Source organism: Daphnia magna, linkage group LG3 (genome assembly GCF_020631705.1).
Source record: "Daphnia magna isolate NIES linkage group LG3, ASM2063170v1.1, whole genome shotgun sequence".
NCBI classification, from domain to species: Eukaryota; Metazoa; Arthropoda; class Branchiopoda; order Diplostraca; family Daphniidae; genus Daphnia; species Daphnia magna.
Genome location: NC_059184.1, coordinates 8,303,463 through 8,445,608, shown reverse-complemented (window position 1 = coordinate 8,445,608; position 142,146 = coordinate 8,303,463). Strand labels below are relative to the sequence as shown.

Below are 142,146 nucleotides of genomic sequence, written 5' to 3'. Positions count from 1 at the left end.
CCGGAGCTGCCCAAGGGCTTGATGATGGTCGAATCGTTCCTGACCTCAACATTTTTGCCACTTCGTCAACAACTATTTCTCTCTCATACCTTGACACTCTGTATGGTGCTGACCGGACTTTCTGTGCGTCGCTGGTGTCAATCAAGTGTTCGGCCTGGTCCGTTTTTCCAATCTGACCATCTTTACCAGGGAAACATCTCCAGCATCGCTTGATAACTGCCAAAAGGTTGATCTTCTCTTCTTCCGATAAGTCTTCACCGAACCTTAGCTTCTCTACCCATGATGGACAAGGCTTTAGCATCGATTCGTCTGCTGTCGCCATACAGCTAACGGGCGAATCTGCTTCCTTCGTCTCCATCACCACTTCCGCTTCTAGGTCGATGTCAATCGTCGTAATCAGGTCACGTCTTTTGACTTGCAGTGGACTGGACTGTAAGTTGAAAATAGGGATTTTTAGTTTGCCTTTCTCGATCTGTACTACTGCCGACGGCATCATCCACTCTTTTCCTGGGTGAGCACAGCGATTAAATTTTACTGCTCCCCTCCCGGAAAATTTTCTCGGGATTTCCGCCGCGACAAACATCATCAAATCACCTAGAATTCACACTGAATCGAGTAATTTGACTGTAAGTCCACCACGACAACGCTTCGGTGGGGACTCTCCTTTATACATCTCTATAAGTTCATCCGAAACACTTAAACTCTCCGTGGAGATGTCCTCAACTTCGTAGGCGAATCTCACTTTCTTCATCTTGTAAATTAAACAAAATGGCAATGTTTTAATTACTACCACTTCAGATAATTTCGTTTTGATACCCCCCCCAACCCAATAATTGAAGAACAAAATGAATCTACTGGCACAATCTTATTGTCTACACCTTTAACTTATACTTTCCTTCTCCTGATCTGAGCGCCATCTTCCCCAGCTTACTAGCCCTGCTAAACTTAATGGCGCTACCGGTGGCCCCTGAGTCTACGAGTGCGACTACTTCCCCAACTTTCTCAATAACCACTTTAACTATAGGGAGAGGAGGGCGGCAAGGTAAAAAAGCATAGCTGGTCAATAATGGCCTTGCCTCTAATGACCAGCGCTTGTGTTTTCCGGCCGTGTTGGACAGTAACGAGCTTTATGTCCCGTGTTGTGACAGATCCAACACTCCATCGGAAGTCTTGCTGCCCCAGGTGGGCTTCCTTTGCCTCTTCCTCCACTTCTGCTTACCGTTAAACTCTCCAACTTAGTCGCAAACTCTGCTACTAACTTCTCACTAAAGTTGTTAAACGCCACTGCCAAATCAGGGTGCTGTGGTGGCGGAATATTCACTTAACGATTGGGTGCCACATCTGCTCTTGCTGACACGCCTAATTGCTCCAGCTGCTGGACTCGGGCTATGAAGGCTGGGATGTTTATTGGTGCTGATGCTGTTATGGCAGCCACGTGTTCCCATCTAGCCAGCCCATTGATCAGAAAAGGAATAGCGTCTTGTTCCGTTAGAGGAGTTGGTGAGAGGCGGCATAGTCGAAATTTATCGAGCGCGTTTTCTCGACCCAACTGTCCTCCCTGGCTTGGGAGACAGGTGAGCTCACCGGTGTCCCTCTACCGCTCCACCCTGGGACTATACGTGCGGCCAGTCCACAACAGGTTTATTTGATGAATAAATGAAAAGTGATGCTAAAAATTAATTGCAACGCAAAAATTCAATGAAACTTCAATGAGCATTTTTTTTGCATTTAAGTATCTTGTATATTATCTTATCTTATCTTTAGCCTCTTCTACTACCGATACTATCTTGTATCGGAGCATTTTTTCGGTATTGATAAATTATCTTAACTTAACATAACCTATTTTGTTTTCGGTATCTGTATCTTTAGTATAAAACAAAGATAGGATTCCCTGTCAGGACACATTGCTCGTAACTGCTTCAAGAATCTGGAACCAGAACAATACAAGGGTTCGCCCAAAGATGCAGTCGTAGGAGCGACTTCAAAAGGAAATCTTCCCATCAATTTAGCAGTTCCAGATACGTTGGAAGAAGAATTGGACCACCCAGAAAGGTGCGTGTTCAACCTGAATTATACAAGATTAATCAAGGGAGCAGTAAAGTGTGGAAAAGTAACTGCAACAGTACTGATCGATACAGGAGCTGCAGTCACAGTGATTTCGCCCGAAATACTAGAGAAAACGGAATTTGTTAAAAAACCTCTTAATAGACCGAAGATTGGTCTCGAAAACGGCCAAACCCTGTAACCACACAATACGGCAGATATAGTAGTAACCCACAGAGGCAAAACTATAAAAGGAAATGGAATTTTTATGCCAATGTCAGGTTTTGAACTACTGTTAGGAAATTAGGGCTTCCTACAACAATTTCGAGCTATCCACATTGAGTCAGAAGAGTCATCATTTACGACGGGGTAATCGCCGTTTAGGGAAATCACTTCTCTTCACGCAGAAAAATCACAAAAAAGCTGCGATTTTCAAGAGATTGTCATGAAATACCAGCTTACACGGTTAAGCAAATTCCAGCAATTATTTCCAACAAAATGGAAGGTTCGTGTACACCATCAGGTTGTTAGCAACAACAAGCCTGTCTACTGGTCAAGCGCTCGTAAAAACGGATTTGGAAAAAATTCCAGTGGCCAATCTATCTCCGAAAACAGTATGGCTAGAAAAAGGAGTGACACTGGGAATCCTTGAAAAACACCCCAAAGCTAAAAGAATTAGAAGAAGAAAACAAAACAAAAAAATCAAGAAATTTTTTCAATAGATGCGTCGGTAAACGACCAAGATTCAGACGCAGAGAAAAAAGAATTGTTGAAACATCTCGAAGGAAGAATCGGGGAAAACCTATCAAAAGAAGAGAAGGAAAAGACAGTAAACTTCCTCAAGCAATTCATCCATTGCTTTGCGCTAAACGAGAATGATTTGGGATAATGTTCAGCAGTCAAACATAACATTAATACCGCTAATGCTCCCACAATCCATAAAATTCCTTACAAGAGTGCCTGGAAAGAACGAGCTGTTATTCAAAATCAAGTGGAAGGAAGTCTGTCTTGAGGAGTCATCGAACCTTTCGATAGCCCTTGGTCTTCCCCAGTAGTTTAAGTCAAGAAAAATGATGGCACTTAGTGCTTCTGCACGGACTACTGCAAGCTTAACGCAGTAACAGTAAAGGATTCATATCCCGTAGCACGTATTGCTAATACATTGAATCGGCTAGAAGGCGGTACATTTTTTTCAAGGGTGGATCTTCAGTCGGGATACCATCAAGTTCCAGTTGTTGACAGCAGTGATAGACCGAAGACAGTCTTTATCACTGCAGACGGATTGCACCAGTTTCGCACTCTTTCATTCGGTTTAACAAACGCCCCTGGTACATTCCAGCGAGCTATGGACATCATCTTAGCTAATCTTCGTTGGACGACATGCCTCATCCACTTGGACGACCTCATAATTTACTCAGCAACCTTCTAACAGCATTTGGAACGACTTTGTTTAGTGCTGAGTTGCCTTGCTCAAGCTGGGATGAAATTGAAATGGTTAAAATGCTTATTCGTGGAGCACACATTAAAAGTGTTGGGACACCTAATCTCAAAAGGAGGTAGTTCGCCAGATCCTGAAAAACTTGAAGCAGTTCGAAATTTCCCTTCACCCAATGAAGGCCATTCAACGGCAAAACAAGGTGAAACGAGTACAAAGTTTTCTCGGCTTTTGCTCGTACTATCGACGTCACATCCAAGGTTTCGCTTCAATTGCATGCACGCTTACTACCCTGACCAAGAAAGAAATTTCCTTCTTGTTGGTAGAAGATCAAGCTAGCAGCTTCAACGCTCTGATACAAATACTCACCTCGGCTCCGGTATTGGGGCATCCCAACTACGACTTACAAAAGGAAATTTTTATCGATGCCTGTGGTTATGGCATAGGAGGCATACTGGCTCAACGCATTGAAGAAGCAGAACGTCCCATTGGATACTCCAGCCAACTTCTAACCAAATCAGAAGTGAACTACTCAATTACCAAAAAAGAGTGTCTTGCACTAGTGTGGTGTCTCTCCAAGTTCCGATGTTTATTGTAGGGCTGCAAAGTGGAAGTGGTCACCGATCATTAAGCTCTATCTGGCCGAAGATGGCACTCGACATAACTCGTCACGTACAGAGCTGTGTACATTGTCAAAGCAGAAAAGGAGTCGCATACAAACCCCCCAAGACTAGGGCTGTGGCCCGGGCGATGAAAACCCGGGCCACCGCCCGGGCTGAACGAAAAAAAACCCAACCCGACTCGACCCACCGAGGCATTTTTTTTAACGGGCCGGCGATGGGTCTAAACAACGGGTCCGCGGGCCAACCCGAGATGTGGCGCCATCTAGTAGTCAAATAAAGAATCTAACAGCTAGAAAGTGCCAGAAAGATCTGGAGGATAGGATAGCCGCAGAATTGCTGACATTCGATGTTCAGTCACCACGTTTTAAGTAGACGCTACTTGTAGAGCTTCAGAAGTCAGAATACGTGATTACGTGAAGGCAATATGTCTAAACGTAAATCTACTTCTAATGGCGAAGAGTTATCACGTAAAAGTCAAAGTTCGTCTAACTCGAGCAATTCTGCTGGGAAAAAGAGAAGTTTACCTATCAACCTTGACACTCCCTAATCTGTCTACGTTCATGGTACAAAGCAGGATTAGTGGGGGTAAAGGATGTCTACGATTTCTTGGAAGAAAACTTTGACACCTTACTTTTGGAAAGCGAAGAAGAAGAAGAAGATGATGATTTTTAAAAATTTTGTTTTTGTATTTGCTGTTCGATAACTACAGTTAATTCGGGTGTTTACTTCCAACACTTACTTCCAAAGTTCCAAGTTTCTTTTCGTTTCATTGATGTATGTTTACATCAATTCTCATGTATGAATGTTTTTTTGGGGGTTCATTTAAAACAAAGAATACAAATTAAATTTGTAAACGTTAGACAATTTTGCCAATTATTGATAAACAATTTAAACATAGTAAGAGTTTAAAAAAAGTATGATTGACCCGTTAAAAAACCCGGGCCGTTACCCGAACCGTAAAAATTTTTTGACCCATGGGTTGGCCCGGGCCAAACCCGGTCACTCAGTTGGCCCAACCCGCTACGACCCGCGGAAAAGAAAAACCCGTCTAAAAAAACCCATTAAAAAAAAAACCCGCTAAAAACGTCCCGGGCCACAGCCCTACCCAAGACTCCTTAATTGCATAAAAGTAGCGAAACCATTTCAAAAAGTAGGCATTGACCTACTAGGTCCATTCCCACTTTCGACGAAGGGAAACAAGATGATCATCGTCGCTGTCGACTATCTAACGAAACGGGTTGAACTAAAAGCCATGCCCACTGGAAAAGCAGATGATGTCGCAGAACTCTTTTTTTATCTTTTTCTATGGGTATCAAGAACAGGAAATTCATTGAATGTCCATGTCAGGACATCCACCTTTTCGCATTGTGAAAAAGGTTTTTACTATATTAATTAAGTCCAGTAGGGTCATTCCACGCGAAATCTGCCGATCGATGGCGCGGTCAAAATTGGGATTTCGTTTATTTTTGGGGGTTGGGTAAAGATGGGCCAAAAAAAGTGATTCTGAAATTTTCAGAATTATCGCTTTATTAGTTTGGGAGATATTGTAACAGTAAGTTGTATTGACGGTTCACAAGACTAAGACTGGGGGCCCGATACACGACCACGGGGGACTATATATGGAGGGGGGGGAAACACTGACGTCACACGTCCGGTAGCATTGCATACCGGATCACATAACGTGGTCATTGACCACGTGACATCCCCCCCTCTAGCTGCATTCGTCCCCGAATGCATTACTAAAACAAACAACACAAAAAAATATAAACCGAAAGAAAACCGGGAACATTGCTACATGATACAGTCCACATGACACCCCCCCCCCCCAAAAAAAACATCATCCCTTTGCCAGATGCTCAATGGACGACTCCAGCTCGCGCAGCGTCGTCAAGCAAGTCTCTTCATGCGCTGCCATACGGTTGTCTATTTCCGTAAGGCAATGCATGGTACTCCACCGCCGTGCACGTCGCTTCTTAGCTTCTTCCTCGACGAACTCCTCCACCACTCGTAGGCGTTCCCGAAGGTCGGCCATATTAACGTCTCCTTTTCTCCCTCGGCACCACTGGATGCTGCACACAGCCACACTGGCCATAAACAACGCTGCTCCCACACCCCATAGCTCGAATGGATATGTATGATGTTCCGCCGCTCGTTTTCCCCTTTCCGAATCGTCTACTTCCAAAGCACGGATAGTTTTACCAAAACTAGCTGCGTTTGTCAGACTGCCGCCGATCCGTTTCAAGGACGCTTCTAATGAAGCCTGCAGCGATGAGTTCGTAGATTTCCCGCTCGTCATGCTTCCTTGTTGTTGGGCATCTGTAGCTACAGCCCAGTTCACCCCTTTCAGACGTGGCACAAAGTCGTTCCCCTTCCTAGTGGATGATAACGAGTGTTGCCTACTGGCCTGCAAAATCCACTCATCAGTTTGAATGGAGCAACCGTGCGGGATTTCGACAATACCGACCAACGGCAGCTCTGCTCTCGAAGAATCCCTCGAATCTCTCTGTTGGGGACACTCCATTACCAGAGAGCGTGGATTATTCATTGATACTGCCCATCTCCGGTGGCCCAGGTAAATGGCTTCAGGTCCTCTCCATTCTACTACAACATGATCGCACTCCGTTTTCTGTGTCCTGCAGGAACAGCGCCATCACACAAGTCTTCTTAAAATTTTTTCGGTAGATAGCTTTACTGGGCGGACATACCGAGCTCGCCTTTCCCTGGCAAGAGCGTACCTCGGCTTCCGTCAGTTCAATAAATGTTTGCCGATCCCGCCCTACCGCCAGAAATGCGGGAATGGGTGCGTAATGAAGACCCACGTTACCTGCAGCACTAAACACTGGCAACACAAATGTTCGATGTAACTCAAATGTCTTCGTAATCTCAATTATTGGCAGATGAATGAATAGCCGAAGCCCGTTTGTTGTGGCCGCTACGACGACCCGGGCTTCCTGGTATGCCCTCCACAGGTCACCATTCTGCAAAGCAGGTGTCAGTGCCCAACCCCTCGCCAAAGAAGCTCGAATTTCTTTAAGAACCGATCGCAGTTGAGTAGGTGGGAAAAGTTCCGGGGGTAAGTTGCCGGTTGCCAACAGGGCGAGACCAATGCCGATGTCCTCCAATGTCATGCTGGCCCAGTCTAGAACTCTCTGAGCAGCTCGAAAGGCTTCGTCCATCCTCGCCGTCATAATCACTTGACTTTCTAGGGCGTTCACGGCACTCACCACATTCTGTCTCCATTTGTTGAATTCCTTCTCCAGTGATTGGTGCGCTCTGTCCAGCTGCTGCATGGCCAGTACATGTTCCCCGAGTTCTCGTAATGTCTCATTCACTAACGTTGCTTGATGAGCCACCGCACTCACTATCCCCGACGTTTCTCCTCCCAAGGCCTGCAACTGTCCATTAAGTCCTTCTAGATCTTGACTTGTCGCCACCCCAAACAGCCAGTGCAGTGCGGTACCGCCGACGTCGATAATACCTCTCTTGGCCCTCCTGGGCCTCCTCCTACCACCGCCTCCCGCAGCGTGTCGTACCGTTCACGTACAAGTCCCAATAGCTCCAACCCGTCCGTCGCCCTTTCCACCATCTGCGCCCGTAACCGTGCACTCCATCTTGTTTCCTCCGCCTGCGATTCTTTCTTCTTGGCCGAGTCTGTGAACCAAAGGTGCAGTTTTTTCAGGGCGTTTTCTATGGGACTGAACGAGACATCGGTTACTACTACCCACTCCGAGTCACTAAAGAAGACCTCCCCTTGTAATTGGAATATTACTCCATTCCTCACAAAAGCCTCTTGGGAATGTCCTTGACTGGGTTGTACCCCCATCAGCGGTCCCAGTAGTCCTAGCAGAAGGAGAAGAGCCCCCACTGCCTCCTGCGGCATTTGTCCGTATCGTACCGGTGGCATCCGGGCTCGTGTCGATCGCCGCACCTGATCGTCAATCCTTTCATTTCGGGCTTCTTGCACCTCCTCGTCCCGGGGTGTAGTCTCTCTAGTTTCGGCCTCTCGGTCACGGATGTCGTTTCCCCCGGCAATTAGGTTGCTGCATTGCGGCTTTATTCTTCTCGGTTCTGCTCCCGTACTTTCTTTGTCTACCACTGTCCATTCGGCCCCTCTGACGAATTTTTTCATTTTCACCACGTGCACCAGTTCTGTCTGTCGACCACTTGGTCTCTTTACTTCGTAATTTAATGCCGACGCCCGGTGTACCACCACGAATGGTCCCAGCCATCGGTGAAGTAACTTCTCGGCTCTCCCCACCTTCCGGAACGGCTTGTACACCAGTACTTCTTCCCCTGGGCTGAATTGCGGTGTAGCTCTTCGAGTCGCGTCATAGTACCGCTTCTGTCGTTCTTGTACCTGTACCAATCGATCTTTCACCATCTTTCTCGCGGCTTCCAAAATCCGGGCCAGTGCATCAGGATCCTCTGCAAGAGGCGTCGCGCGTACTCCCATCACTACATCCGCCGGCAACCGCGCTTCTCTGCCGTAGAGAAGGTAAAAAGGTGTCTTTCCAGTCAATTCCTGAACACTAGAGTTGTACGCGAAAGTAATATAGGGCAGAATGTCATCCCAGTTAGTGTGTGTGCTGTTTATATACATCGATAGCATGTCCCCCAGCGTGTGGTTTAGTCTTTCTACCAGGCCGTTGGCCTGGGGATGATAAGGAGTTGTCGTTCTATGGTCCACCTCCATTAGACGCATGACTTCCTTCGTGAACTCCGCGACGAAACACTTTCCACAGTCGGTAACCACACCCTCCGGCGCCCCATGCCGTAAGACAATCTCCTCGACGAAGAACTCAGCTGCGTCCCGGGCCGTCGCAGTTGGAACAGCCCTCGTCTCTGCCCACTTGGTGAGATAATCCACCGCAACGATGATATTCTTCTTGCCCCCCACCGACACGGGAAAAAGCCCCAATATGTCCATCCCAACTTTTTCGAAATGTCTCTCCACGCGGATGATTTCCATGTGTCCCTGAGGTTCTACTGGCGGATTTTTTCTTGCCTGACACTGCGGACATGCCCGCACGTAGTTTAGTACCTGCTGTCGTAAGCGTGGCCAGTAGTATCTTTCCTCTATCCGCCAAGCGTCCTCTTCACTCCTAAGTGCGCAGTCCAACGATCGCCATGGTACGCGTCTAAAATCTCCAACCGTTGATCCGGGGGTACGCATAGACGCAACCTCATTCCTTGTTTACCCAAGGTTCGGCGATGCAGTAGTCCATCAATCAGCACGAAATTTTTGTAGGCCACGGCTGTACTCCTTTCCAGTTGCCTGCGTACCTCCACCCATCCCGGGACTGCCCCTTGCATTTCTCTCGTCCAACGACGCTCCTCCTCCCATGCTGTAGTGTATACCGGTAGCAGGTCCTCTTCGTCGTCATTGTCTTCTATCCCATCCATCGGATACCGAGATAGTGCATCAGCGTCCTCATGGAGCCGCCCACTTTTATACACAATTTCGGGCTGATAGTTCTGTATGGACAATGCCCACCGTGCCAATCTGCCCGCCAAATCTTTCTTTGTTGTTAACCAACAAAGGGCGTGGTGGTCCGTCACCACTTTCACCTTTGTCCCCCAGATGTAGCTGTGGAATTTCTTCACCGCCCAAACCAGGGCTAAGCACTCCTTCTCCGTAATGGAATAATTCCGCTCTGTTCGGGATAATAGCCTGCTGGCAAAGGCAACTGGCCTCTCCCCTGTCTCCCCCTTCTGTACTAAGGCCGCCCCGATCCCGTATTCGCAAGCGTCGGGATGGATTTCGAAGGGCTTTGTGTTATCCGGGTACGCCAACTGCGCAGCTCCCATTAGCGCGTTCTTTAGAGCCTCGAAGCTTTCCATGGCCTCCGCTCCCCAGGTAAATGTTTTTTTTCGCCCACAAGATCGTGTAGCGGTCTGGCGATTTTCGCGAATCCGTCGATAAATCTTCTATAGTACGAACACATGCCTAGGAACGCCCTTATGTTCTTCACTTTTGCCGCTCTGGAACCATCCACCGGAGGGTGCGGGAAGTCTCTCACTGCCTGCACTTGCTTCGGATCCGGTAACACCCCATTTTTATCCACGATATGTCCCAACGCCCGTAGTTGTGGCTGGGCGAACGTACATTTTTCCAACTTCACTTTTAGATTTGCCCCTCTCAGACGTCCCAGTACCCCGCGCAGTCCTTGCACGTGTTCGTCCAACGACCGAGAGTACACTACAATATCGTCCAGATAAACTAGACACGTTGTCCATCTGAGACAACTTAATACCACGTCCATCATTCTTTGAAAAGTTCCGGGTGCTGAACACAGCCCCATTGCCATCACCTTAAATTGGTATAGCCCATCCGCTGTGACGAACGCCGTTTTCGGACGGTCACCTTCCTTAATGGGCACTTGCCAGTATCCTGACTGCAAATCCATGATTGAAAAGAACGCCGCACCCTCCAATCGTGCCAGAGTCTCCTCTATCCTCGACAGCGGATACACATCACTTATCGTCACTGCATTTAGGCGCCGGTAATCAACACAAAATCTCCACGTCCCGTCCTTCTTTCTGACCAGGACCACTGCCGCTCCCCATGGGCTGTTCGAGGGTTCGATAACTCCTGCTTTCTCCATTTCCTTGCACTGAGCTTCTATAATGATTCTCTCCTTCCATGCCCGAGCATGGGGTGATTGTCGAATTGGTTTTGCTTCCCCGGTATCTATTGTATGCTCTGCTGCCGTACACAGTCCAAGTTGGTCTCCGGGCCACGAAAAACAGTCGCCATATTCCACTAACACTTCTCGGATCTTTTCTCTGTCTGTCGGCGTTACCCCTTCTCCAATCCTGCTTTCAAATTCGTACTCCCGAAACGCTTTCTTCTCTGCCCCTGCTGTCGCGACGGCTACTGGCGAGTCTCCCTCCTTGATTTCGGTCACTGGCTCGATTATTCCTAACACCGTCCCCTCTTCGATCCATTGTTGGTGATCCGATAAGTTGGTTATCGCCATCTGTCCGATTGTTCCCATGCCGCTAACCAGGACCTTTCCCGTCGACACCCTTTTCGTCCTCTGCAATGCTTGGGATGGTTCCACCAGTGCACTTTCGCCAAACCCTTTCAAATCTAGTGGTTGAGTTGCGACCACTTTCATCGATCGGGGTGGGACCCAGCATCCTTTCTGGACTACTAGTTTCGGTGCTTCCTCCATCATCTCCTCCCCAAGTGCTCCGAGAGCAATGTCTCCAATGAAGATCTCCGGTAGCGCCCCAATCTTCATCCGCGTTCCAAGTTTCTCCAACATGTCCTTCCCCAGAAGTAAGTCGATGTCGCCGTCCAGAACCAAAGCCTCCCCCTCGACGGTCATCTTCCCATCCGATACTAACAGCCTTGCGGCTCCTCCCGGTTGAATCTCCTTGCCGTCAACTGATACTAGACGATTTGCGCGCCATGGTGTCACTGTTATCCCTAGTTTCCTCACTAATTTGGGCGAACACACGGACACTACCGCCCCTGTGTCTATCACGGCAGCCACCCGTTTTCCCCAGCACAACACATCCAGTACTACCATCCTCTGGATGTCGATCTTCCGAATTGGCCATGCTAGCACCTCCGGGTCTCCATGCTCTGTCCCTACTAGACCAATTACTTGCTTACCCTCTCCAGCGAATCGCACCTGCTGATGCTGTTTTTGTTGTGGTGCCCCCCCTCCTCGCTGGGAGCTCGGGCAGTCGCGACGTATGTGTCCTATCCCTTCACACCCGTAGCACACGACCTTTCCGTCCTGCGTCCGACCCCTCAGGGCTCCCTGACCGTTTTCTCTTGTTGGACACTCTCTCCCGATGTGCCCCTCCGTCTTACATCTGCTGCAGATAGGTTTCCCATCCGAAGTCCATTTCAGTATCGATCGGTTATCCGACCGATACTGTTGACTCTCCGCTCTTTCTCCTTGCTGTGCGGCTGCCCCTGATGCGTTCCTTGATGCAACGGCTCCCATTAGTCCCTCTAGCAATTTTTCCATTCGATCCATTCTCTCATCTCCCGTCGTTGGTGTTTGTTTTCCGACCACGCCCATCGCCCATTCCTCGTGTCTTGCTCGGGACGTCATTTCCTGATACCGCTTAATTTCTTGAAGGAATTCGTCACACGAGTTGGGTTTCAAACTCCAGAGCTTCTCTAGTAAACTTGGCTTGAGTCCTCTCCATAGGTGCGCCAATTTCGTAGCTTCGGTCATATTCGGGTCTACTCTGCGGCATAAATCCAGGATGTCGTAAAAATACTCGATCGTGGATTCCTCGATTCCTTGTTTGCGTTCTCTCAGATTCGCTTCATTGAATCGATTCTGATTGACTGGCTTGAATTGCTCCAACAGCTGTGTTTTAACTCCTGGTTCAATTGGCGGTCCTGCAACATCCTCCCATTCGGCTGCTAGTTGTCCCGCGGCCTCTTTGTATGAGTACCACTTCTGCGCTGCCCCGGACAGCGACAGCTCCACGTGGTCGCGAAGTTCTTCATCTCCCCATCGATTATATCTCCCGATTCTTTCGTATCGATGCATCCACTGCACGACGTCTTCCCCGTCCTTCCCCCCGAAGGTGGGTGGGGATTGGAATTTTATCTGTGCGGCCATCGCGTGCCTTGCGCCCACTTGCTGTTGAGCTGCTCTGAATCCCCGGATGTAGCTACTGATATTCGATGATCTTCTTCTCAAATCCGTGAAATCCCACTCTGGCTGCTCTTCTTCGTGTTCTCCCGATCCTTCTTCCTCTTCGGCGTCCTCCCACCGCTCAGTTTCCTCCTCACTGAATGTGAGATGATACTCCTGCCGAACGGATGCCGTTCGCTGCCCCTGTTGGGGTTCGTTAGCCCCTTCCTCTATTTCTCCTCGCTCTTCCGTTCCGCTTTCCCTCAGCGGTCGACTGCGCGTCTTCGCCCGCCCCTGGGATGCACTCCCGATCTCGGGTATCCCCCAACTACCCCGTGCCACGAACCGTCCCCGAGCGTCTCGGATTCTCTCCCCGCTCCTTACGTCCTCCTCTCCTATCATCTACTTCCCGCAATCCTCGCACCGCTTGTTTCTTGCCGAACTTTTCGGCTCCCGGTTCACTTCCCCGCTTCTTGCCGTAAACTTCGGCTCACGGTTCACTTCCCCGATTCTTGCCGAACACTTCGGCTCACGGTTACTTCTCCGCTTCTTGCCGAACTCTTCGGCTCACGGTTCACTGCCCCGATTCTTGCCGAATACTTCGGCTCACGGTCACTTCTCCACTTCTTGCCGAACTCTTCGGCTCACGGTTCCCTGCCCCGATTCTTGCCGAATACTTCGGCTCACGGTTACTTCTCCGCTTCTTGCCGAATTCTTCGGCTCACGGTTCACTGCCCCGATTCTTGCCGACCACTTCGGCTCACGGTTTCCGCTATCCACGTTCCCTCAATGTACCCGTCTGCCCCGCCTTAGCCCTTTCCACCGTTTTCCCCCCGGCGTCTCTCCTTCGTTATGCTTCCCCCGATTGCCCTACGGTCGGAGCCGTGACCCCGTACCCCAACAATTTAAGGTGCTAAGACCAGTTGGGTCGTCGACTCTCAGGGGTCCCTGACAGCCACCGCCTCCGCAGCACAGAATCGAACAGAAACACAACCAAAAAAGAGACTTACCAGAGGTTCTGCATCTCCACCATGTAACAGTAAGTTGTATTGACGGTTCACAAGACTAAGACTGGGGGCCCGATACACGACCACGGGGGACTATATATGGGGGGAAACACTGACGTCACACGTCCGGTAGCATTGCATACCGGATCACATAACGTGGTCATTGACCACGTGACAATATTAATATTTTAATTTATGTTTTTGTTATTTTGCCGTAAACTGGAAAAAAATAAATTTTTTGGTTTTTCTTTAATTGCGCCTTTATTTATTATTATAATTTTATGAAACCTAAACCAATCGACGTAAAATTAGATTTTACGTCGATCTTACACATTTATTTTTATTTTTAAGAATTATTTTAATCGGAATTTGAAAAAAAAAATCAAAAATGGTTACATTTTAAAAATTTATATTAAATAAGTGCGACAATTTAAGAAACAGCGTAGAATTTTCCGAGAAACAAGAGATATGTCTACATAACATATAAAAAAATTGGGAGGGTGTTTTTTGTTAATCGTGAGATATATTGAAGTTTATAATCCTAAATTTTTGTGTTTTATGGGGGTTTTTCATCCCCCCAAGCTATTTCGCTTCCTTTCGGTCGGCAATTTTGGAAGGGGGAATTTTTTTAACTCATAGTAGAAACGACCTTGAGTAGTTGAGTGAACACAGTGTTTGTTTTTTTTAAATTTTGCGTGGTTTAACAAAAACTTTTTAAACTGTTGTTACAATTGGATCGTCCCTATGAATACCTTCGTTTATATTGGTTTATATGAATAATGAGCTGTTGTGTCTTAGAGAAAGACACATTTAAAAACATGCGTAAATTAATTTATATAAAATGAACCTCACTATTCAACTTATTATTAAGTAAATAGAAAAACTCACATAGATAGATGTTGTAATTTTCTAGCATTTTTTTTTCTTAGAAATCCACGCCATTTGCCATCATGTTACTAAACTTTATTTCAATTTCCTCGCGTTCTGTTGATTCAATTTTGAAGGAGCGAGCTCGCCGTGAAGTTCTCATAAAAGATTTCGTTATTTGTATAACATTTTTTATTGGAACAACAGCCGTGTCGTCTTCCTTTGATTGCTTGAAACCAGTGGTTCTTGAGTCTTCTCCTGACGGCTTGTAAAAATGTACCTTGAACTCGAAAGCAGCATTATTTTTCTCAACAACATTCGCTAAGTACCATTTTCCATCTTCATATGCAACGGCGGTTACAGAGTTGACCCGAACATCTTGATAATTAACAGACAAAAATGTTGGGGGTGGAATAACAACAAAAGATTTAAAAGTTTCGGAACATGATACTACGCGAGCTTCCAATGAATAGGCGTGGACAGGAATAAACGAATGGAATGATTGCGTGCCACGAATTGGCTTAGCAGATATAAATCTGTTTTCCAATAGTTTTTCAGTTTCTTCTATCACAGATGATGGAACGTAGAACGATTGAATGTTTGTTACATTTACATGGCACCAATTGTACAACGATTCAGGAGTTTGAATGTTTGCCGTTCCTTGGAGACTAGCTCTTCTTGCAAGCCTCTTCAACGTTCCTCCTATTCCATCGCAAGGGCCTTTTCCGTGGCTGGTGGCAAAAAAGTGCCACTCCCCTGCAACTTTGAAATCTTCGAAGTGGCATACTAGGTTGCTGAAATTTTTTAAATTTTTGTATTGAGAAGCAGCCCCGTCCGTAAAATGGATTATCTTTTGAAGGGAGGGACAAATAAGCAAAATTTGTTTGATGACATGTTTTAAAAAAGTATGTACAGTATCCTGCACAAAAATCCGAACACCGATTTAATTTTTTAAAGCCACCTATTGGCGGGGTAGTGGGTTTTTTGTTTGTTTTTCTTTAAGGGGGAGGGTAGACGGGGTGATGGACACGACAGGGTAGGGTTGGGTAAGTCTAGACATTTTAAAAAGGTGCCTTAAGGTATTACGCTTTAAGGCAAGTTACAGGTCGGGACATTTTTGCAACCCCCAGGGTGGTGTGTTTTTTAAAACGACAGTTGGAAATTTAGGGCTTGGGCTTGGTAATGTTGCCGAAACAATTTAGCTTATCTTCCAGCTGCCTGTAAATGTTTACGTCGCTGTCAATGGCGTAGGTGTAGCGTTTCTGAATGTGATGCTGGAGATCGGCGTTCGATTCCAGATGAGGTGCTGAGTAAACAAAGTTAACTTACGAGAAATTCTCGTTTATATAAAAAACAAATTTTCATCGAGCAATATGTGCTTTTTTTGTTTATTAAATAATTTAAAAAATAATAATCTCCTTCGTTCTAGAAAAATTAATATTTCCAGCAAATTCGAATGAAGAATATTATAACGATACCAAATATTTTGCAATTCCTTTTTGGGAATCGAACTCTGATCTACGGCGTCGCAATCAGAGGCTATACACATATGCCATCGGTATCGAGATAATTGTGCACAGGCAGCTATCTAATTTATTTGGGTAAGGAGTATTACACAGCCTAAGTCCAACATTTCCAACTGTCGTTTTAAAAAAACACACCACCCTGGGGGTTGCAAAAATGTCCCGACCTGTTACTTGCCTTAAAGCGTAATACCTTAAGGCATAAAAAAAATATCTAGACTTACCCAACCCTGCCCTATGTGTCCATCACCCCGTCTACCCTCCCTCTTAAAGAAAAACAAACAAAAAACCCTTTACCCCGCCAATAGGTGGCTTTAAAAAATTAAATCGGTGTTCCGATTTTTGTGCAGGATACTGTACAGCAGCTGTGTTATGATTCATGTCGTTTGAGAAAACACTCATACTATGTGAAATGATTTTACCGTCTAAATTGATGTAGGCAATGAAAGTATGCAATGTACATTGAGGTGGCGGGGAAAAAAAATATGACTGCGTTGAATCCTGACTCAACATAGAGTAGTTTTGGGAAAAATCCCCTTGCAAAAGGCATTGATTCAAAGACAAGTTAGCTTTCAATTCACGACTAAATCTTGATTGAGATTTGGCGATAAAATGATGACTTGTCAATTTATCGATTTTGGACACCAATAATTTGACAAACTCAATACTAGGTAGTTCCAGGTTGTGCAACATAGTACGGTCTGTTGACTCCCATTTTTTGAATTTAATTATTGAATCATTTTGAACAGTTGTCATAAGATATTCAAGCAATGGATTCGTACCAGGGCAATTAACACATCGACTCAACATACATTCATAGTTATGAACATCACACACAATTAGATTCATTAGATAACACTTTTCTGTTTTAGCATGAATAGCGTCGAGCATAAGTTTAATATTTTGGTGTGTTTCGCACACACACACGTTGTGGGTGCCAGCAGCACCAACTTCAATAACATGCTTCAGTCTTAGTTCATAGAATTTGGATTTGCTGCAGCACTTCATACAAAGTTTATTCAAGCTATACTCTTTAAACTTGAAGAACAATTCGTCAATGTTAAGTAATAATATCCGCTTTTGAATCTTTGTTTTTTTCTCTCCAATCTTGCAATCTACCTGACATGTAATCGTTCATGCCAGGCATAAGTCTGGAGAAATCGTCTGATAGATAAAACTCCTCAACAATCTCAATTTCTTCTGGAGTAATCTTTCTACCTTTTTTTGGGTCTGGTACCGCAAGTATACCCTTTTCTTGTTTCAATAGACGGGCACGTTTCACTTCAGAGACTGTCACAGAAAAATAATCAGCAGTAACTTCTTTACTCCATGACACAGGTGCTAAAGTTAACAAACTAATTACTTCTTTTACTTTCCCTTCCATTTTGAGCTGCATGCATTTCTGTCTTATTTCGCACATTTGAGAAGTATAGTCTAACACATTGAAAGTATTTTTTTTCACTGGACGTTGCAGTACTAGTTGCTGTAGTAACCAAACTATCATCTATGTGATTTTTGTGGAGTAATATGAACGCGTTTTTTACTTGCTCCGCTTTCCTGGCAATATCGGGATTTCGACGTCCCTTAGATCGTTTTGCTGCAATTGTTATAGGAGTAAAATTTAGAGTATTTGTTATTAATGTTGATCTACGAAGGTCTTTTTCAGGAGAAGTTAATGGACTGGAAAAAGCATCATCGCTAACAATGTCTTCCAAAGCAGTCTCCAAATCACCTAGTTTTGAACTGGATTCACTTGTCGATTTCACTTCGAGTTCGTTACTAATATGCAATAACTGTTTGTAACAAGTTACGCATAACTGTTGTCCAGGATAGACATGAATAGCACCGTTCTTCGAAGCAATTTTTTCGCATAAATTCAATGTTATTGATTTGGAACACGACACATTGGGTTGCTTCTTCGGCAAATGAATGCCTAGTGGATTGCTACATTTGTTCGATCTTTGTTTGGCTAACAAATATGCAACAAAACGAGTTGTGTACATTATTTTGTGGTGAAGACAAATAGAAGTTATACTTTTCATGTTGGATCTAATAAGTGAACTGTTTTACGCGTTTCTTCGTCAAGATCGTCCAACGTAGATAAACTAAAGTCTTCTGGCACAAATCTGGAAGAATAATATGGTGATTTCACATGCTGACCAACTGAACACTGATTTACCACTGATTTACACTTCGAACACTACACTACAGAGAGAAAATTTGTTCTGCTAGTCACTCAAGGTCGTTTCTACTATGAGTTAAAAAAATTCCCCCCTCCAAAATTGCCGACCGAAAGGAAGCGAAATAGCTTGGGGGGATGAAAAAACGCGCACAAAACACAAAAATTTAGGATTATAAACTGCAATATATCTCACGATTAACAAAAAACACCCTCCCAATTTTTTTATATGTTATGTAGACATATCTCTTGTTTCTCGGAAAATTCTACGCTGTTTGTTAAATTGTCGCACTGATTTAATATTAATTTTTAAAGTGTAACCATTTTTGATTTTTTTTTCAAATTCCGATAATAAATAATTCTTAAAAATAAAAATAAATGTGTAAGATCGACGTAAAATTTAATTTTACGTTGATTGGTTAAGGTTTCATAAAATTATAATAATAAATAAAGACGCAATTAAAGAAAAACAAAAAAATTTATTTTTTTCCAGTTTACGGCAAAATAACAAAAACATAAATTAAAATATTTATATCTCCCAAACTAATAAAGCGATAATTCTGAAAATTTCAGAATCACTTTTTATGGCCCATCTTTACCCAACTCCCAAAAATGAACGAAATCCCAATTTTGACCGCGCCATCGATCGGCAGATTTCGCGTGGAATGACCCAGTATAGAACAAAGGTGTGCACGATCATTATTTTAAAACAAACCGAACAATTGGGGATGGTTTTTTGTTTGTTTGAATGAATGTTTAAATAATTGCCAAATAATCAAAAATTTTTTATACCTTAAATTGTTCAAAGAATTGATTGAAATAATTAATTTCAACAACTTTGTTTTACATTTTCGTTCACAGGCCCCAATAGCCAACACAACAAATTCGTATTTAAGATATTTATTAGTGAATTAGTTTATAAACAGACAATAACTGTTGAACAACTGTTAACAGCTATTCGAAATTCTTGAATCATTTTTCTTTGTAGAAAATATCTTTGTTAAAAAAAAATAACTAAAACCATAACAGAATCAACAAACAGAAAAACACAACGTCAAGAAATGAAAAATACGTTTACTCACAGATGCGTAACTTCCACATTATATCATTATATCAGGATATCAGTAAGATTCGGGAGATTCATGCTTTCTTTTCGGGAGTTAGCTGCTAAAAGGTACAGGTCAGCATAAATGGTAGTTAACCGGGTTATCTTTTCAGTCAAACTGAAGCTGGTGTTTGGAATAAGTAAATCAATACTGGTTAATGGTTAATTACAGATAATTTGTTAACTATATGTATTTGACTCTCTCAGATACGAAGATGGATTAAATTACAAGTTGTGTGAACTTTTTCAATATTTGACTTGAACGAAATTCTAAAGCCTATCGTCGAAGATTTCAAAAAGCTTGAAGAGGGAGTAAATTTTTTGATTAACGGGAAAGTAGAAAAAATTTTTGGGACCGTAACTGTTGTCGTGGCAGACAATTAAGCAAACCACCAGTTAGGGGGCTTTCAAGCTAGTTTTTCTAAAGGCCATCGGAAATACCGTACTTGTTTAGCCGTTGATGCTGATATTCAGAATAAGTTTAGTGACTTTCAGTTTAAACGCCGTTAAAGGGAAGAGCACGATGACCAGTGTAAGGGAATGGCCATCGAAGAACTAAAAAACATTTTTCTTGGCTTTACGGACTAAACCACAATTCTTTTTTAAACGAAAGTACTTCTATGTAATATGTGGTCTGCCACCTGATATTATGCATGACCTGCTAGAGGGGGTAATTCCCCTAATGATTTGTGAGTTCTTGTTGTATGCCATTAGAAAAAAGTTCGTAACTCTTAATCAAGTTAATTATGTACTCCAGAATTTCAATCATGGCCACAACGAAATAGCTGACAAGCCATCAATAATTCAGTTGCAACATTTAACGAACATGAGTTTACGCCAGTCTGCTTCACAGAAGTGGCTGATTTTCGTTTACCTTGGACTGATGATTGGGAAACTTATTCCTCAAAATAATTCTAAATGGTGTTATTATGCGAAGCTAGTTGAAATTTCGAGATTGGTCTTTAAAGATAGAATTTCTTCCTACGAGATTTTTAAATTAGGTACTCTGATTGCTAAATTTTTGTCTGAATTCAAATATTTGTTTAATTAAAGAAAAATTTCAAAGATGCATCACATGGTTCATCATCCGTTTTACATCAAACAGTTACATCAACCATTGCTTCCTCTTTGGTGTATGCGTTTCGAAGGAAAAAATTCTTATTTCAAAAATGTCCTTAGAAGAATCAATAACTTTATTAACGTTCCATGGTCCCTCTCTTACCGCCATCAGCAATGGATGTGTCACAAAATTTCGTCGTCGACCGGGGAATTCTTAAAGCTCGATGTTATGGTTTTGGAGTCTGAAAAAATTTCACTAAAAAACTATGTCTATGGGGGACAAGTTGCAACTCATTTGAAACTTGAAAATTTTAGTCATTTGGTAGACAGATTTAAATGGTTAAAAATTAATTCCGCGACTTTTAAAATACAACAAAGTGTTGTTAAAGTACCTCTTCTTGGTTATGTACAAGGGCAGTTTGGGCTAGTTGTAAATATTTTCCAATATGAAAATCGATTGGTTTTTATCTGTAAAATGTTTCGAACCAAAAAATTTGTTCAACATCTTCAAGCTGTTAAAGTTTCCCCACGGGATGTTTATCTGATGATTGATCCCAAGGAAATGCTAAATTTTAATACCTATGTCTTACATTTACCTGGCTTTACCAGACCGAAAAATAATTCGGAATTTTTCGTTGTCACTAAAACGGATGTATTGAGCTAATTTCAGAAAGCTGTTGAAATTGTGATGTGAAAATAAACTTTTTTTTCGCATTATAAGCTAAGTCATAAATATCAAAATAATGTTTTTGTACACCGTTACCGTCGATATTACACAGTATTTTGAAAGTTTTAAACATTCAAATAACGAAAAAGTTTTTTACCTTCGAATTTCGCAGTGTATTTTAGCTGTTTTTCAATTTTCGAAACCTCCTACAAATTTTCGAAGGTTAAAAACCTTCGAAAAATAAAACCCTTTTTAACAGTGAATAACATCCCCTCCGTACTGAAAACTTTCTTGGGGAGCGCTGAGGTAGCGACTTTTGAGATGATTCGATTTGCAACCTTCGCTAAGACGGGATAGACAGTTTTGTTTTTTAACCACCAATTGGCAATTTCAGTTTCATCCGAATATTTTAAAGATGGATTGGGAAGAGCAAGGTACTTAGTTATGTCATCCGTTAGATGTTTTTCTGAATTGGTTGTCAAACTCGGGAGTGTTGCCACTACACACGCAAAAGCACGAGACAATTTTGGCTTTTTTTATGACGATTCTGGAACAGAAAGAGTTACTATCGTCGAGAATAGGGCTTGTAATATTACGGCGGATCGACAAAAAAAAAGACTCACTCGGAAATTCATCGAAAAAAAACTGGTCCCAATGCTTGTAGAAAATTGGTTTATACCTTCAATGAATGCATTGACATTCATGTAAAAGGTCTTGTTGCTCTTAAACCGAATAGCAAAGCTCGTGGCTAAATGGTAGAATTCGTTAATGGGCAGGCTTCTGACTTCCCTGACAGGTGAACTGGAAAGCGGCGCTGAAGCACTTTTTTTATATTCAATCTCAATATGTTTAACCCATAATCTTGGTGGGCAGTTTGGAAACTGGAAATGAACGGCACATAGCAAAAGTTGTTTAACGACAGAACACACAAAGGAAAGGGTTAGATAAAGCTCACCCTTGTCATATCAGTTTGAATTTTAAAGGATTCTAAGAATTCGATCAGATTAACAATCGCGGTGCATTCTGTTTTCCTAACAGAGAAATTTGGAGATTCGAATTGTACTTGCCCCAACAAGTCGTTAATGACGAACTTGTTCCCGATAATTGACTTCGGCATAGTTAGACAAGAATTCCACGTTGTAGGCACCAGTTTGTTAAGGCTACTAGAAACAATATCACTTGGGTTGATACGATTTCAGTACATATGGTCGTAAATTTCTACACGATTTTCATAGAAGTTCCGCAATTCTAACTGACGTTTCGCAAGCGTTTGACTATGGAACTGGAACAATTTAACGGTAGCTTTACATTTTTTAATCAATGCTTTAATTTCAGGGACGGCTTTGTACCCATTAGTAGTAAGGCACAAATTTAACTTATGAGAAAAACCAAAATCAAATTAACTAACTGTTCCAATATAGTGTCATCGACACACTCCAACCGCTCTGCCGCATTATCAGGTATAGGTGATTTTCCCACCAATCGTCGTTTAGAGAGCAGCAAGATGCCATAGCAAGTGCAAAAAATGAAGAATACGCCGATTAGATGATAGAAAAACACTGAAAACGCTAAATATTAATCCATTAACTGCAACATAAGACTACCAGGCTACATAGAAATAAATCCAACAGCAACTAATGAATCTTTCCACCTAAACCAAATGAAAATGAAACAATTTATTTCACATTTGTAAATCAAAGCAAAATTTTACCTGCGGTCATGGCTATCAGCCAATGGAATGGTAGTAGATAGGTTCTAAATGACACTTGACTAACACCTATTAACTCACATAAGTCTCTGCCAAAAGAGACTAATAAATCGTGCCACCTAAAACAACTAAACATTAAAGAAGTTATTTCACATTTGTAAATCAAAGCCAAATTTTACCTGTGGTAATGGCTATCATGCAATTGAATGGTAGTACATAGGTTGCAAATGCCACTTAACTAATACCTATTAACCTCGGCCAAAAGCAACTAATAAATCGTGACACCTAAACCAAACGAACATGAAATAATTTTCTTTGCATTATTAAGCAAAGCAAAATTCGCAATTTTCAAGCAACACTTAAGGTTGCTTAAGTCCCATAAAACTAGCTTTAGCAGCACACTTCTAGTACTCTAGTCTAGTTTCTAGTAGTCTAGGTCACGAGTCACGACAGACTACGCCGTCACGATGAGCACTGAACTGAAAGTCTAACTATTCCTGACGACAAAGAAGTTGTAGCAATTTCAGTAATTCTATTCAATTGATAGTTCAACCGAATTCATCTGTCAAAATTCCACAAAATATTAGATTTTTTTTTTAATTGTTAAAAATTGTTTACAAATAATTGCCGGATAATAACCCCATAAAAAATAGCCGCAAACAAACAATTGTTTGAATAATTTGCAAAAAATCGCGAACAACATTGTTCGTGCACACTTCTGGTATAGACCATGTAATGACGCCATCTTTCAACGAATTATCCTAACTTCACCTAATCTAAAAGGCATAACCTAACGATCCCCGACTTCCCAAGTCTGTCTCTTTTCCGCTCCTTTTGAGCTATGGTCGACGTGTGACTCTCCCGATTTCCAATACAGATCTTTCTCATCTTACCTTCATTTACCCATCTGTGTTTCATACGTTTTATTTAGAAATTTTGTGATTTCCCCTACCCTATTTTACTTGAACCCCGGTCTGTGCATTCGACCCTATTTCTTCTGACTACACGGCTGCGCATGGTACTACCAAGAGATCCCCAATTTTTTCCTGCATTGTACGCATGGCACTGACATGGTTTTTCGTGCAGTAGCCCTGACTCACGCTACGCTGCTAATTTGTGCACAGCTCCTTTTTCTTTTGTTTTCGTCGTTTTTATCCGGCTTCATAGCTGACATCACTCGGGATATCGAGGATTCCTTCCAGTGTTTTATTTTGTGATCAGTGTGGCAATATTTCCGACATTCAATGTTGGCTGACGACGGCGATTTTGAAATTGACTTGCTGTTTTCGATTCTCAAGGGATATTACGTGAACAAGGCAAATCAAGCATTCAAACTATGCGGTAAAATACCGTTGTTTGATTCCGACGAGTACAAAGACACGTTTAAACTGTGGTACAAAAAGTGGACAATTTTTCTTAACCTACTCTCTAAGAAATATGTCGGTAAAAATTCCGAGATTACATTTCGGTACATTTTTACCGATATACTTGTCGGTTTTTCACTGATTTTACGCCAAAATCCCTACAATATGATTTTTGAAAGGCTAAGAAAAATATCCGATAATCAATCACGGTATTCCGATTGAAGGAACATATTGTTGGTTGGCGATCGTAACACAGAAAAGTAAACAAAAGCATTGCCAGAGGCCTTGCCTAATTACCTAACTGATTTTTTTCCTAGGTGTGGGGGACATTTTTGTTTGTATTGTTAATGTAAGAATGAAAGATTACAAAAAAATGTAATTTTCCCTTAGGTTTGGCAAATTTATTATCCTAACAAATAAAGATTTTTTAACGGGGAGGCACATTTTTTCCATTTTGGCCTCAAGATGAAGAGAATGAGTGCAGTTGTTGATTTGCAATTCTTTATTCGACAATTCGACAATCGTAAAATCAATTTATATGGAGCGTCAATGGCCAAAAGTCTGATTCATATACATAACATATAAGATTTTGAATTCTATGAAAATTTTTCTATCACCCTACACATGTCTCACAATATAGTGCATTGTATAATGCACACAAGACAGTCAAAGTCGCACAGTGGTAAAATATCAGATTATTGTGAAAAAGATGTATGGTACTATGGTTCGAATCCCCAAAATTCACCAGCTCAGAGCTAAACGAATAGTAGTAGGTCGAAGAAAGAGATAATAGTTTTAAACTACAGTGCTGGTCCAGTTATAGAACCGCCTAGCTATAGAACCGGCTCAGTTATCGAACCGATTTTTCTTTGCCGTGTTTTAGCGCCACCGTTGGCCGTATTATGAACTATATCGATTTTCTATGGCGGGAATGAATGGGTTTTGTCTTTTAAAACATGCAAAAAAATATTACTCTAATGGGTTTTATCTTTTTATGCAATGTTGTACATCGGTTCAATGACCCAACTTATAATAATAGGCGTTAAAGTTATTCATACCAAATACAATAAAAATAGGTGGTAAAGTTATTCGTACCAAATACAATAGCTTCCACTATTCATTCTTATCTTTTAGCACCTTGTTCCATTCCAGTCCTTCCTACCAACTCTAATTTCTTTTTCCTCCTGGTATGACAGCAGTTCTTCTAGTTTATCAAACCGCTTCCTCTGTGGATGGTCCCCCACCAATGAAGATACACTAATATCTCACCATTCATAGCTATAGACTATATTACACATATTTTTAAAATCTTTTTAAGTTAGTCATAGCAGCGGTTCGAACACGGGACTCTAGATCCATAGCGAACAGCATTACCACTCTGATATGTGCCCATACATTCTAAGACCGTCAAAGTTTGAGGGATGAAAGAACCGACGATAGGTGGCACTAAGATCGGGTGCTTGGTTATAGAACCATTCAGTATAACAGTATAACTGGACCGGCACTGTATCGACACAAAATTAAATAGCTGGCATGAAATAAAATTATTAGAAATAAAAATTTTTAAGTTAATGTTATTCAATAACAATTAAAATAATGTCTTAACCGTTTATGATATTACAAAGTACTGCATGATGATGAAGGACGTCTGCACACATTTAGACAGACAGACCTTGAAAATACAAGAATACAGTATAGGAGTAGAAGGGGGAAACCAGACGTCTGGACCTTGAGAATGAAAGGGGTGGATACATCCCCAAATTTTGGGAAAATAAAGGTTAATCGACAATAGTATTCGGATTACCACTGTTTTCCCGATTTAAATTGTCGGTAAAAAAATGCCGAAAAAAAAGTCTGGACGTTGATTACCGAGTTATTTCTCGGTAAAAACCCCGACATATTTCTTAGATAGTATCTACCATGGACACGGCGCTTGACACGGCCACTCACGATCTGTGCAAAGCACACACGTTGCTGTCATCTGCCTGTCATAGCCTGTCATCTGACACAATTCAAGCTATGGGACTCACCGACGCTCAGCTGAATGGACATGCGGTGATCATCATGAATCTTCGTTCACGATGCAACGCCAACTGCAATCGACAGGTATGGTGCCAACAGTTTGCTTTTGTTTTCAAAAAAGCAAGGCGACCAGCAAGTGGCTGATTGGTTGTGTGAGCTGCGTGACCTGGCTCGTAAATGTGAATTTGCTACTTATTGTTGTGCCCGTTGCGAACCGACCCGTATTCTAGGCAAGCTTATTTCCGGTATCTACAGTGATGAAGTGCGTATAAAGCTCCATGAACAAGGCGCCGCTTACAGAACGCAAGGTCAATGGTAAGACTAACCCCCTATGGCTGAAGCCGTGTCATCGGTGCAGTACCGATTATAGCACCGTTCCGTACCAAAAAAAAAATCCCCGCACCGAACTTCCCTGATTCATTTTTATCGGGGAAGCTTAGTGGTGTCCGCGATTAGAATGTGATCGAGGCCGAGCAGTGCTTCCACTCCTAAATTTTTCGTCTAGTCTCCGACGTTGTCAGATATGGTCAATTATGGCCAAATTTTCTCATCAAATTAGCCTAAATGAAATGGGTAAAAATGTCGAACACATTCATCACCGACTTTCTGTATTCAAAGCAAGTATTTCCTTTTAAAATGTTTAAACTATTTCCGAGTTTACATCAATAAATCATACAAAAACATTAAATGAATTAAACGAAAAATTAAATTCGATCACAGGATTGACAGCGTAAGAGATTGATTAATATTTGCTATTCAGAGTCAGAACTTTCAACGACTGCATTGGCTTTTGAAAGTTTTAACAGAGAATCGGGAATGGTTACAGAACCAGTCTTTGCACCATTATCGAGGGGTTCACCACTGAGGGGTTAGGTGTACGAAGCAAAAATCTTTTGCTAAAAATTTGCGTAAGACTAAACTTTTGCTTAATTTGGGTTAAGTTTGCTTAATTTGCGTAATTTAACAGTTTTTCTGCTAAATTTGCCAAAATTTTACCTAAATTGCGTAAATTTTGCGTATTTTACGTAAATTTTGCGTATTTTGCGTAATTTTTACGTAATTTGCTTATGATTCGCGTATTTTTCGGCATTCTTGTAATAAATTTCTCACACTAAACCAATTCTGATTTTCTACCTTTAAATCCTAATTAACTGAACGCTCAAAAAGTTATAGACCAGTTTCGGATGCTGCGTTAAAAAATTTAAAAAAATCCAAGGGGGTTTCGATTGCAGGGCGAGATAGGAAAAAAGGGGGTTTTTGATTTATTTACCCTAGTAATACTTTTCCAATTCAGGAAATGTTCTAGAATACTACACTTTAAGACATTCTGCGTCTTCTCCAGTCTTTATAAATAAATAATCATCATAATATATGCTGATTTTTTAAAATGTACATCAACATTACCTTTTGTTAAACGATCAACTGCCTTTTGGGGTTTGATTGCTTGTTTGGGTGTCTGAATGCTACGCTCAGTCTGGTCAACTGCATGGTCCATATTGATGGGTGGCATACTCTCTACCAACTCCTTCGAAACCTCTGAGATCACCTTGATAACTGTTTTATCCTCAGGTAGCAACTTAAATTGTTTGGGCTTGTTGGCATAGATTCTACCAAACAAATCATATTTTTCTTTAATAGTCATTCCTGCAGCATCTTCAGCCAAGATTTCAGTAACTCACAATTCCATTTCAGAAATATTTTGGTCATTGATTGTGGAAAAAGCTCGTAGCCCAAAATACCTTAATCGATTTAATATGTTTTTTAAATGTAGTGGGATAAGGACATTATGTTTTTCAAGAGTATCGAAAGTGTTGCTATTAGTTGCATCAGAGTTTTACGAGGAGTTTTCATCCGCCATTTTTTATGTCTCATGCGACAACTTTCAATTCAATGTGCGTGATGACACGACAAGTTGCCTTGACAACTACATTAGTCAAGCCACTACCTGTGAACACTTTATGGTTATTTAACTATTATTTTAAAAACAATTAAACAACAACAATAAGTAAAAATAAATATTTATTAATTTGAATTTTCAAAACGAATTTCAGTCATAAAACTTGCATACTATTGACTTATGTTGTGCTTAGTTTGCACACTTATTTGCCTAATTTGCGTAATTTTTGCGTATTTTGTGTGATTTTTGCGTAATTTGCTTGATATTTGCGCATTTTGCGAAAATTTTGCAAAAATTTTGCGTATTATTAACCTCTTTCGGGCAAAGTGTACGAAAAGTTTTTTAGTGGTGAATCCCTCGACCAATTTTTTTCAGCCAGATGTTTCCTTTCATTAAAGCATCGACCGATTTGTCGTGAAGGCCATTTTTCTTTGGAGGTTTGATGTCTTTCATATGGCTGAAAAATCTTTCTGTGGCTGTGGGGCCCGGGAAAACGCGCATTCCATTCAAGGACTATTATTGTGTGTACAACGACACAGGGAAAATGTAGTATGATTTTTTCACACTGGGGGCGCATGGCGCGCAAGGAATGCGCAACTCTTTCTTTGTCGCGAACACATATCCGCGTGGCTGATTTTTCCCCCCCAGTGGAAAAAAGTCATACTACATTTTCCCTGTGTCGTTGTACACACAATAATAGTTCTTGAATGGAATGCGCGTTTTCCCGGGCGAAAAAAATAAGGAAGGGGTTCATGGATCACGATCGAATCGCGGTCGTGGATAAAAAGTGCCCAATGGGCAATTTGTAAAAAAATCCCCGGCTCCGTATCTTAATCGGAACAAAAGATATGGCCGCCGGAAAAATCCATCCCGCCATAAGAGATCCACAAAAAAAAAAAAAATTTCTAATACTTCTGGAAAGTGGTGTACAGCCTCAGCGGAGGCTTGTACAGTTCTGATTTTTTTTGACGAATACATCTTCAACAAATGTATTTGTAAAAAAAAATTAAAAAATCTATCCCCAGTATTTACCTCGCAAATCAGCGAGGTATTTACACGGAGGCTTACGGGTATCCGCGTATTTTCTAACACTTGTGGTGGGTACTGTACGTATAATGGAAATTCCAGGTAACATTTAGTGAACGGATCCTTAAGAAGCAAGAGCATTTTCATGTTATTTTCGTTGGGTTTTTTGTTTACTAATGAAGTAAAAAAAATAAGTGGGGGGCTGTACTGTTCAAGTACTCGCGCTGCACACGGCTGTAACGTTAGCGAATGAGTTAATCCCGGTTTAAGGATAGTGTGTTGTGCCGTTTCACAGAATTCTTGAAAGGTAGCTAATTCGTCCATGTTCTTGTAGCTAGAAGGGAAAAAGGCCAGTAGTTGTCTAAGAAATTATTCGACTAGTGATGGCAGCAATGCAAATGTCTTTGAAGAGCATAAGTGGCAGTTATGACAGGAACATTTAACTGTCAAGAGATGAGGGATCTGTACTTTTAATTTCTGTAAGACTGAACTGTGCTCGCCAAACATGGCGTTACATGTGTCAACAGGAAATCCAACCAAGTGTCTTTCTGGAATGTTTGACTTTGCAAGTTCAGCTTGTAATGCTGTGAACAGTCCTTGGGCTGTTGCGTCTTTGCAGCGTTTCATTTTGACCATTTCCGAGTTGAACTTTCCATCCCAGAAAGAGAGCAACACTGCTATCTTATTTTTCGTTGATATATCTGCGTTGAAAGAACGCAGATATATATATAACAAATTCACGATTACTATGCAACGAATTAAAAATATTTGAGTAAAATGACAAGATGACTAACCTGTGCTTTCATCGATAATGACTGAATAGAAAGAGTGCTCCTGACTGTTTGCCAATTCGGTCATAACAAACTTTCCTACAGCTTAAATTATTTAAAAAAATATAAAATGAACGTAATTTGTAAGTTTAAGATCTTGTTGCAAATACCTTCTCGAATAATGTTGGAAGTCTTAGTTTTCCCCATCCCACATAGCACAGTGTTATTCTAAAGATATCTGCTCGATATCTTTGTACGATTTTGCCGATATCTTCTAGATAAACTAATTATTCCCAAAAATCAGATATCGATAACCAAAAGATATGTTACTGGATTCCCGATGGCCACCCGAGAAATGTGATTACTAACATCTGATGAATATCCCAATACTAAATGGTTATGATGCAAAAAAAAGATCTTCAGTGAGAATTACGGGAATTATTACGATATTAGTATTATGTCTCTAATCCAATGGATCTCTTGACTATTGTATTGTTTAATAATGAAATAAAATAATACACAGGCAACAACAAAAGCATATTTAAACGTTATTAAAAATCAAATCTGGGATGAAATACACACCGAAAAATTAATTTCATTAACTCTTCGGCCATAATGGCCAGAGATAAGGAGAAGGAAACGAAACAAAACAATAGCTTTGAGCTTTCTGGATCAATTGGACAGATAAATGTTGAAATAGGAAAAGGCTAGGACTCGAATAAGGGAAATAGTGAGTGAATAAATCAAACGAAATCAAGGAGGACTTATGAACTACACCAAGTCTTCTTCGTCTGGTTTCCAGGCTGAAGTACTGACACAATCATTTTTACGGCCGGCAGTGTTTGTACGAACAACAGTGTCCGATGGCTTAGCTTATGCTGGCGTCTTTTTGGTGTCTTTGCAATGTAGCGACCAGCTTCCTCCGTGTTTCTTGACATCCATCTCCTGGATTACCGGCGTTTTCTTCCTGCAAACATCTAAAACCAACAGAGTTCTAAAATATCTAAATACTTATTGATGCATCATTTACACGTTGAACAACTCACCAAGCAACAATTTTGCCACAGGCATTGTGCTGAAGTTGACATTCCCGCGTTGGCCGCACCAGGTCATTGTTTTGGCTAAAGTTTCCCGGTGAAGTAACTTGCGCATTCTCATTGACTATGTGGGATGGACCCCTGCCACCAACACTATCCAGCTGACGAAACTGTTTTTAAAAAAATATAAAATATATTTTCATTGATAAATCAACACATGTAGCGAAACCCACTTAAAGAATATAAAAGTTGTACCAGGATTTTGTAGGCTTTCTTGCTCGTAGAAATGGCAGAATTTACTTTTTCAAGATCGGAAGCATTGGGTATTGGAAGTTCGAAGTCTTCAGCATCATCCTCCTCTAGGTCGCGTTTGACGAGAGCAGACAGTTGACTCTTGATGTCGGCCATTTGATGTGAAACAATCTGGGCAAATCGATCCTGATCTTGTGAGCTGTAAGAAAGCCCTAGAAGCTTCCTCTTGACAAAATCTTGATGCGACTTATTGCGAGAATAACAAGGAGAACTCTCATCCGTTGGATCTACGAAAACCCATAAAAAATTACAATTAGTCAGGGGGGGAATCAAATTAAGGAGGGAACCTCTTATATCTTACTTCCATTGTCAAACTGGTTTTCATTGTAATCAATCATAGATGGCGAGCCTTCAATTGCGAGTACAGGTACCCCACCGGAAGACGACCCTCTTTTGGGAAAGGAAGAAACCGTGGAGCTTGATCCCATGGTCGAAGACATGTATTGTGACCGCTTGACTACATTTTCTTTATTATGAGAACGATAATCCGAGCGATTGGAGGGCGTTGATGAAACTGGATCACATTTCAACAGAGAAAACAATTAGTATTACAAAACAAATAAATTTAATTATAAAAATGAAAGTGTACTTTTCTGTTCTGCATTTGAAGAAATGATCCTTTCAGAATTTGTGCGCTTCCGATCAAAGTTTTCACGTGACATGCAACCAACTGAAAATAAGAGCAAGCGATAAATAAAATACATTAATCACAATATCAAATAACAAATAAAGCTAAATAAAGCAGTAGCTAACCATTGTGCTCTCCGGACTTCTTATCGAATTCAAGGACTAAAAAAACAGGGTTTTAATTTAAGAAATCTTTAAATCGATAATGAGGAAAAACAAGTTACCTGCGGTTTCCTCAGCATTGAATGGCGGAGGGGTAGGAGCATCGTTTTCCTCCAACTCAATCTCTTCGTCGGAAGAAACCAAGCGTGTTTTCTTTGATTTCTTTGCGGCGACAGCTTTTGAACCATAATCCAAATCCATTGTGCAAAACTTTCTGTTCGGGAAAACCTTCCGACGGGGACGTCCACTGCCAATATCTTCGTCCTCAACTTCAGTCGTTGTGATGTTGCTGTTGTTAATGGCTTCCGGGAGACGCAACTTGGCTTCCGCGTAGGTTGCTGTATTAAAATTGGGTGGTAAACGAAGTTAATGATGGGAAAATAGAAGTCAGGATTACATACCAAATGAACGACGCAGTCTAGCAGAAATGGGACGCCAATCAGGCCCAGGCAGCTGATTTGGCTTTCGCATGTATTTGGCGAGTCCGTTGTAGTCCGCGTCACCAACTGGGGGCCACATTACGACCCTGTCGATTTCTGTCTCCCTGTAACAGCTCGTACAACCAACCTCAACCCAAGGGGGGCTTTCAGCAACTGACTCGAAAATACAGTACGGCTTGCCGTTCTGCATTTTCAGTTTTACGAATTAATGAATAATGATAAGATAAACACAAGAGTCGGCAGAAGTCCTTGTACCTAGATGCCACTTGCCCAGTTTCAAGGATCTAAATTGCTGAATACCACCCATTCTTCCAATGAGAGGCCCGCTAAAATGCTGATCCCGAAAAGAAATTGCATTCATATCAGGAATGGCCCGAATTTTCACGACCCGGGCAGTAGTTAACTCTCTTAACCTCTTAACTATCTGCTGCAATGGTTTGTGGCATTTTCTGAGTAGCCTTTTAATCGTGTACAAGTAGTTTTCAAAGGGAAATGCAGAAAATGACTCAAGAGGGCCCCAAGTCATGACGTCGGCCGCTAAATAGAAAAGATTGTGAATGTTATAAGAAACATAAGTATCAGAGTAAATCTTGGCGAATTCAACGACAAACATTCTGAGAAGCTGATGAGCGTAGTTATTCAGATTGACACACCAAATTTTATTCGCCAAAAGTATTACCGAATAATGCAGGACGAGAGAGTTTTTGTATGCGTGGTCTGACAAATTTCCTGCTAATACTACAGGGCCGGTATAATGAAGAAATAGTCGAAATTCTCTCTCCTTGAAACGAGCAATGAAGATTAGAGACCGACTCTTACGAGCGAATTCCCGAGGAACCCAAGATGAAAAAGATTCCAACTGTTTACAAATGTTATCGAGTTTAAACCTCGATAGTCGAGCAACAAGTGGACCTTTAAGCCAAAGAATCAACAATTTCTTCATTACGCCTAAATAGAGTAAATGCATCGGATCTAGCGGCACGGCCTTGACAATATCGACATCAAGATCTTCTAGAATGGAACGCCCGTGATGATGGTCTTCATCCCTTCGGCCCCTGAAAGACTCGTTTGTTCTCAGACTAGCGTCCAAATCAACAAATGCCATGCGATTCTGTAGGCTGTGACCTTCAACCTCACATTTCCGACATCCATGATAGCCACTGTGTCATTTTAGAAATAAAGAAGACGCTCGCGCTGGTGCATCAAACGTTAACCGCCGCAGCTTTACTTTTCGATGTACACCTCCCATTCAAACCCTTCCCTCTCCAATAAAAGAATCTCTTCGACAAATTTCCGATAGAAAAGGTTTAAGTCCTTTGGCTTTCCGACACCTTCGTACAACCCTATAGTAAAAACAAACGGCACACAGGTGAGAGTCATCATCCCGACGATCGGCCAAAATTCTACCCCGCTGGATTTCGATATTGGAAGACCATCGGCCCCCACAAAAAGCTCAATTATTTCTGGGACGTTTTTGACCACGTTTGACCCTAAAAATTCTTTTATTCCCTGAAGGATTCCAATATGACTGTATTTGCCAAGAAGAACTGTGCGAGTGACCACAAAGCGAGGTGTTTTCAATAGTGTTCGGGCACTTTTTGGCAGAGATGATTCCCAAGAAAACATGCGTAAAAGGTTAAGAAGTGCGTCCACGGCATTATGGCAGATCCACCAAACAGAAGCCCACTGTGCAAGTAACTGCCTGAGTAAATTACACGGCTCAACATCGTTGGCATCCAACGACCCCTCATCCCTGACATCGGCACGGATAATGTTGTCAACCAATATTTCATCTTCGTCAGTCTCTTCTTCAGAATAGCTGTCGATCCTTGCATCAAATTCATTATCAAGTAAACGATCTATTAAAGAATCTAAATCCGAAAAGCAAGATACATAGTCTTCTGTGTCGTCATTACCTTCTTCTCCTTCGGATATACAAAATACTCGCGATCTGTCAGGTCCTGGGCTATTCTCTTCTAGCAATTGTTCATCGGCATCCATTAATATAGCTCCACCACTTCCACCTTGACTAATTATTGGAGGATTTGTCACATCAGCATTAGCTTCTAAAAGACCTTTCTGCACACGCCGCCTTTTCTGCCTTTTACTAAGCTGTGTATACGGATCCATTTTTGAAATCAATTAATTGCAAAACAGAGCCTTTAAAAATTGTTGTTCGACAAAATGAAAATACTATGACCAATAATTATCATCAATGCTGTAGGAAAATGAAAACAAAAAATTCCCCAGTGTGCCGAAAAAAAATCTAAGAAAATGGCGTTTTACAAATCGGGTCACAGAATTAGGATCCGTTCAAAAAAACCAGCAGTAGATAACGTCGTTGGCCTTAAAGACTACAAAATCCAACACACACATCAATACCAAATAGATTTAAAAAAGAGGCCACGCACATAAGTAAAGGAACCATACACAAAAATAAAATAGATACACGACAATGAAACTAAAAAAGTTCGCTTACCGCATAGCTGCCACGCTGTTGGTTTCCATCATTCATGGTTAGTAGAGATGACAATACAATTTAATCAGGCACACGACTCCCTCCCTGGTAACCAAGTTAAAATTTAAGCAATAAAATAGGTAATTTAAAAAAAAACTTTTGCTTAAATAATATCATTTCACTCACCAAAAGCGAAGAAAAGTTTTAAATGAAGACGTATCCAAAAGGCGTTACACTCGGCCGAAGGCTCGCAACAAATTGAGGGTTCTTGAGATTTATAAAAAAGGAGAGAACGACTCGTCATTGGACAAGCGATGTTGCCAAATAGCATAAGGCACCTGAAATACAAACAGAATCTAAACTCATAGATAGCCATAGTCACTAAGGCAGCAGCGACAACAGCAACAAGCTCACTATATATGGAAGAAAAATCACTAATCACCTGGACGCAAAACAAGCAAACACAGGAAGTAAACCACGCCCAGTTAAAATGCAAGATTGGAATCATAAACATCAATAAATATCCTTCCAAAGAACAAATAATCAAGAACGCCAGAAATAGCGACCGACTATAAAAACCAAGCCAAAGCACTAGCCGTATCCAAGTGAAGAAGAAGATGGGGGCTAAAGAGCACGCTAATGCTCGTCAGCTGGAGAAGCCCCTGGCTACCAGGACACAACTCCAGTGCCCCGAACATAAAAAAAAAGAAAAAAATCTATATTACAAATTTTTCACAAGTACACAACAGATTTTATGTGCATCAATGACCGTTATTTGTATGTTCCCATTTTATCCCTGAGAGATTTTCCTTGGGAAAGATTGAAGGCTATCCCGTGGTTATGGGCCCCAAAATGTTAATTGTTTCCCCAGGGGTTCCAGCCGGGTTTTGATTGGTTGTCAATTGGAGGGAACTATCGCGTGTAAACTGGGGAACTTTTCGTTTTTATTTATTTTTTATTCGATTCGCCGTATTAAACTACGTGTCTGGGCAAATTTTCAAGTCTGTTGGTGTTTTTCTTCATTTTATATATTTATTTATTCGGTCGAAATTCAAATTTTTGAGGTTCCCGCCGGTTTGTGATTGGCTGCAAAATTGGGGGGAATTATCGCGTGTAAACTGGGGAACTTTTCGTTTTCATTTATTTCTTATTCGATTCGCCGTATTAAACTACGTGTCTGGCAGAATTTCAAATCTGTTGGTGTTTGTGTTCATTTTATTACTTTTATTTTCTGTTTGACTGTTTGTTTACAAATATCGTAGGCGGCTGTCGTTTGTCATTTGTTCTGGATGCTGTCATGCAGAGAAATGTGACTTTTGGATTTCGGATAAACTTTTCTACTAATTTGCCTCACATAAATCTCGAAGGCCGACACCCAGTGGCGTTTTCACCATCTTTTATTCCATCTAATAACACAAAACAAATTCTTTTCTGAAATCGTAATTTAATTCATAACAACATATAAACTATTATTAGTAATTCATCATTTAAATCATTATCATTTGAAATACGATTAAACATCTGTCGTTTATTTAGAAAGAGTTAATACTTTTTAATGGATTTCAGATGTATACTTGTTATCTAATTGTGAGTAGAAATAAAATAATAATATCTTCCCGATATCATTTAGAGATCAGAAAAAGATACACAGAAACAGAGGAAAAAAATATATCTTAATGATATCGTCATTATATCTACATTATGGAGTCGATATTTGGAGAAGTTTATAATATCTTAAAGATATCATGTGCTATTTGGGATAGACACACGATTAAGAACAATGTTATTTGGAAGTTCTTTTAAAAAAACGCTGATTATCTCTTGGGGCAATGAGAAGGCAAGGTTTTTCTGGCTAACCAATAAATCCAATCGTAATTCCAAAGACTTGGCTTGGTTTTCAACTGGATTATTTAAAAATGCAGCCATTCTATGTTCCTGTTTTTCTTGTTTTTCTTTTTTCCTGTTTTTCGACCTATCTTTCAATTGCTTCCTTATGATCTTTGGTTTTCATGTGTGAAGATATGTTGAACTTCTTGTTACAGATAAATACTGAACAGGCATTGCAAAATGGATGGTCAAGATTGTCTTGAAGGTTTACTTTTTTAATCAGAAAATCTCTAAAATCTTTGTCCAGGAGCCATGTGTTTTGAAGACACGACTTCCTTTTTTATTCTTGTTAAAAACATTGGGAATTTCATTAGGACTTATAGAAATATATGAGAAAATTTAACTAGTTACTGATGCCTTGGCCTGTTTAGAGGGATTCGTCTCTGCATTTCCACCAGACCGTCGTTTAGACATTTTTCATCACATAGACACGATGATATGCAAAGGCTTGGTTCATTCCATGGTATTTCATTTTTTTTTTGTCACGTACGTCACTTATTTTGATGAAAAAAATACTGTGTGTTCTCAGTCATGGTTATATAATACTATTAAAATTTTCCATTTCAATACTATTAAAGTTTCCATCCTTCCGGTTTTAGTGTCCTAGTTATGAATTATTTAAGTTTTTTCCGAAATCCCTATCCTTTAACACAGACGGCAGTGCCGCTCTGACTTCGCCGGAAAAGGGGAGACGCGCGCAGGCTACGCGCATTGCCCCCTGGGTATTGATAAGCCTCAGGTCATATCAGCACCACAAAAAACTAAACAAAAGAAAAAAAGTTTTCGTCATTCTCCATTCGCCTTATAGCGATTAGCGATTCGCCATTAACTTTACCCACATGAAAACCGGGTAGGTAGTGGGAACAATCTCTCAAGAACCGTTACCCACCGGATCCAATTTTTTGGCCGAGAAGACCTACCCATTCGTTCAAATACCTACCCATTGGACACGGGTCCGACCCCTAGTAGTTACTTTCAAAGTTCAATTAATTATTGTAGGTCAACTTCAAAGTTGAAAAACTACAACACCAAAAATTGTATATCGATTGTTCAAATCGATTTGAACTAGTGTTGACCAATTGTATTCTAGCATTTTAAAGGGGGTAGGGTAAGAAAAATAACTCCCCGTCGGTACTACATCATCACGCCCCTCTTCAGACCATTTTTGCTAGCGCTTAGAGAAGGTTCACCCTTTTTTCAGAAAAAAAAAAAAAAGAAAAGAGAAAATCTTAGTTCAAATGGCTGATAGTGGATCTAGCTCATCTAGTTCAAGCTCAGAAAGTTCTAGTTCATCATCGTCCAGCTCTTCCTCTTCATCAAGTGACTACTCGCGTAGAGGAGACCGCCGGCGCCGTCAGGCCCGCAACCGTGATCGCGAGAACGAGCGCATGGCTGAGGGAGGCCGAGACCGTATCCAAGCCAATCCCGCCCATCCGCCTGTTGCCATGGATCAGCCCTTGCCAGTGAATGTGGTGGAGCAACCAGCAGCTCAAGAGCATGGGGGACAGCAGCAGCACGAGATTGGAGGGGGCCTGGACGGACAGCAAGGTCCGGTTGGGGCTCAGCTTAATCGCTTGGTTCGAGAATCTAGCAGGAAGAAGGTGCGCCCGTCAAGACGAGAGAGTAAAAAGTTGGTGAAGAGGTTGAGAAAGGGTGTGAGCAACAAGCGTGTGTCGAAAGTCAAGAAGCGCTACTCGGTGTCTTTCAGTGACAAGTTAGGTTTCAAAGTGCCTTCAATCGATTTCCCGATGTACATGCTACTACAGAAGAAGCTAGGCAGCTCCGCGTCCAAGACCAACATCAACGAGGCCGAGAAAGTGCTTTACAAGTCGTAGCAGGCCCTTTTGCCCATGTTCCCGGTCCTCGCCTATTTGGAGCATCATAATTAGCCAGGTTCTCAAGGTAAGGCAGCGAAAGATCTGGCCAACCTGGCGGGCAGGGCATTCTACGACATGTCGGACATGAGGCGCAGGAATGTTTTGGAGATCGTCGGCCCAAACGTTGTTTCCTTGGTGGATGATAGGGACAAGTTCAAGATAGAAGAGGACAAGGAGCTTTTCGGCACATCGGTGGTGAAAAAATTGAGGAAGGATGGGCAGTTCCTTAGCGACATCAACAGCCTAGATTTGGGAAAATCAAGGTCGAGATCGGTGAAGGATCGTTTGGCCCCACCGCCATCGTCCCCTGGTGACAGTAGACGACGCCAACACAGCAACTACGGCAACAACGCATCCAACCAACTTGGCTACCATCGTTATGACCAGGGCGGCTCCGGTGGAGCTCAACAGCAAGGCGCTCCCATCCAGCCAAACCAAGCCGGATCCTTCGACTTTCGTCGCAACAACGGTGATCCGCCGACTAATCCAAATGACGCCGGTCCATCCAACGGAGGCTGGTTCAACAGAGGGTATGTAAATCATTCATTATACCGTTTAGACCCGTATCGCGTTAGCCCGGTTTTTATTGGAGGACGGATCAGGCATTATTGGAGGGCCTGGAGGCTCATCTCTGCGGACCCCTGGATCCTGGGGGTCGTGCAGGAGGGTTTCAGGTTAGAATTTGAGTCCTCTCCAGTAGCATGGATTGTTCCTCGCAATGCCGGGATGAGTGATGCCCAGTTGTCTATTGGTAGACAAGAGGTAAAGGAGCTTTTTCAAAAAGGGGCTATAATTGAGCCAAGCAGAGTTGAGTTTGCTAGTCCCATGTTTATTATTCCGAAAGCCACGGGGGGATTTAGGCCTATCATTAATCTAAAGTGACTCAATCAGTTCGAAATTCTCCGCCATTTCAAGATGGATAACATTAATTCTCTCAGGCACCTTATTGTTAAGGGGGACTGGATGGTCAAGCTGGACCTCAAAGACGCATACCTAACGGTGCCGGTCTTTGAGGGACACCAGAAATATTGGCAGTTCCTTTGGGAGGGGAAAGTCTACCAGTTTGTTTGTCTGCCGTTCGGTTTGGCTTCCGCTCCGTGGGCGTTCACAAAATTGCTCAAACCAGTAGTTGCCTTTTTGCGCAGTCTGGGATGTCGCCTGGTCATTTACTTGGATGACCTCATTTTATTAGACCAGTGTAAAATCAGGCTCATGCAGACACTTTCATTCGTGAAGCACCTGCTTCTAGCCACTCTCCTGTCCCTGGCAACTCTCTACAGAGCCAGCGAACTGGCCGGAATTGACAAAAGATCGATCAGCTTCACCGCGGAAGGAGTCTCCTTTTCGCTCTCCAAATTCAGGAAGGCCCAAAGAGGAGGTGCCCTTCAATAAATTTTCCTTAAAAAACTCGCCAACGAACAACTTGACCCGGGAAGGTGTCTCAGTCGGTATTGTGAAGTGACGGAGAAATATCGCACGGACAAAAACAGCGAGCGTTTGTTCATCTGTTCAGTCGGCCAGCACCCCCATGTGCAAAGCTCAACGATTTCAGCCTGGATTAAAAAGGAACTGAAAGCAGCCGGGGTCGATACTGAGCGTTTTTCGGGCCACTCCACCCGTGGAGCTGCAGCGTCCAAGGCAGCGGCATCGGGAGTATCAGTAGAATCGATCCTGAGTGCTGGGCACTGGTCAGCAGAATCCACATTCACTAGATTCTACAGGAGAGACGCGGCCATCAACCCGAGCACATCGGTGGCAGGAGCGGTCCTTTCACTAGGCAAGATCGCCTAGTGGGCATGGTTAGGGCATTACGCATTATACATGGTTTAAGAGCACGTAATGGGTGGTAACTTAAGTGTATGTAGGGGTCTTAAGTTAATGGCTTTAAATTCACTAGTTCAAATCGATTTGAACAATCGATATACAATTGGAAATTGTCTCAGGTACTCCGCCAAGACAATTAAGATTGGATGAGATAGAGAGAATCGATTTGAACTGTAATTTCCTCCCGCCCTCCCGTTACAGTCAATCGATCCAGTTAGCATTCATAATCTTTAGTGTCTTTGCATATTCCACCAACTGTTCTTTCCTATGTCAATTTCTAATGTTATGTCCTTGTTTCAATTTACCTTCTGCAGATACGCTAATGGCTATTCGCGCGGTAGGGGAGGCAGAGGAAGCCGTGGTCGTGGGAACTTTTGAAGTTGCAAGATAAACCCACCACCCACCCATTGTATTATTCTTTAAAATGGTCTGAAGAGGGGCGTGATGATGTAGTACCGACGGGGAGTTATTTTTCTTACCCTACCCCCTTTAAAATGCTAGAATACAATTGGTCAACACTAGTTCAAATCGATTCTCTCTATCTCATACAATCTTAATTGTCTTGGCGGAGTACCTGAGACAATTTCCAATTGTTTCGCTAGCAGACATCTTTTTAAAAACGTGTATCAAAATTTCGAAAATTTGAAATTTTCCCTGTAGTTTTGTAAATTTTCAGTAGCAGGATACAGATAAAGGTATTTTTTTTACATTATATATTTTAACCCGAGGGACCATATTGACTTATTTTATTCTTAGACTTCTTTTTGTTGTATAATAAAGCCATAGCCCAGCCAAGGTATAGAACAGATGGTAGGCGTACTCGAGAGGACCAAAAAATTATATTCCATAAATGGCAACGTTTAGGTCGAATGGGGCAGATTTTGCATGGGTTTATATGGGACTACCACAAATTAATTCATTCAACTTTTAGAAAAAAATAATTTTACTAAAATAAAATCTGATTCATATGTAGAATTGTTTTTTTATACAGCTCATTTTATTTAAAAAGTGTTTAAATTTTTAAATAATTACTAAAAATTTAAGAAAGGAAAAAGCCTAATAAGGCGACAGCAGCACATTTTGTGGCACTACTGCCGCTATAAAGTATTTTTTAAAAAGGGGAGGTCCTTTGACATTTATTTTTTTATGTTTCGAAAGTTTGTCAAACTGCGGGACTTGTGTGGAGGTAAAATTTTGAAGTAATTTTTAAATTTTATTAATTTCCGTATAGTTTGGTTCCGCAATTTGACAAGCTTTTGAAGCATAAAATAAACAAGTCAAAGGACCGCCCCTTTTTAAAAAATCTACTAGTGCCACAAAATGTACTGCTGTCGCCTAAGTCTACCTATGCGTTTTTCTTATTTTTAATAATTATTTAGAAATAACAAAAACCATTCTAATAAAATGAGCTGTATTAAGAAAGCAATTCTACATTTAAATCAGATTTTTTTTAAGTAAAATTATTTTTTTCTTAAAGATGAATTTATTAATTCGCGGTAGTCCCATATAAGCCCATCCAAAATCTGTCCCATTCGACCTAAACGTTGCCATTTACGGAATATCGAGATCAGGCCCAGATTTTTGTGGGAAGGGCTACAGGAGTAGGGAAGACTGGAGTAAGCCGGGACGGTTTTCATTTTCCCCCTATATCTCCCAAACTAATCTTTAAATTAATTTATTATTTTGTTTTTATGTATTCCATACTGTAATGTACCCCCAATATTTTTTATATAATTTAATAATAAACCATTTTCCCATATAAGACCTTTAAAGTTTTCTTAGATTTGTGGGAGGAGCCTATTTTGAGGGGTAAGTGAGGACACTAGGGTGGGTGGTGAGGGACGTCCTCCGTTTTCGCCTTAAAATTCATTAAAAAAATTTGTAAAAATTGAAATAGCGTCCCACTGCATAGACTCTATAAGTTAATAAATGTTTCAATTTGATTATTGTGTTAATAAAAAATTTTTCTTATATGATAAAAAAACCCTTATTAAAGATAGGTGGGGGTTGGACTTATTGTAATCGATTAATATGCTGAATAATCGATTGCTTGTTATCATTGTAAGGGACAGTAATGGCATCATGAGCTCGGTGTTGAGTGATGGGCTTGAAGACCAAACCCGCCCACTAATGTCCCATTTTAGTCAAAAACAGCTGTCCCGATTTCCCGATAAAGACTATTTATTTAAAACGTTAATATTATCTACAGTAATTGATCGAAAATTTTAATTTTTGTTTTTTAACGATAAAGAAATGATTAAGCTTCATTTCCATATTAAATTTACATGCCATTTGCGACTATTTTTTTGTAGAAACATTAAATGGCGGAGACAAAATTAACTTTAAAAAAACCGTTTTTTTAGTTTTGTTGATAACTGATACAGTCATTGACAAAACTCAACCAAATTTCATGCCAAAGTAGATTGTATGTATCTAAATAACATACTAAAAAAAAAATTTTATTTTATTAAAATCTACTATTTTTCCCCCTACTGTCCCTCTTGACCCGGTGTCCCGGCATACTCCAGTCTCCCCTACGCCTACCATGCTATTATACCATGGCCCAGCCATACGAACACACCATCACATTTTCCCCCACAGGTGTCACAATAATAAACAACCCAGTACAAATATCGAAAAAAGTATGGATAAATTTTTATTTCAAAATATATATTGTTAGTAAAGCTAGGTATTATTCAACTATAACCTTAATATTTAAATATTATAATGTATCATCATGCACCAAGCGGGAAAACATGGAATTTTTAGTTTTTTTTTTTCATTTTCCGCTTGGGGTGCTATAAACAGAACCTTTTTTTCTAGCAAACAAAAATTAATCGAACAATTTTTAAACAATTTTCAAACAATTTTAAGCTGAAAAAAAAAAACACTTTGTTCGAACATTATTTGCAATTAATTGACCCTAAGCAAACAATTATGTCAAAAATCTTCCAATTAATCAAGCAAGAAAATCTTCCTTCTGCAGACCTCTGCTCTGATTCTCCAAAAAATCGATTCAAGATGAAGAAAATTCGAATCGATTCGAATCAAACGCAATTCGAGTGGGAGTGCTAATGTCAACTGAAACTGAAAACCGATAGGATAATATTTAATAAAAACTTTGCGGGTTTTATCTTTAATATACTGTTTCTGTTCCTGGCTTTAAAAATGAACGAACTGACGCATTTTTACAAGATGGCAACTATCCGTCATTTATCCGACTGTACTAGAGAATTGAGGCCACAATTATATTATTCGACAGACTTCTGCCTCAAGTTTTGCGTTCTTGGGGTGCCTTTAGCGCCTCCATCGTTTAGTTAGATAGTTAGACTGCTCCTATATAACTTTAAACTTACAATTACTGTTGAAAATCAAGAAAACATCAGTTAAGGCAACAAAATTTCTTGAAATTTTTTTTGATTTTTTTTTCCCCCTTGTTTTGTTTTTTCGTAAGGAAAAATGTTGCTAGGCGCAATAGATGACACTGTGTGGCTCCCAACCGGACACGTCCCATATTCGACGAAATGAGATGAGGGTTAAATATTGTAGGCTAGCTTCTTTAAGATACTGAATAGTAGACAGCTTGAGGCACGGGACTTGGTGACCTAGTAGGGCTCCATATTTGCGGATCGCGATTGTAGGTCGAGTGTTACATTAAATTTTCCCTTTGATAATTGTTACGATTGCAAGCTGTTACTGTCAATATGGCTCTGTTTCGAACATTTTCTTCACGCCTCAACTCATCTTCACAGGTAGAAAACTTTTTTATTAAACAAAAACCATCTTTTATTGATAACAAAATGTCGAAAATTATCTTTTTCTCGTTCAGCTATCGGGGCAAGTTTTTCCAAAATGTTGTAGGCAATGATGTTAGTTAAAGTATTTGTTACCTATGTGTGTTTTTAGAAAGTGGAAGAATTCTTATCTTTTGGGGCATTGACAAATATTTAAAAAAATTTCTATTTTTATGTTTTAAGGGTTGCATTGCCACCATTGTTCGAGCATATTCTGATCATACTGACCTGAAAGATGTTCTTGCCAACAAAGTTCCATATGAACAGGAACGTGTAAAGAAGTTCCGCAAAGAGTATGGAAATGTTAAAATAGGCGAAACTACAGTGGATATGGTAGCTATTAGTCTCTAAGTTAATTTTTAAAACATTTGTATTTAACAAAAAATATACATCTTAACAAATTTAGGCATATGGAGGTATGCGTAGCATGAAAGCATTGGTCACTGAAACGTCTGTTCTAGATCCCGAAGAAGGCATCCGGTTTAGAGGACTATCTATCCCAGAATGCCAACGAATGCTTCCCAAAGCAAAAGGAGGAGAAGAACCTTTACCTGAAGGGTTATTCTGGCTTTTAATCACAGGGGATGTTCCAAATGAGACCCAAGTAATAACAATAAATTCGTCTTCTGTGACCTGTTAACTATCATTTTCATTTTGCAATAGGTCAAAAGTTTATCAAAAGAATGGGCTAGTCGTGCCGACCTTCCGTCGCATGTCGTGACAATGCTTAATAATTTTCCAGCCAATCTTCATCCAATGTCGCAGTTTAGTGCAGCCATCACTGCCTTGAACAGCGAGTCAAAGTTTGCTAAGGCTTATTCTGAGGGGCTACATAAATCAAAATATTGGGAGGCATGTTGTGAATAATATTCAGTTATTTAGAGTGAAAGATTAAAATCATTATACGGTCGTTGCAGTATGTATATGAAGATTCTATGGACTTGATTGCCAAACTGCCCACTGTGGCTGCAACAATATATCGAAACTTATATCGAGATGGATCTTCAATTGGAGCAATCGATACGAAAAAGGATTGGTCTGCTAACTTCGCTTCCATGTTGGGATACACTGATCCCCAGTTCACCGAGCTCCTACGACTTTATCTCACAATTCACAGGTAAACTATTTTGGCTTTTTTTTTTTTTTTAAGAATATGTATTTCAGATTTTCTTTTCATTGTTTTTTGTTTTACGAATTCTAGCGACCACGAAGGAGGTAACGTTTCTGCCCATACCGTCCATTTGATAGGCTCAGCTTTGTCAGATCCCTATTTATCGTTTGCTGGTGGAATGAATGGGTTAGCAGGTATTCGACTGTAATTTTCTGTTTATCGTTGGCACGTTACAAAAATTCTGCATTCGTTTCCTAGGGCCACTTCATGGTTTGGCCAATCAAGAAGTTCTTGTGTTCCTGAATAAAATCGTAGGTGCTTTGGGAGATGGATGGACAAAAGAGGGCTTAATACAGCTAATTAAGCAGCAGCTCGCGTCAGGCCAAGTAGTACCTGGGTATGGCCATGCTGTATTGCGCAAAACAGATCCTCGCTATACTTGCCAACGGGAATTTGCTCTAAAACATTTACCTGACGATAAAATGTTCAAACTCGTTGCGCAACTCTACGACATTGTTCCAGGCATCCTTCTCGAAACAGGGAAGGTGAAAAACCCGTGGCCGAATGTCGACGCTCATTCGGGGGTGTTACTTCAGCACTATGGCATGACTGAAATGAGTTATTATACTGTATTATTTGGCGTGTCACGAGCTCTTGGTGTGTTGGCGTCCTTAGTATGGGATCGTGCTTTGGGTCTACCACTTGAGCGACCCAAATCTATGTCAACCGATGGGCTGATGAAACTAGTTAAATCCCTCCAAGCCCAAGCTAACGCGACTAAAGGAGCGTAATAATTCTGGCCAAATGTTAGTAATATACGACCCTTCTACATGTTAAAGAATCAAACATTTACTTTGTTTCGCGTTGAATTTTAAGTTGAATTCAGTGTTTGGCTATTTTATTCCTGATCGCGCAGTACCGTGCTTTAGTTTTTTTTGTTATTTTATTTTTTTTAATTTTTTTTTAATGTAGACTTCAAGTATTTCAAGAATTAGAACTCCACCAATGGTTAACTTAATTGGAACAAGGAACTGGTACAAACACGTTTTGAGGGTGCCACAGTAGTAATGAGTTGCTCGTCTGTAAATCCCCAAGAAATAGTTATGAAACCTCACATTAATAATAAACGTTTTAACTGGCTGATTGTAACTATTGAACCTAATGTTAGAATGATCGTTATTGGAATCCAATGAATGCTCAGCATTACGATTGGTTGTGTACGAAAGCTATTCATCCAATCTTTGTGCTATTATGGCCCTAATTTTCGTGTCAGTTCACTTCCAGGTTCAGCACCATCTTCCAATTAAAATGGTCCAAATCAAAATTGTTTTTAGTTTTCATCCCGACACGAGGTGTTATTACTTTGAAGAAAAGTTGAAGACCGTAATCAAATGTTTTGACAACATTTAAACTCTAAAAGTTGTGTCTAGTGGCAGGTTGGCAGGGAAAATTTTCGAGCGATATCTTGACCATTGACGTAATGTACGAACAAGTTTTCAGTAGTTTACTGGTTTAAACGGCTTGCTGGCCGTTTGTCCGTGTGGTATGTCCTGGACTCGAAGGAAAACTGATACAGTAAAGTAAACAATGCTGGTAAATTGTATTTACCTTCTTTGGTTGCATGAAAGGAGCATTCCCAGGTGTTTGCATCTTGAGATAGAACATTGATGTTTATACAAAATACTAAAGCATATAAGGATGCCAGTGCCCTATTAGGAATGATTACAAGAGATTCTCTTGTTGGCAAGCTTTACGGGCGTAACTAAAACTCGGGGGTCGGGGGTCGGGGCTCGAGGTCAGGGGAATGGACTCGGGGATCGCCATTTACCCCGAGCTTTAGTGTGTTCAAACGGGGGGTGACGGGTAAAAAAAAAAGACTAAAACTCAGGCAATGCACTCGGGGTTTTCGTCTGCTATGTGTTTTTTTTTTTTTTTATTTATTTTGGGGGAAACGTGGAAAATTAAGAGAACTTAAATTAAGGCCACTGGGTGTCCGCCTTCGAGATTTAGTTGGGCATACGTCAATGGCTGAACCGGGCTGAATGGTGAAGTGGCGCGCTATTGCGCAATTATTCAATTTAAAAAACAGCAATGGGATAGCCTAGTTTGAAACCAAGTACAGGTTAGGTTGATCAATACTAAAATAATAATATAAAAATAATAAAAGGCCCGCGATGGCTAAAATAAGTAAAATAGTTGTAGTGCCAAAACGCTACGGTTGGTTAGGTTAGGTTAGGATCGCACATTTCGTCGTTGCCTTTGCCACTAGATGGCACCACTCGAATGACTGATTGTACAAGCAGTTTTCACGCCTGACTTCATTGTTCTTAAAATGCTAATAAAACAAATGACAAACGACAGCCGCGTACGATATTTGTAAACAAACAGTCAAACACAAAATAAAAGTTATAAAATGAACACAAACACCAACAGATTTGAAATTCTGCTCAGACCAACTTCAGAGTAATAGAATACTGGTGTAGCCACGCTTATGGCGGGCCCTCCCATTGCCTTTTTGGCCTGAAAGTCTTTCTGTCCCATAACGAAAGCGCCACAGCGGCTGTGTTGTGAACTTGTGATGTATTACGTTTTCGCTATGTTTTCGCTCATTTTCGTCGTCTGTACTTCAGAAAGTAAACAAAAAGTGGCTTAATGAATTAGTGTGAAAAAAGTAAGAGCATGAAGAGATTTCTTAACAACCCTTAAAACTCAATTCATAGGTGGCGTTACGGTTATGGGACACTTAAATCGATATCTTGCCTCATTTTCTCACAATCGATACGCGAAATTGGCAACAACTTTTGGGAAAAAATCCGAGAGAGGGAGTTAACATGGCCGTGGCTACACCAGTATTCTATTACTCTGCCAACTTGGTCTCCGTCACCTAGGCCAACCCTTTGGCTCTGAGAATTAGGTAAAAGGGTTGGCCTAGGACAACCCTTTTACAAGCCTGCTTTTACATGGGATCACGGAATACAACCGTCTTTTGTTTTCTCGTAGAGACTTTTAAGGTGCACTTTCGTCGTCTGATTTGACAGATCCATTTTTTAGCAGTTGATTTCCCTAGCTTATTGTTCACATTTTTTAATCAAAATCTGATCAAAATTCATTATGGAATTTAAAAAGAGTAGGAAAAAAAATGATTGTGTGGAAGGAGGAGGAATCGGCTCCCAAAAGATCTAGGAAGAAAACTCCGGAAAGTGTAATGTCTGAATCAATAAAAACTAGGGTGATAAAGACAACTTATATTGATGAAAGTAAGTCAAAACCCTCCTTAAAAAGAAACAAGTCAGGTTAGTATGGATTCTATACTTCAAATTTATCTCAATTATAACCATCTGCTACACATATTAGGTAACTTGACTGAAGCTGTTGAAAACCTAAGCGACCAAAGCATCTCAAATTATCTTGAGCCCGTTGCTGGACCTTCATTGTCTGCTGAAGACAACATGGTCGCGCACGACTAAACGATGCGTATTCAATAGCTGCGGCGTCACTTTTTACCCTACGAAGAACGGTACTTATCGTCTATTCGATAGGTAAGTAGATTGCATTACGTATCGATTAGCATTTGAAATCATTTCACAATTTTGAAACATAGTTTGCTGTCAAAATGGAAAAGTTGCATGGTGGAAAAGTGAGTGAAAAAGCAACGACGAAAATAGTGGAAAGAAAGTCGCAAAGTGCCAGTTCACTTCTCAAGTCTAGAGCCCGTCGAGATAGAGGAAACGAGTTTAAAAAATTTAAAAGGTTGAAGCAACCTTTTGCTGGGACAGGGATGGTTAAACTGGGCCATTAAAAATCTCGGACCAACCCAAAAGGTGTTAAGGCCCAGACAAAAACCAAAGCATTGAGCACTGCTCTTCAAGAAGATTGCAATTTTGGGAATGTAAGCAACAGTGAAATAGTTGAAGAACTCTGTGCTAGCACCTTAGTTGAAGAAACCAACGTTGAAGTCTTGACTGGTTCAAGAGACATTCACCAGGAAAGAAGAAATGTCCTAGAGAATGAGTGTGATGACGCCATAACACCGCAGTCGTCGGCTCTATATATAGGGGAGAACCCCTTCCCTCTGGGTCAGTCTCTGTCTGCTCTTCATAGAGCACTGTTCGCAGGTGTATCCAATACACGTTGATCCAAGCCGCATCCTATTCTCTCATTCTAAGTTCATCACATTGCGCAGATGGTAATTGTTTCAATGTTAGTACATTTATCGTGACAATTTATTGGTGAATTTCCGACCAGAGTGATTGTGTACTGCAGCTTATGTGACGTCACAATAGTATCGTTTTTGACCGCATGGCTGCGCACGGCACTACCCAGTTGACTCTTGACGCTTGTTTGGCCTAACATTTTGCCAGGTCCTAATTAGTGGTCATCAAAAGGCATCTGACAGTTAACTATTGATTGGAGGTGAAATTCTCGCTCTATCGGTCCTTTTCATGATAGCGATCGTGATCTATGGGCAATTGAGCTGGGTTTTTTTTTTGAACATTTTTTCGCCATGTGCTAGTCGGTCCTTGTCATGGTAGCAATCGTGATTGATGGGCCACTGAGCGGTGTATTTTGAGTTTTTGTCCTTTTGAGTATTTGTCGGCAACAAGCGTCCGTCTTTTTTCCGAGCTGGAGGAAGTGAGTGAATGGCTTGACATTGGCTAGCTTTGGGGCAATTACTGCAACATGGCGAATACGGCATTCAAGCCGTATGGTAAACCTCCTCCTTTTGATTTAGATGAATACAAAGACTCTTTTGAATTATGGCACAAGAAATGGACAATTTTTCTAAGTTTGTCGACGATTGATTCGGCACTCGACGCAGGTGATCGGGGCTTACACAAGGCTCATACTCTGCTATCGTGTTTATCAACCGACACACTTCAAGCTGTACTTTCCATGGGCCTCACCGACGCTCAGCTTGACGACCATACGGTTGTCATCGACCATCTCCGTGCTCGTTGCAATGCCGGCCGCAACCGCCACGTGTGGCGCCAACAGTTCGCCGCCAAAAAGCAAGGCATTCAACAAGCAGCAGACGATTGGTTGTGCGAGTTGCGTGATTTAGCCCGTAAATGTGAATTTGCTACAGATTGTTGTGCTAGCTGTGAACCGACCCGCATATTAGGCCAACTAATTTTCGGCGTTGAAAGTGACGAAGTTCGTGTTAAACTACTTGAACACGGAGCAACTTTATCACTAGATCAAGCGCTGACAATTATTCGAACTGCAGAAGCCTCCAACAAGCAGTCGAAGAATTTAAAGACAGGTGATGCTGCGGCAATTCAAAGCGCGACTTCTTCTTACAAGCGTTTCAAAAAAAAATTCAGCAATCCGCCAGTAGGTGGCAGCAGTTCAGCAAGCGCAAAATTCGCGGGCTGCTGGAATTGCGGATCAAAGACACGTTGTAAGCCTTTGACGGCCTGTCCGGCCCAAAGGAAAGAGTGTAAAAAGTGCGGCCTACTGAACCATTACTTTAGAATTTGCCGGAACCCAAAAACAGTAAAAAAACAACAGGGCATTTACATTGACCCCTCCCCTCCGACAGTGGGGGCTGTGAACGCGAGTGATTTAGTGGAACTGGCCGTCAATCCGGAAAAATGGACATCATCGTTGGTGATCAATTTTCTCCCAGATACAGGTGCTGACCTAGACGCCATCCCAGAATCCCTCTACAAGCGGAAGTTAAGCAAGGTGGCGCTGCAAAAAGGTGTACAACCAGTTACAGCAGTGGGGAGCCCGATTATCAGCATTGGCGTGTTTAGTGCGGTTATTGTGTGGACGACACGTGACAAAGTGTCCCGATCAGTAAACACCGCCGTTCACGTGTTGCGCGAATTGAAGCAGCCAGTGTTGTCCAAAAGGAGCCAACAGACGTTGGGAATGCTTCCAGCCGCCTATCCGCATGCATACGTTGGAATGGTGGCGAGCACGCCACCTTCTGACAGACAACGACAAGCCGATCTCAAAACTCTCATGAACGAATGCCCGTGGATTTTTGACGGAACCTGCCACCAGATGTCGGGACCACCATGCCATTTCCAGTTGATGGAGAACTCGCAGCCTGTGGCAATGAGGGGCTCTCGCCCAATATCCGTCCCTTTGCTGCCAAGAGTTAAGGCAGAGTTGGACAATCTCGAATCTGCTAACATCATACGAAGAGTGGTAAAGCCCACAGCTTGGGTACATCCGTTTATAGCTCTTCCGAAGAAAAATGGTGACATCCGTCTGGTAATCGACTTTCGTGAGTTGAATAAGTGCATAATTAGGTCGAATTTTGAGACGGCCACACCTTTTCAGGCAGTGCGCACCATTCCGCCCGGAATGAAATTTTTTACAGTCATTGGTGCGCTGAAAGGGTATCATCAGGTACCGCTAGATGACGAATCGATCGACCTGACAACATTTTCTACTCCCTTCGGGCGATATCAGTACCTTCGTCTTCCGTTCGGCGTCTCGCATGCAGGTGACGACTACTGCCGTCGAGTGTCGGAAGTGTTTGATGATCTCCCGAATTGTCGACGCATCGTTGAAGATATTCTCGTATACTCCGCAGCATACGATGAGCACATCAAAGTGGTACGAGAATTATTCCATCGAGCAGCAGCTCACAACGTTGCCATCAACACCACCAAAATAGTGTTCGCCCAGCCCGCTGTTACTTTTGGCGGTTACGTCGTCGATGCTGACGGTTTTCGCCCGGATCCAGAGCTCACCCGAGCTATCCGCGAGTTTCCAACACCCGGCTCGATTACAGACGTCCGTTCATTTTTTGGACTTTGCCAACAAGTTGGCAATTTTTCTGACCAGCTGGCCGCTGCATTAGATCCATTATCCCCACTGCTCAAGACTGGCTACACATGGGAATGGACCACTCAACATGAAGAAGCTTTCACGGCAGCAAGAACACTTTTGTCTACCGTTCGTGATTTAGCGTTTTACGACCCAAAGCGCCCGACAAGTCTTCATGTTGATGCATCACGGCTTAATGGACTCGGATTTTTACTAAAACAGCTCGACGATTCAAAAGTGTGGCGTGTTGTGCAAGCGGGATCTCGTTTTCTCTCTAGTGCTGAAACACGTTATGCCATGATCGAACTCGAGTGTTTAAGTGCTGCATGGGCTATGAATAAGTGTCGTCAGTTTCTTGAAGGACTTCCTTCGTTTGAATTAGTGACGGACCACAAACCATTAGTGCCCATTCTGAACAGTTACGCTCTAGACAAACTAGACAACCCCCGTTTGCTTCGTTTACGCCTTAAGATGCAGCGCTACTCATTTGTTGCTCGTTGGGTGCCCGGAAAACAAAACTCCGACGCTGATGCCCTCTCTCGAGCGCCGATCTATAAAGCAACCACTAGTGATGAACTGGTTGCTCTGATAAGTCTTTCCGGCAATCAGCTATCACAAACTGATCCGAATCTCGACCCAGTGTTAGAAAAGATTAAGTGTGCTGCAGCCATCGATCCGGTTATGGTAAAACTGAGAAATCAAATCATCTAAGGTTTTCCAAACGACAAGTGTAATTTAGACAGTGACTTGCGTCCCTTTTGGAGTGTAAAAGAACGTTTAGCAATCGATGACTCAGATGACATGATTGTAATGGGACCTCGTGTCGAAATTCCGCATTCTATTCGTGCAAACATCCTGCGTGATTTAGTGCAGATGCACCAAGGTGCAACAAAAACACGTCAACGAGCCCGTTTATCGGTATACTGGCCGAACATTGATAACGACATTGTGAACGCCACCAGAAATTGTGAAACGTGTACAAAACATCTACCTTCACAGCAACCAGAGCCGTTTCGAGTCCGTCCACCAGCAACGCGTCCGTTTGAACAAATCCATGCGGATCTAGGCGAAGTCAATGGCCGCCATTTTTTAGTGATGGTGGATTCATTCAGTGGTTGGCCTCATGTGGTTGCATTTCGTGACAGAAAAACAACAGCACACAATGTCATTGGCCATATCCGTAATTTTTTTTCTAGCGTAGGAGCTCCAGTCACCTTTTGGTCCGACAACGGGCCGCAGTTTGGTGCAGCAGAGTTCCAGCGTTTTCTCACGGATTGGGGGATTACTTCCCTCATGTCTTCACCATATTATGCTCAATCCAATGGCCGGGCTGAAGCAGAAATCGACTCAATGAAGACGCTCATCCGTGGATCATGGACAGCTGGCGCATTTAACGAAGAGAAATTCGCCAAAAGTATCCTGCTTTTCCGAAACGCGCCGCGATCTGGTGGAGCAAGTCCAGCACAGTTGATTTTCAACCGTCCGGTGCGTGACTGTCTACCAGCTCATCGCCGCTCATTCGCACCAGAATGGCAAAAAGCAGCCGATGTACTCGAGAAACGGGCGAGACGGTCCAAGGAGCTGCAAATAGCTCATTACAACAAGCATACGTGGCCCCTCGCTCCGTTTATCATAGGCAACCATGTCCTGATCCAGCATCCCATCAGTAAGCTGTGGTGTACCCCGGGAGTAATCGTAGAAGTCGGCCATCATCGAGACTACCTCATCAAGACTCCAGCCGGTTGGATTTTTCGGCGCAATCGGCGTTTTCTTCGCCCTCGCGTACCCGTATTTCCAGCTACTACACCAGCTACTACACCAGCTACTACACCAGTCCAGCCGGAAGTCGTTCAACCGCCGCAACCGGAACCAACCGAGCCACCGGTACGAGAGAATCCTGCTCCACCGATACAAGAAAATGCTATTCCACCGGTGTTACGCCATTCAACAAGGAAAAAACAGCCGCGGCGCCACTTCTTCCCAGCAGAGTGGACACAATAACACCCATCCCAGTCTCATGTTTACTTATTCATGGCTATGTGTGTGTTGCGTGTCCCCAGTTATTATTTTTCTCTAACATGTTTAAAAAGCAAAGTTAACAATGTACGTTATCTTTGCTCATTGAAAGGGGCGTGTGATGACGCCATCTGGCAACACCACACCCGTCGGCTCTATATATAGGGGAGAACCCCTTCCCTCTGCGTCAGTCTCTGTCTGCTCTTCATAGAGCACTGGTCGCAGGTGTATCCAATACACGTTAATCCAAGCCGCATCCTATTCTCTCATTCTAAGTTCATCACAATGAGGTGCTGACGATGGAATTCTTAAGCAAAGCAGCTGAAACATCCTGCCTGTCTAGTTCACAACATAGAAGAGCACGAAGAAGCTGGAAGCTCAGAATGTTGGAACGAGCTGAGGATTGGGAAAATTCAAGGCAAATTTTTTTTAAGCTTTTGTTGCATCTAAAGCATATGTCACCAATATTTGCTCTAAATGCTTCATGAAGTTGACATTGTACACCAAATGCAAAAGTTTTTACAACATATACTGCAATGTCTGTGATCAAGAAGAACATTTTGACTCTCCGTTCCATCAACGTTCCCTCTTCTCTGAAAACACTTCACAAATCCTGCTGCCTACTCAGTTTGTTAACTCTGATGGAAGAGTTATAAGTCAAGGTAAACAAAATATTTTATGTTGATTATGGACCTTTTAATTTATCTTGTTGACTTTAGAAGTATCTGTGCCTTGTGTGGCACCAACTACGTGCCCTTCATGTTTAAAAACTGGGACTTGTCATGTTCAGCCTGGCTTGAAAAAGATAGCCGTAATTACTACAGAAGGTAAGATTCAAGATTTTCTGATGGTATGGCACAGAAAATTTTTAATTCTCATTTGAAACAGGGCGTTTCGATTTAAATTGGGCTGAATTTAAATGTTCCGACTGTAAGGAGATCAGATCAGTAACGAATGCAGATTTTGTTGCTTCCGGATGGTGGCCTGGTTCCCCCACAACTAAATTGTATCTATTTTCAATGGATAATATTTGATGATTTGCAAATTTAACTACTCAAATTATTAATAAACGAATTAAAAATCAAATAAAAGCTGAAATTAACAAGTGATTTACCTGCGTCGGTCCACGGACCCATTGACATCCGGAACGGAAGACTGAAATGTCGGGCACGACGCCCATCCATCGACTCCTCACAGCGGAACATGGTCTCTGCTTCCATATAACCAAACCACACTTTCAAATTGCGTGTCAGATTTTCGCCCATGAATTCCAGCAAAGCCACATCGCCTCCACCATTTAACTTAAAATCATATACAAATAAATGATGAATACAAATTTCTATTTCGTAAGATGACGTAGCCTCGATTTGTTTCATCTAAACTAATAATAAAATGAAAGATAGACAGAAAATTGGGCGTTCCGCATTATGGGCCGTCATCCCGTGTTGATTGCAGTGGTTGGTTAGCCAACGGCGCACCGGTCAGCGTTTCGTTTACTTTTCAATGGGAAAAGACGAAATTTAAACTGGCGCCTAAAAATGATGGCCGCCGTCGTGCTCTTTCACGATTGGTTCATCCATATTTGCTTATTCCATATATAAAACTACGTTTAATGACGTTTTTCTAAGTGTAATCCTGTTCCTCGTGATAAGAGGATCACGAAAACTCACTGTTTATTAGTTTACGTGAAGCAAATATCCTGAACGGTGTACGGAAAGTTGGGTGTGTATCTACTTCAACCCCCCCTCCCCCAAAGGTGGAAAAATTGAATAATTTTTTGCATCCAAACAAAAGGTGCAATCATTATAAATTTTATGGCAATCGATAGCTCTCACCAAGAGCTTTCGATTTCCGTAAAAAAAATTACGAAATATTAATTTTGAAAGAAATCATTTCATGACGAAAAATTTTTCGTTTTATTGGCTAGACCGAGTTATGCGTTACAGCAAAAAAACGAAAATTTTTTCATCATGACATTCAATTTCGCCTACCGGTTTGGAGGCTCATTGTCCTTAAATATGTAAGATAAAGGCAAAAGAAATAACCTTATATCCAAGGAGAAATAGGACTGGTCAAAGGATAAATAGGATTGTTTAAATTGTGTTTAAAAAGTTGTCCTATTTCTCCCAGTCCTATTTCTACAGGAGAAATAGGACTGAAAATTTCCAGTCCTATTTTTCCAGTCCTATTCCGTTTCGGTCCTATTTCACCGCCAATCTTGGGGGAACCAGGCCACAAACCGGAAGCAACAAAATCTGCATTCGTTACTGTTCTGATCTCCTTACAGACGGAACATTTAAATTCAGCCCAATTTAAATCGAAACGCCCTGTTTCAAAGGAGAGTTAAAAATTTTCTGTCCCATACCATCAGAAAATCTTGAATATTACCTTCTGTAGTAATTACGGCTATCTTTTTCAAGCCAGGCTGAACATGACAAGTCCCAGTTTTTAAACATGAAGGGCACGTAGTTGGTGCCACACAAGGCACAGATACATCTAAAGTCAACAAGATAAATTAAAAGGTCCATAATCAACATAAAATATTTTGTTTACCTTGACTTATAACTCTTCCATCAGAGTTAACAAACTGAGTAGGCAGCAGGATTTGTGAAGTGTTTTCAGAGAAGAGGGAACGTTGATGGAACGGAGAGTCAAAATGTTCTTCTTGATCACAGACATTGCAATATATGTTGTAACAACTTTTGCATTTGGTGTAGAATGTCAACTTCATGAAGCATTTAGAGCAAATATTGGTGACATGCTTTAGATGCAACAAAAGCTTAAAAAAAATTTGCCTTGAATTTTCCCAATCCTCAGCTCGTTCCAATATTCTGAGCTTCCAGCTTCTTCGTGCTCTTCTATGTTGTGAACTAGACAGGCAGGATGTTTCAGCTGCTTTGCTTAAGAATTCCATTGTCAGCACCTCATTCTCTAGGACATTTCTTCTTTCCTGGTGAATGTCTCTTGAACCAGTCAAGACTTCAACGTTTGTTTCTTCAACTAAGGTGCTAGCACAGAGTTCTTCAACTATTTCACTGTTGCTTACATTCCCAAAATTGCAATCTTCTTGAAGAGCAGTGCTCAATGCTTTGGTTTTTGTCTGGGCCTTAACACCTTTTGGGTTGGTCTGAGATTTTTAATGGCCCAGTTTAACCATCCCTGTCCCAGCAAAAGGTTGCTTCAACCTTTTAAATTTTTTAAACTCGTTTCCTCTATCTCGACGGGCTCTAGACTTTAGAAGTGAACTGGCACTTTGCGACTTTCTTTCCACTATTTTCGTCGTTGCTTTTTCACTCACTTTTCCACCATGCAACTTTTCCATTTTGACAGCAAACTATGTTTCAAAATTGTGAAATGATTTCAAATGCTAATCGATACGTAATGCAATCTACTTACCTATCGAATAGACGATAAGTACCGTTCTTCGTAGGGTAAAAAGTGACGCCGCAGCTATTGAATACGCATCGTTTAGTCGTGCGCGACCATGTTGTCTTCAGCAGACAATGAAGGTCCAGCAACGGGCTCAAGATAATTTGAGATGCTTTGGTCGCTTAGGTTTTCAACAGCTTCAGCCAAGTTACCTAATATGTGTAGCAGATGGTTATAATTGAGATAAATTTGATGTATAGAATCCATACTAACCTGACTTGTTGCTTTTTGAGGAGGGTTTGACTTAATTCCATCAATATAAGTTGTCTTTATCATCCTAGTTTTTGTTGACTCAGACATTACACTTTCCGGAGCTTTCTTCCTAGATCTTTTGGGAGCCGATTCCTCCTCCTTCCACACAATCGTTTTTTTCCTACTCTTTTAAAATTCCATAATGAATTTTGATCAGATTTTGATTCAGAAATGTGAACAATAAGCTAGGGAGATCAACTGCTAAAAAATGGATCTGTCAAATCATACGACGAAAGTGCACCTTAAAAGTCTCTACGAGAAAACAAAAGACGGTTGTATTCCGTGATCCCATGTAAAAGCTGGCTTGTAAAAGGGTTGTCCTAGGCCAACCCTTTTACCTAATTCTCAGAGCCAAAGGGTTGGCCTAGGTGACGGAGACCAAGTTGGCTCAGACACGTAGTTTAATACGGCGAATAGACCAGTTTCGGATGCTGCGTTGCAAAATTTAAAAAATCCAGAGGGGTTTCGATTGCAGGGGGAGATAGGAAAAAAGGGGGTTTTTGATTTATTTACCCTAGTAATACTTTTCCAATTCAGAAAATGTTCTAAAATACTGCACTTTAAGACATTCTGCGTCTTCTCCAGTCTTTATAAATAATTAATCATCCCTAGTTTATCCATGAAAATTAATTCAAGTAAAAGGCTAGGTAGTAATACTTTTCCAATTCAGGAAATGTTCTAGAATACTACACTTTAAGACATTCTGCATCTTCTCCAGTCTTTATAAATAATTAATCATCCCTAGTTTGTTGGGTGATTCAAATGTGGATATGGGGATAATGGATAAACGATTTTTAATTAGTCTCGTATTTTAATTAGTCCTCTAATTAAAATTACACTTCGGTCGCTTCGCGACCTCGTGGAATTAACAATTACACTCCCAATACAATACTCACTTTAACGGTGACTTCAAAGATCAATAACTCGGAACTTATTTGAGTTAACACTGCTTCCGTTACCGTGGTACCAACTAACTCGCGATGATAAAACTTTTTAAATGTCGATTCTCTCGACCAGTTAGCTGTTTTTAGGACGGTATCCTCCGGGATACCTTGCTTTACAGCTTTAGAGGCAGCAGCACCGCGGGTAGAGTGGGCAGAAAATGATGACGGGTCTAGACCAGCGTAAGATAAACACGTCTTGATCCAGCGACCCAATGTAGAGGAACCGACTGGTTTGTGAGGTCTTCTAATTGACAAAAAAAGAGCAGACGAGTCTGGATCTCTCCATTCTCTAGAGATAGCAACATAAGACTCAAGGCACTCCACCGGGCAACATTTGCCTTTAAAACGAGGTAGCACGAATGATTTAAGTGGACCCGAATGCTGCGCCTTCTTCGGTTGGGTGAGGGAGAAACTGGCTGCTGTTGGGGAAAATCTTAATGAATGAAAGGAAATAGACATAATTTCAGATACATGAGAGATAGTGGCCAGAGCCAATAAAGTGGCTAACTTTTTAGATAAGACAGCGGCACCGAGATCAGAATTATTGGGCAAGGAGTCCAAATAAATTAAGACAACCTCTGGATCCCAAAGGGAATTATATCTGGCTTTAGGAGGCTTACGAACAGCCTTTTAGCAATTGCACAACAGTAGGGTGTTCCCCTATTTTGTATCCGTCAATGGGGTCGAGAGTGGAGGAAAGCATTGAACGAGATGTATTGACGGAACTGTATGAGGAATTAGAATTAGCCAAATCTGTCAGAAATTGCAGAATGGTTATCAAAGAAGAAGACAAGGGATCCGAACCCTGTTTGTGGTTCCAATTAACCCAATTCTTCCAGGCGGACTAGTAACTAGCTGTTTTGGACTCACGGAACCCTTCCATGAGAAGGTCGACAGTCTCTTTTGAAAATCCTTTACTTTCAAAACGTCGCCTGACAATTTCCACGCGACTAGAAGGAATTTCTTTGACTGAATTAACGGGTGTGGCTCTAGCATTGGCGAGTGTAACAAGAGTCGATGCAAGGTTAGAATTCGAGGAAATTCGATCGACATTTGCAATAGAAGGGGGAACCAAGGCTGAGAGGGCCAAAGAGGGCCCACGAGAACAAGATCCGCCTTCTCTTTCTTTATCTTGGACAAGCAGCGTGGGATGAGAGAAAATGGGGGAAAGGCGTAGCCGAGAAACTTCCGTCAATTCAATGCGAATGCGTTGATCGCCGAAGCTTTGGGTTGCGGTAGCAAACTCACGAAATTGGGAAGCTGAGCGTTCCAGGCCGACGCAAAGAGGTCGATTTGTACAGTCCAAATGTTCGATAGTTGTTTGAACCTGTCTTGCAGCAGCATCCAATCGCTCGAGTCGGGCGCCGTCCTCGACGCCTCGTCTGCAATAACGTTAGAATTTCCCGGTAAATGCGAGGCCAAAATGCGAATATTGCGAGCTTCACACTATTGAATGATCTGAGCCACGATGATAGAAAGAGCTCTTGAATGCGTACCCCTACACTTATTAATATAAGCGAATGCTGTGGAGTTATCTAAGAATAACTGAATAGAAATGCTTTCTGAGGCGTTTGCAAATGCTTGTAACGAAAAATATGCAGCTAAAAGCTCCAATTCGTTAATATGCCGATCTGCATCGGTCTTTGTCCAAGGTCCCCGAGACCGAGAGCCATCGCAAACTGCACCCCAGCCAGTAAGGGAAGCGTCAGAAAAAATAACCAAATTAGGATTATCAGGAAAAAAGGATTTGCCGTTAAAAAGTTTGAGATGAGATGCCCACCAAACCAAATCGGCCTTGGCGGGTTCAGTGAGAAAAACTATTTTGTTTAAATCTCCATGGGCTTGCGACAGATAGAAATTTTGTAAATTCCTAAAATAGCCTTGAGCAAAGGGGACTGAGGGGATAGCCCATGAAAAATTTCCCATGACCTTGGCCAGGTCCCGCAATTTTACTCGCCCAGCCTTATCCGACATAATGTCGTTGCAAAGTTTTACAATAGATTTTACTTTATCCGGGGGCAATGAGAAAGATAGGCTAAGAGAGTTAACCATCATGCCCAGATACTCAATGATTTGTTGAGGCACAATAACCGATTTTTTAAAATTAATAAAAAAACCCAGTGATTATAATAGACTGATAATGAACTCGAGGTCAGCGAGAAGACCATCCCTAGATTGGTTTAAGATAAGCAAATCGTCAAGGTAAATGATTAACCGGATGCCACGCTCGCGTAAATAGGCCACAACAGGTTTTAAAAGTTTCGTAAAGACTCGCGGGGCTGAACAGAGGCCAACAGCGAGACAGAGATACTCATAGAGGTTGCCTTTCCAAAAGAAACGGAGAAACTTAAAGTGCTCGGGTGACAGGGGCACTAAAAGATAAGCATCCTGTAAATCAAGTTTTACCATCCAATCACTATGTTGAAGAAGGTATTTGACGCAATCCAGACCTTCCATTTTAAAATGCTGGTAAGAGATGAATGCATTCAGACATTTTAAATTAATGATAGGCCGCCAACCACCCAATTTCTTTGGAACGGCAAACATGTTGGAAATGAAACTGTCGGTAGAGTTAGAATTAACAGGCCAAATTGCACCTTTTGCCAGTAGAGATGTGATTTCCTGGTCGCAGACAATTTCCCTCTCTTTAGACATAATACACCCTGAAGGGGTGAAATGTTGGACGGGGGGTTTAACAAAGTCAATGGCATAACCGTGATTGACTGTAGACAAGATCCATTGATCATCAGAAAGAGAGAGCCATGCGTCTGCGAATTTGCTCAAACGACCCCCAACATGTGACTGAACGGAAGACATTTTCAGAAAAATAGGGGGTGTGAAACCATGAGAAGAACAGACATACCTGTTGTTGGCGCCCTGGGCCGTCTGCCTGAAGTAGGGATTCCCCTTGTCGTTCTTCCCGCCTTTGTTGAAACCACTACTCTGGTTATTACGGCTGACGTACGAGCTTTGATTGCGGCCGCCATTGCGCCGATTGGAATTGCCACCATTCTGGCTGTGCGAGGGACCGCCATCGCGTCCGATTTTCGCCAACTTGGCGTCGTCATCAACTTCTTTTACCATGACGTCTATGAATTTTGAGCCAAACAAACGCTCACACTCACGAGAAGAGAATGCCCGTGGGTCCTTCAGCAATGGTTTCATGGACGGGGCCACATGGCGAATCACATTTTCACGTCGCAATTTGGAAACATTTGCAAATGCAGAGCCCATTAAACGGAGAGATGATTCTACACTGTTCAATAACGGATCGTCCACTCTCATCTGGTTCCAAGCATGCAGCATTGGCCGCATTGAGTCCATCATCTGATATTGAATTGACTTCAACATAGTCTCTTGAAAGTTTTTCAATTTAGGCAGGTTCTTGGCTCTCAGCCACTTTCTTTCCATGGACTCATCCAGCTTATGGCAAAATAAATCAAACGAACTGTCGAAGACTGGCTTGAAGTTAAGACGCAATGCCTTGGCCTCGCTGTTAGGTAAGCCTTGAACTAGCCACTTACGAACCTGACGGGATTTAGAGGCATAAATGTTAAACGTTTTTTCAGCGGCAGCAACCACGTTTGGCGAACGGCTGCGAGACCGAATCCTGGAAGCTGAGCGTGTACGCGAACGCGGGATGGAACGAGATCGCGATCGGGACGGGCTACCACGCGGACGATTATCTTGATCGCGCTGAGTTGAGTTGCTACGAGCATGGCTATCACGAGGACGATTATCCCGATCGCGCTGAGTTGAGTTGTTACGAGCATGGCCATCACGTGGACGACTATCTCGATCGCGTGAGTTGCTACGAACACTATTAGGCAAAATAGATAAAATATCTTGATCAGGAACAGATACTCGCGAATCGATAGGTGAATTCCCCCGTGGAGGATTCACCGAAGAAAAAAGAGCACGTTGGCGTAGAACTGAAGCGCTAGATTCAATCGAAGCAGCAGACATTTTTATGTCGTCACTCAGAAGGAGCTAAAAGATTTTTGAGGTAGTGACGGGTATTCTCCCGTATGCTGGCGATGGCGCTGCTATCGCTTCTTGAGAGGAGCTAAATACAGTGTTCCACACCGTTAAAGTGAGTATTGCATTGGGAGTGTAACTACTTTCTACCCACATGAAGTATGCTCCTTCCGGTGAGCAAATAGAAAATGCGGAAAAAAATATCGTGGCAGCCCTGATGACTCTCGTCGCCAACACTGGACTCGGCCGCTTTCCTGAAACCACCCCCACATAACACAAGGCAGTCCGTCGAATGTCCGACAGATATCGGGGTCGGATGTTGAGTACATCTTTTTGATATCCTCCGGACAGCCCGATATCCGATTTGGATGTCCTATGGATGTAATTTTTTTTTGTTTTGTCCGCCCTTAATAGCGCTGTCGGACATTCTAAGGATATCCGAACGGGCTTTCATTTGGCTATAAATATGACATGTATTGGACCTCTAATCTTGAAAAAACATTAGGGTATATCAGGATTCGTACTCGGGTCTCCCGCACCACAGTCGAATATTATTCCACTGTGCCAAACTATAGATAAGATGTTTATCATTTTCGAACAATACGATCCAATTGTTGTAAAACACTTGAGCTCTTTCGATAACAAATCACATACAGGATTTTTAAGAAGTCAAGATGATGTCGAACTTAGGTTAAACCAAAAGTGTATAAATTGAAATTAAACAATTTATACTAAATAATTTTTGAATTTTAAAGTTCAGCATGATTTATTAAGTTTAAAGTAGTTTTTTATTATTTGAAATTAAAATCCTATCAAAAGTATACTTGCTTTGAATATTATTAGATACCGAATAATATTTATTTTCTGTAAGTTAGTTTCCAGTGGCTTGGTTCCCGTAAGCTAAACGGAAAGCCTGTGCAAACAAACTCACGACTTATATATATTTTATTCATTTTTTGTAATAAATAAAAAAAAAACCATCCGGCAAATAGATAATTACTCCTTTATTTTTTCAATGTTTCGTATTAAATGCTGGACTCAAAAGAAAAATACGATCAAGGGAAAAATTGGAACATGGTTAAGTTCTTCCCTTTTGGAAACAAAGAAATTTTGACAATTAATAATGAAACCGAGTGATCGGCCCCAATTAGTTCTAATCGAGTTAACCGCCCCGCACCGATAAAGTGCATTCAGGGTTGAATTGAGGTGCCACTTTTTCAACCGGGGCGGTGCGGGGAAAAATTTGAAGTTAACCCGTTTCCCCGACGCAATTTAAAAAAATGCTGTTCTTTCGATTTCAGAGTAAAAATCGGGTCAAACGGGTAGAACGAGCTATTATCGGGTTTGTTATCGGATCGATCGGGTGAAGCAGTCAATCGATAATGTTTTTTTGCAATGATGAATCGATTGATTGCAATCCAATTGATTGCAAAACCCCGATTGAATTCGGGGAGAAGAATATTCCACCCTGAGCCACGCCTCGATGGCCCGAAATGAGAAACCCGATTTGCAAAAAAGCGCCCCGATTGGCTCGAGGCCGATCCTTAAATGAAACAATTGAGAATCTTCTTGGCTGTTGGAAGGAAGAATATAATTTTCGCACATCCATTGCACTTCCAAGGTGACTAGCCGATGGACATCCCTGGAACTACCCATTGAGTACTTAGATATCTAACGGATGTTCGGCCATGATTCGGACATCCGACGGCAGAAATGTGCTATATGGACCACGTTAATGGACAACTGGGAAGCTGCTGCCAATCTAGATCCCGCCGCACCTCCTCCATCCTTCATTTCCAACATCATCAACGAAGTCAACCAAAACGTCACCGAAGCCGACATGAGTTGCATAGTCGAAGAGTTCTTGCAATCATGGAACATCGAAGCTAAACTGTTTGCTTGCGCAAGTTGCGGTATAAAGGCTTTTGAAATGGGAAACGATCAATCGCATTCCATATCCATTAAAGAACTAGACAGCTTGTTAATTTAGGATGCAGATAGAGATGAATTGTTGGATATACCATTGAAATTCAGGTAAAATATTAAGCATTTCTTATTATAAACATCGTTTCATAATTTTTCTTATAATTACTTTATTAGATCAATGACTAGTTATTACCAATCAACCAGCACCAGCCTTTATTATCATCTCCACAGAGAATTCGTAAGAATAAACGCAGCAACTGAGAACCAACAAGAAGAAGAATGTGCAACGTTATGTCTCCCATGTTACGACACAGTCATCCACGGGAAAAAAATTCCCATTCTATCTCTCGCTGCGGGAATCGATTTCGGCAACACTGACCGCATTTTCTTGCTTAAATTGACATTGGCAGAAGAACATGTTATTGCTACGGCGAGATTATTCATCTTGATCATCAAACTAGCGGGATATCAGCATGCCGAGCGTCAAAGCGGCAAATTAGGCCACGCCATAGTTTTTCCCCAGTACGGCTAGCAGTTGGAAACAGAGCTTTGCAAAACGAGAGTTCAACACCACACAGGAATCTTTCCAGCCTTGGACAATTTTTTTTGACAGCCTCAGCATCGCTTTCGTCGGTTCCGATTTTCAATGGGCGGCGATGGTAGCTAACAAGTCTCACCGCGCTTTCAAACCGCTACGAGTGCGCTCAGCTGTTATCTACATGTGGTTGGCAGCTTTGAAAGCGTGCAACTCACGCTATCGAGACATCATCATTGATGAATCTGAAGAGATGCATGCGACTCTAGAATCCATTACCGAACAACTCATTCAACGAACCACCGTCGTAGGCGACGAATCCGAAATCCAGATTGATCGACTTGTTCATCAACAAGCTCAAACACCAGACACCATCAACGATGTGAATAGCGATGATCAGTTAAACGACGACCCAACTAATTATTCCATGTCTTTCCTCACCAGATCCGGTTGCCCTGAAGTGCAAGATACTTCAGCTTCGGTTGTCGCATTAAAAAGTATAATTTATTTCAAAGCAATAACGACGCTCTTTAACAGTAAAATAACACCACATTTTCCCCAAAAAAATAGGTAAGGCTACTTCTATAGCTGATGCTCACAACACGGAACAAGACGACGCTGCCAACGATCAGGTTCCAGCGCAACCTGACTCCCTTCAAGAAACAGCCGAACAAGCAGACACATGTATCAATATTGAGCAAAGTGCGGAACCTCTAAACGAATTTGAACAAAACGATTATCTTCTTTATTCCGCATTTCCTCGTCTGTTTCCTTTGGGTAAAGGACTCAGACGAACCGGGAGCGTACCACAAAAAGATGTCTATCATGTGGACAATCAGTGGCATGGCAAATTTGCCAAATGCTTGCGTTTTCAATTTCTGCTCTTCGATCAATTGCAGCGTCACTCGGCAGCTAGAGCCGTCAAAGCTAGCGTCCTCTCAAACACTGTATCAATGACGAAATTCAGTGAAATGATCTCAGATCCATCATTCATGGGCAAACTGGAGCACGCCAAATATCATCCCAATACCGCAGAATCCAAAGCCCTCCTGGAAAAAATGACACCTCACATTTCTTTGGTCAACCGAAAAGTTCCCTACAGTGCGGCCGAGAGAACAGGTGCAGTAGGTCATCTGATGAACATGGTGCGTTATTACGGCACTCCCAGTATTTTCAATACGATATCGCAAGACGATGTTTATGGAATGCTCAACATTCGTTTAACGTTGGACATGCGAGACAACTGTACATTTCCTGCAACAGAAGACGGATTTGCCGAAGCTATGTGTCGCCAAGAAACAGAATTCCATTCAGTCCCCATCAGCCCCGCCCTCAGAATACTGCTGGCCGAAGGACCCGCTTTTGCCGCTAACATGTACTACAAAATTTCAAAAGTCGTCTCGGCCACCTGTTCGGAACGCCACCAGACTGCTCGGGAAAAAAGAAAAGTATTCCACTACCCAAGCGAAAAGCGGGAATATTTGGAGCACCAATAGCCGCATTCGGATGCACAGAGGAGCAAGCGCGAGGCTCCCTGCACATGCATAGTCTTTTTTGGGGAGGCTTGACACCGTCTATGCTTCAAGCCGTCGGAGGCATTCCAGTGATAGCTCATCACATCTCAAACGCCCTCGATTGAATAATCATGGCTCAACTGCAACCGCAAATTCATATTCGTCATCTACTGCGAGATCTGCACAACGAATCTCCTGCTCATGCGGCACTGTTTAAATGTAACAACCCCATCACACAAAAATCGCTATTCATCGATGATTTCCAATGCACCGTCGATTTGAGCAACGTCCATCAACACGGACCGTCGTGCTTTAAAAAAACGACCGGCAAAAGATGTTGCCGATTTGGCAGACCAGCACCTTTGAGAAATCAAACAGGTCAGGAACAAATTGTCTCATTGAAAGCGAATAACAACAAGCCCGATATTTCTTTCGATGTTTTGAAAACAATTCTTTCACCGACGGTAACAACCACTACCCATCGCGAGTATTCCAGAATTCCAGTAGCAGCACGCGATAGTCGAATGATCATGTACTACCTCAGAAGACCTGCAATCCTACAAATTAGATCAGATCACTTTGTGGAGAACAATCCGCTCGTCGCAAGATTGATTCTTTCGAAAGAAATGCAACAAGAATTCAACGACCTCCCAACATCAGACCAAGAAAAACTTAACCATGCCCTAGTGGGAAGAAACGGACTCGTCGTTGAGTATAGTCCCGTTCAATCGGCCGTCGTCGGATGCAACACCAACGCTAGTCTCTTGGGAAGCGATGCCCAAACCAAAGCAGCCCTGTGCTACGTACTAAAATATGTCACAAAACCACCGGCGGAATTAGCCCATTCATTATCTCTTCTTCATCATGCCAGAAGAACCATCGAACTCCATCCATCCAAAGCAGCAGACAGTGGCTCAATCATTCGTACGGGCATGCACTATCTCAACCGAATAGTCAACCAACTCAACGGAGCCATCGAAATATCCGCTCCAATGGCAGCGGTAGCCATTCAAGGTATGCCAGCCGAATTGTGTACCGATAGTTTCTCGGTAGCTTACGTTACAGCCGCCGTCGCTTACGCCAAACATCATCACCAGGCATGCCGCATCACCAACGAAGACACATGTGCCGAATTCTACAATTTTGACGCAAACAACTCGTCAATTGATGAATTGGAAAAAGAAACTCAAAGCAACGAAGACATCATTATAGACGAAGATGACAACACCTTCAACAATGAAGCACTCGTGACCGACCAAGTGCCCTCTCATGACCAAGAAATCCCTATAGACCACATTTTAGAAGCTGAAGATCACGAAGACATCGTTGTCATCAACGACAAGTCCGAAACTGAACAAACGCTTGATGAATTTTTCAGTCAAACAGATTCCATGATATTGTCTCCCGAACAACAACATCGACTAACAACACAGTCAGACGAAGGTGTGATTTCCACAGCGACCATTTACGTCGCCGACAAGAAAATCGTAGCCGTACCTTAACATCTACACTACGCTTTTCGAGGTCCTGACTTGAGCATCTTAAGTCTCTTTGAATACGTTGCTCTTATCGACGTCATTCCCAAACATTGGGGAAAAGCACCAACTGAGAAATTTGAAGATGAGCCGGACACCGGAGGTCGTGCGTTCAACGCCACATTCAATTTTTTGCCAGCGCATCCGCTACATGGTAGATTAAAAAAACATTTTTCTCATCACCAAAAAAACACTCACCTATATTTTTATATTTTATTTACAGAAACTCACGTTCAAAGGATCCGCTCAAAAACGAAAATCCCCGTTTTGATAGGAAACCCCTCCACAACCCCCCACGCCTAAACCTGCGGAAATGACACCAGCTTGGATAGCTCAAGCGCGCAAATTTGCAGATTATTTCCTCACACTTTACCGGCCGTGGAGCACGCAAACCAGCGATGGCGGAACGTTACCAGGCTCGACAATGTGGAACGATCTTTGCCACCACATGCACACACCGGATCACGGTGAAAACAATCAACAGCTACTCTCTTTTTTAGATCGAGTTCGTTGCAAATGGATCACCAACGCTGCTCACTTTCTCCGCATCGCTGGCGACGACCGAACAGCAGCCAGCAAGTATCGTTGCCAATGTGCCACAGTGTGGAACACCAAAGATGGCAGCGAATCCCTACGCTCTACTTTCCAACCGGAAGAAGGAACTGCGCTTTTGTCAAACGAAGTTCGTATTCAAGAAGCGATAGCGGCTACGGCTGCCCAAGAAAACATGAATATCTTGCGAGATAAAACATCCGTTGATGATTTACTAGAGAGAGCCAATCACTCCCACTTGGAATATTATCAAGCAGCAGAATTCGCTCTACGACGCCTCTTTTAACCGACAGAACAACAGCGAACTGCAACCCACATGATGTTCTCCACCAATCAGATCCTGCGATCGAATGAAGACAACAGCAATATCAGCAATATTTTGATGCAATTAAGAGCAGATATCATTCATCCGCCGTGTATCGACGACAACGACGACACCATTCTTCCCGGCGCTTGGACAACCAGCAAAAACGTCCCTGAAGGAACAAAACTTTCAGATCAACTCAATCCGAATCAAAAAATCATTTGAAATCTGGTCAACGACTATTTTGACAAATTAAGAAAGTTCAAAGACGGTCAACTCGCTAAACCGACACCCATTCATCTGTTGGTACACGGAGGACCCGGCACTTGAAAATCATTCCTTGCCGAATGCATTCAAGAAAGCGCCACAAAACACAAATTCACCATTGCTTGCGTCGCTCCAACTGGCATCGCCACCAGTAACTTGCCAAACGGAAGAACAATGCACAATTTTGCTTCCATTCCTATCTTTCACGACACTCACATCTTTCTCCCCAAACTCAACGACGTCAAATTGACTACTTTTCAAGAACGCGCTCAACACGAAACACTTGCGTGCAAAATCATCGATGAAATTTCTTTCGTAGGACCCGAAATGTTCGCTCAAGACGAAAGCAGGATGAAACAAATCATGGGGAACGACGAAGTTTACGACGGCGTCGCCGTTATCATCATGGGAGATTTCAATCAACTACCTCCAGTCGCTCCAACAGAATCGTTGTACGCATCTCTTCTCAAATCAATCAACATCACAGCTCCCGCCAAAGCCAATTCAACTTCTACAAGACCCAATACGCAGGGCGCGCGTTTATTCGCACAATTCCGAAAAATCGAACTCAACCAACAAATGTGAGCCCAAAATGATCCAGATCACATCGAGTTTCTTAATAAACTGCGCTTCGCCTCAAGCGACCCCAAAACAAGATCAATAGACACCATCAACCGACTGAAAATCATTTCACGCATCGATATTGATCGCGATCCCACTTGGACGAACGCACCCATAGTAGTGACTAGTAATCAAGAACGCTATCGCATCAACGAGCACCAGTCGCTCATGCTGGCCAAAAAACAAAACTGTCCGAGAATCATTTGGTTCCAACCCATCCTCGTAATCGTAGCTAATGCCCTCAATCAAAACCAAACCAACTATCTTTACGCCACGTCTCCACAATTCAAAGGCATTTTCGTGGCAGGCGCACCCACTTTTCTCATGTCTAACATCAATCCCAAACGAGGATTAACCAACGGTACTCCAGTTACCTTTCACTCGTTAGTACTCGATCCCAAAGAAGATCATCAACGAATGCTAACCGCCATGATAGAAGGTAATACGGAAGACGTCCACCTGCAATACAATCCCATCCACATTTTGGTCAAAATCACCAACGCCAATCCCGTCGATTTCATCGGTCTAACAGCAGTAGAAGGAGAAGTCGTCATTCCTCTTTCGCAAACACACACCAGCAAAACATTTCCTATCACGGTCCCAGGAAAACTCAACAAGATCAAACTTCAAACCACATCACACGGCATCGATTTGGGATTCTCCGTGACCCTGCACAAAATACAGGGACAAACATGCTCAAAATTAATTGTTGATCTCAATCACAGACCCTTTATGCCACAAGTTACTTTTCCTGAATTGTACGTAGCAGTGTCTCGCGTTCGACGAGGAGAAGACCTTCGAATCATGCCCATTCAACCGAGTAGCAGAAACCTGAAATTTCTCACCGCACTACAACCGTCCCAAAAACTAGTCACTTGGATGAAGGGATACAATGCGCACGGCGACTGGGATTCGAAACGCATTCCAACCGACCCACTACCAACGTCGCTTACTACTCAACAAAAAACTTGAGCCAAATCATCGAAACGTCCCGCTTCATCTACGCTGTCAACAAATACACAACCTGATAATAGTAAAAAATGTTTGCATTTCTAATTTAAAGCCTTTTTCATAGTTGCTATCTATTTAAATAATTTAAACCTCAATTATGTTGTAATTCTTTTTATTTTACAAACATTTATCAATCTAGTTTCACCTCAAAAACGCCTGATTTCACGAAAAACAATACCGAATGTAAACCATCGAAATCGTCCAGCTTCACCCAAACTATCCACTTCGTCTACACAACAGTCCACCAATACTAAGCGTAATTCAAAAATTTGATATTTCGGGAATTTGTTCTCGTAGTAATAATGTTCTTCTCTAACAGAATTTTCAAGTCGACCAAAGAAGCCCACCAAACAACAAAAAAAGAATAATTTGTAATGTTTGCAGTCAAACATATTTGAAGACGATTTGAAACGGAATTCTATTTAATGTAATACATGTTTTGGTCTAAAAAATCAAACGTAACTAGTTTCAAACGCATTTATTTATAATATTAATTTATAAAACGAACCTATTACAAAAAATTATCATAGATTACATAAGTATTATTAATAGTTCACGTCGTCGACGAGAAATAAGGAGATGGCTCACTCCACGTAAAGCCCAGCAGTCGACATTTTCCCTCCTCCCCCTCTCTAGCAGACGAATTCGACTGCGCTGCTCCTTTCGGCCAGCTCCGGAATCGTGGCTGTACTTGGCGGTAAGGACGGTATGGTTTAAAACGTGAAGGGGGAGCGCTACTAGGAAATCCTTACCGCCAATCACAAACCGGCGGGAACCTAAAAAATTTGAATTTCGACCGAATAAATAAAAATATAAAATGAAGAAAAACACCAACAGACTTGAAAATTTGCCCAGACACGTAGTTTAATACGGCGAATCGAATAAAAAATAAATAAAAACGAAAAGTTCCCCAGTTTACACGCGATAATTCCCTCCAATTGACAACCAATCAAAACCCGGCTGGAACCCCTGGGGAAACAATAAACATTTTGGGGCCCATAACCACGGGATAGCATTCAATCTTTCCCAAGGAAAATCTCTCAGGGATAAAAACCAATCTTCCGTGAAAGCTACATCTAGTAGTAAGATTAATAAAAGTAACCATTGAAACATCAACAATAGTAATACACATCAAATTACCTTGCAGAATCGACAGTCAATTCACTGATTTTTTTCATACCACTAAATTCAGAAGAAGCGTTTAACGAAGCTTGAAAAGCTAGTTTCACAGAAGATGGCTTCTCTGTACTCATTTTCAATTTTTTTGCACAGGGCTCTTTACTAGGATTCGATTCCGCCATAATAAATCGAAAATTCGATACTATAAAAGATTTCAAAAAACAGAAATGACAATTGAACAACAACACAACTCATTCATACGAGCATCCAAAATCAACTAAATTCATCAAAACGATTTGCGCTTCAAGTTACATCAACGTTGGCTCTTCCCTAGCAAGACAAGTTTTCTCTAATCCAAAAACGATTAATACAGGGTTGTAGATCTTTTTACGCTGATCATTTTAAATATAGGGTTTAGGGTGTGCAAATGAGCAGGAGTGTCCGTAAAACGCGTACAAAGTTTCAAGTTTTACGGAACTGACGCGCTGCACAAGCCGGCCAGAAGGGGGGTCGGGCGGGGGGGATTGCGCGTACCCATGGGAGAGGGGACAGTGAAGGGGGGTTTACCTGAGCCACACCATACGGCCCCATATTTTCCCATTTCCTCGCATGTCAACGGTGGTGCAATGGTTAGCCGGATAGCCGGTGATGCGAAAGATCCGAGGTTCGAATCTCGGTAAAGTCTAGATGAATATTTCGGAAAAATTGATTGAAAATTGAAAAATACAACAATATCCAATACTGTTATATCATGCTGCTATATGTTTCACTACATAAGTCAATGTTTTGGCTAATGGATAGCGAGTCGCAATACATAGTAAATATTTTTGTCGACATGTTAGCAAGTCTTAAAAAGTGCCTGGTCTCGATGGAAGTTGAGGATCAGTGGTAAATACTAATGGTTCACAAGCACGAGCAGGATCGTGATGAGTCATGACGGGAAAATAGAAGAAGACACAGATGAACCTAAGCTACAAAATGAGTATATTGTCACATTGTAAAAGTGTACCTCAATTTCTTTGTTGATGACTCACTGTTAAGGGGACGGGGACTGCGCGTGCCAAAAGCTCCCGTGGGAGAGGGGAGTGTGAAAGGGGTGTTATGTTAAATACATTAAGATTATAACTTGATGACATCATGGATTACGCGGATTATGACTGGACTTACAGAGTCCAAGTCCAACTATAATCCTTCTTCTGTTTTTCGCCGAGCAAATCATAAACTGAAAAGATCGAATGATGATCTCCTTTTGGGATGCCGAGCGAATTCGAAAGCTTTCTTTCTGTTAGGTACATTTTAAAAATGTGACATTATACTCATTTGGAAGCTCTGGGTCGTTTCTATCTTCTCCCCTTGTCCTCTCCACAGTCATCACGATCTTGTCGCGGTCGTGAAGATTTACCACCGATCTTCAACTTCCATCAACTACGGAATATTTTTAACAATTTCAATTTTTCAAAAAGATTAGATTTCCTAACCGATTTGATCGAGATTCGAACATCGGACCTTTCGCATCACCGGCTAACCGGCTAACCATTACACCACCGTTGACATGCGATGCAATGGGAAAACATGGGGCCGTATGGTGTGGCTCAGGTAAACCCCCTTCACTGTCCCCTCTCCCATGGGTACGCGCAATCCCCCCCGCCCGACCCCCCTTCTGGCCGGCTCGGGCAGCGCGTCAGTTCCGTAAAACTCGAAACTTTGTACGCGTTTTACGGACACTCACGCTCATTTGCACACCCTAAACCCTATATTGAAAATGATCAGCGTAAAAAGATCTACAACCCTGTATTAATCGTTTTTGGATTAGAGAAAACTTGTCTTGCTAGGGAAGTGCCCTCCCGTCTTTCAATTCTAAAAAATTCGAAGAATTGTAAACTCCATTTTTTTAAATTGAATTATGAAAAAACTCCTTAAATTTGGCAATTTCAATAAACCTTGATAACTATTTTTTAAATAAATTTTAGTAGTGCTCAATAAACGAAACGTTGTCCCTTCTTTCGTAAACATCGCAATGTCAACTCATTAAAAAAATATATATAATTTCTACTATACCACTTTTTAGGCAAATTTTAACATTTTCAATCGTTACTTTTCCATATCCATTAAAGAACTAGACCGCTTGTTAATTCCGGATGCAGATAGAGATGAATTGTTGAATATCCCATTGAAATTCAGGTAAAATATTAAGCATTTCTAATTACAATCATGGTTTCATAATTTTTCTTGTAATTACTTTATTACATCAATGGCTAGTTATTACCAATCAACCAGCACCAGCCTTTATTATCATCTCCACAGAGAATTCGTAAGAATAAACGCACCAACTGAGAATCAACAAGAAGAAGAATGTGCAACGTTATTTCTCCCGTTGATGACGCCACGTGAAAAATTCATATGACTCAATTCATACATTTCAAAAATTGAAATCTTAATAATAACTAAGCCAACTGAAAGTTTATTCACTTTCAAATTCACTTTCAAACAACACATTCTTTATCGTTTTTCTCAAAAATTTCATTTTTTTAAATTAAGAGAATGAAAAGACAATTAAAAATCTCGAAGGCGCCACGAAGGGGCTTGATCCCTGAGACATTTTTAAAATTCTTATTTTAAAAAGCCGAAGGTATACCGCCGTTTAACCGAAAGACATTTCTTCAGAATGCGACCCAAATACTATTAACCTGAGAGGTCCCTGGGGAATGGGGCGGCGGGTGATGAAAACGATTTTTCAGACTTTGACGCTCTCGTGATGCTCCGATCACGACGCGACCTATCTCATTTGACGTAGAATTGTTTTTTACATGTATAATAACTAATTTTTTAAAGTATTAACGAAATTAACGGGGAGATTGGGAGCAAAAAGGAGAAAAAAGGGAAAACTTCGAAATGATGGGAAAAAGTTCGCTTCTAAAATTAGAAACTGCAATTGCTTCTAATTGAAAGAAAAACTTTCCCTTTCATGCATATGTAATAATTGGAGACGTCATATTCCCTATAGAGCAGTAAAACATCCTGCGTTGCGCGTTTTCCACAAATGCGAAAATCTCATTTGTGTCCAAGTTGGTCTGCTGCGGCTGCAGCGTCTTATGGAGAAACCATCTTCTTCACGTTAAAAATTAAGTTTTCATAACTATAATTTAGATTTCCCCCTTCTCTTCCTAGCAGTGGGTACCCTATTCATCTTTTCATTTCCTAATTTTTTTTTCTAGCTCCAGTTCTATCTACTTTATTTTTATTTTATTTTTATTTGTAATTTGCTCGTCTCTTTTAGCCCAAGAATTTCGTTTGCTACCAGAAATTCGTCTGCTACAAGGGGATGAACAACAAACCATTCACAAACAATAGCTAAATAAAAATAAGCCAGATAGAACTAGGGCTAGAAAAAAAAATTGGGAAATGAAAAATGAATAGGGTACCACCGCTCAGGAAGAAAAGGGGGAAAATCTTAATTATATTTATGAAAACTTATTTTTTAACATGAAGAAGTTGGTTTCTCCATAAGACGCTGCAGCCGCAGCAGACCAACTTGGACAAATGAGATTTTCGCATTTGTGGAGAACGTGCAACGTAGGATGTTTTACTGCTCTATTCGCGAGATATTTGTTTCATAAAAAAACACCCTGATTGAATTTAGCTCGATTCACAAGCAGACGACAGTATTATTTTTTTTTAGCTCTTCTGCTTGTGAAACGTCAGGCTCAATTAGTCAAAAAAAAAATAGACGAGACTATATATAATTTCATTTCATTTATATCTTACGCTGTGTATGAGCTCAATCAGTCAATTCACTAGGCTATTTCATGATATCTGAGGCTGTGTCTGATTTCACCTCTCAATCTTTAATTTTTCAATTATGAATTTCAATTATGAAACAGCGTTGAGAAGCTCGAATGGAAACCAACAATCATGCAACCTTTTATAAATTACTCACTTGTCCTGTTTTGTTGGCGAGCTGGTGAAAATCACACTTGGTTCCAAGGGCATGGACAACATCTTGATAGTATTGGCCGCAATGAAGGACTTAAGTAAGTTTAAGATTTGCCTTGTACTTGAAGGGCATGGACAACATTCTTGGTAGTATTGGCCGCAATGAAGGACAAGTAAGTTTAAGATTTCTCTTGTGCTTGATTTTACTGACACATTAAACCTTCAACTTATTCAAATCATTCAAAAGCAAGGAGGTATGCTCACAGATTTCTTCCTTGACACTGGGTTTCTGCTTCACAAAAAAACGAATGATTCTTATTGCTAATACACCTATGGACACAGATCAAAGCAAGGTAATTTAAACTTTGGTAATTATTTAAAAAACTGAACTTGATGAAGATTGTTAGGTATTCGGCTCACGGATATCCACGTTGATTGCGTTGCTAAAATTGCCGAATTCGAGTTAGCTGAAAAAGAAAAGATGAAGGAGAAGATTAAGCTCACTCTAAAGTACAATTCCACCATCTTTATTAACAGGTTTATTGTTTTTCTTCCTTTTCAATATTTATTATCTTATATTGCATCTAAAATTCCAGTTTTTTCTAATGAAATGTTTGAGTTTCTCATACGCATTCTTAGTTTATTTCTTATCCCTGTATTCTAGAATAAAATTAAGAGAATGAAAAGACAATTAAAAATCTCGATGGCGCCACGAAGGGGCTTGATCCCTGAGAGATTTACCTTGGTAAAGATGGAAGGCTATGCCGTGGTTATTGGGCCCCAAAATGTTTATTGTTTCCCCAGGGGTTCCAGCCGGGTTTTGATTGGCTGAAAATTATTGTGCGTAAACAGGGGAGTTGTTCGTTTTCATTTATTTTTTATCTGATTCGCCGCATTCAACTTCGTGCCAATGGGTTGTTTCTAAATATGTAGGTTTGTTTGTTAATTTTATATAATTTTTTTTATTGAAATTCAAATTTCGGTCGTGAAAGTCGGGTTCTGATTGGTTGGTGGCGGGTTGGTGGATTTAGAGACCCTCCTGTGCCGCGGGTTTTCGTTTTTTGGGTAAAATTTTATTTCAGTTGGATTCTCCATGTAAAACTGTATGGAATAGGGTATTTTTTGTGATGAAAGGTTGGTTTGTTAATTTTTAATTTGTTTTTATTTAGAAACAACGAGGGTGGCTGTCGTTTGTCATTTGTTTTTTATGCTGTCATGGAGAGAAGCGGAAAACGTCAGGTTTTTCGATGGTTCAGCCCACGCAGCCCCTCATAAATCTCGAAGGCCGACACCCAGTGGCGTTATTTAATATATAGCTACATCTACATCCTAGAATCGAGAAAAGTGCAGTCCACAGCAAGCACCTTGGTGAAAATGATTAATAGATGTTTTTCACTCCTTTATCGGGTGAGTAGGGTTGGGACTGAAGCGGCTGTTGCGCTTTGGTACAACAACGCTAGGGTGTCAACCCTGACGCACGGCAACGTCCTTGACGCGTCGTATGCACAATCCCCAAGTCTTATCTTTTTTCATGGAAACCAATTGAATTACCCTGAAATTCGAAAGAGACTCATGCCTTGATTAGTTAAAAACGTGTTTTTCGTGAGTAAATAGTGTATATTGTGAAGAATTGTGGAAAAAATGACTGAAAATTTAAAAAATTTGAAAAAAAAAGATTCTGATTCGTTTTATAAAGAAAAAAATTGATGGTTACAATTGCCTTTTAAAGCTGCATTCAACGATGTTTTTTAATTTTTTTCGTGAAAATAGTTCACCCCACACCCTTTAACAAGGCGAGATAGGGAAAAAGTCCCGTCCTTAACAATAGAGTAGTCCATGGCTGGGCATATGCGTGCTGTCACCCAATCAAATCAGCTAGGTTGTGTGTGTGTGTGTGTGTGTGTGTGTGTGTGTGTGTGTGTGTGTAATGCAAAAGTGTTTCTTGATGTACGTTAGAATAAACCTGTCTCTAACTTACACCATGAAAAGCTACGTTACGATTACGTATGATTAATTTATGGTTAACCCAAGCCAACAAAAGCTGAAATGATAAATGCAGTGGAATACGACTCCGTTTTTGGAAACGACTGCCCAGACTTGCCGTCCGCTCAAAATTTTTTGTTTGGATGGCGCTCAACTCAACGCATAAATGAGTTGAGTGCCGCTTAACTTAAGGCCAGAGCGAGTTGAGTGCCGCTCAACTCAAAGGCCAGAACGAGTTGAGCACCGCTCATTTTTCTCCGCTAAACTCATCGCTCAACAAGTAGGGGTGGGACTGAAGCGGCTGTTGCGCTTTGGTCCCATATCAATAGGCTGACATCCGTGACGCACGAGGGTGCTTTTTATTCTAAGTATACTTAACAATTGGTCCCATGCGTTAAGGCCGCATTTTGACGTCAACCTTTTGTTCAACCTTTTTAGTTAAACTTTTTTGTAAAAGTTGACGGTAAAATGGTAGTTGAACTAAAAAGTTGAATGAAAGGAGGGGGTGAAGTTGAACTGAAGGTCAACGGTGGTCTGGACCACCGTTGAAAAAGTTCAACTGTTTCAGTTAAACTTCACATTGAAGTTGTCGCCAAAACGGTCACCTATTTCAGCCATCTACCGGACGGTTGACACAAAAACACAAGTTCATTGAAAAGTTGAACTAAAAGTTGACGCCAAAATGCGCCCTAAGTATACTTGGAATCACCCTCGTGCGTCACGGATGCCACCCTAGCGGTAGGACTCGGTCCCGGTTCTCGAAAACCCGGGTTATCCGCGGATCGTCACCAAAAATGGTCGCCTATGGGCGATCCGGGTAGCCTATTTACCAAAATGGGTAGGCTGGGTGGATTTGATGGGCAAACCGGGTATAACCACCACCATCTTGGAAAATGGCGGCTTGCAAAGCGCCAAGCTAAATTAAAAGGGACATTAGCAAAAAAAAATTTTTTTGTGGAAATTTTTGTTTTTTGAAATTGAAATTTTTTGCGGAAATTCAAAGCGCGTGACTTGATTTCAGAGAAATACCCGGGTAATCTGGTAGGAAATCAGGGCTTACCGGTTTTTGAAACCGGGTAATGGAAATGGTTTTCGAAATTGTGTTACCCACACGAATACCGGGTAGGTAGTGGGCACAAAGTCTCAAAAACCATTACCCACTGGATCCAATTTTTTTGCTTAGAAGACCTATCCATTCACCCAAATACCTACCCATTGGAAACGGGGCCAAGCCCTACCTAGCGGTATAGTACCAAAGCCCAACAGCCGCTTCGGATCCACCCTACTAACCCCATTTTTGAGTAAAAGAAATCTGTAACTGCCGTTTAAGCACATATGTTCTAAAAGGACCTCTAGGTGGCAGTACTGATTGGAGAGTTGAGTTGAGCGCCGCTCAAAATTTTGAGTTTGAGTTTGAGTTCGCTCAAAGTTTGAGCGCGCTCACGGCAAGTCTGACCGCTCCTAGTAGGAAGCAATGCAACAGCAGTAATATGCTAAACGTAAAATGTTTAAACATATTACATCACATTCGCGACGTTTGCGTAAAACCGGCCGTTAAACAATACAGCTCGATACAGACGCCTTTGTTACGATTGTGCTTGGTGATCCGTATACTCGTTCAGTCCAGTGCCGTGGCTCAGAAAACGTCAGCGAACATGCCATTCCTATTTTTTCTCAATCCAGAGGCCATTTTGTTCAGTTTAGGTAAGTGATTTTAAGTTTTAGGTAAGTCGGTAATGCAGGGACAAGTTCGGTTGGTGTTAGCATCCCAGATTGAACGTGCGCCTATGTGAAGCCTGCACGATCAGTTCAATATAGGGGAGAGTGGGGGCAATTGATACACTTTTTGGTTTTTTGTATTTCTTGAAAAAAAAACTAAAAAGTTTAATATAAAAATTATATAGAATTGTAGCCTATTATCTCAGCTACTAAACGATATTTTTTTTAATGAGAAAAGATTAATTATAATAGTAGTAAATTGTAAAAAACTGAGGTCGCTTCGAGTGTTTCAATTGCCATGGTAGCAGGGCAATTGAAACGGTGTGTCGACGCAATTGCAACGTGGGTTTTCCCATAAGGAAGCTTCTTCATACCCACATAAAATGAAAATCACGATATCTCAGCAGCCACAACTGCTAGTGTGATCAAATTTTACCATTAGGTACAATGCGATATACAGATTTTTAAAATATGCTTAAAGTAGATCGTAATTTAGTTTAAAATATTTAAATAATTAAATTTAAAAAAAAACCATTAAGCAACATGCTTTTTAAAATAAATCCCAAACAGGGAATACAGTAGTTGTGTTAACATGATGATTTACATTTGTTTAAATGAATTACATCAAATACTTGCAAAAAAAATGCAACCAGTGAATATAAACAAAGTGTTTCAATTGCCCTGCAATAGGGTCATCGTTACATTTAATTATTTAAAATTATTTAAGAGTGCAGGGAAAAATTTAAAGGCATTAAATTGTAGAAAAATGAATTGAAAATCATCTGAAACTAATTTTATTACTAAAATGTAGCGTTTTAGGGGTTAAAACAAAAAATTGAAAACGCAAATTTAACAGACGAAGAACAAAAAACAGTTTTTTCGAGATATCTTAAAAAGTTTTTAATAAAAAAACTCGTAAATTTTTCTAAACTTGTAAACCCCCTCATTCTATTAACCCTAATTTTTTCAAGAAAATTCCTCTTATACGGCGAGAGAAACAATTTTTGTTTCAATTGCCCTGTGTCTCAATTGCCCCCACTCTCCTCTAATTGTCATCGTTTGCCAATGTTTGCTTCACATTCATAAAATCTGAACATTTTTGTTTGACAGTGCTCATGCAGATGCTGCAAGAAAAACTTCGGTCCCCTCCTTTAAGGATTCGACAGCGATAGTATGGTAAGGCATAGCTTTCGTTCTTCACAGAAATGATTTATAATTTAGGTTTCAACTATTCCAAATTAGAAGTGCAATACAGCAATACTGAGACCGTTTAACAACGCGGCCTACAATAGACGAAGTTCTCAACCAAAAATGTCCCGAATCAACGGTGGCGATACATTGGATGTGAATTCACGTTTTTCGTTTATTCGGGGAAAGGTAAACATTTTACCATTTTAAAAATATGAAAGCTCTAATTCCGTAGATTTTAGAACGTTCGCGTAAAATAGGCAGTGGTTGCATTTTGCGTTGAAAGAAGATTTACCAAGGAACTCAGAAGTTAATAGTTTTTCTCTTGAAAGCGCTTGAAAGCAATGTTTCCGTGGTGAAACAGTATCCGGTGTTTTTTGCACGCTAATGTTTTAGGCTTACTTCTGTGCTATGTATGTTAGTATTGGACGACCAGCCATTGTCAGCTTCCCGCGGGAAACGCGCGCAGCCGAAAGCTACACCCTGTAGTGCACTTCTTCTACCTTAGATCACGCTTTTCTCGGCAGTAAAAGACCGCAAACCTGGCCAATGAGGCCAATACTTGACTGTGGTTATCACTAAAGAGTTCGGGAATATGCCACTATGGCGCTGACAATTTCTCAGTAGTCAGGCTGATGGCTGCCCTAGTTCTTATACTTTATCACGATAACTCCGTTTAGCTCCGAATTGTGTTACATTCTACGATTAAGTTGACTCAGTGCTTTAGGTTTTCTATTAAAAATAGCAGTTGTTCATTCAACACTAAATTTACAGTTTTTTTAATCCATCATATCTGGTGATAATTCAGAAACCCCGTTTCATATAACTGATCGTATACGGTAGACAAACAATTAAATGTCTACGCCAGCTAGAAGACGACTAATGAGGGACTTTAAGAGGTTACCATACGTTTATTAATCTATATTTTTGAGGTGCAGTTTTTTTTTCATTAGAATTGTAATCTAATTCAACCTCTTAGGTTACAAGAAGACCCACCTGCTGGTGTGAGTGGAGCTCCAACGGACAACAATATTATGATATGGAATGCGGTTATATTTGGGTAACATGAAGAGCTCATGAGCTACATTACTTTTTTAACTAAAGAAATTTTAGTTGCACAGATTTTGTTTTATGTCTGTATTACTTTAATGTTTTTACTTTTCTGACTGATTTAGACCTCATGACACTCCATTTGAAGATGGAACATTCAAATTGACTATAGAATTCACTGAAGAATATCCTAATAAGCCCCCTACTGTGAGATTTGTGTCAAAAATGTTCCACCCTAATGTTTATGCTGATGGGGGCATTTGTCTCGACATCCTTCAAAACCGATGGAGTCCAACATATGATGTGTCTGCAATCCTTACCTCTATTCAGGTATGATATAGCCAGCATTAGTTTTCTTGCATGGTGTATAAACACTTAAAAAGGAGATACTCATTGTGTCAATTTACATGCCATATTTTCTGATTCAGTCACTGCTAAGTGATCCTAATCCCAATAGCCCAGCCAACTCGATGGCAGCACAGCTGTACAAGGAAAATCGGCGTGAATACGAAAAACGAGTTAAGGCATGTGTGGAACAATCGTGGATGGACTAAATTGGTTGTATTACCGTCCATTGATTCGCTTTTTGCCTCAACTTTCCGATATTCCGTTCTTCAATTTTCCCTACCACCATTCAGTTAAGCCCATGGGTCCTACTAGACCTCATGACTAAGTGTTTTTTTTCCCCATATTTTTTTTTTTTTTTCTCTCAATTTCCCTGTTGTGAATTGCTGTTTCTCACTTACGACGGACACCTCACGATTGCGTTCTGCTTCAAGAAAGGCGAAATCTAAACCTGATGAACAGGTTGGAATTGTAGTTCAGCAAAGATCAATTTATTCACGAGAAATACAAAGAAATTGAAATCTTGTTTCATGCTTCTGCGCATTTCATAGAAAAAATATCATAGTTACGAAAAAGCCGTTGTTTATTTACATGAAATTGTCGTCCGCATTGGTACCCTAAAAATATTTATTTACTTTCCAAATTTTAACCCTTAATTTCATTTTCGTCAACCGGGAAGGTCTGCAACTTCATTAATGATTGCTTTTCATACGAACCTTTTTGTTGGGTTCCCGTAAAGTAACATTTAAGTTCAACAAAGAAGTGGAAGGGTGAACAAATTAACACGCTCGATAAATATCGGCAATACAAAAAAAAAAAATAACCCACGGAATTCCACCATGAAATAAGCTTAACCTGCTTCTATTAGACATGCTCTGGATGATGTTGGGGACTCAGAGCTCAGAGATACCAATGAACAATAACCATACCATATAGATGATGTATGATTATTTTAGAAATACTTGATGTGTTCCCGATTCCGATATGTCGTAGTGTCGTACCTTACTTATATTGCCATCTAGCGATAGGAATAACTCTCCGTTAGCTTTCTTATCTGGTTAGCGTCTGCTGCAGCGCCAGGTTCACGGATGGCTATAAAAAGGTGGCATGCTGTAGTTGTGGACTTGCCGTAATCTCTTTCACTTCTGAAGCCTATTTTGATAAAAATTTTCTAAAAATGATGGGGAGTTAATTGGTGATCAAAAATTTCCAAGACGGATCAGCTCAAGTTCTTGATTTCCACAAAGGCACCACTAGTGACTTGGAAAGAGAAAAACATGAACCTTTAACGGACCGGAGAAAAACAAAGAAATTCACAGAAAATGTACTAGACCAGAGTTTTAAGCTAAGTTTCTTTCATTAGATATTCCGTAAAATAAAATAAAAATAATCATAATTAATATCTTTTCATGGCGAAAAAAGTACTTTTAGAATTTTTAAAACAGAAAAATCATAGATTTTGTGTACGAAATTCTGTGTAGAAGAGAAACTTGGTTAGCACATGCCACATTGAAATGAAAAAATATATTGATTGTGGCATAATGCGACTCCATAGGTAACTTCCGCAAGGTTTTGCAGAATTGGTGTCAACTAACCCACTACCAAAAGAAAAGTGTATCCGCTTTCGAATTCTGAAAAAGAAGGAGCTATGGCTAAAGTGCGGCGAGAGGCACACAAACAAAGTTTAGAATAATGAAAGGAACAGAAAAAAAAAAGGGAAAAATAAATGTGGCCGAAGAAATAACCTCAGGCAAAATTCACTCCCAACGTCCCCCACTTCCTCCCCTCCAACCCACGAAAAGGACGAAGAGAAAGCTCACCTGAGTGTCTGGGAGCGCGAATATCGGCTGTTGTCTAGAGTAGTTCATGTTCAGTTGCCAACGGGTCTTGATTCCGTTGAGACTGTCGAAAACTTGTCTGCCTTGTTTAATTAAAGAAAAGTTGGATGAAACATTTATTTACAACTGTGAGTGTTCGTACGTGGTTGGCCTGCTTTGCTTCAGTTTACAAAAAAATGTTTTTTGGTTTTTTTTTTTTGTGTTTTGTGTGTTTTTTGTGTTTTGTTTTGGGGAGGTTTTGTTGTTTTTCTTTTTTCTCTCTGTTAACATTTTGTTTTGATCTAGGCCTTCCTGTGAAACGCCATGGATTGTACAGCAATTCGCGGAAGATCCACCTCTCGCAGAGATAAATGGCCGAGGCAATGTGCCGCCGCTGTAACAAAGCACACGACAGTGTGGCTCGTTCACGGATTTCTTCTGGCTCTTTCTATCAGCCAATTCGTAGGACAAACACGTGCAGGTGAGTTTGTTCGATTTTCTTTTGGAAGAGGGCAAGAGAGGACATTCTGTGTAACAATCGAAATGTAAACATCCTAAACGAAATCAGGCCAAAACGCCCTTGTGAGTACAAAACTAGACTTTCCAAGTGACGGTGTCGAAATCATCCAGTTTCAACTTGCTTGGATAGCTCGGTACAATAAGCAATGGAAGTTAGGAGCGATTGTTTTTCCGAATGTTTGTCATGTTTCGTCCTTTATTTTGTCTCCCGGTACCGTGAAGCGTGCAAATGGTACCACAATAAATGCTCAGCCCACGAAGTCAGTCGAGTCTGTTTTCAGTAGTCTTTCTCACGATTTTAGAATGACCAAATTCTCTACTTAGAATTATTTATTTGATTCACAAGCTCGTTGAATCGCTGCACCTGCTGTACCTGTAAGGTAATGGATAGAAAGGTAAACTCAGGTGTACTTTTCTTGTGGCCTTGAGACACCTGCAAAAAATCATTCCTAGCAGAGGAATGGCGAATAGCAGTTGACGTCTCCAGTGCTGTCCACTGTGAACGAAGACTTCCCTCTCGGGGGTCGGGCGACTTAATATCAAAATCCTAACTGCAGCACCGAGGTGCAATGTATCCGCCACGCTAAGACTTCCTAGAAGGAGTTTATTATTGTTTTGTCTTAAGTTCTGAATTAACGCAGATTATCGTTATTATTGTTACGTTTTTATTTAATTTTTGTCAGTAAACCAATAGTTGTATGTATTGTTCTTAGTGGAGCTTCCTATGGCCAATCGTTTATTGATAGCTTATGATACGCAAATGGAAAACCGGAGACTCAAACTTCTTGGATTCCGTTACCCTTGTTATCTCTATAAATTAGATCGATCGTCGTCTGGGGAAAATATTAAAATTAATACGAACACGAACTAAAAAGAAAAAACAAAACAAAACAAACAGAACAGCAATCGAAAAACAATGTTTCAATGAGCATGCCAAATGGATTCTAGGACAAGGTCGTCTGGCAGGAATCTAGAACAGGTGCAGCAGCGGCTGTGTCTTGACAATAAGTGAAACTGCCGTCACTAGACCGTGTGTTGTTAATCAAACAGCAGAAAGCCGAGAAACGCTTGCTTTTTCTTTTCAAAGGCACCGTAAAAAAAACGGTTTGTTCTCTTTCGCACGCTATTGGTTACCTGTACTCCTGATCTGCTGTCTGCCTTTTAAATTTCGAAAACTGTTAACGCCTGTTGCGTAGCCTACTGCTTCATCATTCAGGCCATTCGCACGCATTTCGTTTCAATACGACATGGAATTACCATCTACTTTGTGAAATATAATTCATTTATGCTATATAGTAGTTGCCAACGTTTACTATTTGCTTTGTTTGCTCTGTTAACGCCCTGCGTTACAAAGATCAGGCTCCAGTCAGCTGGAGGATGAAAGGGAATGTCCCACTTTCCCCTTTCGCTATTTCGTAGTTGCCCTTACGCAAGGGATTTTACACTTGGCCCTCATCATATGGTGAATACATGACAAACTCGAGCACCTCAGCTGACTTTGGCCAAATTCCACATGTAAATGTAGAAAACGCCTTTCTACCACTAGGCCCCGCACCCAAGAAAACGATAGCCGCACTTCGTGATGCAATTGACGAAATTAGACAAACCAAATCGCCACGAATCGGTCACGTCGCAATTGAATTGTAAATCAATGTCAATTCAACCTTAGCATTTTGAAAGAAAAAAAGCGAATGGCTGCAAGAAATCGGCTTTCGCAATTTCGATTGCGACGCCCGCTTGAATTCGAAGGACAAGTGATGATGAAGATCTCTCTAGTTATAGTAACGTGACAAGATCGCCAGCGGGTGGAACTTTGAAGTAGAAACCGACCAACGCCGTTTTTTTTGACGCAACATTCGCTTAATATGACTAATTACCTCGTTTTTGTTTTTACTTTGCAGAACGGATCGAGGGCATGTACGAGAAACAACGCTACGATGGATGGTACAACAACTTGGCACATCCCGAATGGGGATCTGTTGGTAAGATAACGAACTATTGCTTTTTTCTTAACAACGATCAGTTCCGGTTTGGAACTCGGGAATAGGTACTAGATGAGAGACCTTAAACAATATTGACCAGCTTCGCTTTTCATTTCACGTTGACTTTGATGTTGTCATAAAGCTGGTCTTATTTCAATAATATCTCGAGCTCTTTTTTTTTTTTAAATTCATTTTCACGAAAGCTTGGTAATAACATCTTGCCTTTAAGCGTCCAAAAGCTACGCGTAATGTTGTCGTCCTACTTTAAAAATCGCCTGATACAGATGAATCAAAGTGAACTTTCACGTTTTGGCAACGTGCTATCGGGGAAAAGAGATCTTTATACGGCCCCTGTGGCAGCACAGGTACTGCCGGCGACAGGCAAATCGTGCGTGGAAATCACGAATACAATATCGTGCAATACCACCGGACTAAGCCACAGCTATAGCGTTAACCTACTCCAGAACAAATAGAATAATAATCACTTAATGCTGTATTATCGTTTTGGCCTTTCTCTTTCATCCGCTCGAGGATAAGATGCCTTTCCACAGCCTTTCGCGTGGACTATTTTTCTCTGCCTGCTGCTGCTGTCGGCTAGCCTTGAGATGTTTCAATCTATATTTTGTATCTTCTTTTATTTCTTCTAGTCCTACACACCTCGCTTTTTATCACAATTAATTAGCAGTGTTTTGAAGGGATCATAAGCTATGAAGCTTGTTACTTACATGGCAGCAATCATGTGTTTGTACATAAAAATTGCGTTCTTTGAAGAGCCGTAGATATTGCGGGCATAAGTACAACGGATGAGATATTGGAATTTTTTTGGCTTCTTCCAAGATTTTTCCAAGTCCTTATCCCAATTACTAGCGCATTTTATGCTGTAGCGGGTTTGAACGATTTCTCATTCTTATGTAACCGTCTTCCTTTCGTGTTTTCTTCTTCGTCTTTTTTTTTTTTTGGTTCTAGTTTTGCCTTTCTATTATGCAATTAGTCTAGGTAGTACAGTTGACGAAAGGCTGCTGTGTATGAGATTGTCCCTTGATTGTATTTGATTCTTCGTTGAATGGGCTGTTAACCTCACATTATGATTTGCAGACAGCCATTTGACACGCAAAGTGCCAGCAACTTACTCCGACGGTGTCTACATGATGGGAGGAGTTAATCGGCCTAATCCAAGAAAGTTAAGCGAACTCTTCATGAAAGGACCTGATGGACTTGGCTCAGTCATGAACCGCACCGCCTTGTTCGCTTTTTTCGGTACGTTTTTTTTTTTTTTTTTTTTTTTTTTTTATACTGTTTAACGAATAACATTCGATTGATCAATCCGCCAAGATTTTAAATTTTGTCTAAGATAACTGGGCGCTACACTAAGGTGACTAGACTTCGATCCACATTCCCGTGCAGACTACAATTTGTGGCATTCAAGTTATCCATTGACATGAATAAAATAATCTAGACTTTAACGAAAAGCTATAAAGATCACTGTCGGAGCAGGTCAAAATAGAGTGTGACACCTGTTTGGATAGTCCTATCAGTCAATGTCTAATTATTTTCTCCCATTTGTCTTGTTGTTAATTCTTGCAGGACAACTGGTGACCTCTGAGATCTTAATGGCCAGCGAGTCCGGTTGCCCTATTGAGATGCACAAGATCGATATCGAAAAGTGTGACGAAATGTACGATGCGGAATGCACAGGTCAGAAGTTTATGCCGTTTCACCGTGCCTGGTACGATCACAAAACAGGACAGAGCCCCAACAGTCCACGAGAACAGGTATAGTCTACATATTACCCAAGTCTTGCTTGTTCTGTCATTGGTAATCTAACAATAATGCTAGGATAGCATGATCATTCATTAGAATTTTTAAAAAAGATGGCTGTCAGCTGATATGACGAGAGAATTCTTTTTCTTTTCCCCAACCCCTTGGGGATTCGTAACGAGTTTATTACCATTTGTATTTGATTAATGACACAAAAAGGACGAATTACGCTTTTGAGGTGAGGGGCGGTGAGGTTGGAGTTTGGTTTTACTTATTATTTCGAGTTTCATGGCATTTCACTTTCCTCAATGGTGATTATACTTTGTACCTTGTCCTAGTTTGTTTATGGCGTATGCGCTAAGGCACACAAGATCGTAGGTATGTCAGTAAGGGGACAAACCATATTAACGCAGGCTTTGTCCTACTCGCGGAACCTGCCCTCTTGTCGCCAACTAGAATTGTGATTCAAAACTTGGTAGATTAGCAAACGCTGAGGCATTGAATTGGAGAGATAACGAACGGCAAGAATAGATTTGAAAGTGGATGATGCTGTTCTGTTAATTGTATTCGGACGTTTGACCGATTATGCTTGGCTCGTGAGCCGAGCATTTGACTCGAAAAATTGATAGTCTGCCGTTCTGCACGTTTCTCATTGAGTAAAGATTAGAAAATTTGAACGGTTATCCTACTTCTAGTTTCAAAAGGCTGATTGCATGGACCATTGGGTGCAGCTTTCTTTTCTTTCGACACGGCTGAATTGTGTTTCCATCAGCTGTGTCCTTCATTTCTCTTCTCCCTCCCTTTTTAGTCTTTTTTTTTTCTTTCCCTTTTTTATTTTCGTATTTCGTCTCTCTTTTTTATTCTTTTGCCTTTCGAGTAGTGTTGCATTATTCCTCTGGCTGGCAAGGCCACTTGCGAAAGAAGATCTCTTTGCCAGATGTGTTTGCTTCAATCCCTATGGCGTTACACTTGGGGCGTCGTCATTCAGTTTTTTCCAAGCACCTTACGCAAGTCACTTACTTTAATGTCACCAATTGACAACCCTAGTCTGCGTGGTTTCTAGTTTTTTTTTTTTTTCTACAGATACTCTTTAATTCCGACTTCTGGAAAATTAGAATCGTTGTCGATGATAGTTGCTGCGCGTGTGATGCAACAAATTCGCCTTGTAAAGCATTGATGTAATATTACGTTGCATTGCAAGAGCGATTGTATTTTTTTATACACATTTTCCCACGCCAGGACTTGTGAATGTTTCTGCATCCGGATACGTATGTATAGGTAACAACTGGGCGCTAATCGGTGTTGAAATGGCTAATGTTTGGCTCATGAATCCGTACATAGTTTTGGCCATTTACGTTGGCATCAACAATTGTCCGAAATTGGAGCCATCCGACATAAGGCGAGGGGCTTCGCCAAAATAGTCTAGTTTTTAATGAATTCACTTTTTTTTTTTTTTTTTTGTTGGCATGTAGATAAACCGGATGACGAGTTGGATTGATGGCAGTTTTGTCTACAGCACCAGTGAGGCGTGGGTAAATGCGATGCGATCGTTCAAGAATGGAACTTTCAAATCTGGCGAATCAGAAGGCATGCCCCCTCGAAACCATGATCGCGTGCCCATTTTTACTGCCCCGGCGCCACACATTATGCGCATGGCTAATCCCGAGAAAATGCTTCGTAAGTTTAACTTTTATTTGTCTTGTTTTTTTTCCTTCCTTAAAATAGATTTTTTTTTCCACCCTCAATCCCGCATTCAGTACAGTTGAAAGAAATGATGGCTGATTGATTTACTGATACGTTTTATATTATTATTTTATTTTTTTGTTTAGTGTTGGGAGATCCACGAACTAATCAGAACCCGGCTATCCTTGCAATCGGTATCGTCTTCTTCCGATACCACAACGTGATTGCGAGTAGAATCGAAGCAGAACATCCACAATGGTCGGATGAGGAAATCTTCCAAAGAGCTCGCCGTATAGTAGTCGCCGTGTTGCAAGTACGTACTATATCCATGATGAGATATACTGTAGGTGCAGCTGCATGGCATAAAATGTATAGACTACTGTATTACTGTCATTATCGTCTACTAATTCGTGTACTGATAAAACATATGGATGGGGAAACTTTGATTTGTGTTGTAGAACATCGTCATGTACGAGTATTTACCGGCGCTCATCGGCGAATCGCTTGGCGAATATGAAGGATATAAAGCGGATATTCATCCCGGCATTAGCCATGTCTTCCAGAGTGCAGCCTTCCGTTTCGGCCACACAATGATCCCACCGGGGCTCTATCGCCGTGACGGTCAATGCAACTTCAAGAACGGACCGAATGAAACGCCCGCCATCCGGCTCTGTTCGGCTTGGTGGGACGCGGTCGAAATTCTGGTCAACAATTCGGTCGAAGAATTCATCCTGGGCATGGCGTCGCAGCTGGCCGAACGCGAGGACAGTTTTCTTTGCTCAGACGTACGCAACAAACTGTTCGGCCCCATGGAATTCTCTCGTCGGGACTTGGGCGCGCTTAATATTATGCGCGGTCGAGATACAGGCCTACCGGATTACAACACGGCGCGGCGCAGCTTCCGCCTCGATCCAGTTACCAACTGGACGGATATAAACCCAGCGCTGGCTGTGCAACAACCGGATCTTTTCCCGAAACTGGCTGCTCTCTACAACAATGATTTGTCCAACGTCGACGTCTACATCGGCGGCATGCTTGAATCGACTAACGGGCCGGGACCTCTTTTCTCTGCAGTTATCAAAGAGCAATTGGGGCGGATCCGTGACGCGGACCGCTTTTGGTTCGAAAACACCGACAATGGCATGTTTACGGCCAGCGAGGTGGAAGAGATCCGCAAAACGACGTTCACCGACGTCATTCGCAGTACGATGAATATCAGCGAGGGGGAGATCCAGAAGAACGTCTTTTTCTTCCGCGAGGGTGACCCGTGTCCGCAGCCCAGTCAGTTGAACGCATCAACATTGACGCCCTGCAACTTCTTGGCCGGCTACGACTATTTTGCCGGAAGCGAGGTGCCTTACATTTACGGCTGCTTGCTGTTGGCCTTCGTGCCAATTATAGCGGCCGGCGCCGGTTACGGCGTCGTCAAACTGCAAAATTCGAAGCGTCGTCGTCTGAAGGCGCGCCGCGAAGAAAACAACAACGGCAAATCGGTGGACAAGATGGTGGTCAAGGAGTGGCTGCACCTCAACCACAAGCGACTAGTGAAGGTGAAATTCGGCCCCGAGGAGGCGTTTTACACGGTGAACCGCAAAGGCGAGAAACTGCGCAAAGTCAACTTCAAAGGCGTCGAGCTGTTGACGGTCGAGGTGACGCAGGACTCCCGCAAGAAGCCGATGCTGCTGGTGCGCGTGCCGCGCGACTACGACCTGGTGCTCGAGTTCGACTCGAACACATCTCGTAAGCGTTTCCTGCACAAGTTGGAAACATTCCTCACCAGTCACAAGAAACACCTGGAACAAATACCAACCTACCGCGAGCAGATGTTGTCCAACGCGGAGACGCGAGAGCGCCGCGAGAAACGGCTGGAACATTTTTTCCGCGAAGCTTACGCCTTGACGTTTGGCCTCAAGCCGGGCGAGAAGCGCAAGATGGAAGAAGTGACAGGCGACGTCATCATGGTGATGCGCACCTCGTTGTCGCGCAACGAGTTCGCCAGCGCGCTCGGCATGAAGGGCGACGACGTCTTCGTCAAGATGATGTTCAACATTGTCGACAAGGACGGCGATGGTCGCATTTCGTTCCAGGAGTTTTTGGATACGGTAGTCCTCTTTTCGAAGGGACGCACCGAGGACAAGTTACGCATCATTTTCGACATGTGCGATAACGATCGTAACGGCGTCATCGATAAAGGTAAGATCTGTCGTCCCCTAGTAGTCCAGCTCGAATTTCGAGTTTTAATTTAATTTTGTTGTTGTTGTTGTTGTTGTTGTTGTTGTTGTTGTTGTTGTTGTTGTTGTTGTTGTTGTTGTAACTCAATGTCGCACTATTGTTACAAACCCAACAGGGGAACTTTCGGAGATGCTGCGCTCACTGGTAGAAATCGCGCGCACGAACAACAGTCTGAACGACGACCAAGTGACGGAGCTGATGGATGGCATGTTCCAATCTGCTGGATTGGAACATAAAGACGCCCTGACCTACGACGACTTCAAGCTGATGATGCGCGAGTATCGCGGCGACTTCATAGCCATCGGGCTCGACTGCAAAGGTGCCAAGCAGAACTTCTTGGACACGTCGACTAACGTGGCCCGTATGACCAGCTTCCACATCGATGCGGTCCAGGAGCGCCACCGACACACTCTGCTGCGCAAATGGGACGAATTGACCACCTTCCTCGAGGAGAACCGTCAAAACATTTTCTACTTGTTCGTCTTCTACGTGGTGACGATTGCGCTCTTCGTTGACCGCTTCATCCACTACTCTTTCATGTCCGAGCACACCGATCTGCGCCACATAATGGGAGTTGGTATTGCCATCACGCGAGGCTCCGCTGCCGCCCTCTCGTTCTGCTACAGCCTCCTGTTGTTGACCATGTCTCGCAACCTGCTGACCAAACTGAAGGAGTTCTCCATCCAGCAGTATATCCCACTCGATGCCCACATCCAGTTTCACAAGATATGCGCCTTGACAGCCTTTTTTTTCTCCTTGCTGCACACGGTCGGCCACGTTGTCAATTTTTACCACGTCTCGACGCAACCTGTGGAACACCTGCGTTGCCTCTCCAAAGAGCTGAGTCTGCCCAGCGACTTCAAGCCCACCATCACCTACTGGCTCTTCCAGACGCTGACTGGTTTGACGGGCGTGCTCCTCTTTGTCGTTATGATCATCATCTTCGTCTTCGCTCACCCCGTGATCCGGAAGAAGGCCTACAACTTTTTCTGGATGACTCACAGCCTTTACGTTGTCCTGTACATCCTGTCCATCCTTCACGGGCTAGGCCGGCTCACAGCTTCGCCTGCCTTCTGGCTCTTCTTCATCGGTCCGGCAATCATCTACACCCTGGACAAGATCATCAGCCTGCGCACCAAATTCATGGGCTTGGATATTATCGAGACGGTGCTACTGCCATCCGACGTTCTCAAGGTGAAATTCTACCGGCCGCCCAATTTTAAGTATCTCTCGGGCCAGTGGATCCGACTTTCATGCACCGGAGTTACGCCCAAGGAGTTCCATTCGTTCACACTCACATCGGCGCCCCACGAGAATTTCCTGTCTTGCCACATCAAGGCGCAAGGGCCATGGACGTGGAAGCTGCGCAACTACTTCGATCCGAGCAACTTCAACCCCAAGGAGATGGATCCTAAAATCCAGCTGGACGGCCCGTTTGGTGGCGGAAATCAGGATTGGTACAAGTTCGAGGTGGCCGTCATGGTTGGCGGCGGCATCGGAGTCACACCCTATGCATCGATCCTCAACGACTTGGTCTTCGGTACGTCGACCAACCGCTATTCGGGCGTGGCTTGCAAGAAAGTCTACTTCTTGTGGACGTGCCCGTCGCATCGTCACTTTGAGTGGTTCATCGACGTGCTGCGCGACGTCGAACGCAAGGATGTCACCAACGTTCTGGAGATGCACATCTTCATCACGCAGTTCTTCCACAAGTTTGATTTGCGCACCACCATGCTCTACATTTGCGAGAACCATTTTCAGCGCATCTCGAAGCGCAGTATGTTCACCGGCCTGAAAGCGGTGAATCACTTTGGCCGTCCCGACATGACATCGTTCCTCAAATTCGTTCAGAAGAAGCACAGTTACGTTAGCAAGATAGGCGTCTTCAGTTGCGGTCCTCGACCTTTGACCAAATCCATCATGAGCGCTTGCGAGGAAGTCAACCAGGGTCGCAAACTGCCCTATTTTATCCACCATTTCGAGAATTTTGGTTAAACATCGAAGAAGAAAGAACTTGTCGCTGCGATCTGTTCATCGTGTGATTGAAATGTTATCTCGGCGCCTTCTTCGTCTGACGGACACTCTTCTTTTCTCGCTCTTTTACGGCCTTTTTGTCAGTTTTTTTTTTTCTCTCTTTTCCAGATAATTTGTTCGTCATCTATCTCTACTGCATTTCTTTCGCTTCCGTGAATTATATCGTATTTTTTTTTTTTTTGTAACGTATTTCGTTTTGCTCCAAGGGTCGTCAGCGTGATCGACTTGTCATCCCCCCATTCACGCTCTTGGTTTTGGTTACCACGTTTTTCTTCGGGAAATTGAAGTGAAAAGGCAGGGAACTAGATGTTGTCTTTCGGTCATAAACGTGGGAGCGGGCCAGCCTTACACTAAACTATTATTCAAAGAATCTGTATGAAGCTGAAATTGTTTCTGTCAAAGGGCCGGCATTAGACTACTGAGCATAATTATATGGTTCTCGCAGACGCATTTGATGAACAGTTCAAGTTCGATAAGCTTCCTGCCAAACCCTCAACTTTCAATAAAAATTTTTATTTTCATTGATCTGCTCCGCTGCAGAACACTGACTGTCAACAGATGAGTATCTTTTGTACCCCTCGTAATTTATGAGTTGTACTCTGTCAGATAGTCTAGAAGGAACTGCGGAAATTGAAAGTAAATGTGAAACTATTATTTATCGGGCGTGGCAGATCAGTTTTTGCGTTCGTCAATCGTACAGAAATGTTATATATAATGTCATTGTAATGTCAGTGGCTGCCACCAGGGAGCAGGCATGCACAACGGTTGTGGAAAATTTTGAATCTTATCCAGAAAATTCTATTCGTCCAAGGTTTTCGTCAACAGAAGTTGTTCATATTGCTGTAGTTTGGTGTTGTTGGCATTCGCATATTGGATGAATGTTGCATCACAATTTAGTGTCTACTGTCTAAGTTAATAAAGGAAAAATGAATAAAAGTTAACAAATGTGCTCCGAAGTCTGGATGGGGAACATGAGATGGGTAAAGCATTCCGAGTCGGGATATGTCCAATCAGCTGCACCCGTGTCAAATTTCTTCCCATTCTTGACGTCTTGACTAACAAATAAACTGGCACTGAGGATACTGCAAATTCAATTACTTTATGCAACTGTAGCGAATTTCCTGTTCCACGTAGACTTGCTCATGTTTTCGTCATGATCAGCGATATTTGCTATCCGATGCTTCCTAAGAAATCAAGAGGAGAGCACACTGTGTTTCCTTTCGATGAAAAAGTCATCTACAGAGGATCTGCTATTTTTTTCTTTTAGGTAACGCGACTACACGAAATTTATGCACTCGTTTACGAGGGACTGTCTCAGTGTTATCTCTCGAATCGGCGATCAAATGAACCCGGATGCGTACGTCAGCTTTTGTTTGAATGATCGGTTGTTAAAAAAAAAAAAAAAACACATACCCGGATTGTAGGAAGCATAAATGAGGCCAGACAAGTATGGTGCTTGAAGTTGAACATGTTGCTTGGAAAATTTAACCCTCTTCGTATATCATTCAAGTGGTGGAATCCATAAAGTGAAGGGACAACGGCAAGCGGATAAAAAATACACTTCAGTTCTCATAGTTGTTAAGGGGAGGCGCTTTATAACGACGCAACTCATTTTCCCTGCAGAGGTTTGGTCTTTGTTACAGCAGCTAACTGGCATTTTGAGTAAGAAGGCCAAACCGATATATAAGTCCAATAGTTGTGTTTCGGAGGCCTTCCACTTGTTTTCAAATTTGACCTTAGCAACAAAGATAACCGTGGGCCGACCGTGGGTATTGCAGCTGAAGTTCGTGCTGAACTCATGATTGGACACCGCTGACAGTTGAAGCAAGTTCCAACGTGTAGCCAGGAGTACTAGCAGTAAGACGGTCTTCCTGAAAACTCAACAGACTTTGAAAATGACAACTTCCATTAGGGTAAATTTTGTAGAAACTTCAATGTCATAGAAAGCTATATAAGTTGCAGAATTATTCATATAAGTGATTTTTGATTGATCATGTAAGTTTTGTCATTCCCTCATTTAAGATAGAGGATAGCTACCAAGGTTATTCGTTGGATTCATTTTGCATTCCAAAGCACTACGAGGATGATCTAGAATCTGTTTTGATACCGTATGGTGTCATCCATGACAGGTAATTCTTTTTCCTTATCTGCCTTTGCATACTTGCACCGTGGTATTGTTAAAATGGAGCATTTTGAATTCACATTATCTCAACTAAACATAAATTCATCCTTAGAATTGAAAGGATTGCCAAAGACATTTTCACTGATTTTGGAAAAGAACCACTAGTTGCAATATGTGTTCTAAAAGGTAATAACTTCCTATGACACAAGTTAAATAGCTAAATTATAATTAGGTGTTTTAAATCTAATCAGGGGGCTACAAGTTTTATACAGATTTGGTAATTTCCCATTTAAGTTCAATTGAGGAAAAAAAGTGTTATTTAATCATCTACTTATTCTTGTCTCTTAGATAGATAAAATCAATAGCTTAAATCGAAACCAAGGTGAGAGATCGGTGCCACTGTCTGTGGATTTTATAAGACTAAGGAGCTACCAGGTAAAAGTTTTCTTTGACTGTAGGTGATTGTGTCTTAAAATGGTTTTTCTAGAATGACAAATCTGTTGGCACCATTGAAGTTATTGGAGGTATTGTATACACTTATGTTAGTTTAATAAGCAAAATAATTAAAACATATTTAATGAGTTATTAGGTGATAATATGGAAAGTGTGAAAGGGAAAAATGTTTTGGTTGTTGAGGATATTATTGACACTGGAAGAACAATGCAGAAGCTGTTGGGATTATTGGAGGAATATCAGCCAAAGTGTGTCAAAGTTGCAAGCCTATTGCTTAAGCGCCAGCCAGCGTCTAATGGTTACATTCCTGAATGTGAGCAATAGAAGCCAGTGGAGTAAAAAAGTTTTTGTTTAATGAGTGTCAAATTTTTTTTGAGAACTAGACTGTGGATTTGAGATTCCAGACAAGTTCGTTGTTGGTTATGCCCTTGACTTCAATGAAAGATTTAGAGATCTGCATGTAAGGCTGCCAAGATACTTAAATTTTATTTTCACCTAAATAACTTAATTTGATTTTAGCACATATGTGTTGTCAATGACAATGGAATCAACAAGTATAAAGTGTGATGAAATATTTTCACTCTATGCATGGATTTCCATCTACAGCACCAATGATGACCAAGCTTGGAATGAAATTAAGATGAAAATTTAAATAAAATTAATGAAAATTAACTCAAAACATTATTATATGTGGTGTTTGTATGTTGTCACAATTACCACTGTAGAGAAAAAGGTGTTATTTCGTTCATTGGTTACAAAAAATACTCAGCTGAGAATTGTTTTCAAACTTATGAAATAAAAGAATGATAGCTAAATGGCTTTAAAAAATTTACTACGTAAAATCTAGGAATATAATAACTGAATATCGTGAACGAAGCAGCTGATATTGAAAATTGAGGATAATAGATAATAGCCTACTGTAAGAAAACAACGCCCACATATTGTAGCACGATTCTGTGTTCCTAAAAATCGAGTCACTCACCAAGGCCTACTTAATGGTAAAGGACTGTAAACTTGAATACCTCCTATGACGGCGATGCGTTACCTGGCACCCAGTGTGTCCACTCGTCAGGGAAAATCTAAAATTTTTGGATATTCCAAGTAACCGTGGGATGAAATGGGGAAATGGGAAATATCGGGAAAATTCGTTTCTTGGTGGGAATTTAGGGGAAAAATGTTCTTAAAATTAAAATTACTCCTCATTCATTATTATATGAATATCCAGCAAAGGGCAACACAGGATGATCCCACGGCTGTGTATCGATTTGTTTAGTGAACGATAATACGATGTATGATTCATGTTGGCAACAAGAGGCGCATTTTTCAGTGTTCTGTCAAATAAAACATTCGAACAAAATTTCGAATAGAATAACGCAAAAATTCGAGTATTTATTCGTTATTTGTCGAATAAAAATTTCACTTATTCGTATTCGTTATTCTTATTCGTTGTAAGTCCAAATTGTATAATTGGGAAAATTGTTTGAGCGAGCTTTAGATCGCGATGAACAATTGGGATTATTGGGGGGATGGAGTAAAGACATTGACTGTGTGCGACCTCTTTATTTCAGCTGCTTCTCAGCAGACAAAGAACAACAAAACGGGGGGAAAGGTGAGAGATGGCGCTCAGGTGGGCGTATCTCCCCCTTAAACTGAATTGGAAGCATAACACGGGCTGTGGATCTGGAGCAAAGGAAAAATTATAAGGCGATCCACGGTTCATATGTTCTATTTGTTGTTGTTCTGATCATGGCCCCTATTGACGGGATTGGATGAGCCACGGTCGAAATTGGATTTGAAGCCTCCACTATTGGATCTAGGAAAAAATAAAAGGAAAGAGGAATTAAAGTAGGTCCTCGAAAATCGGAGGCTGAACCTAATTCAAGTTAACAACGGGAATGGAGTGAGCGGGATGGGTGGTTTGAGGACAATCAATGTCTTCACTCCATTCCCCCAACAATCCCAATTGTCGGTAAATTCGTTCGACATTGACTGTGTCTTAAAAGCAAGATACCCTCTGGTCAAACGCTACCATTAGCCGGAATGCTGGGTTGAGTTTGTGGGAGTCCTGTGGACTGCGTAAGATAGATGCGCCCACCAAATCGGTATTTTCTGGTACGGTTCTTTTGTAGAACCTAGCAAAGGTAGACTCCCGGCTCCAGTGGCCCAGATTCAGGATCGATTGAATTGGAACGCCTCTATTCATCGCCTTAGATGCGGCTGCTCCTCTTGCTGAGTGGGCCGAAAAAAACTGACGTTGCTTCTTTGAGATGCTCCTTGATCCAGCGTCCGATCGTCGAGCTGGAAACAGGTTTGTGGGGCTTGTTTGAACCGATGAAGAGTGATTCGCTATTTGAGTCGTCCCTGAGAGGAGCCGTGTGGTAGCTTCTCATGCAGGTCACCGGACATATGGCGGGCTTTTGGTGCCAAGCTCCGACTGACAGCACGTGAAGCGGCCCGGTATTATGGGCTTTCCTTGGGCGGTTCAAAACAAACTTTACTCCTCCTTCCACGAAGCTGATAGAATGTAGCTGGATAGCAGCTAGTTCGGCGCACCTCGATAGCGAGGTGAGAGCCAGAAGGGTGGTCGCCTTGCGGGCTAGCTGCAAGGTCGAGAGACTGTCCAGGGCGTTTGCGGATACGTCTAAATGTGCCAATACTATAGAAGGGTCCCATGTAGCCATATATTTGGGAACAGGAGGCTTCTCATTATAAACCCCTCTCATAAGATTAACGACCAGAGGGTTCCTTCCCACCTCTAGATTCTTTGACGATAAACTTAGGGTGGATGAGAGCATTGAACGGGCTACATTTGCCATGCTGTAGCTCTTGCCGGAATGAAAATAATTCGAAAGGAAATCTATGACCTCCTTGACGCCAGACGACAGGGGATTGTGGTTCCGTTGATTACATCAACTGCTCCAAGGGACCCAAGCGGACTGGTATGCAGAGTGTGTATTTGATCGAGTTGCTCCCAGTATGAGCTCGATAACTTTTTGCGGAAAGCCTCGCTCTTCCAGACAACTCCGGAGAGCCGCCAGCCGATTAATCGGATGGACTCGTCCTCTGTCAATGGATGACCCTCCGCCAACGGGGAAGTCAGCAACGACTTGGATGGGAAGAGAAGGAGCGGAGTGTCCGTCCCTAGCTCCATCAAGGACGGGAACCAGCATTGGCTGGGCAGGTAGGGTGTCACTAAGACAATCTCCGCTTGTTCCTGCCGAACCTTCGTTAGACAGAAGGGAATCAAGTTGAAAGGGGGTGGGGACAATATCCTGCTAGAGCTTTCCAGTTCAGTGACAGAGCGTCTGTGCTCCAGGCTCCCGGCTGCGGAAACCGGCTGACGAAAATCAGTAGCTGAGCGTTCCAGGAGCTCGCAAAGAGGTCCACTTTTACCTCCCAAACTGCCTGAATCGCTTTGAATGACTGCGGATCCAGTTTCCAATCCCCCGACGACAGAGGTCTCCGAGATTCTGCGTCGGCCAGAATATTTGTTACGCCGGGCACGAATACGGCACAAAGAGACAAGCGACGGCACTCACACCATTCCAAGATATTCAAGGCGATACCGCAAAGGTTCGCTGATTTACAACCCCCCATTCTATTTATGTAGCTGACAGCTGAGGTGTTATCCATCCTTAATTCGACGGTGGCGTCGCGGGCCGTCGCTGTAAAGCATTGCAGGGCTTTGAGTGCTGCCAGGAGCTCTAGAAAGTTGATGTGCTCCTTGCGTTCGTCCTTTGTCCATGGTCCCCCAGTTCTTATCTCTTTGCATACTGCCCCCCATCCTGATAAAGACGCATCCGACGCAATGGACAAATCCAGTGCCGGGAAAATGAGCGGTCGGCAAGATGTAAAATCTGCCTCTGAAAGCCACCAAAGTAGGTCTTTACGAGCCTCTATCGAAAAGGTAAAGGATTCTCTTGATCTGATCAGACGGCCATCAGGTCGGGAGTTCAAGAGGATCTGAAGACCGCGGAAATGCGCTGGGGCAAAGTTAACAGCTGATGCAGCCCAATTCAAATTCCCGATAATCCTTTCCAGGTTGATCCGGAAAATTTGAGGTTTCTTTAGCGCAGATTTGCAGATGCGCAAAATGTCTAGTCTCTTCCTGTACGGCAACATTAGCCTCATCTTAATTGAGTCGATAAACAGGCCTATGTATTCTAGCCCCTGTAAGGGTTCTTCCTATGATTTTTCATCACTAATCACAAAGCCTAGGGCCTCTAGCAGCAATTTTACTCTTTTCACTGCCAGCCTGGCTTCCGACTGGGAGCTAGCTGCGATTAGAATATCATCAAGGTAAATCACGAGGCGAAGGTCGTTCTTCCGCAGGAAAGCTACCACTACCCTTAATAGCTTGGTGAACGCCCATGGCGCGGAGCTTAAACCGAAGGGGAGGGACACGCATTCGAATAAAACACCTCCCATTTAAACTGAAGGAATTTCCAATGGCCTTCAAAAATAGGGACCGTCAATATGCATCTTTCAAGTCCAACTTGGTGAGCCAATATCCTTCCCGAATTGTGTGTCTCACTGACGAAATACCTTCCATCTTGAATTTTTGACGATACAGAAAGCGATTAAGTGCTTTCAGGTTAATGATTGGCCTATAACCTCCTGTTCTCTTGGAAATTAGAAAAATGCTGGATTTAAAACCTTGATCCCGAGCCCTAATAATTGCTCCCTTTTCAATGAGCGAGTTCACTTCTTGCTCGCAAAAATCGTGTTGGTGTGCGTCCATAAAGGCGTTTGGCTGGATCGTGAATTGGATGGGCTCAGAAATAAAATCTAGGGTAAAAACGCGAATTCGGACACCGTTTTGGCTAAGAGGCTTCCTTATGGGAAATGTGTGTATGGCCCATCTGCTAATTCCGGACAAACTTTCTAATTCACCGGACAATTTTGCTAATTTCGGACAGTAATATTTTTAAAAACTAATTGATTCATTCGATTCAATTTCTTATTCTTAATCGAATTGCTTAAGACATTTAAGGGGATGCAATGAGAAAAAAAACGAGATATTAATGATTAAAATAATCTTAACAATGATCTGCCAAAACGAAATGTCGTCTGCCCAAACCCATATTACACTAGATCGACACTCTTCCAAAACACATAATTCTATGTAATTAATACAATAATTAATTTTTCTCAATAAGTAGCCAATAGTTTAACAATTAACAGATCTCAATTTAAAAATTTTCAAGTGGTGAAAATTTCAAGAAAATGGCGTTGAAACTACGGCAAGTTTGGCTTAATGTCCGATATTACCAATCATAAAAATGCCTCCTAAATTGATAATTTGACCATTATTGATATCACTACATTCGTTAGGATAACCTTTGTTAAACTGTGGAAGTCGTAATGTTTAAAGTCTTCAATCGTTCATCTTTAAAATCTCATTTATAAAATGAGTGATTGCGTTTCTTCTTTTTCACCTAAGACACCGTGATGCTAATTCCGGGGCATGTAGACACTAGACCGTTTAACAACTAGAACTTTTTGTATTCGACACTAGAACGTTTGGCCCCGACAGTAGAACTTCTGGCGCCGACACTAGAACGGCGGTGAAGGGGAGGCACTAAATTTTAGCCAACCAATATGGAAATACTCGAAGTTGGAAGAAAAATTTCGACACTGGACCTTTTTTCTCCGATTGTAGAACTTTACATGGCGACACTAGACCTTTTTTGCTCCGACACTGGACCATTCTAGAAATAGAACTTTTCGAAGCCGACACTAGAACTTTTCGATCCCGACACTAAAACTTTGCGTGGCGACACTAGAACTTTTCGATAATGACACTTCAACTTTTCGATCCCGACACTAGAACGTTTTGATCCCGACAATAGAACTTAACATGCCGACACTAGAACTTTACGTGGCGGCACTAGAACTTTACGTGGCGACACTAGAACTTTTCGATACCGACACTAGAACGCTTGGATCCCGACGCTAGAACGTTTCAATACCGACACTAGAACGTTTCGATCCTGACACTAGAACGTTTCGATCCCGACACTAGAACTTTACGTGGCGACACTAGAACTTTTCGATACCGACACTAGAACGTTTGGATCCTAACGCTAGAACGTTTCGATCCCGACACTAGAATTTTTCGATCCCGACACTAGAACTTTTCGATCCTAAACCACTTATCACAAGGTACACGACGACACTGAAAACAAAGTTGTTGAACATAACTACATTATTGAACACAAGATCTCTCAGGCATACCAGTAGGAAGGCGCCATCGGTAAACACTTGGATTAACTTGAAGCAATCACTTAAGGTATAACTGTTTTTCTCCTACTTACCTATTATGTTTTTCAAATGTCATAGACCTTATTGGTGGGCACTCTACGATATGTCCATCGACGAGCGTGAGAGCATTGTATAAGAAAGTACCCCAATTTCGTACAATTTTTCTGTTTATTCGTAGAACTGAAATTCTTTTTTTGGTATGCATAAGTTTTAGAAGTTTCCTGGTTTTATAAGTTTCCTTTCCGGTTTTATTAGTTTCCTTTCCGGTTTTATAACGATTCCTGTCATCGAAACTAATGTTGACATTGCTATTGAGTTGTGACATCTTTTATTCGTAATCTTCATTGGGAACCAGTGGACAATCGCCCAATAGCCACGTACTCGGGGACGTGTCGATAGGATCTAACTCTGTTTGAGGTTGGACATCTTCTAACATGAGCGAAATTTCATGTGATACCGGTGGATCCATCCAATGTACCTTCGTCTGCTACAGCAATCTAGACTGGTGTTTTTAGCTCCCACATATAGTATTACAGTTTCGTGCATATACTGTCTACCTGCCTTATTTTGGTCTTACTTTGCTACGTGAAACCTGCTGCTCATGGTGAAATACATCTTAAATTTTAAATTTCCTCGCTATTTACGATGCCAGAACTATCAAGAAGTCCCCCTGGTAAAGCCATCAACATGAGCCAGCGCGATGGTGGCGACATCTCTGTACCAGACTCGGCTACTCAGCCAAAACAAGCTTGTCACTTCTGCTCAAACCCGTATAAGGGGAAAAAAGACTCTAAGTTCTGCGGCAAATCATGTTTTCAACAACACCAGAAAGCCAATAGCAAAAGCGCCCCAATCCTAGCTAACACTCTGTTTCAAGGTATTATTCATGCAGATGAGTCTGAAACTTTTTCAACCCCCAAGAACAGTTCTCCTAAAGCTGTCAACAAGTCAAAGCGCCCACTATCTGCTAACTCAAGTCTGGATGGGTCTAATCTTACGTCCGGCCCGAAAAAAGTTCGTTATGAAAACTTCTCCAGTTTCACTGATGGCCTTGATCTCTCCCAGCTGGACTCTCTACCGAAAGAAGAAATCATATCCAAACTCCATGCTGCTCTTGACTACGCCAAGACTCAAACTGATTGCATCTCTAAGCTTGAAGCTGAATTGGTGGATGTCAAACTCGCTTTTGCCGACTCGATGACCCTTCGCTTCATCAATCAGAGTTCTGTACCCATGGCAAAGCTTCCATCTCTTGGTCCTATTCTACCAGCTGCACCTTCTTACTCCCAAGCCGTTAGAGTAAATCAGGCGCCTATCCTAATGGCCAGCTACGCCTCATCTACCAAGCCTCCTGACCGTATTTCTCTGGCCGGAATGGAGAAGCTCCTTGATTCCGGCGCTGGTGGCCCGGTTCCAGCGTCAGTCAGACAAAAGGACAACAACATCTTCGTCCGGCTCAACGACCCAGCTGACCTTGATCGTGCCAAATCTATACTGGAATCCAAAGCTGGTCCTGACAGTGTAAATATTTTTAACTCTGTATCTCGTCCTACCAAACTGTACCCTGCTGTGGCATTGTTTGTTGATTTGAGCTACCTGCCAAGTTTGAAAGATGAGTTGATGTTGAGGAACTTTGGGCTAAAAGGTAAAATTGAATCGGTGTCACAATTGTTTTCTAAACCTAACTCATCCAAGGGCCATGTCCAAATTCTTTTCAATTGTAAAGAAGCTCGGGATCTTGCCATTCTTAACGGTGAGGTTGATTTTTTCAACACCACCGCCCGTATTGTTGAAATTCTTTTAGACCGAGAGGTCCGCCGATGTTTTAAATGTCAAGGATATGGCCATGTTTTAGCGTCATGTCGTGCACTTAAGCCCAGCTGTGGTAAATGTGCTGGACCACATCTCACTAGAGACTGCTCTAGCAAGATATGGAAGTGTGTGAATTGCAAAGGTGATCACCAATCTGGTGATCGGCATTGTTCCTCCCAAATGAAAGCCGTGGCGAGATATAGGATTAAGATGGAGCGAGCTTAATGCCAGACACTACTGTAAATCCTAATCGCCTTTTCAGGTGCCTGCAAGTAAATCTTCGGCATTCGAAAGTTGCATCTGCATCCTTGGCGGAGGTGATTTTAGAAAATAAAATTGATGTAATCCTTATTCAAGAACCCTATGCAAAAAACTTAAATTCTCCCATCGTTTCAAATATTCCTCCTGGCTATATATCCTTTCACGCTCTCTCCAACGACCACGCATATGGGTCGGCTGTCCTTGTCAGGCTCTCTCTAGCCACTAGCTTTCGGGCAGTATGTCGCAGCCATTCAAATCAGATTGCGGCCGTTGATTTGCACACTCCGCATGGCACCTTTCGTTTTATTTCAGCCTATCTTCGTCCTTCTATCAATGATGTAGTGACTCAGTTTAACACTGGCATCGGTGGCATTCTTACCAAGCTGTCAATCGTTGCGGTTGACTCAAACGCTTTGAACAGAATCTGGAACAGTAAATGTACTAATGCTAGAGGGACAGATAGAGGAATCTGTTATTTCAGATAACTGCCTGCAAATTTTAAACAAGCCATTAGACCAACTTTCGTTCGTTCCTGCTGGCACCTCCTTCCTCGATCTTACGCTTGCCGGGAGCTCTGTCAAAACTTCTCGCTGGTTTTTTCCATCTATTCCTTCCATGTGTGATCATCCCTACATTTATTTTGAGATAGATCAATGGTCAACTTCCTCCACCCTTTTTAAATCTGGAAGAACTAATGGCCGTACTCCTCATACATCCCGTATTAATGTGGAACTATTCCGTGGCAAGGTCTCCGCTGCTATCGATCTTCTTGCAGTGCAATCCTGTGAATCGACTCAAAGCATCGACTTATCGATTGTAGAGTTATGCGCGCTCATTTCTTCCGCTGCTGGTTCCTCTAAAACAAACAAACTGTTTGAGCCTGGTGCTCGTAATATGCCGTGGTGGTCTAAAGAACTGTGTGATCTTCGTTACAAAACTCGACAGGCCTTTAAATTGTGGTCAGCACAACGCACAGAAGGAAACAAACACGCGTTCAAAGTCTTAAAAGCTTCCTACCAGCGAGAGGTTCGTAAGGCTAAGCAATGTGCTTGGAAACAACTTTGTAATTCCAATCCAGGGAGTAGTGACCTGTTCTCTGCCCTAAATGTTGCCTCTGGGAAGCTATCTTGTATTGGTCTCCCTTCCGTGATCTGTATTGATGGGATTGAGATATCGGAACCCTTGGTCATTTTAGAAAAATGAGCCCAGCACTTTTTTCCTAGACCTGCCCCGTCTGAGGAGGCTCATCTCCCTGCCGAGGAACTAATAGAGTCGTATTCTTCTACATCTAATCACCCCATGCTTAACTTCCCACCAATAACATCTGAAGAACTGGCATCGGCAGTCACCTCTATTAATGTTAAGTCTTCTCCTGGACTTGATGGTCTCTCCACGGCCTTGATTATTTCCTGTTTTCCACTGATATCTGGTTATCTTCTGAAAATTATGAATGCTTGTTTTTCCCTCTCCTACTTCCCGATGTGCTGGAAAGCTGCTAAAGTTGTCATTATTGGCAAACCTAACAAGCCTGCCTACGATTCCTTGAACTGTTTCCGCCCAATCAGTGTAATAAATACCCTAGCGAAAGTTCTGGAAAAACTGATCTTGAGCCGAGTCAGGTGGGTGGCGTCTACCCATCAATGGCTCAGTCCAAGTCAACACGGATTTATTCAGGGTAGATCTACTGAATCGGCAGCACACTCCCTGATCTCTTTTTGTGAATCTTCCAACCTAGCAAAGTGTACTACAGCCTGTGCCTTTTTAGATATAAATAGTGCATTTGATGCTGCGTGGCATCCTGCCATTATCTCAGCCCTAGACAGTCGCAACTGTCCACGCTACCTGACCCAACTAATCCTCAGCTTTCTATCAGATCGCACTGCGTTCTTCTCTCTAAACGAATCTTCCCTGACTGTGAATGTTGGCCTTGGTTGTCCGCAAGGTGGTGTTCTCTCACCCTTTCTTTGGTCAGTTTTAATTGATGATGTGCTGCGTCTCTGCTTCCCACCATAGCCACTCGAAATTTGCAGATCATGTGTGATCAGGTCAACAACTGATGCTTGAGCAAAAAAATGTCACTTAATGCTAGCAAAACTTTTTTCATGTTGGTAAACAAAAAATTAATTGACTGCTCGCACCTCAGCTTGGTAATCAACGGATTGTCCATATGCCCTGCCACTGAGACCGTTTTTCTTGGTCTTACAGTCGACAGTCGTCTAAATTGGCAAGCCCATGTTAACCGTAAGATTGCGGCGGCCAAACGGGCCTTTTTTTCTCTCAGAGCGGCGTTGAAATCGACATGGGGCTACGACAAACGTAGACTAAAATTTTTATACAACTCTGTTATTGAACCCATCCTGTTGTATGGTTGCTCCGTTTGGGCGCCAATGCTCTCTTCTAAGAAAAACATAAAGCTACTTCGCACGTTTCAACGTTCTGTTACCCTTCCGCTATCCAGTGCTTTCAAATCTGTCTCGACAGAGACTTGCCTTGCTCTCTCCAATATCCTTCCGATCGACTTGCGAGTGCTCGAGATCATTTATATGCGTTACTGCTCTAACTCCACTGGCTACTTCTCTCTTGCGTCCTCGAAGTGGCTAACAAGCCGGTCGCCGGGCCTTACCACCCCCGCCAAATATGATTTGCCCATGCTGCACTACCATCCTTTACTGCCTCCTTGGGAGCCCATTTCGCAACCTTCTCTCCTTGTTGAAGGGTGCGAGTTGCTAGCCCCTAATGACAAATCTGTTCGTATCTTTGTTGCTGCTGCAATGTCACGCGGTGCTTATCGGGGTTGCTGCGTGGCGACTAGCCATACTAAAATCAAGGATTTAGTAAATGGACCTGTTCCTTCCACCGACTGTGCATTTCTTGCTTTACAGCTTACGGTTCTGGTCGCCATTACGATGGCTTACCGTGTAGTAGAAGAGGGTTTCAATGTAGATATAATTGCCATCGACCCTTCTGCCTTTACTTTCTCTCGCCATTTCTGCAAACTTTCTCTAATCCAACGCCTCTGTCTAGAAATGCTTGCCCCCTCTCGAGACAGGATACGGTTGATTAATTGCCAGCTCTCAAAGTCTGTAGGCCTTCAGCTTGCCATCGCTGGCTGTCAACTTCCGGGAGACAGTCTTCATAACCTCCCTAAGTTACTTCCATCTAAATCTTCAGCTCGACTCTCGATTAAAAAGATAGCCGACGAATTGTGGGATTCAGAATGGCAGAGCTGCTCAAATGGAAAAAAGACAAAAAAATTTTTCCCAACGATAGAGTCCGCCAGACTAATTCCCTCTCACCTGCTCTGCCGTCAGATCCCGCAAGTCCTTACCGGCCATTCTCTCCTCAAGGAACATCAGTTCCGTTTTAAATTTGCCAACTCTCCGGTCTGTACCTGTGGTAGTCCTACGGAAACCTACGGAAACAGTGGAGCATTTTATTTTTCACTGTCCGCTCTTTTGCACACAACGTCTTCACTTCACTGAGACTTGCATCTCTACTGATGGTTCTTGTCCTCGGCCCTTGCATTCCATTCCATCTAACCCCATTATATGGGTAGCCTTTCGGCAGTTTGTGCGCTCAACCAAACGACTAATGAGGAACTAGGTGTAGGGCGATATCCTATAATTGCTGATTATTGGCTCTGGCCTCTAATCTCCACCCTTATTGTTACCTTACCGCTCTTGATGCTCACTCTTGGCCCTAAGATTCCTTAGGCTATCTTGGAGGTCATCTTGCGGTCCTCTTGTCATCCGGAAATTGCAGCTCTGCTCCCCTGCTGGTCTGGAGAGTATGAGCCCCCTGCGTTTTTACTTGTACATATTGATTGTTGCCCTACTCTCTATCTTCAAGTTAGTCAGAGATTTTCCCGCTGTAACTGCGTTCACCGCTCTCTGTTTGGTGGAGGCTGTACCGGTGGCCGTCGGCAGACGGTCTCGAAGGTGCAACCAAACCGGGTAGACTCCCACAAGCCATGCAGAGCTAGCGGATGTTCGCCTGCCCTGCGCGGTGTAAATAGGCCCAGTTTCCCTTACTCATGTTGTATTATTCATGTATCATATGTGTTGTGTAAATTTCCCTGTTTATTTTGTACAATACATTCGAGCGTAACTCCGTCAGGAGGTAACGCTCACTTTAAAATTAAAAAAAAAAAAAAATACCGGTGGATCGACAATCGCTGGTTCTGGAAGAAATGGGATATTTCTCCTTCAATCGCACCCAGGTGACCCCTCTAGTACGCCATTATTTTTCGCCAACAAGCCAAGAAGTCATCATTTCGCCTTGGCCCTAAGACGGGGAAAAGATACTTAGTATTGCTGATCCAGCACTTTTGAATCATTGTGCTCGGATGTATGTCATTTTGCGTTCTTCAATGATATAGCCAACTAACCTATTCAAAAGCTCTTTGGTAGCTGCAGAAATATGAATACGAAGAGCTTGTTCGGATGATTCCATCCGAGATGCTGTGTTAACCACGTCACCAAAGAGGCAATATCGAGGCATTTTCAATTAAACCACTCCAGCAACGCAAGGACCTGAATCTATTTGGCCATAAATTAAATTAAGGCCCTGAAATTCAACTGATTGACAACAAACATACTAGAATGGATGCCAATGCGTAGTTTCAGCGTTTTTCCAGGTTGATGTCGAATGTGGAAGTTGCTAATCTCCGAGAGGTGAAGCGCCAGTGAAGCGCTTTCAGCGGCGTGATGGTCACCGATACGAATGGGCAAACCGCTGGTCACCATGTAAGCGTCACCGATTGTTTCCACTTTGTATGCATCATAATTTTCCAGGATGGAATCGAACAAAGTGCAAAGCTCGTTGATTAGACCGACCACCTGCAACGGAGTGCTAACGGCTGAAAACCGACAATGTCACTGAAATAAATCGTGACAGAGTCGAAACTCTCCGCTTTCACAGCCTCGCCTCGTTTTAGCGATTCTACTACCGACCTAAACAGTTACCAACAAGTGTTCCAGATGTTAAGAATTTTCTTGTTATTTTAGGTTGAAAATAAGTTTTACTTTGGCAAAACTCGATGCAGAAATGCTGGCCCATCTGTTGTCCTAGATAGGTAATTGTTGAAAACGTTAGATCTAATCGCCATACGGAGTGAATTTTTTCTTTTTGCAGATGCTGCCCCTCCTTGCGTGCTGTTAATGGTTTTCAACATTCAACTCCTTAAAGACATCATTGCCGAATCGAAATTCCACTGAGACGACAATCCATCTGTAGATAAAAAAAAAAAGTCTTTACACAGCAGTTTTAATAGAAGATAACAAGTTTGGCTACACGCTATTACTCAGAGGTTGGACGTAATTAATTTTCCAAGTGGAATTAGATGGCTATTAAAATTAAATAGCCTGTCATTTCATACATAAAATTAACATTAGCGTTCCCGACAGGAAAGGACGTGAAAAAAAACAAACCCACTTTCATTTTTCAATTCGATTAAACATGTCTAATACTCTGCGAACGTCGTGTGTCAACTGACCGTAAAATATTGCAATCATTCCCATTAACCGATTAGTTTCGAATGAAGAAAAGAAACAAAGGTAACCTAGCAGCTGTCTTGGATTGCCCTTTTCTAGTCAAACCATAATGGTCGTACGAGAAAGTCCGCTATTACAAGGGACACATATCCAATTACCTCCAACTAAATGCTGGGCATGGGCCATTCGTCCATTGTTAATCTGGAACCGGATTCTTGGCGTTTAACTGGCAGAGATTTCACCTTTAGCCGGAAAGACCTTTCGGTGGCTTACATTTGCATACAGAGTTTTCTGTTTATCGTTGCACGTCACTTGTCTTGTGGACATTTTCTATTTTCTGCACACCATACGAATGCAGGCCTCGCTTGATCCGCCCCAAGGGCTAATGGTTTTCAGCACAGAAACGGCTACATGGAACTGGATAATCGATTTCATTAATTATGGTACTCATGCAATTAGAACTCACGTTATCTTGCTGACTGCCATGCAACCACTCGATCTGCTTGAAAGTTTCAATCGAATGAAACTCGTTGTAGCTGCAAACAATTACAATCGAATTCGCAGAATTTCTTCGTTGGGAATCGTTTACATCATCTTGGTGGTAAGACCCTTTTAATTGATTAATAAGTTTTAAATGAATCTGTATTTCGTAATAAATAATACGATTACCTGAATGATTAAAGGTGTCTGGGATTCTTTTGTTGGTCACGGATTATCATCTGCGCAGGAGAACTTCTTTTAACCATCATCTCTTCATCACTTCCATTTCGACATTGTCAGCCATCTATCCAATGACTGCCTTGCTACTGTTTGTCGTTCACTGCTATGCTTCGTTTCTTGCATTCGAGCTGATTCAGATGGAAATCGAGCGACGTGAAGTTCAGTTATTAAACAGCCAGCACAAAGACGTCAGATATTTCGTTTTTGCAGTAAAGCAAATATATTTCCTGGCCTGTGATACAGTCGATAACATTAACTATAGTTTTGGTTGGATACTGCTCCTATCTACAACCTTTTATTTAGTTGCCATCATCAATTCGAGCTTTTACCTGTTTGGCATGGAACTCAAAACGGTAACGGATCTCTCCTTTTTGTTGTTTGCTTTGGTCCACCTGATCTTAATGTGTTCCTTTGCAGATCGTGTTTCCAACAAGGTACAATTTCTTCGTCGATCTGCAGCAATTCTAAAAAATAAAAAAAAATTATTCTTTTAAACTCTTAGGCTGGAGATGTTATAAGACAATTATTAAAATTTAAATGGACTGACACGCCGTTAGCTGGCCATCAAATGGAGGTAACAACAAAAAGAATATTTGATGCGGAATTGAGACAAGTACTATTCTTTTTACGCAGACGGAGTTTCTCGTAACACAAATGGCGCAGACCATTCCGCAAATTAGTGCCAATGGCAATTATTTCAATGTCGGCAAGAAACTTTTACCGCAGGTAAGCGCGTGAATGACCATCCCTCTATTTGTTTTAAAGTTCATTTACTACTGGCTATGGGCAAGTAGTTGGAGTGGCTCTGACTTACTTTTTCATACTTTGCGAGATTAAACCGTCCGAGCAAAGACTTCCTCTCAACTGATATTAGTCTCGTCCCTTAACCACAAGGTAATGCATGTAAATTATTTAACTTGAGCAGTTGCTACGTCACACCTGTTCTATGGGAACATCCTCCGAAGAACGACATATTTTAGTATGAAATAAAGAAGACCCATTCAACTTAATGGTATGCAACTTGGCTCCATTTGTTTAAAAAAAAGCATCTGGATTGTGTGTAGGAGAAAAGGACGTTAGTGGCCGTTGACAATTATGAATACATCACAAGGATGAAGGGTGTGTTCTTACCTTGGTTTTCTTTATCAAGTCCAACTGCGTAAAAACTGTAGAGGGTAGACCTGCTGTTTGCCACGTACGATTATTCACCTTGAAGGAGGTTGCTGCCACCAATTTCAAAACGAAAACGTGCGGCTCGATGATCTATAAAAACATGCCTACGGAAACAATAATTATATTACTTTAAACATAATGCCCCCTTAAGACATTTCACTGGATGGAAATTACATTAGAATTCAATCAGATTTTGCGTGAAACAAAGAACAAGTGCTTAAAAAAGAGTTGCGGTGTCCGTTAGAACAAACTCACAATGGTCATTCCTATTAACTATAGTTTTGGTTGGATACTGCTCCAATCTAAAACCTTCTACTTTGTTGCCAAGATAAGTTCAGAACCTTCCACTCTGACCTACTGGTGATGACTAGATGCAACATGGCCGCCGCGAGACGTCTCACCCCCTCGGTTTGTGTGAAGGAGCACCTATCTGGCAATCTGATTGGCTCTCCCAGACAGATTCTAACTGTCACCACCACGGCGCTGTAGTTTTTTTGAATCTTGTTTTCATTAGTTTAGCTGACGCATTGACGGTGAAATGGCGGCAAATATCAACCCTGAATTCGAAGTGGAGGAAATTTTAGATTCCAGGTAAGTTTGTTTTTATTTTTTTTGGTCTGAAATTTACTTACTTTTTTTCAAAAAGGAAATTTGTGTGTGATGACGGTAAGCTCCGAGTTTTGTATTTTGTTAAATTTAAAAATTGTCCAGACTCGGACAATCAATGGCTGCCGGCTTCCTTTTGTAATTGCCATGCCCTCGTGAGGCAATATTATCGGAATAAAAAAGAGCGTGAATTAGTGAAATTTATAATTAGGGTAATTAGAATAATTTAAAGTACCCCTAATTATAACAAAAAATTAATAATGCTGCTAGACAATTATATTTTTTTATGCGTGTACTAAAATCACAGTTTCATACAAGGAACTGATGAAAGAAAAACAAAATGGGAAATAACTTGGAGGTTTCATCAAAGTTGCTGAATCGTTTTTTCTTGGTTATCCGGATCAAAAAAGCCTGGGTGCTTGTTTGCCATATTCTGTAACACATAAGTTTTAGTAAAAATGCTAAAAATTTTGTAAAAATGCTAAGTACCTGAATATAAATTACTCTTCGTCGAAATGGTTCGATGCGGAGGATCCACCACGAAAGCCACCGATGCGCTCGGCACTAGGGCGATTTTCTTGTCCTGTACTACTAGGTAGACTACTATCCCTTCCGGAAGCGCTGCTTTCGTCGTTTTCAAAGCCATCTTTCCGTTGCTGCTGAAGTACAGTATCCTGCACAAAAAGGTGAACACCGATTTGTTTTGAAAAAGCCATCTCTGGGTAGAAAAAATTAATAGTTTACCTTTTTAAGGAGAGGTAGGGTGGTTTTGGCGCAAAATCATTATAAGGGGGGTTGGGTAATGTCAGTCCAGACACCTTTTTTTTGGCCCTAGGTATTAAATGTCTGGAAAAGTGTAGACTCGGTAGACTCCCCTACCCCCCGGCTAAGTAGAAAAATTTTTGCAATGCAAAATAGTCTTTCCATTACTCGTTATTGTCATTATCGGGTCGGGTAATCGGGTAGCATATGGAAACACAAAATTATTTTGATCAGTATGCTAGCAGTTATTTAGAAAATTGTTAGTGGCTTGTTGGATACGTTTCCGTTGGCGACGCGGGATATCCGCGTTCTAGACTTGATATTGGATGAGACAACTGATTACAAAATTATTGCGTTCATGAAAACAGTGTAATTGTTTGCGAATTAAATAATCATTAATCGCATATAAATAGTTTTTTCAAAATTTTTAAATATTACATATCTCATCAAAATTTTATTTAATTATATTCATTAGTTAGATTTGCTCTTATTACTAATAACGCATACAAGCTTTGAACGCGGAACTCCCGCGTCACCGACGGAAACGTATCCCACAACCCACTAACAATTTGATAACTAACAGCTAGCATACTGATAAAATAATTTTGTGTTTCCATATGCTACCCGATTACCCGACCCGATAATGACAATAACAAGTAATGGAAAGACTCTATTTTGTATTGCAAAAATAGTTCTACTTAGCCGGGGGGTAGGGGAGTCTACCGAGTCTACACTTTTCCAGACATTTAATACCTAGGGCCAAAAAAAAGGTGTCTGGACTGACATTACCCAACCCCCCTTATGATGATTTTGCCCCAAAACCGCCCTACCTCTCCTTAAAAAGGTATACTATTAATATTTTCTACCCACAGATGGCTTTTTCAAAACAAATCGGTGTTCACCTTTTTGTGCAGGATACTGTACACGCTCTGGGGAATGCTTGAAAAAAGATTTTGTTTCCACCTCAAGTTCAGTTGCGTATGTATAGAAAACTGGAAACATGATTGAATGCATTCTGGAAACGAAAAAAAAAAACATAATAAGAAATCATGCGAAAGTTCTTCATAATGAAATACTTATGAAAATAGCTAACTGGACGTTGCTTTAATCCAATTGAAACTTCCGTATTCCATTCCGCTTTTTGCCGCAAGAATTGCAGTCAGCCCGAAATTCAAGGGAAAGAACTGGTCTCCAGGCACGTTTTACCGCATCACTCAAGGCCAATCCACCTATCATCTTTACTATGCGGACCTTTAAATATAATACATGACATAAATACTTTATTACGGTTTTATTAAATTTGTTTACCAATTCAAAGAAGATGTCGTCATTTTCTAGTTGTTCTTCAAATTCGCAAAGAGAATCTATACTTTTGATTGGTAACGATGGCATGGTGACAGGAATTAGTGGAATATCATTCGGCAGGAGTGCCTAACGGTGTTAGTTCTAGCAAATTTGTAGAAGACTGATTATCTTGATCTTTTTCCTGATAAGTAATGCCATCATTACCTAGAAATATGTAATATTTATTGATTGAGATTTACTGAGCAACGTATTCCGGAAATTACGGGGTGTAAAAAAGTAAGAATTGTCACGGCTGATGAGAGAGCCATTAGGAATGCTATTTACAAAGCCTGGCCAGATGATCTTTCATTTCATTGTTGAATCTATGTGTAGCAAAACATCAAGTTCAATTGGCAAAATCCAATATTAGAGTAAAGGAAATTGTTTCAAAATTCAAGAGTGACTTCATCAGATTTCTACTTCAAAGATCTGCGAGATCGTACAAGTCCGAGCTTGCCAAGCTTTATTTGAAAGCATGGGACAAGTTAATATTCTGTTTTTTGTTTGTTTAATTTATAACATGAATTATGGAGATTTCTACAGAATTTCTCCAATTACTTTGACAAAACATCATTAAGGATATAACAAGATGGGGATTTGGACTTGACATCGATATGGCATCAAACTTTTGACCAACAATCAATCCGAATCCTTTAATGCCGTGATGAAGCGGCTAGTCAACTGGAATAAACTATCACATTATCAAATGGCTTATTGGTGGAGACTAATAGATGGTTTTTATTCAATGAAAATAAGGGGACGAAAAGGTTTTCGCGACAGAACTATTACCTCTTCTTTAAAAAAATGTATAATGTTGAACGTCCCAAATAGAAGTTTTCTGCCGAAATCCGCGTATTTAATCCGTATGTTTCACGGGTATTTGGTAAGAAAGTGAGACTTTAGACTCCTTCGACATAAGACCCCGGATAGTGTCGACCGTAGACCCCCACCTTACGAAACAAGGCTCTTTACATAAAAAAATAGTTTTAATTTGGAAGAACTCGGTAATTTAAAATCCCTAGCCCCCGACACAAGGCCCCTTTTTTTACGAAATATAAACCCGACTCAAGAACCCGGGCTTAAAAATTAGATAGTAATTTGCCGACTTTAAGTCCCTGTCCTCCGATGTCCCTTTGATTTTCGAAATGAAATATTATCCCGACGCCAGACCCTGTTTTCCGAAATGGGAAGTTTTTTCCGACTTTCAAATTTTTCCCGTTTTTTCAACTGCTTCAACTACATCAACTGCCGTTAACCTTTTTAATTTTTTACCGACTTTCCGATTTTTCATCATTTCTTCAACGGCTTATACATTTTTCTACCATTCCAACGAGTTAAGACTTGAAAAAACTTGATTCAAGTGTCAAAATCACTGGTTTTCCGCCATTTCTTTAACGGCTACATCATTGTCAACTGGTGCCAACTTTTTCCAACGTCTCAATGACTTGGGACTTGGGACAAAATTTTCCACTTTTTCCAATTTTTCTCTGTTTATTCAACGGTTTCAACCACATCAACCGCCGTTAATATTTTTCATCTATTTTCAAGTCGGTAATTTACTAACTTATGTTAAAGCCCGGGGGTCTTTAGTCAGGATTATATTTCATAAAAAAGTGAAGCCTTGCGTCGGGGTCTAGGGATTTTAAATTGCCGAGATTTTCAGAATTAAAACTATTTTTTTTAATGTTATGGGTTTTACGTCGTAAGGTGGGGGTCTACGGTCGACCCCCATATGAGTCTTATGTCAAAGGGGTCTAAAGTCTACGTGCCTTTTCCTTATTCTTTACCAAGAAACCCTCATTGTTATTCTGCATCAAATCTTCCTATTGACTATCTACCATTTTACTTATTACAAAAAAGCAGGTTGAAATAAAATGTTTGTTTTCAGTTAGAATTCGAATTAAGGATTGGCGGTGAAATAGACTCCGAGGAAATAGGACACGTCAAAGTTGGCCTATTTCTCCAAAATATTTCTGAGTATCGTAAAGACTCCAAAATATATTAGAAAGATATTTTAAGCCGTCTTTCCTTCTTTAAAAGGCGGAGTAATTTGAAGAAACCGTCCCCTGCTAAATGCTATTATACTTTGCCGTAACTCAAACCATGATCTATAAACTGGAGGTCGAAAAACTGTCGCCTGCTTGCTTTGGCGTCTGCTAAAGCTTGAGAAAATTTTTGGGCATCCGCTAGGGGCGCTGACTACCCGGGTTAGTCATCATTTTGCCGATTTTACCGCGTAAGGCATAGCCTTTAGTACAAAATCTACTCCCATGACTCATGTCATGTGTGGCGTCATTTTTAGCAAGTAGGTGTAAACATCATGAAATTATGACATTATGAAATAAATTAAATGAAGATTTAACAAATGAAGTGCAACCGCGTTTTTTTGTAATGAAAAAAACCCAGTTTTTTTATTATTTACTATCCAGTTTTTATTCTTTTTAGTATAGCTCTTAAAATGGCATAAGCATTTATTATTTACGTCTAAATCCGAGTATTTTTAGGGCTCTCACTCAACCCAAATTGATTTGAAAATGAACCAATCGATTGGATAATTCTAATAAAAATCCTAATCGATTCTCAATCGATTAAGATTTTTTACCAATGATTGTAATCGATTGATTAATTTTTCTGGTCAATTATAATCGATTTTAATCGATAAAAAAATGAAAATTTTAATGTTCAATATTCGATTTTAATCGATTATAATCGATTTAATCATAAAGCAAATTAAATAAACTCATAGAGTTCGCAAGTCGGAACTTGTGACTTTTAAAATTTATTATATGAGTTTTAGAACTAAGAAATTCTAAATAAAAATAAATGAATACAAACAATTTGTGAAGATTAACGAAATGGTTTATTTCGTTTGATAGTTAAATTAGTCACATTCTTTATTAAAAAAGTTTTGAAGACCAATCTCAGTAAGGATCGATAAAAAGCAATTAGCGATATTGACCCCAGAATGGTCTCCTTTCATCTCACGAAATCCAAGAGTAACCTCCTTCATAGTGAAATCAAAGGTCAGCCATGTCACTGTGACTGCCATCATAGTCAAATTATTGCCAGAGGTTCACAAGTCTGTGGTAGCTGAAATCATCCCAATTGACTTGCGCTTGAAGTATTCTATGATATCCTTTTTTTCAGAATGGTAACGTCAAAAAATTGAATTCTTTAATGCAGTCGATTTAGAGAGTTTAAAATTCGGTTTGAGAATGGCGCAAAACTTTATAAAGCTTTGCTTTTCAACCAATGTAAAGGAATGATTATTGATGATAACCATTTCCATTAGAGCTTCCTGGAAAAGGTACAAAATACAGTATTTTGTCTTCCTGGAAAAGGTACAAGATACTGTATTTTGTACCTTTTCCAGGAAATAAAAATACGATAATTTTTACCTACTTTTAATGGTTATAAAATTCGCCTTTTCCCCCATAGGTTTTCATAGTTCATGAAAGATAAATATACTTAAAAAATAGTTAACCGTGATATAAGCAAACCTACTACTTGGGGTTCGACTTTGCATTCTATTTATGATTTATTCAAGAAAATAACATCATCGCGATTATAAAAAAAAAAAAAATATGATTGGCTCAAAATAGATAAATAATCTACATTGTTTTAGGGAGTCGATACAAACATTCAACAATGAAATCGGCAGTCATAAATTATCATACTTCTGGCGATAGCGTGAGACAGCGACCGATGGAAATCTTAAGGGAAAAACGTATGCAGCTGGTCCCATGTCAATGTCATTGGTCAGTTGTTGCCTCATGCGGTGATATCTACTTGGCAACTTTTTTCAAAGGTGAAGTGCGGAACATGACTTGTACGTTTCCCACAACTGCACTTTTTTCATTCATGTTAGCAGCGATATACAGGATCGACTGCAAAATGATTTTTAACAAATGTAACATAACACTGGTACAGCGGAAAGCAAGAACACGCCAACCTTACCGACGTAGTAGAACGAAAAATCCGTCTTGAAATGAAAAACAAGGTCCTAGACAACCAAAGTATGTTTTGAAGGGCTTGCAACAAAGTAAGAAGATTTCTTATGATTCGGTCACTGCATACCTTAACATCCAGTGCAAATAAAAGGAAATTAACGTCGCCGATCCCACGAATCAATAAGAAGAAAAAAATTTCAAAATCTCACTCTCCATCATCGTCGTGGACCCGTTCGCTCTCTCCCTTACCGTTGCCAACCGGATCACACTTTCTAACACCATCACCGACCGGAGTGCTCTGTCCTTCACTATCGCAGACCTGTTCGCTCTCTTCCTTTATTTTAAGGTGATTTCTGATTGGAAACAAATAAGTTCCTCCCCATCACTGCTTCCCCAGTAAATCATGTTGCATTTATTGGTCACAAATCGCGGGGGACACCACTTCCAAAGGAAAGCTTTGATCAGCTTGTAAACAGTGTTGTGACGATCGGAATCGTTCGATCGCACGATCATGATCGCGATCACTTATTCATGATTGCGACCGCGATCGCGATCTAAACTAAAAAACGCGACCGGGATCGGAATCGCAAGCCACAAATCGTGCGACCAAATTTGCGATCGGTGCCATCTTTAATTTTTGAAAATTAAAATTTTTTCTTTTAAATTAGCTTTAATTTAAAAGAAAAAAAAATTAACTAAATTAAATTTGTAATTTATATTTAAGCAAAAACACCCAAGGGAGCAGTTGGACATCCTACGTTGCGCATTCTCCGCAAATGCGAAAATCAAATTTGTGTCCAATCTGTGGTACGCTGTCTACAGCGTCTTATGGGAAAACCAACCATTTCACTTTTAAAATATTGTTTTCTTCTCTATAACTATGTTTTACCTCACTGTTGTACCTAACAGTGGATTCGCTATTCATTTGGTGATAACCTAATTTTTATTACATTGCACAATTTCACCTATTTTATTTTATATTAATATTTTTGTAATGTTGTTTTCTTTTCCCTTCCAGACGACATGAATGTTACTGATAAGTGATAACAATGTCATCAGCGGTCATCAGTGAGCCGGTTATAACTATCTTTCAGTTGAGTGACTATGCTAAAGGATTGGTTGGTGTTGATAGACAGACATATTTGGATAAGTTAATGAAATGTAACATCGACTGTCCCTATTTCATTCCGAAAGAACATTGGGTTGTGGACCCAGCTATCATTCAAAAGATTTCTCCACGACAGTTGACAGAGCATGAAGTCTATATTCACTTAATTGTTAGAAGAAGTAATGATACTGTACTGCAATTGAAGGCTATGAAAACCATTGAAACTGCCAATTTTATGGTAGCCAATCGGTGGGTAAGTAAGTTGTGTGCTATTCGGCTAACACATGGTGCTGCGATATTCAAAGCAAATGTCCGACTTTCAATGAGCTTTAACAGCAAGAAGGACCTGTGTACATGGGCAGCTGTCCATGACAATTCTACTGTTATGGCTGCGCATTGCAACTGCACTGTTGGGTAACTATTACTTTATCCATGCAGCTTAACCCTTTTGGTACGACAAACTAGTGAATGTCTATTCATTAAACTTCTACAGATTAGGTGGAGTGTGTACTCATGTTGGTGGTCTACTTTATAGCATCATACAATTATTAACCACCCCATGCACATCAAAGGAAAACTCGTGAATTTGCTCCACCAAAACATTACCAGTGGTAATTCATTTAAATTACTATGTTATTATGTTCATTCCAAATGTAATACAGCTACATTGTTTTATTTCAGCATTTGAATACCAGTATTTCAGATTTGAAGTGTGCCACTAAACTAAACAAGAATCCGTTGTTAGTTTCCAAAAAAGAAAAAAAATGGATGGGGATACCAGAAATGAATGAAGAAGAAATTGTTGCATTGAATGATGTATTATTAGAAAACAGGGCAGTGCCAGAGATAAGGAGATGGCTCACTCCACGTAAAGCTCAGCAGTCGACATTTTCCCTCCTGCCCCTCTCTAGCAGACGAATTCGACTGCGCTGCTCCTTTCGGCCAGCTCCGGAATCGTGGCTGTACTTGGCGGTAAGGACGGTATGGTTTAAAACGTGAAGGGGGAGCGCCACTGGGAAATCCTTACCGCCAAGTACAGCCATGATTCCGGAGCTGGCCGAAAGGAGCAGCGCAGTCGAATTCGTCTGCTAGAGAGGGGGAGGAGGGAAAATGTCGACTGCTGGGCTTTACGTGGAGTGAGCCATCTCCTTATCTCTGGGCAGTGCAGCTTCATGTAGTCAGCTGTAATAACATTTTCTTCAATTTCCTAAATTTAAAACATAACTAATCAATTTTACTTGTGACTTCCATTCATGATAACATTATACTCACAGGAATACTAATTTGTTGCCTTGCTACCTTCCTTGTCATTCTTCTAGAATATCGCTCCTTGTTTAATGTAGTACACCTTTTAGATTTCCCATTATCATCCAAAACTAAATTAAGTGTCGGGGCCCAGTCTGGATGTGATTCATCTGAATCACGTGTGAACGGAACTTCTATAAACAGAAACCTGTACTACAATTATTAAAACACACACTTTATAGTTATTACCTTTCAAGAAATGGTTGGAACAAACTCTTGTATGTTTTGTTATGTTACGTTCTTGTAACCTAAAATTTTTTAACCACGCTTTCCTTCGCAAATTCTGAAGTTGTTGTACTTCGTTTAACAGCGAATTTTATTTTTAGGAAAACTTAAAAATTTAACTCCATCCTTGTGATTCTTTTCACAGTTTCGTACGCAACACTTCATCTTGTTAAACTTACAAGTTTGACGTTTATAGAGTGAACAACAATACACCAGCTAGCTAAAGAATTCGGGTTCTTCTGCTAGCCGGGTCGATCACAAAAAAGGACTCTTAAACAAAAATTAACTACAAATAAATTAGACTTAAAAGGAGATGGAGGGAAAAATTATGTTATCACTAAATGAATAGCGAATCCACTGTTAGGTACAACAGTGAGGTAAAACATAGTTATTGAGAAGAAAACAATATTTTAAAAGTGAAATGGTTGGTTTTCCCATAAGACTCTGTAGACAGCGTACCACAGATTAGACACAAATTTGATTTTCGCATTTGCGGAGAATGCGCAATGTAGGATGTCCAACTGCTCCACTAGACTTGTTGAGTATATTCAAGAATGTACCAACTTAGACAGCTTAAAAGGTCCCGTCAACTCACAAACTATACCGTCAGAAAGTTGCTTCTACTGAATCTATTTTAAATTTTCCAATTTTAAGCCACATGTTCTTGCGTTATAGCACTGCTCTCCCTTCATCCGCATCAGTCGAAAGGCTCTTTAGTGTAGCTGGAAGCATTTTTAAACCAACGAGATCAAGGTTGAAGGAAGGGAATTTTGAAATGCTTTTATTTATTAAAGTCAATGGGTACTAAAAATAAAATAATTGTTTTGTAAGTTCTAGCTTTAAAAAAAAAATGTATTTTTGCAAGTTGTTTTGTCTTGAAAACGTGTGTGCTCTTCCCCTTTGGCCATCTAGCAGCGATCGCAAAAGAGATCGTGACCGCGACCGCGATCTTTAGGTAAAATCACGATCGCGATCACGATCGCGATTGTTTCTTTTTTGGTTGATCAGGACCGAGATCGCGGTCAAAAAAATTAAGATCGGTCACAACACTGCTTGTAAACTTCTCCCGACAATGGAAGTAAGTTTAACAGGTTCCATTTTACTTTGATTTTTTATATATTTTCTATCTTTCTTAGACAATTTCCACATCGAAACTCGGCAATTCACAATACTGTTGGCTATTTCGGGGGGAAATGGTTCAGCGCTGGCCACATACAAGTCTATGAATTTGCGCTTGACGAGAAATGATAGAGGTGAAACGTTTGAGCCAATGGCAAATATCGTTACTCGTCTAAGCCTAAATCACCGGCCGGGAGTTGATAAGGTCTGTTTGGTATTCTTTCAATTGGCTTCAATAACTGTTAAAGCAAAGAATTTGGTAATTATGATTTTACTATTTTTTGGTGGACCTATAGTAACATCTTTCTTTTAAAAAGTAGATACGATTGATTTAAGATCTAAAAATGCATAGCATCTCATCCAAAGAAATTTCATTTGTCTCTTATGGCAACACATCAAAAGGGGCTTCTACCATTTATAATCCATTCAAAGTAAACGGCGAAGAAATTCTTGAATTGATTCACCGCAAACAATAAAATGAATGGATCACTTCGATGAAATGGGGTATTGTAAGTAATGCTACTTGAATGTTTTAATATCAAAATTTACTTTTCAAAAGGTTGCTACGCAAGAATGTTCCCCATCTGTGTGGGTCGTAACAAGCGCCATACGTCAGCTGATGGAATTAATTGGCAAGAAATTCGCACAGAAATTGACAACGAAGATGAATCACACGATTAGCTTACACTTAATCGTGGATAGAACAAGTCACCTCCCCATCTGTTTTTTTTTTCAAGTTGTATCGCCTAAGGACGATTGCAATTCCACCGCACGAGTTTCCCTCGTTTCTTGTCGATTGCCAACAGCAGCTTGGAAATTGACATTCTTTATTTCCCACTGTGTTTCCACAAGTATTACTAAGACAAAGAAAGAAAATTTCTTCACCAAATCAGTTGAAACTCTACCAAGAAAAAGGTTGTGTGATGTATCTGGGGTAAAATGGTAAGCCTTAAATCTATACATTGCACATTACAAATTACAATTTGGGTCCACATTCAAGACTCGGCGATTGGCCTACTTCTACGGTTGGCGAAAAACAATTCGTTCACGTTTTTAGGGAAAGTACCATAGAATCTGAGTGAACCATTCGTTTTATATTTTTTTTAGAGTATGCTAAAAGAAATTGCATTTGTAACCACTGCCAAATACTAAAAGAAAATATCTCTAATATGAACAAGTCGGAAATCGAAAACCATAAAAAGCAGCTTTACAAGACATTACACAAGAAAAGATAACTACAGTATCTGAAGAATTGTATCGTATTCCAAGTTCTACTAACAAAAATAAGGTCAGTTGTACACTAGTAATAGATTAATTGTTTTTTCAAAGTGTGTACTCTTTTGTTAGTCTCAATGGACGAATTCCTTAAAGCATGCACAATTAAGGTCGCCAATGAAAAAATAAATTGCCTAGATTGTAAAATGAAGTCCCTTACCAAGACGGTAATCGCAAATTGTCTAAAATAATCAGTGAAATAAGGTAATAACATATGTTTCCATTTCAGGAAAAGCAAGTGCCATGAGCTTTTTTCGAAAAAAGGTCGTTAAACCCCACAGACAAACGTCAGAATGGATTTTGATGTGAATTAACCTTTCTGATTGATACAACAAATAACTGTTTATGAAGAGCCATGCAGCTTTACATTTCTTCGGGAATCAAATTTACTTCCCCTACTAAGTCCAAGTACTATACGCCGAGTACTCAGTTCTGCCGAGTGTACAATTGGGTTCAGCAAACTAGTGTAACGAAGGCCTACAAATATATTTAATTATGATACCCACATTCTTATTATATTATGTTTACTCTCCCTTGGCATATAATTATGTCTACATTTTACTCTCTCGCATTTACTCTTCTTTTGCATATTATTCGGATATTGTAATCCGCATAGTAACCATTTGTCATAGACATCTAAGCGTTGACTCAATTGGACACCTGCTGTCTGACTCACACGTGCGACGCACATCACGCCACTAAACAAACATCCATGATTGGTCACACGTGCGACGCATATCACGCAAGTAAATAAACATCCGTTTGATTAGTCGCTCGCGCGACGCCAATCGAGCCATTAAACAAACACCTTCTGATTGGCTGCACGCGTGACATAGCGACACGTCAACAGTATCACGCCACTTTGACGAGATGCGAGGTTTCATGGTGAACCCACAAATCTAAGAAAGATCAGGCAACTAGCAGCTCGGTAAACGTTCAGTAGCCTTCAACAACACTAGTTCGACACCTAACTTGCCTTAGTGTTTTCTCTTACAAGTTTTTCTCCGCCTGCCTGTTTCCGTAAGTGCCTATCTGAATTGTATTTCCAATCGTCTCCATTTCATGTTTGAATTCGCCCGTATCGCTCGCGCTACTACGGTAAGATCAATTTACTTTGTCTCCCTTTACACTTTGTTTCCCTTTAGTTCTCGTATTCTTATTCGTGTAGTTTCCCTTATATTTTATGGCCTAGTCTAGTAATACACTGTCGTCATTGTGGGTAAACGCCTCCGAGTTCCGTGTTAATATATATTTGTCTTAATCCGTAACGTCATTCACCCGAGAGAGAGGATGCTTTACACTAGTATTGGATGCCTTTTTTGAAAATTGTTTTTTTCAAGAATTCGGAAGATTGGTCACTCTCATTCTGGACAAAATGACATGCATAACGGAATTAAATTTTGACACTCGAACCCTTGCATGGAAGGAATAGTTGATTTAGGTGGATAATTTCAATTCCCTGTTCCTTATGGTATATTCGATCATGTACTTGATTTTGTGACAGAGGCGTTCAAAGGAAACCACAAAGGCGAAATCCAGCCATTTGCTTGGTTTGGTACTAAAAGTCTTGTCCCTGCTAGAGTTCTGGTCAAACTCGTCTTTAAAACAATGGCTAAATTATTAAAAAGCGAAGCTATTGTGAAAGCCACCTCTTGCGATGGAGCGTCTACCAACAAATCGATGAGGGGCCACATAGGAATCTATAGGGAAAATAATGATGTCATATCAGATACACACCCAATCGAACCTAAGCACAAGGTTCATTATGTTGTAGATGTCTCACATCTCCTAAATTCAACAAGAAACCACATATACAGTATCCTGAAACCTGATACTGTACAGTGTCCTGCACAAAAATCCGAACACCGATTTAATTTTTTATAGCCACTTATTGGTGAGGTAAAGGGTTTTTTGTTTGTTTTTCTTTAAGGGAAAGGGTAGACAGGGGGAGTGATAAACACGACAGGGCAGGGTTGGGTAATACTAACCTTTTTCTTAAATGCCTTAAGGTTTTACGCTTCAAGGCAAGTAACAGGTTGGGTCATTTTTGCAACCCTCAGGGTGGTGCGTTTTTTAAAACGACAGTTGGAAATGTTGGATTTAGGCTGTGTAATATTCCTTACCTAAATAATTTAGATAGCTGCCTGTGCAAAGTTACATAGATGCCGATGGCATATGTGTACAGCCTCTGATTGCGACACTGGAGATCAGTGATCGACTTCCGATAGGGAATTGCAAAATACATGATATCTTTATAATATGCTGCGTTTGAATATGCTTTGAATTTTAATTGCATTAGAAAGAAGGGAATTTTTTAAAAAATTATTTAATGAACAAAAAAACCACATTGCTCGATGAAAATTTGTTTTATACATGAACGAGAATTTCTCATAATCTTACCACATTTAATTAATTCATCACATCATTTGGAATCGAACACCGATTTCCATCATCACAGCCAGAAACGCTACACCTACGCCATTGACAACGACGTAATCATACACAGGCAGCTGGAACATAAGCTAAATTGTTTCGGTAAGTAACATTACACAATTACACTCAAATGTTTTACAGAGAAAATTATGATTTGTGCTTGCGCCACCATGGGCGCTGGGATCAATTTCAAGTACTCAGATTTTTTTCTTAAAAATCGTAAAGCAAAAGAAGTAATGCCATCGATTGGTTCATGATAAATTTTTGAAGTTCATTTTCCTTTTTTGATTTGTCGGCCTGTAAGTAACAAAAATTAAATGATGTTAATACTAAAAACAAATGGCATTTTTAACTAGGATATTTAAGTGCCAGGATGCAAACAAAAATCGCATCCACTTTCGCCATTAAACTGAATACAATTTAAAAAAACTGTTCGGGCCATTGTGTCTGTTGTCAACACAACTGGCTTCATTTAAAATCTTAATCCCCCTTAATAAATTCCCGAATTTCCAAGTTGTTCTATTTCATTTAAAGCAACCTCGAGAAATGGGCCTCTTGGCGGTTTTTTATTCCCATACCAAAGCGACATTAAAAACATATTTGATCTTCTAGAGCGATAGGGTGATTCATTTATCACGGCCATAGAAGGCCAAAAGTTAAATTTGCTTGATTAAAAACACTGGGCTCCATCAACGTTGAGTTGGAGAGTGATAACAAGTTCAAATTCCGATTCTCGGTGAACATTTTCCATGTAGCAGCTACCAGACTGAAGTCCCCGAGTCGATCTATCAAAAGTACTTACTTTGTTCCACTTATCTGCCCCTCCGTTTTCCCAAAACTATTTCAGTTGTTCTTCCACCGGGAGGATAAGTACATAACAGCTTCCAAGTAGCTTGTTATGGTGGCCACAGGGTTGGAAGGGGGAAATCCATTTTTACCCATCGAGGTTAGGACTGCGTCACATTTCTTGTTCGTGCAAATGAATACTTTTTAAACATTTTTTTTAATTGTCGTATTTCTAAAAGCACTTTGCAGCAGATTTTATTTCTTCGATGCTACATTCTGTTGTAAGGCTTAGTATTCTTAAGTGATCTTGAAGGCATGCCTTTGACAGATTATATTTAACTTTGAACGCTAAGCAAATAATGAGAAGATAAACCTTTGGGTGGCATTCCACTCTACTGGAAACCTGTATTAATCAAATCATTAATAATGAAAAGAATCATAAACTTAAAAAACAAAAATACTGTAGGTAGATCAGCTGTTAGTTGAGATTCAAAATGAAATTCTTCGAACAAGTCCAATTTAGTTTCCTGAAGGTCATTGACAGAGGCAACATTTGAGGAAGGAATCTCTTCATTTTTCTGTAAAATAATAGTATATTAATATTCTATTTAACAATTGGCAGTTAGAAATGTCACTACTTACATAACAATTGTTTTCTTCAACGCCACTCATGGCTTCAATCTATATCGTATTACAATATAGTTGGGTATTGGCTAAAGTGGGGTCTTGTGATTTTCCCCACATGATGGGTATGAGATCGTCAGCATACGCAGGTCGCCTTGACGTTATATATAACGGGAACAAACAGCTTTACTGTTTTCTAAGTTTTTACGGCTGCCTGTGTTTGCCATTATATTAAATATTTCCCTTGAAATGGCGACGATAAAATTAAACAAAAAATCTTGAAACTACCAAGAAGGAAAAATATACTTACTTCAACGTCTTCAAATGAATGAATAAAAAAAATCTGTGTAATTCCTGGTCTAAGAAAAGCGTCTGATACAGCAAGACCAAAAATAAAAATTAAATTTCAACAGAAAAACGTCGACTGTTATTATTTAGATACTGCGTTGCCAAAATAGTTATTTAATAGCTTGACCTTCTCTAATGTAAATAAGCTTATTTGTAGCAACACAAAAAATGCTATTATATAGAAACTAACAGTCACAAAAAAAATATCCAACGTAGCAACTATAACTATCGCTATAATTTATCAGCTGGAATAAGGCTAGCTGACCCGTAGAGAACATTGTTATAGCTACTATAAAGGATATAGTAGGCGCCTAAAAAATCCAACCGCAGCATCCATAAAACATGCTCAAAGCTATCTGTTTGAAAGCTAAGTTATCTTAGCTGTATAATAAAGAGTTCAAATATACCAAGGAGCCAGCTGATAATTTTTTAAGCTATGGTTTTAAAAGCTACAAAAAAAGAAATTCAAAAGTTGAACCTACAAATGATAGCTAAAAACATCGTACGGGCTCCATCGTCACAAACGGCATCACTCCTACGCTCTTCGTCGCATATGTCGTCATCGCTGGAAGATGACTGCTGTCTGCGAAGATTGCTGGCTTTTGGTTGCGTTTTGGGAAACGTAAGGTATCCTAAATCTTCATCCTCATTTGTTTTCGTCGCTTTGAGTAAGGTTAACTGTCTCCCTGCTAGGTCTAATTTTCGCCAACACTTCTCTCGCCTTCTCGTATGTTTCTGAAAGTTCATATAAACCAGACTTGTAAATCGATAGTCTGCGCGATTTCGACGCTGGCGATAGCACTATTGAGTTTACCTCGTATCGCGGATAGCGCTACCGATATTATCGCGACAACCTAACGTCGATAGCGATAGCGCTACTTGAAGTGATACTCACTATAAATGCGAATGATTGTAGGAAATTGTATTGGGTTACAGAATAAAAACTACATTAAATAAATTATTTCTCTAAAAGAACCTTTCGATTAGGTTTCAAAAACAAGGGTTTCAAAATTTAAGTCGCAAAGTCTTGTACGAATTTGCGACAAAATTTTCCCCCGCAAAGAAAATATTCTTCTAATATCAGCGTTCGCCGGAAGCGCCGTGATGTATCTTTAAAAAGTTTGTCTCATTAATGGCTAGGCATGTAACACTTGAAGATATTCAGTATTTTTTTCTTCCAAAAAATTTGATAGTTCTGTCTTGATAGATCAGTTTTGTTTTTTTTTCAAAAAAGAATAAAAGTCTTTTGGATCGTCAGGTGAAATCCGCTTTGCCGTTGACGTTGAACCTAGCACAAGCTGTGCCATCTGATTGTGTAATTTGATCTTTAAGGGATTTTTTGCTCGGTCAGGTTCATCTAGCTAATGCGACTTTAATCATGGGTGCACTGCAAATGCTAACTGAACATTAGTGTTTGAAAAGAATCCACCAAACCTTGAAGATAAACCGAGACTCTCAATCAGTGATAAATTGTACTTAATTTGTTCCCCACTTTTGAGTTCAAGCAAGATTCTTTTAATAACGACCAAATTAGGGAGCAAATTTCTTGGTGTGACGTGGTTATCCTGGTCTACATGCAAAACATCAAGCGCATAAACTATAGGAGTCATCACTCAGAATTAAATTTAAATTCGGCTGGCTTAAACTTGGCAATTTTTCGCTGGAACAAACAATAATTAGACTCTTCTTTTTTGCATCTTTCTTGATTTTTTAAATCAGTCAACTCATTACAGTCGATGAGTTGTTTCACCTGTCGGAGTCAAATAAGCATTTCATCTGCCTGCGTTAGTTATAACAAATAGGACACCTTATTAAAAATAATTTTAGAAAAATGACTAAAGTAGGTAAGTCTTAATACACTACCCAAATATTCTTTCACTTTCTCAGAAAAGTATGCACTACAGCTTTGCTTGCTGAAAAGAATTTGCAGTTTTCCTAGAGTTTATTGATAGATCTTTCGGAATGGTTTGTTGGAAATTATTTTATAACATCTGTTGTACAAATGTGGCATTGCGTGTTACAAGCAAGTCTGCGGTGAGGTGGTAGCTTAATGTATGTATCTTCCTCAACCTCTTAATTTTCTCTGTCAACATTGTCGTCCAAAGATTCAGTAATTTCCTCAAGAATCTATTAAATTTCAAGGTAACACAATTGAAAATATCACGAAGAATCTAAAGTAAACGTTTAATTTTGTACCGCATCCTCGTCTTCTTCTACTTGAGTTTCTTTCAAAACATCCCTTATTTCAATAAATTCTACGTCATCTTGCTCGGATTCGAATTCCGGACCGAAAGTCCTGAAATCCTTCAAAATGTTTGAACCACTGACTGTTATGGTCACAACTTTTTTTCCCAGCCAGCTGGAATTCAATATTAATTGAATCGAGAGTTCGTGTCAACACGTCATAAGTTTATCTACCGGTTACTCTTCTTACAGCTAAACAAACAGAACTTCATTCAAAAGATTGGGACCACTATTGGCAAGTAACACCCATGAAAGATTAAATTTTTTATGTTATAAACAAACAAATGAACTAAAATAATAAATGTGAAAAATAATCATTTTTCACATATTTACTATTGAAGTTAATGATCGTAGCTCCCATTGTGATCCAGTCCACTGAAGGTGTGACATTCTTCAACAACGTTTTTTTATGACGTTTTTTTTATCTTTGAGCCATCGAATTCTATTGATACTGTGATTGTACCATGAGTGTAGCCCTAGGGATAGCCACTCCATAGTGCAAAGCATTCTTCCTCTCGGACGAATGACTTTACTGATACTGGCGGAGTTAAGACAATTTGTATTTTAACTGAACTCGGAGACGTGTTACCAGGGCTGTTAAGCATACTTTAAAAATGTTATCGCCGGTTTTGCTCCCGATACCCAGAATTTTTTTTATCGGCGATGCTGATTCCGTTACATTTTTTGGCCAGTATCGGTATCGCCGATACCAATACTTTTACCGATACAAAAAAAAATTTTTTGAATTTCATTGCAATTCAACGACAGCACTTGAAGGCCACCCGTTTGAAGCTGAACAAACAGCCTTCGTAGATAGGGAAATGAATCCAAAGATCGAAAATCATAACACGATTTGTTTTTAAACATTCTACCGATCTCATCATACCCCGGGGAAAATTTGTCTTGTGGGTTTGAAATAGGTTTTACGGAGGAAACAAAAATCTTTAGTGCTCATCGGCATATAATAGAGTATCTATAGAGCTAACTTCGTCCTCTACATCCGCTTGAACCATTACTTAACTTTTTTGTTAGTCCAGCCATCATTGCGGTTTTTACGCCATCAATTTCTTCTCTGACGAAAATGTATTTGACACCCAATTGAATTTAAATCTAGGGTGAACTTCGGAAGCAAAACGCAGTTAATCACAGAGAAGAAAGTTACTAGACCTCTTTTCAACGCCATCGAGTAAAGCCACAGCCAAAGGCTCACAGACTTTTAGGTTCTCAGAATTTGTAAAGTCATCAATTTGTCTCTTGATCACGACAGTGGAAAGTAACATATGCCCAGCTGTAACTTGATTACCTATTTCCCCTTGGAAAATTTTTAAAGCAGTGGCAATTGGCTCCATAAGCATAACGTATTCATTCATAAACAATAGCTCCTGTGACTTCAAATCTGCAATGCCGTTATAGTCACACAGAGAAAGGATACAGACCTCGTTTGCAGACGAAGTATCGCTACCGAGTATCGATCGATACCGGACCGATGCCGTACCGATACCAATTTTTTTAAAGTATCGACGATACTGTTGCGATACCGGGTATCGCTATCGCCGATACTATCGGTATCGAAACCAATACCGATATTAACAACCCTGTAAAATTGTAAGAAAATTTATATTTAAAAAAGAGTGGTTTAATCATTATTTCCAATCAATATCTTCGCCATGTATACACCAACAGGGTTACGGTTATCCGGCAATCCGAGCGATCAATAAGCTCACTCCAAAGCAAACCCAAAAACCACTGATTTTTCAAAAGTAAGACAAGGTAATCGTCTATTATCTGCCTACCATTTTCATTGGTGTCTAGTCTACCATTGAAGAGAAAAAAAGGATTTGCTGTTGATTGCGCACTAATCCATTGATTGGTAAAAACCTCTATCGATTGCTTTAACCACTCGGCTACTTCGACTTTATCTCAAAAATAATGTTTTACCGATTAGTTCCGCGATTTGGTAAATAGATTGGAAAAATTTCTTGTCGAAAATTAAAGTGAGTTTATATCTAATACATATGAGTATGTGGTTAGAGTTATATCCTATTCTTACTAATGGAAACTAATTGTACGCAACGATTCTTAAAACATTTTAAACCGGTAATTTGGTCCAAAGATATAAAAATAACAAAAATAAATCTATAAGAAACCCAAAAATTAAGGCGGTCCCATTCCCTATTTAAAATATGAATTGAGAGTGAACATGTGATTAACAATCATAATATTCGAAAGCGGTGCACCCGAGTGCACCGAACGACACCACACTACTAGAGAAAAAGCCCGCACCGACCTGGCCCGATAGGTTTTCTTAGAGTTTGGTCGTGTTGTGCACCAGGCTGAAGCTGATCGGGGCTGAGCGCTAGGGATGGGTTAGAGCTCAGCCCAGAGACGATCGGGTAGGATTTTGGCCAATCTGTGCGGTTTTAAAAAAGGCCCAAACCAGTGCGGATCAGTTTATCTCTTTTTTTTTTACCATTCATAAACGCAGTTGGACGCGGTTTACACGGTGGTTTGTACCCACATTTTTCACCACGGTTTGTACCTGCCGTTGGTACCAACGGTTTGTACACGCGTTGTAAACCATCTTCTTATACGGTTTACACCGCGGCAAATTGCGATTGTATACGGTTTACACAACACAATAAGTCGGAAATTCTGTTTAGTACGGCATGTATTTTTTCAGACTTCGTTGCAAAAATTTTCTCAATAATTTTCCGCCAATGTTGCTAATATAAAGTTCAACCAGTGGCTTCTTGGACACCAATTCAACATCGTCGAGCAAACAGGCTCTATACCAAGACCGTAAACATATGAGGGCTTTTACAGTTTCTGCATGATCTATAAACTGGAGGTCGAAGAACTGTCGTCTGCTTGCTTTGGCGTCTGCTAAAGCTTGAGAAAATTTTGCGGCATCCACCAGGGATGCTGACTACCCGGGTAAGTCTCATTTTGCCGATTTTACCGCGTAAGGTATAGCCTTTAGTACAAAATCTACTTACTTTTAGGGTTTTTATTTTATTCAAAGCAAATGAGATATGCGGAATACGACTTTAGGAAGAATAACCTAATATAATAGGGGAGACCGGACCCATCTTGGACACTGTACCATGTTGGACAGTGACGGGAAAATTAGTAAAAAAACTTGTAAAAATCAAATTTTTACACCGTATGTTCCGATTTATGAAATCTTCAACTGTAGAAAATTTCATGTATCCCCGACTGTTATTTCACTAGATATTTAGAAAATAAAAAAAAAAGCGAAAAAATCGCAAATTTTTTTTTCTTTTACTGGCGTATGGCCGATTTTGAGTTATATCGTAAAAATTTTTTTTTTGAATCTGTCATTACACAAATTACTTTCACAAAATTTTTTTGAAATAGTTTTTTACATTTCTTTTCTGCTTTCTGGGCCGTGTCTAGCCTGGAACAGGGGTTTGTCCAATCCCACACAGCACCGGGTCATCTTTAAGACATCCCAAAGATGTCCGAAAGTCCAAAAGACATCCCAGACTAAAAAAGGACGTCTTAAAGATGTCCGGCCAGGACTACCGAAGGAAAAAGACAACTCAGACTACAAAAGGACGTCTTAAAGATGTCCGACCAGGACTACCTAAGGACATGGCTGTTCGAGGACTTAAAACAGATGTCTTTAGGATGTCCTGCCAGGACAACCACAGGGCAAGGAATTTGAAGACCAAAAATAGATGTCTTTAGGATGTCTGCGGAAAGACGAACACGGGACAAAGCAATGACACACAAAAAAATATGTCCATAAGACGTCCGAAATCAGACTAACTTGGGACAAGTTTGCCGGCTGGGTTCAAGACTGAAATAGGGTGTCTTTTGGGTGTTTTAAAGGTATCTTTCGAGTGTCTCCTGGATGTGATGTTGACGTCTATAAGGTGTCTTTTAGATGTCTTTAAGAAGACCGGAATAAATAAGTGAATAGACCGTTCAGTGAATATCATGACTGAATGAAATAGGTTAAAATAGGTGTCTTAAAGACGTCTTTAGGGTGACTTTAAGGTGTCTTCAACATTGACTGCGAACTAGAGATATTACTTTGAAAGATTCTATCGACATAAACAAAATATCAACTATATCAGTAACACATATATAGTAAGAAGTGTAATTCACTATATTTTAATGCTTACATTTCATTTTAATCCAAAAAAAGAAAAGGTAACAAACAGCTGCAATCATGTGGATCCAATAAAGGTTCATCTTTTTTAATACGATAGGTAAACGAACATATTTGGATCAGAATTGGAATACTGCGATACACTTTGTTTCCAACGTTCGCTGATTTCACTATTTATCACTTTAATTTCAAAGAATTCTGTAAAAAAACAATCAGAGATTTTAAATTGCTCTTATCTACAGAAAAGTGTCGTCTGACTCACGATCGACTGCCGTTGTCAAAACATGCCTATCTAACAAAATCATTTACATTACGGAACAAATCATTTCTTTTCCCCAGATATATTACCAAGTGAAATGAGCAATAGTTTTTACAGAAACTATTGTTAACTAGGTTAGTTATAATTTCCAATGATATAAAAAATCCCGGAAAAATGGCATAAGATTGTCTGATGGGTTGTCATAAAGATATCTGAAATTGGTCTTCAAGATCACTTGTAACAGGATACACAAAACAAACTGACTTTCAGGGGGCATCTTTAAGACATCTTTAAGACCCATTATTTTAGTCATGAAAAGTCGTCCCATATCTGAATGATATATCCATCTTAAAGACATATTAAGGACACCTAAATGACATTTCCAGTACATCAAAAAGACAACCTTAAGATATCTTCAAGATATCCAAAAGACCTCTTACTTCAGTTTTAAACTCAACTGGCAAAGTCGTCTAATGTTCATCTGGTCTTAAAGACATCTTTTATAAGTCCTGTTTTTTGCATAATTGTCCCGACCTAGTCGGCTCTCGGACGTCTTGTGGATATCTTTTTTTAGTCTTCAAATGCCTTGTCATTCTATACAACTGACTGGTCACGCTGCAGACACCTTTAAGACATCATCAAGTATTATTTTAGAAATTTGGTGAAATTCATCGATGTCCAGAATTTGTCTTCAGTGGTTTCAGAGAAAGACAGATCTACAACGTCCTATGGACGTCTTTTTTTAGTCTGAAAACAATAAAAACCGATGATTCAAATTTTATTGTTTTTTACTGGGAAAACGACAAAGGAATCCAGCGACGACGAGGTAGGCAATCTAACCAGTTTACATTCAATTTCATTAATGTTCCAGAAGTGATGGTCAGCTGAGAGAGAGGAAACAAGATATTCTTGGATTACAGAGGATTGGCAGGGATACGTATAGGCATCTTGCTGACTTTCATATCTTTTCCCAATTACAACAACGTTATTGCAGGGCATTTAACGAAATCAGATACTACAACCACAGACATGTCTTTAAGAAGCACACAATTATCAGCCTCATCACAAGAATTCAAATTTCCCACTCCTGGAATGTTGACTGATCTAAATTGGAAACCAATAACATTTTCTAGGAGCGGTTTGCTATGGTGTCTCTCAAGAAATTCTATGTCTTTGGACGCTGGAATGTTTTGGGTAACAATTCTGTGATTTAAGATTTCTTCTATCAGGCGTTTAACAAGCTGTTGGAAGGGTTTGTCATTTTTCTTGAGGTACCTTTCATCTTTCCGTAATGGTTTTCAAAGCGGTACGCGCTGAAGTTATCAAGCGGCCCAAATGTTAAGACGTCAGAGGTCAAATAAAACAAAGCGTGTACGTTGTATGACATAAACAACTCTGAATAAAAAGACTGTGATTGGGCAACAAAACGGGCGAGCAATGCGTTAGCAAAGGCGTTATCTGTGGTGGACCAAGGTACATATGAAAAAAGCTTTACAGCAACGTGGAGCAAAAGAAAATCGTCGTGAAATTCAAGAGGAAGAAACTGCTTGAAAATAACAGCTCCTAGGTAATGAAGAAAAGTTCGGAATTCAGATGCCTTCCACCGAGGAAGTTCTTTGATCGATCGAGGTTGTCGGGCAAAATCTTTTCTGGAAATAAACTTCTTTAATTGTTTGGTGATGAAGGAATCGATTAGATCAACTACTCTGTGGTGTAAAGTAACATTTGGAATTGTTCGTTTTTTTCGATCCGTCCCAAAAAGGAATGAAAGGATCTTTTTCATGACACCTAAGTCAAGAAGATGCATTGGATCTAGCGGGACGTCCTTAATCATATCCAAGTAATAAAGATTTTCAAGAATAGATCGACAATGATGATGAGGAGCGCACTGTTTCTCTCTAAACGAAACATTTGTGCGCGATTCACTAACATACCGACCAAATCCTCCGCATCTGGAACAGCCGTTGAGCTCGGAAGAATGCCCTTTGATACATAAAATCATCGCTCTTGCCGGTGCATCACAAATAAATAATTCAATCATAACGAGGTAACGTTTTTCTTTGAAAAGAAACCCAATTTCGTAAAGTGCCTCAGCATCCGTAATCAAGTCCAACAAAAAACATTTGAGGATGTTGGTTTAGAAACAGCGTGAAACACGCCAATGGAAAAAGGTGGAGAATCTTTCAGGAATGGCAAATAGCCAACGATTGGCCAAAACTGACTCCCGGAACTATTTACAAGATGAACGCCATCAATTCCAACTTGTAAAGGTACGGGATCAGGGAATTCATCTAAATTGAGAAACAAAAGCGTATCTAAAATGCCTTTTTCGATACCAAAGTGGTAGTATTTACCGGGCGGAATTGTTTGCAATATTACCGCTTTCCTAGGCGTTTTTACAAGAGTCCGAGTTAACAGAGGAAGCTCAGGTGGTATGGATTCAAAATCTTCAATAGCTGATCACACACGGAGAACTCAATGTGATTTACAATTTTCCACGTAGCCAGCTTTGACATAAGTGATTCTTCGCCAGGTAACTCATTATGTAGCACTGCGTCTTCATCGTTCGATTCCTCGGTTGTAGGGGTTTCAACATCTGACTCGATTTGAGATGTTTCGTCAGAATAGTCTTCAGCAAATATCTGGACATCAACATCAATTACCGTTGCCTCCTTTAACCATTAAATAGTATTTATAAATTCTTTGGCATTTCTTTCACAGTATAAAATTTTTTAAATTTGAAATTACTTCTAACGTTGGATAATTACGAGTGTGAGGTAAAGATGACATACCGTCGGCGTCAGCAAGTGGTTGGTTGACAGGAGTGTCTATTTCACTGTCCGTTGCTGAAGATTCTTCCGTTGTTTCATTACCAAGCATGAAAGTAAAGTACGACATCTTTTCCTGATTTTGCCTTCTATTTCGTCGTTTATCGGCCATTTCTGTTACTTCGTGTGTTAATCAATATAACGATCGAAATTTCAAATGAAAACACTCTCAAAAAAACAAATGGTTTGATGAACGAATGACTGCACAATGAGGTGTGTAATCAAAAAAAGACGACAGCTTTTGTCAACATATTGGTTAAAGCAACGGTTTTTGCATATCAGGAAAAAGAAATTGTGTAAACCAAAAACAAAAGAAGAGCCATCAGCGTGAATATTCCTGAACCATAAACAAAAAACGCCCCTTCTCTCATACAGTCTGCTGAGTTCTAGCGAGTAGAAGTTCCAATAACTAAATTCGGCGAAAAAGTATTTTTTTTTCAAATGACTACATTCTTAATCGTGCAACTTGAAGATGAAAGCAGAGCAAACGAAGTTTTCCCAAGTAGTTGGTATGCTGATGGAGAGTGTGCTATACCAACAAAAAATGTGCACAAAGCAGCAAATAAAATGCGATTTACAAAATATCATGGAAACACCACGTGTGTACGATTCTCTCAAGTCGCGGTAAGTAGTGTTATTGTGCAGACTAACATATTTCTTCTTCATTCATTGTAAATAAATAATTGTTTGTAGATTCCTATGAAAAAGCTTTAGAAAGAAAAGATGAATATTGTCGTGGTTATTGAGGCCCCATGGACTAGTTGTCACGTCCGGCGCTTCTGTATCGGCTATTGACCGCAACTCTACCCGAGATGTCCGGCAGTCTTGTCAGCAGATATTTCTCCCGGTAGCTGCTGTCTACGTTAGTGCATAAATACTTGTGTGTGTCCCTTGCTGCGGCCCCCAGTCTAGTTGTAACTGTTTGTTAGTACTGTGTGTGTGTGAGCGCATCGACAGTGAATACAATCTTAATCGCTACTTGAGTCTCAGTATTATTCCTCCGTGCTACAATATGCTGTCTCTGGGTCAGCAGGAGTCTTTTTAAGCAGCTGTGGGAGAAGTTTAAGATCTGAAGGCTCGAAAAGAATCCAGCAGCAAAAAAATGCTACCCTTCGGCCCAATACCACTGCTGCTGGTCCCATCATTCAGCTATCGCTGGCAACAACTTCAAAAAGTCGTCGCCCCATCACTCCTTCCAGTGATGAGGATTCAGATTCTGGGTTGGAGAACAGCGAAGTGAGTGCAGCAATCAAGGCTGGACCAATAACAAGGCCACTACACCGTCAAACAGTTGGCCAATTGACTTTAATTCCCCCTTGTAAGTATTTCAGATATTTTTAACCTGTGTTACAAAAGTTATTATCTGATGTGTTTCGTTTTCCAGCTCCAGTCAATGGGGAAAACTTTTCAGCAACAAGAGGCTCATCCAACTCGCAGGCCGCAAATAACGAAGATGCTGATTTTCTGATTATGCCACCTACATCCCAAATTGAGCCTGTTCAGCAGTCAAAAATCCCCTCTAAAGTGTCATGGATAGGTAACTTATCGACATTTCATCACCTCAGCATTTTAAGGTTTTCAAATAAGCTCTTATATTGTTCAGTTCAACGTCACGAACAATGGGATCCCGAACAACGATCGCCATTTCAAACATTTTTCGTCAGAATGTTGCGAAGTATTAATGACTTAAATAGTAAATAGCCTCTTTTTTAAATAACTTCATTGTTGCAGATCAAAACAAATATCTTCGTACAATGGCTAGGGAACTGGCGGATATAAAGTCAGAAAACCGTGACCTGAGAAGACTCTTGCAAAGCCGACAACCTGTTGCAGGCATCAACAACAACGTTGGAGAAAGCCGGCATTCTGTCTTTGAAAAACATGTTTCTCTTCCATTGAAAACCATTGATGACTTCAAACACTTCGAGGAAGAACTTCTCAAAGTTGAGGTCAGGAGTACTTTGGTAAAATGTTATATGAATAAGGACTTCCAACAATTTGTTTATAGTAACATTTCCTTTTTAGATCGAGATGCTTCGCAGTTTTTTTAAATGAACGTTGAGGACACAATAAGGCGATTGTGGAAAAAAGTTATGACAAACGAACTGATGCGCCTTTACACTTAGTCGGGGACACCCAAACCCAATAGTGGTAAACAGAAGGGGTTGGCGGTTAAAGGATCCAGATTGATGTCAGCCGTCATCGAAACTGTTAAATATGGAGAGTTTGAAAAAACTACAATCCCCAAAATTGAACAAACCAGCAAGATTTACATCCGAAAAGCTGTCGAACGGTTGAAGTCGTCATCAATTGCTCAAAAAGAATAGCCTTTTTGTTCTTTTTATGGTTGTTTTCTATTTTTGTATTGGCCCAATTGCCCGTGACAACATCAGAAAGATGACCAAAGGATTTCTTTGCAAATTTCGAAAAATGTCGTAAGAACTTCTTGAGGAAGTCTTTAGGCTTATCGGAAGACATGTTAAAGACGGCACAAGAATGCCTTTAAGACGGCGGCAAGATGTCGTAAGAACGTCTTTCGGAAGTCTTCACGCTAACCGGAAGACATGTTAAAGATGTCATAAGGATGTCTTTAAGACGGCGGCAAGATGGCGTAAGAACGTCTTTAGGAAGTCTTAAAGCCAATCCGAAAGACATCCTAAAAATAGTACTTGTCCCGGTCATTTTGGACACAAGTAAGGAGTCTTTAAGAAAACTCTGAGACATCCTTTGGACATCCCCACTCGGGACAACTGGACATCTTCAGGACGTCTTAAAGACATCCCGGTGCTGTGTGGGATCCCACCCCGTCAAAAACACCAAAAAATTGAATTCGATGATACTTCTACAATTTTGAAGTTACATCGTTGAAAAAAATCAAGGGGATGTAAAGAACACAATTGATTGATCCTGAAAAAAAATAAATAAAATTGCTTTTAAAAAAATGGATATATAAGGGGAAAACCAGAACTTTCCAAGATGGGTCTGGTCTCCCCTATAATAATAAAACAAATATAATAATAAACAAACAACAAATTTGAATGATGTATTTTGTAACGCTTAGCTTGGATGTGATACCTTATATCTACATATTGAAAAATCAAGAAAGGGACCGTTTGTTAATTGTGTTCAGAACAACAAATTTTGGGACCCCCCCCCCATCCCATCTTTCGCAACTGCAGCGATGATCTGGTCAAAGGAGTCTCTTATGAAGGCGTTGTCTGTTTGAAAACATCGTCACTTGCAAAATAATGTGAACAAACTTTAGAAGAAGGTTTCAAAGTTCCCTTCCTGGGGATGAATTCATTCCAACGCTTCAATAACTTTCCATCCTTAGGTGCACTAAACATGGTAAATTTACCAAGATCTTTTGGGTAATCTGGGAAACCAGATTTACATCCGGGGACATAACAATGGTTCGACATCTTCTTTGTGCTATTGCAAGGAAATGTTAAAATATTAGATTAAGAGATAATAGCACTGCATAAGACTTTGGGATTCACATATCAAGCTCATAGTGTCACTTACATCGAATGAAAACAAATAAACTAGAGCTGATTCAATACCCCATGACATGGGATATTGAAAAATAGATAAACAACATGAATTAATTTGTAATTATTTTAGCTTAAAACCGATTTTTTCGATGATTAAACTATGAACTGAGACCACTCAGCCGTCACTCTCCATGGTTTACGCGGTAAACGATGACTAACCCGGGTAGTCAGCGCCCCTAGCGGAGGCCCAAAAATTTTCTCAAGGTTTAGCAGACAAGACCAGCAAAACAGCCCTAGCAGACGACAGTTCTTCGACCTCCAGTTTATAGACCATGGTTTCTGGGTTAAGCCTCATTCGAACAATTCGAAAACCATCTTCATGCCTGTAGCACATACCACAAACAATTTCTTGCAACAATTGCGCTCAGCTTTAACCTCACTTTTTTTTGCAGAATGTTTTTGAGCCCATGACTTTAACACATATTTTGACTTGAAAGTAAAGCTAGTTGGAAAATTTTGGTTACTCAGTTTGA

General features: G+C 41.0%; 10 protein-coding genes, 4 long non-coding RNA genes and 6 pseudogenes across 16 annotated transcripts; 10 read left to right on the top strand and 10 right to left on the bottom strand.

Moving 5' to 3' along the window:
• Positions 1–141: 141 nt before the first annotated feature.
• Positions 142–673, bottom strand: LOC116919407 (annotated as a pseudogene).
• Positions 674–27,160: 26,487 nt separating this feature from the next.
• On the bottom strand, positions 27,161–30,114 carry LOC123470624 (annotated as a pseudogene).
• Positions 30,115–38,068: 7,954 nt separating this feature from the next.
• LOC116923231 lies at positions 38,069–39,393 on the top strand (annotated as a pseudogene).
• Positions 39,394–44,101: 4,708 nt separating this feature from the next.
• Positions 44,102–46,576, top strand: LOC116919732 (probable citrate synthase 2, mitochondrial). Its single transcript, XM_032925750.2, has 7 exons — positions 44,102–44,283; positions 44,509–44,658; positions 44,732–44,929; positions 44,989–45,177; positions 45,243–45,442; positions 45,527–45,630; positions 45,695–46,576. Exons 1-7 carry the CDS (start codon positions 44,236–44,238, stop codon positions 46,225–46,227), a joined length of 1,422 nt encoding a protein of 473 aa, XP_032781641.1. The 5' UTR covers positions 44,102–44,235; the 3' UTR covers positions 46,228–46,576.
• A 187-nt stretch (positions 46,577–46,763) lies between these two features.
• On the bottom strand, positions 46,764–47,845 carry LOC116919733. The gene is made up of 2 exons (XR_004392020.2): positions 47,045–47,845; positions 46,764–46,986 (listed from the first exon to the last, which is right to left on the bottom strand). It is a non-coding gene; the product is annotated as an uncharacterized LOC116919733 (long non-coding RNA).
• A 5,178-nt stretch (positions 47,846–53,023) lies between these two features.
• On the top strand, positions 53,024–55,056 carry LOC123470719 (uncharacterized protein K02A2.6-like). The gene has a single exon (XM_045171312.1). The coding sequence runs from the start codon at positions 53,024–53,026 to the stop codon at positions 54,221–54,223; it is 1,200 nt and encodes a 399-aa protein (XP_045027247.1). The 3' UTR covers positions 54,224–55,056.
• Positions 55,057–56,214: 1,158 nt separating this feature from the next.
• Positions 56,215–58,293, bottom strand: LOC116918183. Its single transcript, XM_032923811.2, has 6 exons — positions 58,161–58,293; positions 57,881–58,040; positions 57,635–57,819; positions 56,792–57,572; positions 56,627–56,734; positions 56,215–56,565 (listed from the first exon to the last, which is right to left on the bottom strand). Exons 4-6 carry the CDS (start codon positions 57,150–57,152, stop codon positions 56,285–56,287), a joined length of 750 nt encoding a protein of 249 aa, XP_032779702.2. The 5' UTR covers positions 57,153–57,572; positions 57,635–57,819; positions 57,881–58,040; positions 58,161–58,293; the 3' UTR covers positions 56,215–56,284.
• Positions 58,294–58,791: 498 nt separating this feature from the next.
• On the bottom strand, positions 58,792–62,829 carry LOC116918641 (annotated as a pseudogene).
• A 157-nt stretch (positions 62,830–62,986) lies between these two features.
• On the top strand, positions 62,987–71,067 carry LOC116918640 (annotated as a pseudogene).
• A 5,090-nt stretch (positions 71,068–76,157) lies between these two features.
• Positions 76,158–77,274, top strand: LOC116936029. Its single transcript, XR_004401536.2, has 3 exons — positions 76,158–76,331; positions 76,406–76,511; positions 76,566–77,274. It is a non-coding gene; the product is annotated as an uncharacterized LOC116936029 (long non-coding RNA).
• Positions 77,275–81,652: 4,378 nt separating this feature from the next.
• On the top strand, positions 81,653–82,968 carry LOC116918131 (ubiquitin-conjugating enzyme E2-17 kDa). The gene is made up of 4 exons (XM_032923748.2): positions 81,653–81,947; positions 82,028–82,108; positions 82,224–82,428; positions 82,527–82,968. The coding sequence occupies exons 1-4, from the start codon at positions 81,904–81,906 to the stop codon at positions 82,650–82,652; spliced, it is 456 nt and encodes a 151-aa protein (XP_032779639.1). The 5' UTR covers positions 81,653–81,903; the 3' UTR covers positions 82,653–82,968.
• Positions 82,969–84,252: 1,284 nt separating this feature from the next.
• LOC116936030 (dual oxidase) lies at positions 84,253–95,557 on the top strand. Of its 2 annotated transcripts, none has more exons than XM_045171310.1 (9): positions 84,253–84,409; positions 84,567–84,741; positions 86,681–86,761; positions 87,857–88,018; positions 88,346–88,533; positions 89,992–90,196; positions 90,349–90,515; positions 90,661–92,395; positions 92,550–95,557. In XM_045171310.1, the coding sequence occupies exons 2-9, from the start codon at positions 84,585–84,587 to the stop codon at positions 94,427–94,429; spliced, it is 4,575 nt and encodes a 1,524-aa protein (XP_045027245.1). In that variant the 5' UTR covers positions 84,253–84,409; positions 84,567–84,584; the 3' UTR covers positions 94,430–95,557. The 2 variants fall into 2 exon arrangements, with proteins under 2 accessions (XP_045027245.1, XP_045027246.1); XM_045171311.1 differs by having other exon boundaries at positions 84,318–84,419.
• LOC116936032 lies at positions 95,099–98,278 on the bottom strand. 2 transcript variants are annotated; one of them, XR_006644438.1, is made up of 3 exons: positions 97,962–98,118; positions 95,882–96,355; positions 95,099–95,652 (listed from the first exon to the last, which is right to left on the bottom strand). It is a non-coding gene; the product is annotated as an uncharacterized LOC116936032 (long non-coding RNA). The 2 variants fall into 2 exon arrangements; XR_004401537.2 differs by lacking the exon at positions 95,099–95,652 and having other exon boundaries at positions 95,917–96,355; positions 97,962–98,278.
• LOC116936031 (hypoxanthine-guanine phosphoribosyltransferase) lies at positions 96,240–97,858 on the top strand. The gene is made up of 9 exons (XM_032943248.2): positions 96,240–96,381; positions 96,491–96,597; positions 96,703–96,776; positions 96,842–96,867; positions 96,939–97,025; positions 97,078–97,114; positions 97,180–97,356; positions 97,427–97,503; positions 97,563–97,858. The coding sequence occupies exons 1-9, from the start codon at positions 96,364–96,366 to the stop codon at positions 97,608–97,610; spliced, it is 651 nt and encodes a 216-aa protein (XP_032799139.2). The 5' UTR covers positions 96,240–96,363; the 3' UTR covers positions 97,611–97,858.
• Positions 98,279–107,099: 8,821 nt separating the features above from the next.
• On the top strand, positions 107,100–108,862 carry LOC116918638. The gene has a single exon (XM_032924369.2). It carries the CDS (start codon positions 107,453–107,455, stop codon positions 108,860–108,862), a length of 1,410 nt encoding a protein of 469 aa, XP_032780260.2. The 5' UTR covers positions 107,100–107,452.
• Positions 108,863–109,667: 805 nt separating this feature from the next.
• LOC123470623 (atrial natriuretic peptide receptor 1-like) lies at positions 109,668–110,487 on the bottom strand. The gene is given in 4 exon segments (XM_045171162.1): positions 109,668–109,918; positions 109,978–110,241; positions 110,244–110,332; positions 110,405–110,487. Coding segments are annotated over 4 exon segments (468 nt in total). The 3' UTR covers positions 109,668–109,886.
• Positions 110,488–111,531: 1,044 nt separating this feature from the next.
• On the bottom strand, positions 111,532–113,107 carry LOC123470502. The gene is made up of 2 exons (XR_006644193.1): positions 112,940–113,107; positions 111,532–112,869 (listed from the first exon to the last, which is right to left on the bottom strand). It is a non-coding gene; the product is annotated as an uncharacterized LOC123470502 (long non-coding RNA).
• Positions 113,108–127,390: 14,283 nt separating this feature from the next.
• LOC116918653 lies at positions 127,391–128,532 on the bottom strand. The gene is made up of 3 exons (XM_045170910.1): positions 128,321–128,532; positions 128,140–128,256; positions 127,391–128,081 (listed from the first exon to the last, which is right to left on the bottom strand). Exons 1-3 carry the CDS (start codon positions 128,348–128,350, stop codon positions 127,911–127,913), a joined length of 318 nt encoding a protein of 105 aa, XP_045026845.1. The 5' UTR covers positions 128,351–128,532; the 3' UTR covers positions 127,391–127,910.
• A 9,170-nt stretch (positions 128,533–137,702) lies between these two features.
• LOC116918637 lies at positions 137,703–138,189 on the bottom strand. Its single transcript, XM_032924368.2, has 2 exons — positions 138,040–138,189; positions 137,703–137,963 (listed from the first exon to the last, which is right to left on the bottom strand). Exons 1-2 carry the CDS (start codon positions 138,187–138,189, stop codon positions 137,703–137,705), a joined length of 411 nt encoding a protein of 136 aa, XP_032780259.2.
• A 619-nt stretch (positions 138,190–138,808) lies between these two features.
• Positions 138,809–139,820, top strand: LOC116934920 (annotated as a pseudogene).
• Positions 139,821–142,146: the final 2,326 nt, after the last annotated feature.

Excerpts from the sequence above, each read along its gene's own strand:
- LOC116919732 (XM_032925750.2), top strand. The coding sequence starts at position 44,236 with ATGGCTCTGTTTCGAACATTTTCTTCACGCCTCAACTCATCTTCACAG. Across the intron at positions 44,284-44,508 it reads GCCTCAACTCATCTTCACAG|GGTTGCATTGCCACCATTGT; the intron begins GTAGAAAACTTT and ends TTATGTTTTAAG. Across the intron at positions 44,930-44,988 it reads ATGTTCCAAATGAGACCCAA|GTCAAAAGTTTATCAAAAGA; the intron begins GTAATAACAATA and ends ATTTTGCAATAG.
- LOC123470719 (XM_045171312.1), top strand. The coding sequence starts at position 53,024 with ATGATTGTAATGGGACCTCGTGTCGAAATTCCGCATTCTATTCGTGCA.
- LOC116918183 (XM_032923811.2), bottom strand. The coding sequence starts at position 57,152 with ATGGAATTCTTAAGCAAAGCAGCTGAAACATCCTGCCTGTCTAGTTCA. Across the intron at positions 56,735-56,791 it reads TGGAAGAGTTATAAGTCAAG|ATGTATCTGTGCCTTGTGTG; the intron begins GTAAACAAAATA and ends TGTTGACTTTAG. Across the intron at positions 56,566-56,626 it reads AGCCGTAATTACTACAGAAG|GGCGTTTCGATTTAAATTGG; the intron begins GTAATATTCAAG and ends CCTTTGAAACAG.
- LOC116918131 (XM_032923748.2), top strand. The coding sequence starts at position 81,904 with ATGTCTACGCCAGCTAGAAGACGACTAATGAGGGACTTTAAGAG. Across the intron at positions 81,948-82,027 it reads CTAATGAGGGACTTTAAGAG|GTTACAAGAAGACCCACCTG; the intron begins GTTACCATACGT and ends TCAACCTCTTAG. Across the intron at positions 82,429-82,526 it reads CAATCCTTACCTCTATTCAG|TCACTGCTAAGTGATCCTAA; the intron begins GTATGATATAGC and ends TTTCTGATTCAG.
- LOC116936030 (XM_045171310.1), top strand. The coding sequence starts at position 84,585 with ATGGATTGTACAGCAATTCGCGGAAGATCCACCTCTCGCAGAGATAAA. Across the intron at positions 88,534-89,991 it reads CCAACAGTCCACGAGAACAG|ATAAACCGGATGACGAGTTG; the intron begins GTATAGTCTACA and ends GTTGGCATGTAG. Across the intron at positions 90,516-90,660 it reads TAGTAGTCGCCGTGTTGCAA|AACATCGTCATGTACGAGTA; the intron begins GTACGTACTATA and ends TTTGTGTTGTAG.
- LOC116936031 (XM_032943248.2), top strand. Across the intron at positions 97,115-97,179 it reads CACCATTGAAGTTATTGGAG|GTGATAATATGGAAAGTGTG; the intron begins GTATTGTATACA and ends ATGAGTTATTAG. Across the intron at positions 97,357-97,426 it reads TAATGGTTACATTCCTGAAT|ACTGTGGATTTGAGATTCCA; the intron begins GTGAGCAATAGA and ends TTTGAGAACTAG.
- LOC116918638 (XM_032924369.2), top strand. The coding sequence starts at position 107,453 with ATGTCACTTAATGCTAGCAAAACTTTTTTCATGTTGGTAAACAAAAAA.
- LOC116918653 (XM_045170910.1), bottom strand. The coding sequence starts at position 128,350 with ATGAGTGGCGTTGAAGAAAACAATTGTTAT. Across the intron at positions 128,257-128,320 it reads TTGAAGAAAACAATTGTTAT|AAAAATGAAGAGATTCCTTC; the intron begins GTAAGTAGTGAC and ends ATTATTTTACAG. Across the intron at positions 128,082-128,139 it reads TAACAGCTGATCTACCTACA|GTTTCCAGTAGAGTGGAATG; the intron begins GTATTTTTGTTT and ends TGATTAATACAG.
- LOC116918637 (XM_032924368.2), bottom strand. The coding sequence starts at position 138,189 with ATGTCGTACTTTACTTTCATGCTTGGTAATGAAACAACGGAAGAATCT. Across the intron at positions 137,964-138,039 it reads GTAATTATCCAACGTTAGAA|GAGGCAACGGTAATTGATGT; the intron begins GTAATTTCAAAT and ends TAATGGTTAAAG.